At 38.1% G+C, this 141,511-nt stretch overlaps 2 protein-coding genes across 4 annotated transcripts; both read right to left on the bottom strand.

Annotated features, from left to right (window-relative positions):
• Window positions 1-28,946: 28,946 nt before the first annotated feature.
• Window positions 28,947-60,414, bottom strand: FBXO22 (F-box protein 22). 2 transcript variants are annotated; one of them, XM_030317613.1, is made up of 7 exons: window positions 60,192-60,414; window positions 59,693-59,831; window positions 54,734-54,824; window positions 53,844-53,939; window positions 47,010-47,174; window positions 32,709-32,874; window positions 28,947-30,095 (listed from the first exon to the last, which is right to left on the bottom strand). In XM_030317613.1, the coding sequence occupies exons 1-7, from the start codon at window positions 60,344-60,346 to the stop codon at window positions 29,678-29,680; spliced, it is 1,230 nt and encodes a 409-aa protein (XP_030173473.1). In that variant the 5' UTR covers window positions 60,347-60,414; the 3' UTR covers window positions 28,947-29,677. The 2 variants fall into 2 exon arrangements, with proteins under 2 accessions (XP_030173473.1, XP_030173474.1); XM_030317614.1 differs by having other exon boundaries at window positions 54,734-54,821; window positions 60,192-60,413.
• A 2,819-nt stretch (window positions 60,415-63,233) lies between these two features.
• On the bottom strand, window positions 63,234-126,713 carry UBE2Q2 (ubiquitin conjugating enzyme E2 Q2). 2 transcript variants are annotated; one of them, XM_030317615.1, is made up of 13 exons: window positions 126,252-126,712; window positions 114,301-114,402; window positions 109,719-109,823; window positions 102,341-102,397; window positions 98,658-98,798; window positions 95,668-95,752; window positions 94,198-94,258; window positions 93,346-93,436; window positions 85,996-86,054; window positions 71,682-71,730; window positions 71,137-71,232; window positions 66,665-66,731; window positions 63,234-64,848 (listed from the first exon to the last, which is right to left on the bottom strand). In XM_030317615.1, the coding sequence occupies exons 1-13, from the start codon at window positions 126,441-126,443 to the stop codon at window positions 64,817-64,819; spliced, it is 1,137 nt and encodes a 378-aa protein (XP_030173475.1). In that variant the 5' UTR covers window positions 126,444-126,712; the 3' UTR covers window positions 63,234-64,816. The 2 variants fall into 2 exon arrangements, with proteins under 2 accessions (XP_030173475.1, XP_030173476.1); XM_030317616.1 differs by lacking the exon at window positions 109,719-109,823 and having other exon boundaries at window positions 126,252-126,713.
• Window positions 126,714-141,511: the final 14,798 nt, after the last annotated feature.

Below are 141,511 nucleotides of genomic sequence, written 5' to 3'. Positions count from 1 at the left end.
TATGAATTTTACGATTGCTTGTTCTAGCTTCGAGAAGAATGCTGGTGCAATTTTGATTGGGATTGCATTGAATGTGTAGATAGCTTTGCATAGTATTGATATTTTAACAATATTTATTCTTCCAACCCGTGAGCACAGAATGTTTTTCCATTTCTTTATATCTTCTTCAATTTCCTTCATAAGCTTCCTATAGTTTTCAGTATACAGATCTTTTACATCTTTGGTCAGGTTTATGCCTAGGTATTTTATGATTCTTGGTGCAATTGTGAATGGGATCAGTTTCTTTATTTGTCTTTCTGTTGCTTCATTATTAGTGTATAAGAATGCAACTGATTTCTGTACATTGATTTTGTATCTTGCAACTTTGCTGAATTCATGTATCAGTTCTAGCAGACTTTTGGTGGAGTCTGTCGGGTTTTCCATGTATAATAGCATGTCATCTGCAAAAAGTGAAAGCTTGACTTCATCTTTGCCAACGCTGATGCCTTTGATTTCCTTTTGTTGTCTGATTGCTGATGCTAGCACTTCTAACACTATGTTAAACAGCAGCGGTGAGAGTGGACATCCCTGTCGTGTTCCTGATCTCAGGAGGAAAGCTCTCAGTTTTTCCCCATTGAGGATGATATTAGCTGTGGGCTTTTCATAAATGGCTTTTATGATGTTTAAGTATGTTCCTTCTATCCTGACTTTCTCAAGAGTTTTTATTAAAGAAAGTTTGCTGAATTTTGTCAAATGCTTTTTCTGCATCGATTGACAGGATCGTATGGTTCTTTTCTTTTATTAATGTGATGTATCACATTGATTGATTTGCAAATGTTGAACCAGCCCTGCATCCCAGGAATGAATCCCACTTGATCATGGTGAATAATTCTTTTTATATGCTGTTGAATTCGATTTGCTAGTATCTTATTGAGAATTTTTGCATCCATATTCATCAGGGATATTGGCCTCTAGTTCTCTTTTTCTACTGGGTCTCTGTCTGGTTTAGGAATCGAAGTAATACTGGCTTCATAGAATGAGTCTGGAAGTTTTCCTTCCCTTTCTATTTTTTGGAATAGCTTGAGAAGGATAGGTATTATCTCTGCTTTAAACGTCTGGTAGAACTCCCCTGGGAAGCCATCTGGTCCTGGACTGTTATTTGTTGGGAGATTTTTGATAACTGATTCAACTACACTCTACTACAAAGCTGTAATCATAAAGACAGCATGGTACTGGCACAAAAACAGACACATAGACCAATGGAATAGAATAGAAACCCCAGAACTAGACCCACAAACGTATGGCCAACTCATCTTTGACAAAGCAGGAAAGAATATCCTATGGAAAAAAGACAGTCTCTTTAACAAATGGTGCTGGGAGTACTGGACAACATGCAGAAGGTTGACACTACACTACTTCCTCACACCATTCACAAAAATAAACTCAAAATGGATAAAGGACCTGAATGTGAGACAGGAAACCATCAAAACCCTAGAGGAGAAAGCAGGAAAAGACCTCTCTGACCTCAGCCGCAGCAATTTCTTACCTGACACATCCCCAAAGGCAAGGGAATTAAAAGCAAAAATGAACTATTGGGATCTCATGAAGATAAAAAGCTTCTGCACAGCAAAGGAAACAATCAACAAAACTAAAAGGCAACCAACGGAATGGGAAAAGATATTTGCAAATGACATATCAGACGAAGGGCTAGTATCCAAAATCTATAAAGAGCTCACCAAACTCCACACCCAAAAAACAAATAACCCAGTGAAGAAATGGGCAGAAAACACGAATAGACACTTCTCTAAAGAAGACATCCAGATGGCCAACAGGCACATGAAAATATGCTCAACGTTGCTCCTCATCAGGGAAATACAAATCAAAACCACACTGAGATACCACCTCACACCAGTCAGAATGGCTAAAATGAACAAATCAGGAGACTATAGATGCTGGCGAGGATGTGGAGAGACGGGAATCCTCTTGCACTGTTGGTGGGAATGCAAATTGGTACAGCCACTCTGGAAAACAGTGTGGAGCTTCCTCAGAAAATTAAAAATAGACCTACCCTATGACCCAGCAGTAGCACTGCTAGGAATTTACCCAAGGCATACAGGAGTACTGATGCATAGGGGCACTTGTACCCCAATGTTTATAGCAGCACTCTCAACAGTAGCCAAATTGTGGAAAGAGCCTAAATGTCCATCGACTGATGAATGAAGAAATTGTGGTTTATATACACAATGGAGTACTACGTGGCAATGAGAAAGAATGAAACATGGCCCTTTGTAGCAACGTGGATGGAACTGGAGAGTGTTATGCTAAGTGAAATAAGCCATACAGAGAAAGACAGATACCATATGTTTTCACTCTTATGTGGATCCTGAGAAACTTAACAGAAACCCATGGGGGAGGGGAAGAAAAAAAAAAAGAGGTTAGAGTGGGAGAGAGCCAAAGCATAAGAGACTGTTAAAAACTGAGAACAAACTGAGGGTTGATGGGGGGTGGGAGGGAAGGGCTGGTGGGTGATGGATCTTGAAGAGGGCATCTTTTGGGATGAGCACTGGGTGTTGTACAGAAACCAATTTGACAATAAATTTCATATATTGAAAAAAAAAGCACACCTCTGTCCTTAAAAAAAAAAAAAAAAGAAAAAAAGAGAAAAGCACAACTGATAAAAAAAAAATTGGACTTCATCATTGGACCATAAACTGGACTTCATTTAGTGCTTAAAAAGACACCATTATAGGAGTGCCTGAGTGGCTCATTTAAGGGTCTGACTTTGGCTCAGGTCATGATCTCACAGTTCATGGGTTTGGGTCCCACGTTCCACCCTGTGCTTGACAGGTCAGAGCCTAGAGCCTGCTTTGGATTCTGTGTCTCCCTCTCTGCCCTCCCCCACTTGTGCTCTCTTTCTCTCTCAAAAATAAATAAACATTAAACAAAATTTTTAAAATATACCATCATAAATATAAAAAGACAAGCCCCTATCTTGGAGAAAATATTTGCAAATCATATATCTAATAAATGACCTGTAGTCAGAGGAATAAGGAATTCTGTCAACTCAATGAGAATTCTTTCAACCCCATTAAGATTTGGGCAAAATATGGGGTGCCTGTGTGGTTCAGGCTGAACGCCCGACTCTTGTTTTTGGCTCAGTTCATGATCACAGGGTTGTGCGATGGAGCCCCGTGTTGGCTCTGCACTGAGTGTGCAGACTTCTTAAGATTCTCTGTCTTCCCTCTTTGCCCAATCTCTCTCTCTCTTTCTCTCTCTCTCTGTCTCTCTCCCTCCCTCTCCTCATCTTTCCCTTTCTCCCCCTCAAAAAAGAAAAAAATTTGGGCAATATATTCGAATAAGCATTTTATCAAAGAAAATATACAAATAGCTAATAATCACACAAAAAGATACTTGACATCATTAGTCATAAGGGACATAGAAATTTTTTTTTTCAACGTTTATTTATTTTTGGGACAGAGAGAGACAGAGCACGAGCAGGGGAGGGGCAGAGAGAGAGGGAGACACAGAATCGGAAACAGGCTCCAGGCTCCGAGCCATCCGCCCAGAGCCTGACGCGGGGCTCGAACTCACGGACCGCGAGATCGTGACCTGGCTGAAGTCAGACGCTTAACCGACTACGCCACCCAGGCGCCCCGGGACATAGAAATTTTTTATGTATATTTTTGAGAGACAGACAGAGTGCAAGTGGGGGAGGGGCAGAGAGAAAGGGAGACACAGAATCTGAAGCAGACTCTAGGCTCTGAGCTGTCAGCACAGAGTCAGACACAAGGCTTGAACCCACAAAACGGGAGATCGTGACCTGAGCCGAAGTCCGACGCTTAACTGACTGAGCTGCCCAGGTGCCCTGGGAGATAGAAATTATTATTAACACTGCTATCATCAAAGTGTTAACAACTAGTGGTAAGGATGTGGGAAACTGGAATACATAGCTGATGAGAATTAAAAATGGTATAGACACTTTGAAAAACAATTTGGCAGTGTGCACAGATACATTTATTGTATCACCCAGCAATCCCTTCCCTAGATAACTACCCAAAATAAATGAAAACGTATATCCATACAAAGAAAAGACTTGAATATGATTTTCATAGTGGCATTTTTCATAATAACCAAAAAGTGAAAATAATCCAAATACTCATCAACCAGTTAGTAGATAAATAAAATATAGTATATTTATGAAGTGAAATACTGTTCAGCTATTAAAAGGAACAAACTACTGATACATGGTATAACATGGATAAATCTCCGTTTTACTGATACCGCATGCAAAAGACCATACATTGGTAAGCTTACATTTATAGTAAAATAGATGCTACAACATGGATGAACCTTGAAGTTACTATGCAAGTGGTTTCCCAGGGTTCCAGGTTGGAATGGGGTGTGATTGCAAATGCGCAATGAGATCTTTTGAGGGTGACGGTATTATTATCTGCAAGTGGATTGTGGTGATGGTTGCACAACTCTAAATTACTAAACTTTGTTGAATTGTATACTTTGAAAAGGTGAATTTATAAGATGTAAATTATACCTCAGTAAAGTTGTTTTAAAGAAAGCCAGTCAGCCTTTCAACAAACAGTGCTGGATGTCCACGTGCAAAGGGATGAATGAAGTTGGACTCTTACTTGGGAAAAGATCTAACATAAGAGCTAAAAAAGCTTAGAAGCAATCTGAGAAGCAATCATAGGGGAAAGACTTCATGAAAATGGATTTGACAATGATTTCTTAGATATGACATAAAAATCACAGGCAACAAAAGAAAAATTAGATAAATTGGACTTTATTAACATTACAAACTTTTATGCATCAAAATATGTTATCAACAAAGTAAAACTGCAAACCAGAAAATTGGAGAAAATGTTTATAAATCACATATCTGATAAGGGATTGGTATCAGAACACATAAGCTAGAATTCCTAAAACTCAACAACAAATCAACATAATTCAAAAATGGGCAAAGGACTTGAATAGACATTTCTCCAAAGATATACACATGGCCAAAAACCACATGAAAAGATTCTCAATATCATTAATCTTTGGAGGGGTGGCTGGGTGGCTCAGTCAGTTAAGTGTCTGACTTAGGCTAAAGTCATGATCTCACAGTTTCGAGCCTTGCATCGGACTCTGCGCTGACAGCTCAGAGTCTGGAGCCTGCTTTGGATTCTTTGTTTCCCCCCTCCCTCTCTCTCTGCCCCTTTCTACTTGTGCTCTCTCTCTCTCTCAAAAATAAATAAACATTTAAAAAATATATCACTAATGATTGGGGAAATGCTAATCAAAAACCAGGGGGTACCACTCCACACCCATTAGGATGGCTATTACAAACATAAAAACAAATAAACAACAAAAAAACCCACACAAAACAGAAAACAAGTGTTAGCAAGGATGTGGAGAAACTGGAACTTTGATGGGTTGTTGTTGAAATGTAAAATGGTGCGGCCACACTAGAAAACAGTATTTCTGCACCTCAAAAACCTGAACATAGAATTACCTTGTGATCCACCAATTCCACTTATGGATATATACACCAAACAATTGAAAGCAAGGACTTTATGGTAAGTGATTGAAAGATCCACAGCTAACTTCATTCTCAGTGAGGAAAACTGAGAGCTTTTCCCCCATGGTCAGGACAAGGCAAGGATGTCCACTCTTACCACTATTATTTACCATACTACTGGAAGTCTTAGCCTCAGCAATCAGACAAGAGAAATAAGTAAAGGCATCAGCAAGGAAGAAGAGTCAACTTTCACTATTTGCAGACAACATGATCCTTTATATAGGTAGGAAACCCAAAAGCTCCACCAAAAAATTTCTAGAATACATGAATTCAGCAAAGTCACAGAATATGAAGTCAATGTGCAGAAATCTGTGGCATTTCTGTATACAAGTAAGGAAGCAGCAGAAAAAGAAAGCAAGGAATTGATCCCATTTGCAGCTGCACCAAAAACCATGAGATACCAAGGAATAAACCTAACTAAAGAGTTAAAATTTCTGTATTCTGAAAACTATAGAAGACTTATGAAAGAAATTGAAGAGCACACAAGGAAATGGAAAGGCATTCCATGCTCTAGATATCTAGAATTGGAAGAATAAACATTGTTTAAATGTCTATACTACCCAAAGCAATCTACACATTTAATGCATTCCCCATCAAAAACCACTAGCATTTTTCACAGAGCTGGAACAAACAATCTTAAAACTTGTAGCAGACCACAAAGACCCTGAATAGCGAAAGCAATCCTGAAAAAGAAAAACACAACTGGAGGCATCATGATTCCTGACTTCAAGCTATATTACAAAGCTGTAGTCATCAAGACAGTATGGCACTGGCACAAAACAGACACAAAGATCAATAGAACAGAATAGAAAACCCAGAAATGGGCCCAGAACTATATGGTCAACTCATCTTCGACAAAGCAGGAAAAAATATCCAATGGAAAAAAGACAGTCTCTCCAATAAACGGTGTTGGGAAAACTGGATGGTGACATGCAGAATGAAACTGGACCACTTTCTTAACACCATACACAAAAAATAAATTCAAAATGGATGAAAAAGACCTAAATGTGAGACAGGAAACAGGAAAACATCAAAATCCTAGAGGAGAACATAGGCAGCAACCTCTGTGACCTTGGCCTGAGCAGCTTCTTATAGACATGTTGCCAGAGGCTAAGGAAACGAAAGCAAAAGTGACCTACTGGGACTTCCATCAAGAAACAAATCTGCACAGCAAAGGAAATCATCAACAAAACTAAAAGACAGTGTATGGAATGGGAGAAAATATTTTTAAGCAACATATCTGATAAAGGGTTAGTATCTAAAATTTATAAAGAACTTATCAATCTCAACACCCAAAAAACATATAACCCAGTTAAGAAATGGGCAGAAGATGCGAATAGACACTTTTACAAAGAAGACATCCAGATGGCTAACAGACACATGAAAAGATGTTCAACATCACTCATCATCAGGGAAATACAAAACAAAATCACTATGAGATACCACCTCAGTGTCAGAATGGCTACAATTAACAACACAAGAAGCAAAACGTGTTGGTGAGGATGTGGAGAAAGGGGAACCCTCTTGCACTGTTCATAGGAATGCAAACTGGTATAGCTACTCTGGGGAATAGTATGGAGGTTCCTCAAAAAGTTAAAAATAGAACTACCATATGATCCAGCAATCGCACTACTAGGTATTTACCCAAAGGATACAAAAATATAGATTCGAGGGCACCTGGGTGGCTCAGTTGGTTGAGCGTCTGACTCTTGATTTTGGCTCAGGTCAGGATCCTAGAGTCATAGGATTGAGCCTCATGATGGGTTCCAGACTGAACATGGAGCTTGCTTAAGATTCTTTCTCTTCTTCTCTGCCCCTCTACCCCACTCATGCACTCTCTCTCTAAAATAATAAAAAATACAGATTTTAAGAGGTATATGCATGCTGATGTGTATAGCAGCATTATCAACAGTAGCCAGACTATGGAGAGAGCCCAAACGATGCATGGATAAAGAAGACGTGGTATATATACAATGGAATATTACTCAGCCATAAAAAATGAAATCTTGCCATTTGCAATGAGATGAATAGAATTAGAGTGTATTATGCTAAGTGAAATAAGTCAGAGAAAGACACATACCATATGATTTCACTCATGTTTGGAATTTAAGAAACAAAACAGATGAACATATGAGGAGAAAAAAGAGGGAAACCATAAGAGACTTAAAGATAGAAAACAAACTGAGGGTTGATGGAGGGAAGTGGATGGGAGATGGGCTAGATGTGTGATGAGTATTATGAAGGGCACTTGTGTATTACTCATGAGTATTATGATGGGCACTGGGTGTTGTATGTAAGTGATGAATCACTGAATTTTATTCCTGAAACCAATATTGCACTATATGTTAACTATGAAGAATTTAAATAAAAATTTGAAAAGAAAAAGACATTATGGTAAATGAAATAAGGCAGACACAAAAGATAAGTACTGTATGATTCCATTTAGATATCTAGAATAATCTAATTTATAGAGACAGAAAATAGAATGGTAGTACCAAGGGCTGAGAATAGAATGGGAGTTACTACTTAATGAGTACAGATTCAGTAGGGGTTGATGACAATGTTCTAGAGATGGATGGTGGTAATGGTTGCACAACAGTGTGGAGGTACTAAATGCCACTGAGCTGCACACTTAAAAATAATTTATGGGTGCCTGGGTGGCTCAGTCATTTGAGCATGGGAATCTTGATTTTTGGCATAGGTCACGATCTCACAGTTGTGAGATCGAGCCGTGTCAGGCTCTGCACTGAGGGTGGAGCCTGCTTAAGATTCTCTCCCTATCCTGCTCCTCCCCTGTTCATGCTTTCTCTCTCTCTCTCTCAAAAAATAATTCAAATGGTAAATACTGTTACATAATATATCACATTAAAAAGGCAGACCGAAAGAAATGCCACTATTAAGTGATGCTATCAGATGTTGCATTGTGATATGCTCAAAATTATCACTTGAGTTATCAAGAGATTGAGATGTGTTCCTATATTTTATAATTGAGTAAAATGTATTTTAATGGTTTTGCACATTGTTGTTCTTTGTTATATTTGTAATGATAATGTCTGGGACCACATTCATCTGTAAAGTTTCACCAAGAAACTCCCCTTGACCTTATTCAAATCGTTTATCAACTACCCTGTGAATGTTTGTTTGTTAAGTAAATTCACAGCCTGAAATCCTACCGTGCATTTACATTGTAACTGTGTATCCCTCTATTGGAATAATGCTCTAGTTCTGAAAGTATAGCTCTTCAAATGCAAAGAAAGCAGTGTAATGAAATAATCATGAATATCAGATGCCTATACATGCCAGGCACTGTGGCTGACATTTCATGTTATCTCATATAAATCTTAACTCCTGTTGTGAGGCAGGTGGTGGTATTCTCATTCTATGAAAGAAAATAAGCAGTGAGGAAAGATAGGGACACTTATATTTGTGAGACCTGAATGGGGTGCTGTGCAACTCTTCTGTGTTCTGATGAGCATTGTAGGCAGGATACTGGCTTGTTTAGATGTTCTAGGCTAGCTTACCTCAACTCTTCACATCACAAACAGTAGGTTTATAAATGTAAATAAAACTATATGTATTGGTGGTATGCATATAAAGAAAAATTGAGATGGAGAAAACATCTTAGTTCTTACTTTCCATAGGTCATGGAGAACACTGAAGAAATATCACACTGAACAAAATCATTCCTTGTTTGTCACAAAGGCAGAAAATGAAACTCCATAAGGTAAAAGAGATCATAGGATTTATTCCTTCTTTCTTCCTTAAAATAAAAAAGACTGAAGTTGCCATACCATGAAACAGTCTTTCTGCAAGATATGTGTGTTTCCATAACATATTTTATTTTTTTTCTCCCATGTTACTTTTTATTTTTTTATTATTATTTTTTTAATATGTGAAATTTATTGTCAAATTGGTTTCCATACAACACCCAGTGCTCATCCCAAAAGGTGCCCTCCTCAATACCCATCACCCACCCTCTCCTCCCTCCCACCCCCCATCAACCCTCAGTTTGTTCTCAGTTTTTAACAGTCTCCTATGCTTTGGCTCTCTCCCACTCTAACCTCTTTTTTTTTTTTTCTTCCCCTCCCCCATGGGTTCCTGTTAAGTTTCTCAGGATCCACATAAGAGTGAAACCATATGGTATCTCTCTTTCTCTGTATGGCTTATTTCACTTAGCATCACACTCTCCAGTTCCATCCACGTTGCTACAAAAGGCCATATTTCATTCTTTCTCATTGCCACGTAGTATTCCATTGTGTATATAAACCACAATTTCTTTATCCATTCATCAGTTGATGGACATTCAGGCTCTTTCCATACTTTGGCTATTGTTGAGAGTGCTGCTATGAACATTGGGGTACAAGTGCCCCTATGCATCAGTACTCCTGTATCCCTTGGATAAATTCCTAGCAGTGCTATTGCTGGGTCATAGGGTAGGTCTATTTTTAATTTTCTGAGGAACCTCCACACTGCTTTCCAGAGCGGCTGCACCAATTTGCATTCCCACCAACAGTGCAAGAGGGTTCCCGTTTCTCCACATCCTCTCCAGCATCTATAGTCTCCTGATTTGTTCATTTTGGCCACTCTGACTGGCGTGAGGTGATACCTGAGTGTGGTTTTGATTTGTATTTCCCTGATAAGGAGCGACTCTGAACATCTTTTCATGTGCCTGTTGGCCATCTGGATGTCTTCTTTAGAGAAGTGTCTATTCATGTTTTCTGCCCATTTCTTCACTGGGTTATTTGTTTTTTGGGTGTGGAGTTTGGTGAGCTCTTTATAGATTTTGGATACTAGCCCTTTGTCTGATATGTCATTTGCAAATATCTTTTCCCATTCCGTTGGTTGCCTTTTAGTTTTGTTGGTTGTTTCCTTTGCTGTGCAGAAGCTTTTTATCTTCATAAGGTCCCAGTAATTCACTTTTGCTTTTAATTCCCTTGCCTTTGGGGATGTGTCGAGTAAGAGATTGCTACGGCTGAGGTCAGAGAGGTCTTTTCCTGCTTTCTCCTCTAAGGTTTTGATGGTTTCCTGTCTCACATTCAGGTCCTTTATCCATTTTGAGTTTATTTTTGTGAATGGTGTGAGAAAGTGGTCTAGTTTCATTCTTCTGCATGTTGCTGTCTATTCTCCCAGCACCATTTGTTAAAGAGACTGTCTTTTTTCCACTGGATATTCTTTCCTGCTTTGTCAAAGATGAGTTGGCCATACGTTTGTGGGTCTAGTTCTGGGGTTTCTATTCTATTCCATTGGTCTATGTGTCTGTTTTTGTGCCATCCATAACATATTTTATAGTTCATATGCAGCTGGTAAGTTGGGGAATGATACAAGTCCTGTGTGGAAGTTGTACTGGTTCAAACATCATTTTTATAGTAAGCTAATGTGTTAAAACAAAGAGAGACAAACTTTCTCATGACTGAAAAAATTAACTCTTAACAATATATGAAGACTCTAAGAAAAAAAGGTGAAAGTCCTTAAAGTGCAAGGAATGGCTAGGTTAGTGGCTTCAGAAACCACCTAATTTATGACCATGCTAAGCTGTCTGGGGGAGCCGCAAGTACAGATAAGCCATGAAGACTTTTCACCTGGTGATTACAAAAAGAGCATTTATTAAAAAGGCTACCTCTGGATCATATTTTTAATATTAATGAAATGGTTTCTATTAAAAGGAAATGATTTCTAGAACCTATACCTGAAACGAAGAAACACAAGCCCACAACTTAAAGCCTGCAAAAGATCAACTAATTCTCAGTATAAATAATCATAGATACTTAGGATTATTGTTTTCGTTACCACTTAAGTTACAAAGTTCCAAACCTCTTCATAAGGTTTAATTTTTAGGGCATGATTTCACAGAATGTGAGGTTTTCATCTTATTAGGGACAATATAAAGAATTCATTAGGCCAGGACAATTTCTTCAGACAGCCTTTTCCAATTGTAAAGTTATCCTGAAATATAAACAAAGTAATAGTGACTTTCAGGTAGTATGAAAATAAAGAATTGTAGGATAGTCTGGAGCTGTGGATATTCTGAATACCACAAATCTTGAACTAGTAAATAGTTGAGACAAAGGAGAAAACACTGGCCCAATGTACCATCCCTTCTGTGAACTATTTCTTCCTCAAGCCAATTTCTCCACATCCTTGCCAATTATAGTTTTGTTGTTGTTGTTGTTAATAGTTATCCTAATAAGTGTGAAATGGTATCTCATGGTGTTTTTTTAATGTTTATCTTATTTTTTAAAGTTATTTAAATTCGGTTAGTTCACATACAGTATAATATTAGTTTCAGGTGCAGAATTTAGTGATTCCTCACTTGCATGTAACAGTGCTCATCACAACAAGTGTACTCCTTAATGCCCATCTCATGGTTTTAATTTACATTTCCATTATAATTAGTGATGTTGAACATCTTTTCATGTGCTTATTGGCTATCTATATAACCTGTTTGAATACCTTTTAATTCAAGTCTTTTTTATAGCTTTGAACTGGGTTGTCTTTTGGTGTTGCATTTTAGTTTTTTATTATATTCTGTATATTAATTCCTCATTGGATAAATGATTTGCAGCTATCCTTTCCTATGGATTGCTTTTTCACTCTGTTAATAGTGTCCTCTTTACATAAAAGTTTTAAATTTTGATGAAATCCAACTTGTGCATCCTGTTGATAACTTGTGACATTGGCATCATATCCAAGGAATCATCACCAAATCCATTGCTTTTTGTCATTTTTCTTTTAAGAGATTTATAGTTACAGGTCTCACATTTAGGTCTTTGATCCATTTTTAAAATTCAAGTATAATTAACATACAGTGTTATATTAGTTTCAGGTGTATAGTATAATAATTCAAAAATTCCACATATTTTTCAGTGCTCATCAAGATAAGTGTATCTTTATCCCCTTTATCTGTTTCACCCATTTCCTCACCCTCCACCTTTCTGGCAACCATCAGTTAGTTCTCTGTATTTAAGAGTCTTATGTTTGTCTCATTTTTTAAATCACACATGTGAGCGAAATCATATGGTATTTGTCTTTCTCTTACTGATTTATTTCATTTAGCATTATACCTTCTTGGTCCACCAATGTTGTTGCAGATGGTAAGATTTCATTTGTTTTTATAGCTAAGTAATGGTATTATTCCATTATATATATATATATATATATATATATATATATATATATATATCACTTCTTTGTATTCATTCATCTATCCATGGACACTTGGGTTGCATCCCTATCTTGGCTATTAAAATAATGCTGCAGTAAACATAGAGGTACATATATCTTTTCAAATTAACATTTTTATTTCCTGGCATAAATACCTAGTAGTGGAATTATTGGGTTGTAGGGTAGTTCTATTTTTAATTTTTTGAGGGACTTGTACAATTGTTTTCCACAGTGGTTGCACCAATTTGCATTCTCACCAATAGCGCATGAGGGTTCCCTTTTTCTCCACATAATTGCCAAATTTGTTATTTCATGTATTTTTGATTTTAGCTATTAGTAGTTTAGCTAGTAGTAGTTTTGGTTTGCATTTCCCAGATAAGTGATATTCAGCATCTTTTCATTTGTCTCTTGGCCATCTGTATGTGTTCTTTGGAAAAATGTCTATTCAGTTCTTCTCCCCATTTTAAAATCAGATTTTCTTGGTGTTAAGTTGTAGAAGCTCTTTTTATATTTTGGATATTAATGCCTTATGATGTATATCATTTGTAAATATCATTTCCCATTCAGTAAGTTGCCTTTTCATTTTGTTGATGGTTTCCTTTGCTGTGCAAAAGATTTTTAGTTTGAAATAGTCCCAATAGTTTCCTTTTGGTTTTGTTTCCCTTGCCTGAGGATACACACACACACACACACACACACACATTTCTATACCTGATGTCTAAGACAGTACTGCCTATGATTTCTTTTTAAGATTTTTACAGTTTCAGGTCTTACATTTAGGTCCTCTGTTCACTTTGAGTTTATTTTTATGTATGGTGTAAGAAAGTGATCCAGTTTCTTTCTTTCTTTCTTTCTTTCTTTCTTTCTTTCTTTTTTTTTTTTTTTTTTGCGTGTTGCTGTCTAGTTTTCCCAGCACCATATGTTGAAGAGACTGTCTCTTCTCTATTCAATATTCTTGCCTCCTTTGTTGTAGATTAATTGACTTTATATGTGTGGGTTTATTTCTACACTATTCTGTTCCATTTATCTCTGTTCCATTGATTACTACAGCTTTGTAGTATATTTTGAAATCTGGAATTGTGATACCTCCAGATTTTTTGTTCTTTTTGAAGATTGCTTTGGCTATTCAGGTCTTTTGTGGTTACGTGTAAATTTAAGAATTTTCTAGTTCTTACTAGAGCTAGAATATTTTCACAAATACTGTTGGTATTTTGATAGGGGTTGCATTAAATCTGTAGACTGGGTAGTATGGACATTTTATCAATGTTTGTTCTTCCAATCCATGAGCACAGAATATCTTTCCATTTGTTTGTGTCCTTTTCAATTTGTTTCATCAGTGTTTTAGACTCTGCAAATTACTGGTCTTTCACCACGTTGGTGAAGTTTATTCCTAGGTGTTGTTATGATTTGTGGTGCAATTGTAAATGGGATTCTTTTCTTAATTTCTCTTTCTGATACTTCATTATTAATGTAAAGAAATAAAACAGATCACTGTATATTAACTTTTTCTTAGTTTTTATTGAATTTATTTGTCATTTCTAGTATCTTTTTAGTGGAGATTTAGGATTTTTCCATATATAGATCATGCCATCAGCAAACAGTGATAATTTTACTTCTTCCTTGCTGATTTGGATGCCTTTGATTTCTTTTTCTAGTCTAATTGCTGTGTCTAGGACATCCAGTAATATGTTGAATAAAAGTGGTGAGAATAGATGTCCTTGTATTTTCCTGATCTTAGAGAAAAAACTCTGAGTTTTTCAGCATTGAGTATGATGTTACCTGTGTGTTTTCCATAGATGTCCTTTATTATGTTAGGTATGTTCCTTCTAAACCTACTTTGTTGAGGGTTTTTATCATGAATAGATGGTATACTGTGTCAAATGCTTTTTCTGCATCTATTGAGATGATTGTATATTTCCTATCCTCATTGATGTGTTGTATCTTGTTGATTTGGGACTACTGAATCACCCTTGCATCCCAGGAATAAATTTAATTTGATCGCGGTTACCAATTTATTTAAAATGTATTATTGATTGTGTTTGGTAATGCTTTTTGAGGATTCTTACATCTACATTCGTCAGAGATAATGGTGTGGAGTTTTCTTTCTCTGTAGTATCATTATCTGGTTTTGGTATCAGGGTAACTATAGCCTCATAGAATGAATTTGGAAGTTTTCCTTCCTTTTCTATTTTTTGGAATAGTTTGAGAAGAATAGGTACTAACTCTTCTTTAAATGTTTGGTAGGATTCATCTATGAAGCCATCTGACCCTGAACTTTTGTTTGCTGAGAGTTTATTACTGATTAAATTTCCTTGCCGATAATTGGTCTGTTCAAAATTTCTATTTATTCCTGCTTCAGTTTGGGGAGATTATATGTTTCTAGGAATTTATCCATTTCTTCTAGGTTGTCCAATTTGTTAGCATACAGTTTTTCATAAAATTCTCTTACAATTGTATGTATTTCTGTGATGTCAGGTGTTATTTCTTCTATTGTCTTTTTAGTTTCTATTTTGTTTATTTCTGCTCTGATCTTCATTATGTTCTTCCTTCTACTGATTTGGGGTTTTGTTTGTTCTTTTTCTAGCTCCGTTAGGTGTAATGTTAGGTTGTTTGAGATTGTTCTTGCTTCTTAAAGTAGGCCTGTATTGATAAACTTCCCTCTTAGTTTAGACTGATGCATCCCAAAGAGTTTAGACTGTTGTGTTTGCATTTTATTTGTCTCCATTTATTTTTTAATTTTCTCTTTGATTTTTTGGTTTATGCAATCATTTTCAGTAGCATGTTATTTAGTCTGTATGTATTTGTGGCCTTTCCAGATTTTTTCTTCTGGTCGATTTCTAGTTTCACAATGTTGTGGTCAGAAAAGATGCATCGTATGACCTCAATATTTTTTGATTTCTTGAGATTTCTTTTGTGGTCCGTTATGTGGAGAATGTTCCATGTACACTTGAAAGGTATGTGCCTTCTGCTGCTTTAGGATGGAATGTTCTGAATATTTATGTTAAATCCATCTGGTCCAGTGTGTCATTCAAAGCCACTGTTTCCTTATTGATTTTCTGTTTGGCTGATCCATTAATGTAAGTGGGATGTTAAAGTCCCCTACTAATATTGTATTACTATTGATTAGTTCCTCTATGTTTGTTACTAGATGCTTTATGTATTTAGATGCTTTCCTGTTGGGTGCATAAATATTTATAATTTTTAGATCTGCTTGTTGGATTTTTCCATTTTATGATTAAATAATGTCCTTTTTTGTCTGTTACAGTCTTAAAGTCTATTTGTATTTTGTATTGCTACCCCAGCTTTCTTTACACATCCATTTGCATGATAAGTGCTTCTCTATCCCTTCATTTTAAACCTGCAGATGTCTTTTAGTCTGAAATGAGTCTTTTGTAGGCAGCATATAGTTGGGTCTTGTTTTTTTTTTTTTTTTTTATCCATTCCATCACCCCATGTCTTTTGATTGGAACATTTAATCTTTTTACATTCAAAATAATTATAGATAGATATTTATTTTTGCCATTTTGTTAACTTGATTTGTGGTTGCTTTCTTCTCTCACACTGTTCTTGCATGATTAGTTGTCTTTATTTAGCGATATACTTGGATTCCTTTCTCCTTATTTTTCACATATCTATTACTGTTTTTTGATTCATGGTTACCATTAGGTTTGTACATAACATTTTCTTTATATATTAGTCTATATTAAATTTCTGGTTGTTTAATTTTGAACCCAATCTTTACTCCTCCCCGCCACCCTGCCATGTTTTAGGTCTATGGTATCATACTTTATATCCTTTTATTTTGTGAGTTCCTTGACTGATTTTTACAGATCTACTTGCTTTTACTGTTTTTGTGTTTCCTACTTTTGATACTCTCACACTCTTTTCTTTCCATTCAAGTAGTCCCCTTTAATATTTCTTGTAGGGCTGGTTTAGTGGTCACAAACTCTTTTGTTTGTCTAGGAAACTCTCTATCTCTCTTTCAATTCTGAATGATAACCTTGCTGGATAGAGTTGCAGATTTTTTTTCCTTTCAGCACATTGAATATGTCATGCTACTCCCTTCTGGCCTGGAAAGTTTCTGTTGAAAAATCAGCTTAATAGCCTTATGGGGTTTCCCATTATTTATTTGCTTTCTTTTATCTTTGTTCCTTTAAAATTTTTCTCTTTTTCATTACTTTTTGCCATTTTAATTATTTGTGTCTTGTTGTGGACCTTCTTGGGTTGAAGTTGTTGAGGTATCTCTGGGCCTCTTGGATCTGGATTTCTGCTTCATTCCCTAGATTTGGGAAGTTTTCAGTTATTTCTTCAAATAAATTTTCTGCCCCCTTCTCTCTTCTCCTTCTGGGATCCCTATAATGTGAATGTTATTATGTTTGGTGGTGTCGTTGAGTTCCGTAAGTCTATTCTCACTCTGCATAATTTTTTCCCTCTCATATGCACAGCTTGATTACTTTCCATTCCTCTCCCCTGCAGGTACCTGATTTGTTGTTCTGCTTCCCATAGCCTACTATTTATTCCATCTGGTGTATATTTAATTTCATTTACTGTGTTTCTCATCGCTGATTAGTTCTTTTTAAAAAAATCTTTGTTAAGGGTCTCACTGATGTCCTCCACTCTTTTCTCAAGTCCAATAAGTATCTTTATGATGATTACTTTGAGTTCTTTTTCAGGTATATTGCTTCTCTGTTTTATTTCTCTTTTGTTGTGATTTTTGTCCTGTTCTTTCATTGGGACATATTCCTTTTTCTCCTAATTTTTTGTAACTCTCTGTGTTAGGAAAGTCAGCTAAAGTTCCTGATCTTTAAAGCAGTGGCCTTATGAAGAAGAGGTACTGTGGTGCCCTATAATGGAATGTTCATTGTTCCCCAAAACCAAGCATTTCAGGGGTGTCTGCTATGTGGGTTGTGTAAATCCTAATGAACTGAATTTGCATTCAGTTCAGTCAGCTGCAGTGGCCTACTTTGCCTGTTGTAGTCAGGGTTTGGTCCTTGTGCTGTTAAAGGATCAGTCTGGGGCCACTGTTGGTTTGTAATAGGGTGGTGCTCTGTACTGCAGAACCTGCTTGGAATTCTCCCTCACCCTCTCTCGGCCCCTCCCCCTGCTCATGCTGTCCCTCCCACTCTCTCTCTCTCTCAAAATATTTTTTTTTTAATTTTTTTTTCAACGTTTTTTATTTATTTTTGGGACAGAGAGAGACAGAGCATGAACGGGGGGAGGGGCAGAGAGAGAGGGAGACACAGAATCGGAAACAGGCTCCAGGCTCCGAGCCATCAGCCCAGAGCCTGACGCAGGGCTCGAACTCACGGACCGCGAGATCATGACCTGGCTGAAGTCGGACGCTTAACCGACTGCGCCACCCAGGCGCCCCTCTCTCAAAATATTTTTTAAAAAATATTTAAAAAAATAAAAAATCCTGTCAAATTTTTGTCAAATGCTTTTTCTGTATCAGTTGATGTTGTCATATGGGTTTTTCCCTCTTCATTCTGTCAATATAGTATATTAATTCATTTTCACTTGTTGAACTCTTCTTGAATTGCAGAAATAAATCCACTTGTTCAAAGTATATAGAACTTCTAATGTGATGTTTCAGTTGCTAATAATTTGTTTAGGATTTTTGCATTAATATTCATCAGGGATATTAAGCTATAGCTTTTCTTCCCCCTTCTTTTGTAGTCTGGCTTTAGTGCCAAGGTAATACTGGCTTTATAGAATGAGTTAGAAAGTTTCTCTTGAATTTTTTGGAATAGTTTGAGGACTGGTGTTATTTCTTGTTTAAATGGTTGGTAGAATTCTTCAGTGAAGCCATCAGTTGCAGAGCATTTCTTTGTTGGGACGGTTTTGATTACTAATTCAGTCTCCTAGTTATAGGTCCATATAGATTTTATTTGTTCATGATTCAGTCCTTGTATTTCTAGGAAATATATTCATTTCATCTGGGTTATCCAATTTATAGCTGCTCATAATTGTACTCTAATCCTTCTATTTCTGTAGAATAATTACTAATACCCCTACTTTTATATCTGCTTTTAGTAAGTTGAAACCTTTTTTTCATGTTCTAATTAAGATTTTTCCACTCTTAAAATCTTTTTGAAACACTATCTTGCCTATTTCAGTTTTAATCTTCCACTGGCTTTAGGTTTATTTTTTTCCTGGGTCTTTTTAGAATGTTTATTTCATATATTTATTTTTTTCTTTTTTTTTTTTCTTTTTTTTTCTACGTTTTTTATTTATTTTTGGGACAGAGAGAGACAGAGCATGAACGGGGGGAGGGGCAGAGAGAGAGGGAGACACAGAATCGGAAACAGGCTCCAGGCTCCGAGCCATCAGCCCAGAGCCTGACGCGGGGCTCGAACTCACGGACCGCGAGATCGTGACCTGGCTGAAGTCGGACGCTTAACCGACTGCGCCACCCAGGCGCCCCTATTTCATATATTTATATTTATATATTCAAGGTAAGCATTTACAGCTATGGATTTCCTTAGCAGTGCTTTTGTTGCATTACATACGTTTTGTTATGTTGTGTTTCGCTGAATATATTTTGAGGCTCTGTTATTAGATGCATGAATGTTTATAATTGTTTAATTTTGATGTATTTTAAACCTTTTATCAGTAGATAATGTCCTTCATTGTTTCTTGTAAGCTTTTTGGGTTTAAAGTCTTTTTTTGTCTAATGATAGTATGGCCACCACTACTCCCTTTGGGGACTATTTGCATGGAATATCTTTATCCATCCTTTTACTTTAGATCTGAAGTCAGTCTCTTGTAGACTGCAGTTAGGTCATGTTTTTATTTTTTTAAATTTTTTTTTTTTCAACGTTTATTTATTTTTGGGACAGAGAGAGACAGAGCATGAACGGGGGAGGGGCAGAGAGAGAGGGAGACACAGAATCAGAAACAGGCTCCAGGCTCTGAGCCATCAGCCCAGAGCCCGACGCGGGGCTCGAACTCACGGACCGCGAGATCGTGACCTGGCTGAAGTCGGACGCTTAACCGACTGCGCCACCCAGGCACCCCTAGGTCATGTTTTTAAATCCATTTCACTAGTCTCTGTTTTTTTAATTGGAGTTTAATCCATCTTTATTTATTTATTTATTTATTCATTTATTTTTAATGTTTATCCATTTTTGAGAGAGAGAGAGTCAGAGCATTAGTGGCAGAAGGGTAGAGAGAGAAGGAGACACAGAATCCGAAGCAGGCTCCAGGCTCCAAGCAATCAGCACAGAACCCATTGTGGGACTCGAACTCACAAACCATGTGATCATGACCTGAGCTGAAGTCGGACACTCAACTGACTGAGCCACCCAGAAAGTAATTATTGAGGGACTAATGTCATACTATTTATGTGCCTTATAGCTTTTTGCTCATTTTCGATGTGACTTTTGTGTTTTAGTTGAATTTTTTGTAGTAAAACATTTTCTCATTTCCTGTATTATTATTTCCTGTATTATATTATTATTCCTCATAGCTGTATTATTATATAGCTACTTCTTTGTGGTTACCTTAGGGATTCCATTTAACATCCTAAATTAATAACACTCTAATTTGAGTTTATGGCAGCTTAAGTGTAAAAAACTCTTTTCTTATATATAACCTTGTTTTCACCCCCTTTTGGTTATTAATGTCACAAAATTACATCTTTAAGTATTGTGCATCTGAAAACATAGACAAGTAACTATTTTAAGTCTCTTAAATTATGTACAAAATGAAAAGTAGAGCTACAAATCAAAATTATAATACTAGCTTTTATACTTGCCCATGTATACTTTAATTAGAAATCTTGGGGCGCCTGGGTGGCGCAGTCGGTTAAGCGTCCGACTTCAGCCAGGTCACGATCTCACGGTCCGGGAGTTCGAGCCCCGCGTCAGGCTCTGGGCTGATGGCTCGGAGCCTGGAGCCTGTTTCCGATTCTGTGTCTCCCTCTCTCTCTGCCCCTCCCCCGTTCATGCTCTGTCTCTCTCTGTCCCAAAAATAAATAAACGTTGAAAAAAAAATTAAAAAAAAAAAAAAAGAAATCTTATTTCTTCATATGACCTTGAGTTCCTGTCTACTGTCCCTTCTCATTCAACCTGAAGTTAGCACTTATTTCAGGGCAGGTGTAGTGGAATCTGTCTCCTTCTGTTTTTGTCTGGTAATATTTTAGTTTCTCCCTCATTTTTGAAGGAGTCTTGTCATATAGTTTTGGTAGACAGTTTTTTTTTTCTTTTAGTAATTTGAATATATCAAACCCCACTGTCTTTTGGTCCCCAAGGTTTCTGATGAAAACTGGACAACCTTATTGAGGATCCCTTTTCATTCCTGCTTTCAATATTCTGTCTTTTGCTTTGGATAGACTGATTCTAATGTGTCTTGGTGGGTCTCTTTTGACTTTCTCCTATTTGGAGTGCAATGAGCTTTGCAAACTGTTCAAATCTGTTATTGAAATTCACCCTCTAGTGAAAATCTTTATTGTAACTTCTGCTCCAGAATTTCTTTGATCCTCTTTTAATTTCTTTGTTCATGTTCTCATTTTATTCATTTTCTTGATTTCCTGTATTTCTTTGAATATATTTAAGTCTCTGTCTAGTAAGTTCAAAATGTACACACTTCCTCAGGGTCAGTTTCTGTTCCTCTAAATAGACCTGTTTTCTCTTTTTCTTTGTATGACTTGTTATTTTCTGCTTTTGAAAATTGGGCATTTCACTATTATAATATGGTAATTCTAGATATAGGATTTTCCTGTCACCAGGGTTTACCAGGTTTTTCTTTTTTCTTTTTGATTTGCTGCAAGCTGTTTTCCATTTATTTTGAGACTATTCCAAAGTATTTTTACAAAGACCTTGTTTTGTGAGATCATCTCTGTTCTGTTTACCTCATGTTCAGCTGTTTTGACAGTTTTTCTTGAATGCCAGTTCTCTGTCTCTGCAGATTAGATGGGTGCTAGAGCATTCCTGCAATATGTAGCTAGGCTTGCTCTGAGCCTAGGGATCTGACTGAGGTGAAAACTTAAGGTCTTAGATCTTTTCTGAGCATGTGTTTTGCTTGGATGTGCATATGGCATTCTAAATCCCATCCTCCCCTCATATAGAGCTATTTCTGAATGTCCAGTTTTCAAAAACTCTCACCCTATCTTCTTCCCTAGGCCTTATATGACCTATTCTGTCTCCACCAATAATTGATCGCCCCAGGTATCTGAGTCTGTAGTCACCTTGCGGCTTTTACAAGTAATGCCTGCCACTCTTCCTGCCTGATTTCCAAGTTAATGGCAAAATAGAGGTGAGCACTTAAGACATACACAATAATTTGCAAATAAAGTCTACTCTACCTCTTCTGGTTTGAAGGTAGGAACTGGAAACCAGGCCTCTGCCACTTTTTAAATAAGACTGCCACTGCACTGGGACAAAGGCAAGTAAAATATCTCAAAATTTTCCTATCATTTTGAAGATGATTTTTCTTCACTGGACATGGTCTTGTTTGCTGTAATCTTTTATTGTTTTCCAGAGCTCTGACAGTGCTGGTTCATATAGTTGCTGTTGGTTTTGTTGGGGAACAAGAGCTTAGATTGTCCTAGTCCACCATTTTGCTGGTGTCACTCAGGTCACTTATTTTTCACTCCTGTCTGTAATTGTAGTACCATGACAAGGCCTTCAACAGAGTATGTTTTAGATACATATATGGTGAATTTTGGTTAGACTTGTAAGTGCTGTGTAAATGTTAAGAAAATTATCCTCACTCTAATCATTGTGCTTATTTTTTATTATTAAAAATTTTTTTTAATGTTTATTTTTGAGAGAGTATGAGTGGGAGAGGGGCAGAGAGAGAGGGAAAAAGAATCCAAGGCAGACTCCAGGCACTGAGTTGACAGCACAGAACCCAATATGGGGCTCAAACCCATGAACCATGAGATCATGACCTGAGCCGAAGTCTGATGCTTAACCGACTGAGCCACCCAGGCACCTCTGATCATTGTGTTTAAAATTAAAGTTAAGGAATTTATCAATCTTGCCTTTTTTGCTGGTTGTGAGGACAGTTTACATAAACTTTTAATGAGACAAAAATGCTCCATACCCTCCTAATACCAAATATTAAATGAAGTTTTTTGGATTCTGCTAATGTTTTCTACTTTACAGTAGCATATATTCTTGTAACTTCTTTTACTGTGTAGGGTAGAAGTAAAATATATAAAACAAAAATAACATGTTTTGCAAATATTTCACTATTCTTTATATAAGGCCAATATTACAATAATTTTCTGTTAATACATTCTTTACATAATGTAGAATTTTGTTCACTTAACAAGGATGTTATTACTAATGCTTACTATGTTTTATTTTAGGATTTTCATTAAGCAAACTCATACTCAGTTTCTACAAATGAAAGTCAAGTCAGTCATCTAAACATCTCAATTTCCAATCAAGAGGATTTAGTCTTCTGTTTCCAATAAATCTGAATTTATGGTGGTGCTAATCTGGTTAGATTGTGTGGGCACAAAATGCCGAAAGTAGTTTTATTTTTTTGTCAAAAATTTCTGTAGAACGTATGGAAAATTCTCAGATTTGTAAAAAGGTTTCACATTCTTTGTATGTTCAATGTGTTAAATTAGCAACATTTCTGTGGCATTGTGATCTCTCCTCCTTCATTTGTGGTTTCATTGATTTGAGTCCTTTCCCTTTTCTTTTTGGTAAGTGGCTAGGGGGCTATCAATTTTGTTTATTCTTTCGAAGAACCAGCTCAGTTTTGTTCATGTTTTACTGGTTTTGTTTGGTTTGGTCTGATTTCTGTATCATTTTTTTCTGCTCTAGTCTTTATTATTTTCCTTCTTTTGCTGGCTTTAGGCTTTATTTGCTGCTCCTTTTCTAGCTCCTTTAGGCATAAGGTTAGGTTGTGTACTGGGGACCTTTCTTGCTTCTTGAGATAGACCTGAATTGCAAGGTACTTTCCTCTTAGGACTGCCTTTGCTGCATCTGGTGTTCAGATGGACTGTTGTATTTTCATTTGCTTCCATGTATTTTATTTCTTAATTTCCTGATTAACCCATTCATTCTATAGTAGAGTGTTCTTTAACCTCCATGTATTTGTGGTCTTTCCAAATTCTTTCTTGTGGTTGATTTCAAGTTTCATTGCATTGTGATCCAAAAATATGCATGGTATGATCTAGATAATTTTGTACCTATTGTCAGTGACCAGCATGTGATCTATTCTCGAGAATGTTCCATGTGCCTTTAAGAAGAATGTGTATTCTGCCTTAGGATGAAATGTTCTGAATATACCTGTTAAGTCCATCTGATGCAGTGTGTCATTCAAAGCCATTGTTTCCTTGATTTTCTACTTAGATGGTCTGTCCGTTGTTGTAAGTGGGGTGTTAAAGTCCTCTACTATTATTGTATCATTAGCAATGTTTCTTTATGTTTGTGATTAACTAATTTATATATTTGGGTATTCCCCAATTGATCTTGATGGATAGACCCCTTAATTATGAAATAAGGCCCTTCTTCATCTCTTGTTATGGTCTTTGGTTTAAACTCTACTTTGATGTAAGTATGGCTCCTCTGGCTTTCTTTTGACTTCCATTAGCATGATAGATGGTTCTCCATCCCCTTTCAATCTGGAGGTGACTTTGGGTCTAAAATGAGTCTCTTATAGCAGCATATAGATGGATCTTGGGTTTTTTTTAATTCCTTCTGATACCCTGTGTCTTTTGATTGGAGCATTTACTCCATTTACATTCAGAATGATTATTCAAAGATATGGATTTAGTGTAATTATGTTACCTGTAGAGTTGGTGTTTCTGGTGATGTGCTCTGGTCCTTTCTAGTCTTTATTGCTTTGGCCTCCCCCCCCCCCCCCCCCCCCACTCAAGTCTCCTTAAAATTTCTTGCAGGGCTGGGTTAGTGGTCATGATCTCTTTAGTTTTTGTCTGGGAAACTCTTTCTCTCTCCTAATTCTTGCTGGATAAAGAACTCTTGGCTGCACTTTCTTCCCATTTAGCACATTGAATATTTCCTGCCACTCCCTTCTGGACTGCCATGTTCAGTGGACATGTCTGTTGCTAACCTTTTGTGTCTATCCTTGTAGGTTAAGGACCTTTTGTCCCTAGCTTTCAGAACTCTTTGTATTTTTTTTTTTTGTAAGTTTCACTGTGATATGTTGTGGTGCTGACCTGTTTTTGTTGATTTTGAGGAGAGTTCTCTGTGCTTCTTGTACTTAAATGCCTGTTTCATTTCCCAGATTAGGTAAGTTCTCTGCTATAATGTGTTTGAATAAACCTTCTGCCCCCTTTTCCTGCTCTTCTTCTGGGACTCCTTAGATACCGATATTTCACTCTATGGAATCCTTGAGTTCCCTAAGTCTTTCTTCTTTATCACCTATTCTCTCATCTGCTTCTTAAATCCATGTTGTGACTGTATCCGGTCAGTTTTGCATTTCAGTTATAGCATTTTTTATTTTGTCCTAGTTTTTAGGTCTTTGATCTCTGCAGCAAGGATTTCTCTGGTGTCTTCTATGCTTTTTTCAAGCCCAGCTAGTAATCTTTTGAGCAAGTTCCTGGCTGTGATTTCTTCTTTACCTTTCTTTTGGGGATAATTCCTCCATCTTGTAATTTTGCCTATGTTTCTGTATTTTGTATGTTTTGAAAGCTTGTTATGCTTTCTGCACCTGAGAGTAAGGCTATATTAAAAAGGAGTCATACACAGTCCAGGGCCTGGTGCTTCAGGAAGGTTTCTGGTGTATGCTGTGTGCACTTTGCTGTTGTGTTTTGGCTGCTCTTTCCCACTTGTCAGTCCTCAGCAGAGCTCCTTGCTTATAGTGGGAAGTGTATGGACCTTTAACTAGGCGTACTTTGATTTAAGATAAGCATGGTAAAAAAAAAAAAAAAAGCTTCATCCCCAAAAAAGAGACAATGTAAAGGAATGAAAAAGCCAAAGAACTATAAACCTGATTCCAAAGAAAGGGGAAAAAAAAAGGAAAAAGAAAAAAAGAAGCCTGAATCAAACAAAAAAAAAAAAAAAAAAAGAAAAAAAAAAGGAAATGAAAAAACAAAAATCTGTAAGTCTGATTCCAAAGGAAAAAAAAAAGAAGAAAAGAAACAAAACAGTAAGCCTGACCCTATTTCCACCAGAACTGCAGGTGAGGCTTTGAAGCACTCTATTTTCAATTCACTTGGTACATGCAGAGTACTGCCTATGCTGGTCTTCTGGAAGAGAGGCCTGTTGTGCTCAGAGTCCATTCTGCCCTAGAAAGTATGCAGTTGACAGGCACAAGGCAAGGGGGTTTGGTGAAAGTGGGTTCTGCCTCCACTGGGGGCCGCTGTGTTGCTCTTTGAATCCCACCGGGTTGGTGTTGACGAAAATGTCACCACATTCTCTGGTCCTTTGACAGGGGATCTCACACCCCCCACTGTTTAGGAAACCCTCACATAATAGGGCAGTTGTTGCATCCTGCGCTACAGCTCTCCTGTCGTTCTTTGATATGCACCTGGGACTCAAAATCTTAAAGGACCTGGCACCATGCAGACTCACCCCTCTCCTTCCAAGGAGAAACTCCCTATCCTGTAGACAGTGTTGTTCTTTGTCCAAGAAAAATTCCCACATCTGTGCAATGCATGGAGTCTATGATGTAGCACTGCAAAAAGCTGCAATTAGGTTATCTGCCCTCAGCCCACACCTCTGCCCCCTATGAAAGGCGTTTTGCTGACACCTGCAGAGTCTTTTGTGCAATTAAGGAGATCCTTACATTCCGCTATGCATCCACCAGCTCCTTCTGCCTCCCTGAGAGCATGCACCACAGCTCCCCTCCAGAGAAAGTTGCATACTTTCTAAACCAGAGTTTGAGCTCCACAGTTTGCAAAAAACCTGTGCCACTCAATAACTCTAGCTCACCCACCCGTTCATGGTCAGGAGAGTTCTCTTATGCAAATCCAATGCGGCACTCTGTCATCTCCTTTCTCTCCCTTTTGCCTCTCCCTCCCTTCTGTGGCACCACCATTTTTCTCTCCCCCAATTCACTTCCATGCACCTTGCACCTGCCAGTCTCTGTCCAACTGTGAAAATACTTCTGCCAGCCTTCAGATCAATTTTCTGGGTGTTCCAAGTGATCTGACCTCAACACAGCTATATATGAGGGAAAAAGAAAGCCTAGCTTCCACCTACTTCTCCATCTTAACTCCTTCCCAAGAATACCTACATTTGCAGTATAAATCAATGGCAAAGCTTTTGTTATCTGGCCTCTTTTACAAGTTTGAGAAATTGCTGTGTTTGCTAATAACCCAGTTTTAGAGATAACCCAAGTTGAGAGAACTATAAGCAGTGAAGTGGCCCACTGAATGCCCTTCATTGGTATAGATCATGGTAGATTATTATGTCATTATGCAGCATGTCTGTTTCTTGATCTTAATCCCAAGAAATACCTTTCCTCCTTTTCTTTAGATCACTATGCTTCCTTAGATGGCTTATAAGGAGTTTAGTTTTACTGGGATGAAAAATAATCAAAATCTATTCCTTGAAGCAGTGTTTTGCAGGGCAAATTACGGCAAAACTGTGCTTTGAAAACATAAAAAGAAGTATTTTAAATGTCTTGATTAAACCATCCTATTAGTCTGCTCATCATCTGAGAGAAGGCAGTTCCGTGTATGAAGACACTAAGAGTGTAACTGTGTTTCTCATGTGCATGTGTTTTTTCAAGTGTGATCTTTTTTTCCACTTTCAGAAATGACTATATGAAAGATGCCATTTCTATGAATTTAGTATGTTTTTAGCTGAAAAAATAACTCTTTAATGCTTGCTTTTAACACTGGTCTTTCAAAATTGTAATTAATTCATTTTAACTTTGCTTAAATTCCTGTACCCTTCCATGGAACATCATGGCCTCTAGAGGCAGCATATATGGCTTCTATTTTCACCAGTACTACTTTTATTTCTATTGGGTCAACTTCTCCCCTTTCTGTTCTGCCCCAAGATTACAACCTTGTAGTCAAATGAATTTACCATTCATAACAAGCCCCAAAAGCTCAGCTATACAAAGGAATCCTAGTAACCTCACATACTGTATTGAAATGATCTTGCAGCAGACTCTCCTTTGGAAAGTAACAAAATATTCTGTAGGAGTATTAATTTGAAAAAAATAAAATAATCCATTCAATCATCATGCTTATTATGTTCATATTTTTAGTTTTTCAAATTCTTTTTCCTCTACTATTCAACCAACTCTTGTTAAAATCAAGGATAAAGAAAATTTACAAAGTGTTTTCCTTATGTGCTATGTAAGCACATCCAAAGATGTGCATTTTGAATATTGCCTATTTGATAATGGGTAACCAATGTCAAATAATAGGAAAGTTTAATAACTAAATAAAAGCTAAATATTAATATTCACAGATTAAAAGTTTGAAAATTTTTCTTTGGATTTTCTTCAGGAACTAAGATATGGGATAACCATAAAATGAACATTTAAGTATTTTTATCATATATATAAACAGCAAAAGAAAGACCTTTTAGCATAAAGACTGAGAAAAGTGACGACAAATAGAAAAGCATGAAGGTTAATATTTTTGATTTCACTTACCTTGCAAGTTTTATACTGTTCTGTCAGAACCACTAATGAATACAAAGTGCCCTACATTAGTTATATCATACCGTATTAGGGATAATATGCTAATATAAACATCTGTTGTAATGAAGCCCTGGGAAAAAAAACCACTGGCTGAGGCAGGATTGATGTTAATTTCAATCTTGTAAGACAGTCTGAAGATGGGCAATCCGGGTCACTTATGGTAGCACTTCAACAAAACTGTATAGCATTCCTGGGATCCTTCTGTGTGGTTCTCTTCCCCAATAGTGTTGCCTCTTCTGGAGAGTCCAGGATATCTTGCTACCAGATCCACTTCCAAGCAGCAAGCTTGAGAAAGGGCAAAAAACTGTCATATCATTTTGAATGAATGACCCCTGTCACTTCTCATATTTCACTGACCACAACAGTCAATGGCAAGAGAGAATGGGAAATGTCTTTGTTATGGCAGGCATGTGCCTAGCTGAAATCAAAGGTTCTATCACTATATGAAGAAAGGCCACTGGGGAAAATTGGTGTTCTCTGAACCTATCTCATTTAGACAGCATAATTAGAAATATAAACCTAAAATAGTCATTCTGGGAATACAGCAGGATTTACTAGCTGACTACCATTCCAGGCTTTCTTTTCTAAAGTATTAGTTTACTTCCATCATTCACTCACCAAAAGCAGTGACGTACAAAACACTGAATGAGTTTCCAAGGTACATTTTATTGGTATAAGACCAAAATAAGGTGATGTAATTGTCTGGTCTGCCAGTTCTATATAGAATTAGGTGAAAAGGATTCTTCTCTTAAAATTCCTTCATTGAGGGAAAAGGAAATGTTTTCCTTATAAAGTAATAAAATACTGATTAGTCTTGGCAATTTATTTGACTAAGCAACTTCAGGGTACTAGAACAAAAATAGTTCTTTAATTTTTGACAAATAAGTAAAAAGTAATAATTTTGTTACAGCTTCTAAAAAAATCGGTAAAACTGTAAAGCAGAGAAAGATTTCTCAAGCTATTCATGTATGTTTCTCCTTCATTAAGGGAGAAAAAAATGTCTTCATGATTTTGCTAAAAGATCTAATAGTTCAGAGGTAGTCATGGAATGTCTTAAAGCTCCATCCTATTGATGAATCCTCTTTCAATCTTCCTATGCAGAAGACTATTTACATCACATTACATAGCAGCTACATAATCCAGTACAGTATAGCCGTAATTGGTTTGGCGCAAAAGCTCTCAATTCTGTGTGCATTATGTTAGGTACAAAGTTGTCCATCTAATTAATTAAAAACTACCCCGGATATAGTCAAAGCTATAAAACTGATACATATAAAGTTACTATTTTTTTTTGAAATAGACATATCCCAATTTCCATTTTCTAGGAAAGGCAGAGCCCAAAAGTTTTATATTGTGAAAGCCACTTTACAGATGGCTTTATTTAGATGACCCAAGATGAATCAGTGCCATTATTGTTGTATAGCTGTGAAACAGATCGTCATCCTTCACCTCATTACATTTCTTCAATATGAAGTTCCCAGTGACTATGCGATCACATCCAATTTCTCCATTTCCAAAGAAGCCAAATAAAGGAACACTAGGAAAAAACTTTCTGAACGCATCAGCCTCAACATTCCCCTTGGCTCTGTAATACTGAAAACCCCTGCCAACACATGCAAACATGAAGCCAATGGTATTCTGTTCCGGGATGCTGGCAGCTTTGAGGCGCTGCATTGCAGCCTCAGCAGTCTTCTCGTCATTGACCTCCTCATTGAGAAGCACGGTGGCACTCTGGATTCGGTGTCCACTAAATGACAGTCCAACCACACCAGTGGCATCAATATCCAGAGGGTTTCTGGAAATTCAATTAGAAAAGTGTGGTGATACATCATGAAACATATAATGAGAATATAAATTTTAAAGTGTAAAGAAAATTCCTGGTCCACTGGCTAGCCTTTAACAGCCTACGGTTAGTCTAAGGCTCACCATCCCAGATAGGAGGAGTGTACTAGGGGTTAACAATGAAACTATCAATACATTTAAAAGAAGCAGATTCAGGGAATCTAATTCAGGGAAGCAGATCTGTGGAGAAGTATGCAACTATTTTTTTAGTCACAAGTTCAAGGGGGCAAATGCATCTCCACAAAGATTTCTGAAACCCATCCTGCATTTTTAGAAGGCTATAAAGTATCCTTAACCTTTCTCACTTTCTTAAAAGGAAACTTAAAATATTATTCATATATACAGTGATATCTATTAAATAAAGCTTTCTGGTATTATTTACATTTTTGGTATTTTTTCCCCCTTACCTTGGTGTCCCATTCTAAAAAAGATATATTAGATACTTGTTCAATCATGGACAGTAATTTTATTAAGAACCTGTAACTCCAGAAGTTTTAGCTTTAAGTTGTTTGGTCCATAAAGAAACATAATTACATTGCTATGTCTTATTTATTACTTTCAGCCTACAATTCAGCTTTTGTTTATATTTGTTAAACATGCTTTTGTTTATATTTGCCTTTTTTATGTAATATTTTATCCTTACTAAAACAAATATAAAGTGTCAAAGTTATAAAACATAATATAGTGAACACCTATACCTACAGGGAAAAAACAAATACCTTATATTTCTATCACGTTTATCAACATGTGAGTCGGTGAAATGGGCAAGATTCACTAGGTTAACAAGAAACTTAACTGAAAAAGCTTAAGAGGACTAAGATAATAAGATTAGCTTAGTAGCAAAACCAGTTACTGAGGGGCAGAATCCACCTTATGAAGTCCTCCACTGCTCCTTTAACTTTATTTCATTTCCTCTTTGGCATACAATTACAATGTGTATTGTCAATATCTTGCCCCAAAGAATTATTTACCTAGCTTTTTTTTGGTGAGGTGGTATATCTGGACACTATTAAAACAGAGTCTCGATTTATTCAATGGCTTCTCTTACCCACGGACACAGTATGAAGACCACATTACAATTAATGTGTCATGTAAAGGTTAATTGTTCTTGAGGACTATTACCATAACAGGTATAAAAAGAAGATGACAACGAACCATGCTAATAGACTTACGTCTCAGATGCTAAATGTCTGAACTGAGACTGGCATTTCAAAGGCAAATGAGGTATTAAATCATCACTGCCCTACTGTATACAATTTAAAGATAAAAGCAAAGACACAGAAAATCAGGCAAGAAGAGAAACAATCACAGATAATTACTGAGAATTAGGTGTATTTATGCATGAAATCCAATGTTTGACATCCTGCTTAGAATTCAGTGCCTCGACTTAGCTACGTTTGACCCCTGAGCAACACACATTATCTTATATGTGGATTTTTCTTGACAAGTACAAGACTGTAAATTTGTTTTCCTTATGACTTTCTTAACATTTTCTTTTCTCTAGCTTTCCATATTATAATACATACATACATGTGTTAATCGACTGTTCATGTTATCAGTTAAGACTTCCAGTGAACAGTAGGCTAAGTTTTGGGAGAGTCACAAATTATACATGGATTTTCAACAGGGGTTGGCGCCCCCCCATCCCCTGCATTGCTTAAAGGTCAACTATATTTGCTCTTCTTGACTCATCAGAGGAGCCTTTCAGAAAGGAGATTATAACTGGGATTATTTACATTGCTTGCTTTTAAAGATACTGATCTCTAACGGTCTGTTGACACATCGCCACTCTAGTATCCAAATACTAACCACAAATATAGTGAGAAATGAATACTAGTGCTTGCAGGAAGCATCAGGGGATAACACATTCTCATTTTCCTGCTTTTGGAAACTGATGATATTCATGTTCACTTAATTAGTTCAAACTCAGAAACTACTACATACTCTCATTCAAAATGCAAAGGGAGTAATGGTGCCCAAAATAACTGAGCAAATATTTCACCCTCAAAAGCAAAAGCCTTGGTAACAAAATCAAAGATAACACAAATTTGACACCTTTTGAAAAAGGCTTTCAAAAAGATCTAGTATAGCATTTCCCAAAATGTGTGCCCATACCAATAAGCATCCAAGATGCTCCACAGAATGGATTTGAGAACTGTCACAGTAATATTCCCTCTCTAGAAGATTTCCATAGCACTGAGTATGTCAGAGGCTCTAAGAAGTTTTACCATAAAGCTTCACTGTTTCGCCATGCATTTCCTTCAGAGGAGGAAACAGAACTACAGAGGAAGTTATTACTGATATTATATGGAGCACAGAGATGTTGTGGGAGATACCAGTAGACAGTTCTGAAAATTAATTTTAAGGAGAGTAGGAGTCCATTTAAGTTATTAAAAGACAACATATAAATTTCATTCTTCAGTTGTAAGAAGAATTATGTAGAGTATTGTATAATGGAATGAACTGTTAGCAGTTCTATAAACATGTGTTTTAAAAACCTGGGTAAGAAAAATCTGAGGACATTTCTGGGCATACATGGGAGGAATCAGAAGCACATGAGACATACTTGTCAGAGGTCAGTGATGCCAGGTTGTCTACCTGACCTCCAGCCAAGATGACATTCATATCACTGAAAGTGCTGACTACTCGCTGCAGATAATTACTGGCTCCCACCTTACAGCAATTATAACCAAACACCAGGACCACACGAAGCTCAGGGTTATCTAAAAGACCTGCAGAGAAAGGAAGAGCAACAATGAAAGACAGCCTCCAAACACGAACTTGAAACTTCATCACTATCTTATTTTCTACATTTTTGCAAAATGAAATGTTTCCGCTACTGACCTGCACTTCTAGTTATGTGCAATTTAGTATTTAAACTGTCCAGTTCCCCCCCCCTTTTTTTTTACAAACTTTAACACTGTTTAAAATCTTTGCTGTAATTTTCCCCATTAAAAAAAACTAAATGGCTACTTGAAAATAATACAATCAACACTCAACACAAATAAGGAAGCAGCTATGTAACTGAGCAGCATCCACGGTGGACCTTGGTGTAAGCCATCTCCACACAGGCCACCACCTAGAATGAAAGGGAATGTTGGTTTACACAGAAGAGAGTTAGCAATAGTAATAATAAAGATTCAGAGAAAATGGAGAGAAAAGGCACCAAACACCTGTCATGTATTTAATGGTGGTCTCCCCAAAAATGTATCCACATCAAATCTCTGGAACTGATGAATGTAAACCCATTTAGGAAAAGGGTCTTTGCAGATGTAATTAAGGACATGGGGAAGAGATCATCTCTTATTATCCAGTTAGGCTCTATATACTATAGTAAGTGTCTTTAAAAGACCTATATAAGAGACACAGACATAAGAAGAGGCACTGTGACCACAGAAGCAGAAACTGGTGTGATACAACCATGAGGTATAGCAGTGGCCACCAGAAGGTGAAAGGGACAATGAAGAGATTCACCCCTGTAGCCTTAGAGGGGAGTGGAGCCCGTTCGACACCTTGACTTCAGACTTTTAGCCTCTTGGGACTGTGACAGAATAAATTTCTGTTGCTTTGAGCCACCAAGTTTGTGGTAATTTGTTACAGCAGCCTCAGGAAACCAATACACCATGAAAATACATATGGGCCCTATCCACCTTTTCCAGGAAAGGAGGGTGGGAGAGAAGATGCTATAACTATAAGAAACTCTTTCCAAACCAAGAAAATGTTCAATTCTGCAGCCTAAGAACAAAAAACAGCTTCTGTTAGGGGGCAGTATAGCCCAACAGGAGATAGGTTGTACTCCTGCACTCCCCCACAAATTCCCTGGCTTTCACCTGAGCCTCTGGACACTGTAAAACTATCAATTTGAAATTTTCTGGCATTATCAAACAGGTAATAGGACAGGAAAAAAATAAATAAATACCTAACCCACATTCTCATCCCTGTTTCCACTGACTCAGCCACATGACTTCCATCTTGGCAGACCTAAGGTGAATATTACCAGAAATATGACTCACTTAAGGAAACAGGTGTGGGGGGAATGATTATTTACTAACACCAAATATTGACTTATCCAGGGAAATTTCCTCCAGTCTACTTCTATTTAAAAAAAATTTTTTTAATGTTTTTATTTAGTTTTGGGACAGAGAGAAAGCATGAGCTGGCTGGAGAGGGGCAGAGAGAAAGGGAGACAGGAACCGAAGGGGGCCTCTGTGTTGATAGCAGAGAACCTGATGCAGGCCTTGAACCCATGAACCGCGAGATCATGACCTGAGCCAAAGTCAGATGCTTAGCCAACTGAGTCACCCAGGCACCCTTCGTCTTGTCCACTTTTAATTCTCTCCACAATAAATCACTGATTTGGAGAGTGAAAAGGATATTAGTATATAAGTCCAGTACTTTCATGATACTACACACCCTAAGCCATTACTAAAGGGTCTTTTTTTCCCACAAAGAGCAGCACAGTTTGAGAGAATGTTTTTTTTTGTGTTCTAAAATGAATATCCAGAGTTGGAAGAGGGCTGTGGGATGAACTGTCTAGTTTTACTTTACAAATAAGGACTGCTAATCCCAGAGAAGTGACCAGCCCAGAAGAATAACATGGCAGGCTATAGATTAAAACCCACATCTCCTCTCAAGAGTTTTAGGTTTCAGAAACCTGAAGACTTCTAAATCTCTAACTTCCCTATTGTTTTCTAAGCTTTAGACCCTCTTTTACAATTGCCTACTAAACATTTTCATCTGAGCATTCTAAAGGCACCACCCTCACTTACTTAACAAACACATACCCAGTGCTTTCCACATCTTCCTCTGGTGATACTGCTCTGTAGCTGAACCCCCCACACACAAACCTAGAAACTACAATCACTTCCCCCTATCCCAACTTAGAGAACAAATCCAGCTTAGCCCAGTCTGGCTGTCTGATGGAGCAGATGGGTCTGTATTTGACCAACAGACCATCCAGAGCTTTAGATATGCAACAGAAGAGGGAAGGTACAACTCAAACTCCTTGCCACTCAAAACTGAAATGCCTACAGTACACGTGCCTGACAAGACCACCCAGCTCTTTTTGAAGTAAATCTTGGCACTGCCTTCGGTCTTGTTTCAGTTCACCTCTGTGGGGAAAGAGGACGGCCCTCTACTCAGGACAAGTATCTTAGGTCTTTCAACTTTAAGAAAGCACACCAGCCATTTCCCTAGGTGAGCCGCTTATTGGGCAGGTGACTATACTTATTATCCAGTCCAGCTATTAAAAGATGCAATCTCCAGTTCATTGTTACCTGAAATTCAGCTGTGAGATCTAAGTCACAGCAGAACGAGCGCCTAAAAAGAGCATGTGGGCCATTCATTCCTTTAGCAGATCTAAATATTAGATTAAGCAGAAAGCTCAGTAACCAGACCTCACTGCTTTGGACTCTACCATTGCTTTTATTGATGCCATTGGTGTTCGCAGAGTGACCTAAGAAACTGCTTCAATCCAGTAGAAGAATTTATTTCTGTTCTCAAAAAATTGGGAAGAGGTGGGCTGCTTCTGCTCTGGCTTAGCCAACCTGTGGACCACCTCTAGCAAATGCTGATGGTATGAATCTTGTGTATTACCCTCAGCCTGGGTTTCACTGTGTTCTTCCTACATGTCTCTCAATTCAGAACTCCTCCACTGATACTGTATCTTTGTAAGCTGCCTTAAATTAATTTCAAATAAGGCAAAATATAAACTTATCATAGCTAAGATAAACTAGAAGGCTAAAAGGAAATTTAAAAAATAAGATAAAATCTAGACACCAAGACCATGTCAGATTCAGGAAAATCAAAATAGGAAGAACTATTCCAAAGTTAGGCCAGGACTCCTTGGAAATGCTCTGGGTCTGCATGTCCAGATTTCTATTCTTTCTAGAGAAGCCATTCTCAAGACAACTATTTTATGATCTGTTTGAAAGTGATGGGATCTAAATGCACGTAGAAAACCTACTTCAAAGTACAAGTCTACGTAAAATGAGGCTAATATCATGAACAATTCATGGACCAAAGCTGAGATTTTTAGCACCACTTCCCCCGGCCCCAGGAGAGGATACCTATCTTTTTCACACTAGGGGAGGGAAGTATGAAGTCAGCCCAGTAAGGATGTGGGTTCTGGAGTCAGACCAGGGTCAGAACTCAGGCTCAACCACTTACAAATGTAGAACTCTGAGCAAGGCTAGACTTCGCCAAGTTCAGATCCTTCCTCTAAAACTGGGACAGGAGCAAGTCTCAAGGGCAGTTACAGTCATAATAAGATAATGTCATAAAGCAGCACTTATTCAAGGGCCTCGTACCCACCACAGGCTCAATAGAGCATAGTTAACAAAACACAATCTGGCTAATTTAGTGAGGGCCCCGACCATAAGTTAGATCTGTTTAGCCAAATACTGAAATGATGAAGCTAAGGCAACATTTCCCCTTGAATTAAATGCATCTAAAGTAAACATCAAACTTAGAGGGAGGGGAAAAGAAGCCTTGTATCCTATCCTCAAAACTGACTGGGGGTCACCTGTGTTGTTCTGGCTTTTGTGTAGTCATGTTTTTGAGATGTACCTTATCCACAAATATCTCTGGTGGTATACAGTAAGAAGCTGTCCCTGTCCACAGACATGGAGCCTGTGGCACAGGGGCTGGGGGTGGGAGGCACGGTAGGCTGGGGCTGTATTATGCACCACTGTGACCTGGGAGTCAGCCCCCACCGGCCTGTTAACAGTTTGTGTTTTCTAGCCCTCTTGCTCCCATAGCTGAATGACGTCTACCACAAGGGCAGTAAAACCTAACAGAACACTGGCACCACCTTCCTGTCACTTAGACTTTCTCAAGGGCTGTGAAACTTCTAAAACAGAGCAAGTTCCATCACGTAGGTTTTAGCAACATCTTTCTCTGCTTTGCACCTGATCACTGTTGGTGTCCCCCTCAAGATTCTCTATGAAATCTCTAGATAATTTAAAAATATAGTCACTCTTTTTTTTTTTTTTTTTGCAATCTGACTTAACAAATAGTTTAGTTTTCACCTCTCTCAGTTGCTGGCAGAGTTCAAGAGGAGTAGTCAATGGACCAAAAAGTGGTAAGCAGAAAGGACCTGAACAACCCACAAAGTAGATCATAACATCATCAATGTAATAGCAAACTCAGCACTTCCGCCAGGCACTGTTCTAAGCACTTCACAGAAATTCACTTATTTAAATGCCCACCAGAACCCATTATGTACTGTTTAGCTCCTAGAAAGTCTATGAGAATTCAACATCTTCAAAATTCACAAGAAAATATGCAAATTGTACCCACGATTACAGAACTTGACTCAGACCAGACATAAGTAATAATAAATACACACTTCCAGAGTGGCTGCCCAGAAGGAACTGGTGTTAGTAGGTTACAGAACTGACACTTCCCCTCCTCTCCTTCCAAGAGCAAATGCAGGAGGACCCTTCAGGACTTCCTCTTGTGACCTCAAATGTAAAAACTAGTGGAAAATCTTTTCTAATATCAGTGTCTAAAATAAAACTGTAACCCAGAAAATCACTGGGCCCCAGGAGAATGTCAGAATGATGGGTTTGTAAAAGAGAAAGAGAATCACAGGTGTGAGACAAGTGTCTGATAGACTACCCACCTCAAGGAGGACTGCCTCAGATTCCTCCATCTTCTTGAGCACATAAAAGACAATGGTCCAAATTTAAAAATACAGGAAATGTGGCCATAAAATAGTATGGAATGAATACAGATTATATCTCAATCTAAGCAGAGCTTCAATTTCCTGAATACCATTAACAGGATAAAAATGATGCCTTGGAATTAGTCAAAACTGCTAACAGCAAACGGCTCTGGAAAGGACACCAGTAAAGAATGCCTCACATAGCAGACTAAACATGGGCCTGCTTTTCCCTTTGGTTTGTGAGGCCTATACTTAGTACTGTAACGCAAACAAGGTCTTACAAATCTAGTAAACTATTTTATCATAAAATGGAAGGTTTATTCTGCTCAAGATTTTGGCTCTCTCTTGTAATATGACAAAACTAGGGTTCTAGCTTTAAGTAGTGCTATCATCAGGACCTCAGTCATGGCTCCCAAGGTGCTATGGGACAGAGGAGAGAGTATGCCCAGGAGGCACCATCCTCACTTACGGAAAAAAGAGGTAACACACAGAAGGTCTGGCAATATGACCTTCAGCAAAAGCACTGAATTAAAGGCCAAATGAGCCTGTCTAATGGAGTCGGATTTTTTCTTAATCCTGCTCCTCTTGCCCCAGTGTTCTCTATTTCTGTTCTCTGAAGCACCAGCACCCCACTCTGTTAAGCACAAAACTCAAAGTTATCAATGAGTCATTCAGTCTTCCTTCTCATTTCATATCCAATGATCTGCTAATTTTCTCCACTCAATTTCCTGAACTTCATGCTCTGGTATTATTTCTTGCTTAGACTCTTGCAGGGGGGTCCTAACTAGTCTCCCTGTTTCCAGTATCTCCCCACTATGGAGAATCACATTTGCTAATAGGAGAACATTTCTGGTTAACAGTTGTCATTTACTGACTACATTCTTTAGCCTGGCTTCACTGTGCCCCACCCTTTGTTCTTATGATCCCCTTCACAAAACCTTTGTTTGCAAAAATGAACTGTTTACTATTTCCCCTACATTTCTCATTACCTGACTCTGTGTTTAGGTTTCTGTTAATCATTTAGCCTACCCGGTTACCATTCTTATTTTTCATTATGTCTCCCATTCTTCAAAGCCTTAAATGGTATTTGCCCCATGAAGTCTCCTCACTCTCCTTCCCACTGGCAATCCTTAGAGCAATCTATCCAGATCTCTCTAATAGAGAGGCACACCTTACTTTCTCACTTGGGTTATAATTACATACGTATCTGTCACAACTTTCCCAGAATAGCACTGAGACAGAATCTGCATCCAATTAATTTTTCTAACCCAATGGGACCTTTCAAGCTGAATGACATTAACATATAATTTCTACATCATGAACCTAGTGAACTCAGTAGGCCATCCTCTTGTCAGCAACAAACTATATCTCTTCTTCCTTCCTTGTACTAAATTTGTTGCTGAATCTTTTCTGAAACCTGTACTAAGCTGTCCTGGACATTATCGCAGACAGCCTACCACACTATGTGCAAATGGCTCTCAAACCAACATCTCTGACTTCAACTCCTCCTTGAGTTTCAGACCCACGATTTTCTAACCACTGGTGTAAGAGAGATCTAGTTTGCTGAGCACCATTAACTCCTGCCAGCCTTCCAACAAGTCTCATTATAACATGAGAAAGTCTCTCTAGCTTAGCTATACACAAAGGCACAATCCGAAGTTTTCCTTAGAGAACGTTTGGCATCCTTGATTTCGGGTAGCTTTAACATTACAGATAACTCTGGTCTTCTGTTTATGTACTATGAAGTCTAAGAGCCTTTGTTCTCTACTACTACAAGTTTGGTCTCCTCACCGACAACATACTGTGTAACAAATTCTATCTGGCAAACTGCTGTGAGGATTAGAAATAGTATGTAGCACAGTACCCAGTTTATAATGCCTCAGTATTAGTTACCATTAATTGTCACCATCAGCCAAAACATGGGTATCTTCCTCTGGCATGATGCTTCTAAATGGGATGATAAGAATACCCAAGACCTGAGAACAGGGAGAAGATGGCGGCGTAGGAGGACGCTGGGCTCACCGTGTCCTGCTGATTGCTTACATTCCACCCACATCTGCCTAATTTACCCCGATAACCACCAGAAAACTAGCAGAATGGACTCTCTGGAGCCAAGCATAGACGAGAGGCCCACAGAAGAGGGTAGGAAGGGCGGAGAGGCAGTGCGCTACATGGACTGGCAGGAGGGAGCCGGGGTGGTGGAGGGGCAACCAGACCACCCGACAAGGCAGAGGCCCCAAGTCTGGCTTGCAAAAGCAGAGGGGCCCGATGGAGTGTGTTCTGACAGCCAGTGGGACTTAACATCTGGAATGTTATAAGTCAACAGCTCTGCTTGGAGAGTGGGAGGGATGGTTGTTGAGCCCCGGAGGACAGAGCTCAGCTCGGCAGGGAACAAAGGCGCTGGGAAGCGCTGTCTCCCTCACCCATCCCCCAGCCAAAATCCCAAAGGGAACCAGTTCCCATCACGGAACTTGCTTGCACCCCTTAAACACCCAACACTATGCTTCTGCGGATCCATCCCTCTGACGGGTCTGCCTCCCTCCCAGTGCCACAGGGCCCCTCCTGAAGCGGACCAACTGAAGGCAAAGCGAGCTGAGCCTGCCCCTCTTGCCCCTGTGCACCTTGTGGATCCACCCCAGCTAATATGCCAGATCCCATCGAAGCAGTACCACAAGAATGGCAGTGCGCAAGCAGCCCAGACAGAGGCCACACCACTCCACAGTGAGTCTTGCCCCTGGGAGAGGGGAAGATAAGGTACACACCAGTCTGACTGTGGCCCCAGTGGTGGGCTGAGGGCAGACATCAGGTCTGACTGCGGCCCCACCCACCAATGCAAGTTACTCCAGACAGCACAGAGGAAGAGCCCTGCAGTTCCCTGCCACTCCAGAGACTATCCAAAATGATGAAACGGTGGAATTCTCCTCAAAAGAAACTCAAGGAAGTAGCGACAGCTAACGAACTGATCAAAAACGATACAAGCAATATAGCAGAAAATGATCTTAAAATAATAGTCATAAAATTAATAGCTGGGCTTGGAAAAAGTATAGAGGACAGCAGAGAATCTATTACTACAGAGATCAAGGGACTAAGAAACAGTCAGGAGGAGCTAAAAAATGCTATAAATGAGCTGCAAAATAAAATGGGGGCGACAACAGCTCGGATTCGAGAGGCAGAGGAGAGAATAGGTGAATTAGAAGATAAAATTATGGAAAAAGAAGAAGCTGAGAAAAAGAAAGATAAAAAAAATCCAAGAGTATGAGGGGAGACTTAGAGAACTAAGTGACATAATTAAACGAAATAATGTACGCATAATTGGGATTCCAGAGGAGGAAGAGACAGGGAAAGGTGCTGAAGGTGTACTGGAAGAAATCATAGCTGAGAACTTCCCTGAACTGGGGAAGGAAAAAGGCAATGAAATCCAAGAGGCACAGAAAACTCCCTTCAGACGTAACTTGAATCAATCTTCTACACGACATATCATAGTGAAACTGGCAAAATACAAGGATAAAGAGAGAATTCTGAAAGCAGCTAGGGATAAACATGCTCTAACATATAAAGGGAGACCGATAAGACTCGTGACAGATCTGTCTACTGAAACTTGGCAGGCCAGAAAGGAATGGCAGGAAATCTTCAATGTGATGAACAGAAAAAAAAATGCAGCCGAGAATCCTTTACCCAGCAAGTCTGTCATTTAGAATAGAAGGAGAGATAAAGGTCTTCCCAAACAAACAAAAACTGAAGGAATTCGTCACCACTAAACCAGCCCTACAAGAGATCCTAAGGGGGATCCTGTGAGACAAAGTACCAGAGACATCACTGCAAGCATGAACCTACAGACATCACAATGACTCTAACCCATATCTTTCATAATAACACTGAATGTAAATGGACTAAATGCGCCAACCAAAAGACATAGGGTATCAGAATGGATAAAAAAAACAAGACCCATCTATTTTCTGTCTACAGAGACTCATTTAGACCTGAGGACACCTTCAAGATTGAAAGTGAGGGGAGGTAGAACTATCTATCATGCTACTCAAAGTCAAAAGAAAGCTGGAGTAGCCATACTTATATCAGAGAGAACTAGACTTCAATTAAAGGCTGTAACAAGAGAAGAAGAAGGGCATTATATAATAATTACAGGGTCCATCCATCAGGAAGAGCTAACAATTATAAATGTCTATGCGCCGATATGGGAGCCCCCAAATACATAAAACAATTAATCACAACATAAGCAACCGTATTGATAAGAATGTGGTAATTGCAGGGGGGACTTTAATACTCCACTTACAACATTGGATAGATCATGTAGACACAGGATCAATAAAGAAACAAGGGCCCTGAATGATACACTGGATCAGATGGACTTGATAGATATATTTAGAACTCTGCATCCCAAAGCAACAGAATATACTTTCTTCTCGAGTGCACATGGAACCTTCTCCAAGACAGATCACATACTGGGTCACAAAACAGCCCTTCATAAGTATACAAGAATTGAGATCATACCATGCATACTTTCAGACCACAATGCAATGAAGCTTGAAATCAATCACAAGAAAAAGTCTGGAAAACCTCCAAAAGCATGAAGGTTAAAGAATACCCGACTAAAGAATGAATGGGTCAACCAGGCAATTAGAGAAGAAATTTAAAAATATATGGAAACAAATGAAAATGAAAATACAACAATCCAAATGCTTTGGGATGCAGCAAAGGCAGTCCTGAGAGGAAAATACATTGCAATCAGGCCTATCTCAAGAAACAAGAAAAATCCCAAATACAAAATCTAACAGCACACCTAAAGGAAATAGAAGCAGAACAGCAAAGACACCCCAAGCCCAGCAGAAGAAGAGAAATATAAAGATCAGAGCAGAAATGAACAATATGGAATCTAAAAAACTGTAGAGCAGATCAATGAAACCAAGAGTTGGTTTTTTTGAAAAAATAAACAAAATTGATAAACCTCTAGCCAGGCTTCTCAAAAAGAAAAGGGAGAGGGACCCCAAATAGATACAATCATGAATGAAATGGAATTATTACAACCAATCCCTCAGAAATACAAGCAATTATCAAGGAATACTATGAAAAATTATATGCCAACAAACTGGATAACTTGGAAGAAATGGGCAAATTCCTAAACACCCACACATTCCGAAACTCAAACAGGAAGAAATAGAAAGTTTGAACACACCCATAACCAGTGAAGAAACTGAATCAGTTATCAAAAATCTCCCAACAAATAACAGTCCAGGTCCAGATGGCTTGCCAGGGGAATTCTACCAGACATTTAAAGCAGAGATAATACCTATCCTCCTCAAGCTATTCCAAAAATAGAAAGGGAAGGAAACTTCCAGACTCATTCTATGAAGCCAGCATTACTTTGATTCCTAACCAGGACAGAGACCCAGTAGAAAAAGAGAACTAGAGGCCAATATCCCTGATGAATATGGATGCAAAAATTATCAGTAAGACACTAGCAAATCGAATTCAACAGCATATAAAAAGAATTATTCACTGTGATCAAGTGGGATTCATTCCTGGGCTGCAGGGCTGGTTCAACATTCTCAAGTCAATCAATGTGATACATCACATTAATAAAAGAAAAGATAAGAACCATATGATCCTGTCAATCGATGCAGAAAAAGCATTTGACAAAATTCAGCATCCTTTCTTAATAAAATCTCTTGAGAAAGTCAGGATAGAAGGAACATACTTAAACATCATAAAAGCCATTTATGAAAAGCCCACAGCTAATATCATCCTCAATGGGGAAAAACTGAGAGCCTTTTCCCTGAGATCAGGAACACGACAGGGATGTCCACTCTCACCGCTGTTGTTTAACATAGTGTTGGAAGTGCTAGCATCAGCAATCAGACAACAAAAGGAAATCAAAGGCATCAGCGTTGGCAAAGATGAAGTCAAGCTTTCACTTTTTGCAGATGACATGCTATTATACATGGAAAACCCGATAGACTCCACCAAAAGTCTGCTAGAACTGATACATGAATTCAGCAAAGTTGCAAGATACAAAATCAATGTACAGAAATCAGTTGCATTCTTATACACTAATAATGAAGCAACAGAAAGACATATAAAGAAACTGATCCATTCACAATTGCACCAAGAATCATAAAATACCTAGGAATAAACCTGACCAAAGATGTAAAAGATCTGTATGCTGAAAACTATAGAAAGCTTATGAAGGAAATTGAAGAAGATATAAAGAAATGGAAAAACATTCTGTGCTCATGGTTGGAAGAATATTGTTAAAATATCAACCATATGCAAAGCTATCTACACGTTCAATGCAATCCCAACCCAAAATTGCACCAGCATTCTTCTCAAGCTAGAACAAGCAATCCTAAAATTTGTATAGAACCACAAAAGGCCCTGAATAGCCAAGGTAATTTGAAGAAGACCAAAGCAGGAGGCATCACAATCCCAGACTTTAGCCTCTACTACAAAGCTGTCATCATCAAGACAGCATGGTATTGGCACAAAATCAGACATAGACCAATGGAATAGAATAGAAACCCCAGAACTAGACCCACAAAAGTATGGCCAACTAATCTTTGACAAAGCAGGAAAGAATATCCTATGGAAAAAAGACAGTCTCTTTAACAAATGGTGCTGGGAGAATGGACAGCAACATGCAGAAGAATGAAACTAGACCACTTTCTCACACCATTCACAAAAACAAACTCAAAATGGATAAAGGACCTGAATGTGAGACAGGAAACCATCAAAACCCTAGAGGAGAAAGCAGGAAAAGACCTCTCTGACCTCAGCCGCAGCAATTTCTTACCTGACACATCCCCAAAGGCAAGGGAATTAAAAGCAAAAATGAACTATTGGGACCTCATGAAGATAAAAAGCTTCTGCACAGCAAAGGAAACAACCAACAAAACTAAAAGGCAACCAACAGAATGGGAAAAGATATTTGCAAATGGCATATCGGACAAGGGCTAGTATCCAAAATCTATAAAGAGCTCACCAAACTCCACACCCAAAAAACAAATAATCCAGTGAAGAAATGGGCAGAAAACACGAATAGACACTTCTCTAAAGAAGACATCCAGATGGCCAACAGGCACATGAAAAGATGCTCAACGGCGCTCCTCATCAGGGAAATACAAATCAAAACCACACTCAGATTATCACTTCATGCCAGTCAGAGTGGCTAAAATGAACAAAACAGGAGACTATAGATGCTGGAGAGGATGTGGAGAAACAGGAACCCTCTTGCACTGTTGGTGGGAATGCAAACTGGTGCAGCTGCTCTGGAAAACAGTGTGGAGATTCCTCAAAAAATTAAAAATAGACCTACCCTATGACCCAGCAGTAGCACTGCTAGTAATTTGCCCAACAGACACAGGAGTACTGACGCATAGGGGCACTTGTACCCCAATATTTGTAGCAGCACTCTCAACAGTAGCTAAATTATGGAAAGAGCCTAAATGTCCATCAACTGACGAATGGATAAAGAAATTGTGGTTTATATACACAATGGAATACTAAGTGGCAATAAGAAAGAATGAAATATGGCCTTTTGTAGCAACATGGATGGAACTGGAGAGTGTTATGCTAAATGAAATAAGTCATACAGGGAAGGACAGATTCCATATGTTTTCACTCTTATGTGGATGCTGAGAAACTTAACAGAAACCCATGGGGGAGGGGAAGAAAAAAAATATGGTTAGAGAGGGAGGGAGCCAAAACATAAGAGACTCCTAAAAACTGTGAACAAACTGAGGGTTTATGGGGGGTAGGTGGATGGGTGATGGGTATTGAGGAGGGCACCTGTTGGGATGAGCACTGGGTGTGGTATGGAAACCAATTTGACAATAAATTTCATAATAAAAAAGAAAAAAAAATAAATTGAAAAAGGACAGATTAATAGGAAAAAAAAAAAAGAATACCCAAGACCTTCACTGTCCTTTTCCTGAATGTTCCTCCCACCAGTCGATTCCTCCACACAACACAAGCCACAGTGCAGATGGATCACTGTGACCCACTGCAAAGCCTGCCTAAAGGTACAGGGGCCAACATTAGCCTACCATCTATAGAGCAAGGTATTTGGCTAAGTGTTTTATAGAAGTCATTGTATCTCGTGCTTACAACTCTGTAATTCAGTTATTTCCACTTTACAGATGGGAAACAGAGGCTTAGAAAAGTTAGGAAATTTGTCCTAAATTAGGAAAGCTGGAATGTAACAGAACTAGGGCAGCTATAGCCTGCATTCTTACTAGCTATAGTTTCCTGCCTTACCCTACAGGCTAGCTGTTGAAACTTCCCATGTTTACCTGTACCTGACAACTCTCTTCCCACATTATCAAGAGGCCAGCTGCTGCTAGCTGCTGGTCTCTGCAGTCAATGCCTCCTTCTTCTGTACTTCTCATCTCATCCCCACCAGTCACTTTAAGTCTTTTTGCATTGTAAAAGACAGTTGCACAAGCCAGTCTCAATGTGTAGACTCCTTTTTTTTCTCGTTAGTAAACCAATCACAAATTTTCCCTTTGTTGCTACAGTTTTTTATTCCTGCTGGAGTCAGTGCCATTTCAAATAATGGAAGCTTATCTCTATAGGATGGTTGATTGATGCATAACCAGGTAACCACTGAATATTTTCATGCCAACAGAGACTTTTTAAAATAAGTTAATGCCAATCAGTTCATCTGTAGATGCAAACAAAAAGTCTTAACACTGTTCTGCTTGAGTACCTACTCTGCTGCTTATTATATTAAATTAGGCTTTCTCATCAGATCCTAGAAATTAAGCCAACGCTTTATCTCTTCAAAATCACCTCTCATGATCTTGCCTACTCTAGCCAAACTTCCTCTTACATGTCCTAGTAAATCCTTGTTTGACAGACTCTGCCTTAACTTAGAGCTTTTCTAAAATTTATCAAGTTCACTATACTTATTCCCATCTTTCTAATTAGTTGACATAGAACTAATCTGTATTTAATAAAAAAAAAAAATTTCACAATAAATGCTAATTATTAGTGTAAAACAATGCTTAAAAAAAGCTTTCCAGAAAACTAAAATAGCAAAATGGTAAAGTATCAAAGAGAAAGAAGTGCTTCAAAATTCAGAATTAAATACAAATACATTTATTAGTAACACGTATACTTAATTCAGACTCTCTCAAAGGAACAAACACAATCAAATTGGGCAATTAATGGTAAATAACATTGACTTACCTACTTCAGTGAGTTGATGTCTTTCTAGTGTTAAATTCTTTGGGTCCTTAATAAAATGAAAGGGTTGTATTTTTATTCCTTCAATTTGAGGGAATAACAGAGCAAAACCAGACTCTCCAATTTCTATTTCCTGAGGTCGATTGTTACCTGATCCCATTGGAGTCACTAGGAAAAAAGTTAAAGAGTTTCATGAATAGCTTTTTTTTTTTAATGTTTAGTTTTTATTTTTCAGAGAGAGAGAGATAGCATGAGCTGGCGGGGGGGGGGGGGGGGCAGAGAGAGAGGGGGATAGAGGATCTGAAGCAAACTCTGTGCTGACAGCAGAGTCTAATGTGGGCTTGAACCACAAACCTTGAGATCATGACCTGAGCCAAAGTCAGATGCCTAACCCACTGAGCCACCCAGGCGCCCCTCATGAACAGATTTAATAAAAACTGAAATTTCACTTGGTATGTTATCTAGTGCCACCTAGATAACTATAGTTTGGGTCACTAAGATAATCAACAAGTTAACAGGTCACTATCTGAGAAAAAAATTCTCAGCTTTGAAATTTTTGGGTATGGTGTCATGATGTCTGCAATCTACTTTCAAATGGTTAGAAAGAAATGTTTTTATAAACAAGAGAAAAAAAGAACTGTATGCAAACTTCTTAATTTTTAAAGTTTATTTATTTTGAAAGAGAGAGAGAGAGAGAGCACGTGTGTGCATGGGGGAGAGGCAGAGTGAGAGAGAATCTCAAACAGGCCCCGGCACTATTAGTGTACAGCTCGACATGGGGCTCGAACTAACGAACCATGAGATCATGACCTGAGCTGAAATCAAGAGTCACATGCTTAACTGACTGATCCACCCAGATGCCCCGCAAAAATTTTTAAATCAGTGAATCTAGACCAAAGGAATATGAATGGTTACTATTCTATCATTCTGCAAATTCGAGTTGAAGTTTTTCTAAATAAGAAGTTGGAGGGTAGAAAATACATCTTTGCAGCAATTCCCCTTTTAAAAAATTATCTTAACAATATTTGACAATTATATAAAATATATATATGTATATATACATACATACACAGATATATAGTCACACACATACACACACACAAAATACTTTTATCACAGAATTTTTAATAGAAAATAAAGGGAAAAAATCTAAATGCCCTACACTGGTATTTAGATTAAAAGTTATATTTATTTTTTATTTTTTATTTTTTAACGTTTATTTATTTTTGGGACAGAGAGAGACAGAGCATGAACGGGGGGAGGGGCAGAGAGAGAGGGAGACACAGAATCGGAAACAGGCTCCAGGCTCCGAGCCATCAGCCCAGAGCCTGACGCGGGGCTCGAACTCACGCACCGCAAGATCGTGACCTGGCTGAAGTCGGACGCTTAACCGACTGCGCCACCCAGGCGCCCCTAAAAGTTATATTTAAACAATCAACCACAGCCATTAAGATGACAGACATATTTACTAACATGGAAATATGTATATGTTGTGAATTTTAAAGGTAGGTGTTATGGACAGAATTGTGTCCCCCCCAGATTTGTATGTTGAAGCCCTAACTGCCATTATGAATATATTTGGAGATAAGGCCTTAAAAGGGGTAATAAATGAGGTCCTAAGGATTGGACCCTAATTCAGTAAGACTGGTATCCTTATAAGAAGAGGAAAAGACGCATTCCTAGCGAGAGAGAAATGGCCATGTAAGGACTTAGCAAGTAGGCAAGGCAGTGGTCTGAAAGCCAGGGAGATGCCTCAGGAGAAAGCAAACCTGCCAACACTTAAATCTTGGACTTCCAGCCTCCAGAACTGTGAGAACATATATTTCTGTTGTTTAAACCACCAGTGTGTTATCTGGTTATGGCAGCCACAGGAGACTAAAACAAATACAGCAGGTTACAAGTCTATAGAATATTATATTCTTGATATATGTACACACACACATATTTATTTCTACATAAGATGCTATTTATTGAACATCTGGAAGGTTATGCATCATAACTTATAGAGTAGTTAACTCTATGATGCTTAAAGTTGCTTGATGTTTTTTTTTCGCTCATCTTTATCTTTCATTTTTCTTTAACAACAAATATTACTATATAAATAATAAAACTCTTTTTTAAAGTTTATTTATTTTGAGAGAGAGACAGTGTGAGTGGGGAAGGGGTACAGAGGGGCAGAGAGAGAGAATCCCAAGCAGGCTCCACACTGTCAGTGCAGAGCCCGATGTGGGGCTTGAACTCCTGAAACGATGAGATCATGACCTGAGCTGAAATCAAGAGTCAGATGCTTAGCCGACTGAGCCACCCAGGTGCCCCTGGAGTATCTTTTTAAAAAGTGTTAAGCTTTTTAGAGACCAAGCTACAGCAAAATGAAAAAAATATCCAAAAAGAAAATTTCAGAATCATATCAACCCCCACACAATATATTCTGAATTAAAAACAAAAATTTCAGGTTATAAGGACCCCTTCTTCCACAAAAATAGATCAAAACAAAAGCAATTTTTAAAAGTGCAGATCTCATGACAATATATACTAAATCTCAATATACTTTTTATAGAAATGGACAGGCTGATTCTAAAAATATGTAGAAATGCAAAGGACCTAGACAGCCAAAACAGTTTTTAAAAAGAACATTAAGGCCTCTAGTAATATGGCAATGGCTTAAGGACAGACAAATACATCAATGAAGCAGAATTAAATACAGAAATAGACCCACAAACATGCAGTCAACTGTTTTTAACAAAGGTGTCAAGGCAATTAGAGGAAAGAAAAATCTTCAAAAAATGGTGATGAAATAAACATGAAAAAAAAAATTAACCTTGAACCCCTACCTCACACCATACATGTAAGAGCTAAACTAAACAGCTTATAGAAAAAGACATAGAGAATATCTTTGTGACTTTGAGATAGGCAAAGATTTCTTGGAAAGGACATACATATTTACAACATCTATGCCTGATAAAGGTCTTGTATTAGAATATATAACAACTTCAAATCAAAATAAAAACAATTCAATAAAAAAAAAACAGTAAAACGGGGCGCCTGGGTGGCGCAGTCGGTTAAGCGTCCGACTTCAACCAGGTCACGATCTCGCGGTCCGTGAGTTCGAGCCCCGCGTCGGGCTCTGGGCTGATGATGGCTCAGAGCCTGGAGCTGTTTCCGATTCTGTGTCTCCCTCTCTCTCTGCCCCTCCCCCGTTCATGCTCTGTCTCTCTCTGTCCCAAAAATAAATAAACGTTGAAAAAAAAAAAATTAAAAAAAAATAAAAATAAAAAAAAAAAACAGTAAAAGACTTGGATACTTCATAAAAACAGGTATACAAATAGCCAATAAACAGATGAATAGATGCTCAACATAATTAAAATCATTGGAGTAATTCAAATTAAAACTAGCCTAAGATCCACTACGATGGCTAAAATGAAAGACTCATTTGAAGACACTAAGTTAGTGAGGATATGTAGCAATGAGCATCTAACACCCTCATTCAATTCATTGCTGGTGAGTATAAAATGGAACAACCCTTGAAAACAGTTTGGCAGTTTCTTGTTGAGTTAAACATAACCAAGCCCAAGACCGAGCAATTCTACCTCTTGGCCCAAGAAGAATAAGAATACTTATACAAAAATGTTCACAAGAGCCTCATTCACAATAGCCAGGAATGTGAAACAATCCAAATCTCCATCAAAAAGAGCATGGGGAGGGGCGCCTGGGTGGCGCAGTCGGTTAAGCGTCCGACTTCAGCCAGGTCACGATCTCGCGGTCCGTGAGTTCGAGCCCCGCGTCAGGCTCTGGGCTGATGGCTCGGAGCCTGGAGCGTGTTTCCGAGTCTGTGTCTCCCTCTGCCCCTCCCCCCCCCCGTTCATACTCTGTCTCTCTCTGTCCCAAAAATAAATAAACGTTGGAAAAAAAAAAAAAAGAGCATGGGGAAATAGTCTATTTATATAACAGAATAATAATAATGATAATAATAATAATAATTTTTAAATGAATTCCTAATATGCACAGTAACATAATGTGGAGAAACAGGAACCCTCTTGCACTGTTGGTGGGAATGCAAACTGGTGCAGCTGCTCTGGAAAACAGTGTGGAGCTTCCTCAAAAAATTAAAAATTGCTATGACCCAGCAATAGCACTGCTAGGAATTTACCCAAGGGATACAGGAGTGCTGATGCATAGGGGCACTTGTACCCCGATGTTTATAGCAGTACTTTCAACAATAGCCAAATTATGGAAAGAGGCTAAATGTCCATCAACTGACGAATGGATAAAGAAATTGTGGTTTATATACACAATGGAATACTACGTGGCAATGAGAAAGAATGAAATATGGCCTTTTGTAGCAACATGGATGGAACTGGAGAGTGGTATGCTAAATGAAATAAGTCATACAGAGAAAGACAGATACCATATGTTTTCACTCTTATGTGGATCCTGAGAAACTTAACAGAAGACCATGGGGAGGGGGAAAAAAAAAGTTAGAGAGGGAGGGAGCTAAACCCTAAGAGAGTCTTAAGAACTGAGAACAAACTGAGGGTTGATGGGGGGTGGGAGGGAGGGGAAAGTGGGTGATGGGCACTGAGGAGGGCACCTGTTGGGATGAGCACTGGGTGTTATATGGAAACCAATTTGACAATAAATTTCATATTAAAAAAAAATAAGTAAATCTCAAAAATATTATGGTGTTAAAAAATATTTATACTGCATGAAAAAAACCAAGACAAAAAAAGAGTATATACCATATGGTTCCATTTATATGACATTCAACAATAGGCAATCTAACCCATGGTCACAGAAATCAGAACCAGGGTTTCTTTGGCAGGCAGAGATGGACAGGAAAAGGGCATGACAGATCTTCCTCAGGTGACGGAAATATTCTATATCTTGACTGGTGTATAGGTTACACAAGGGTATACATTTGTCAAAACTCATTAATTTAGTACACTTACGATTGTGCAGGTCATGTAAGTAAAATTTATCTTAAAAGAAAGAAAATGACCTTTGCATATATATGAATGAACAAATTTCCTCAAACTTGAAATTTTTCTAACCTAAAGAATGAAGATGGGCTAGGAGTCAATGGCTGCTTTAGAAATAATCACTAAACTGTGGCCTAAGAAAAAGGAATCCAACCACTGTCTTGGCGGTAGTTTTGTTGGAACATGCATGGAACTGGCTCAAAGAAAGCATCTAGCTGCAGGGGTACCAAAAACACAAAGCATGTCCATGAAAACACGAGAATTGGAATGGCATCTACTCCTGACATCAAGATCATAAGGGAACTTGGGGGAATAGACAAGCAAAGTTAAAACTCCAGAGGAGGGCAAGCACAAAAAGAAGGCTAGACTTCCCACTCTCACAATGGGGTCCCCCCAACAAGTCCACCCTCCCTCTCCTGCCTCCGTCCCCCAACCAAAATTTTAAAAAGGAGAAATGTGACTGTACTTTGAAAATGCCATGGTGGATGAGGTGGGGGTGGGGGGGGGCATAAGAAAATGATGAAGCTACCATTCTGTATAAGCATTTGTTAATAACTAGTAACGGTAAACCTAGACCACTCATTTTAGGAAAATTCAAAAGTTAAAACCATGGTTTTTGCTATCATTTTTTTCATCCAATGAGGAACAAAATGTGTGGTGATTGGCAGATATAATAGTATGTATAGGGGTGAGGAGCCAATAATGGTAGAGATGAAATAGTCCCTATCAACCATGTATTTATCCTTATTCATTTGTAAACACTTGAAATCCTTTGTACTTCACTGTGTTAAGACTTTTAAATTCAGATCAAAAGTCTCTCAGTGAAGATTAAAAATGCCAATTATGGAGTACTACTGAGTGGAACAAAGAAAATAGTAATAGCTGACATTTACTCATTGATTCTTGTACATCTCTATTCTGACTACTTTTCATGTTAACTCATTTAATCCACAATCCTCTAAAGAAGTATTATCAATCATACCCATTTCATATATGGGGAAACTGAAGCCCTATAAAGTTAGGTAACTTGCCCAAGGTCATACAGAGACTAAATAGTACACCCAGGATTCCAATCCAGGTACCTGAACCACTGTACCATGACTGCCTCAACAGAATGTCTCTCCCCCATGAACTATCGAAAGGAATCAAGGGGCACCTGGGTGGCTCAGCTGGTTAAGCATCTGACTCTTGATTTCGGCTTAGGTCATGATCTCACGGTTCGGGAGATTGAGCCCTGCACTAGGCTCTGCACTAAGTGTGAAGCCTGCTTAAGATTTTCTCTCTCTCTCCCTCTGCCCCTCTCCTCTTGCATGCGCTCTTCTCTCTCTCACACACACACACAAAAATAAATAAAAATTAAAAAAAAAAAAAGAATCAAGAATAATAAAAAACAGCAAAAATTCACCAGCAGCAAACTTGGAAAAGGTTATAATTTCACGCTATAGCTATAAACTTCAAACAGTGATATCTAAGAGAAACGAAGCTTTCTGGTAGCTCCTAATCCCAGCCCTAACTTACCCGTGCCCACCAGAAATAATCCTGGTTGAACTGACAAAAGCATTTAATGCTTTCTGATTTGGAGAGAGGAAGTATGTGAGCTCTTTCCTCTTATGAAAGGCTCTTGGAAAGATATGCATCACATTTGTTTTTTATAGATAGCCCTGAGACTGGGAATACTAACCACAATAATCTAAAGAACACTAATAGAAGTCAAATATACCATGGTAAATATGAGTAACTTTTTGGCATTTTTGGATGGCCAAAAACATAAATGTGGTTTTAAGCTACAAAGAATTCAACAGTTTATAGGAGCCCACATTAACGCAAGGCAAGAAATTATCAAATGGGTATTTTCTCTCACCTACAATTCCTGGGGTCACAATCCCAAGGACTTGGCATTGTTTTGGGAATAGCTTCTCAAGGGCAAATGCTGCTTCCATAGTAGTTCTTTTCCTTGCTGTAATAATACATTAGCGAAATTATTACATTCATTTTAGATCAAATCTGATGGTGGTGGGCAGGGGGGAGCAAACAATGAATAAAGCTTAAATCATTTACACCAGAATGGTTTATAAAGAAGTCTAAGAACTTTGATGAATACATTTTCCAATTTGGGGCCCATTTTATAAGTTAAAATTCTAAATCTGACCTTTAACATCACCAATTTGCCTTTCTTGCTTTGTTCATATACTGCTTTTGCCCCAGTGATGTTAAATTTAACAGCAGCAGCTAAATTTTAACTTGCTATTGTACCTCTCTGTTTAGCTGATATTAGAGCATGACTGTTTCACTGCATAGACAGTACCTGGATTCAAATTAGACAGTGATAACACAGGTCTAGACCTGAACCTCAGTGTGCCCAGCCTGGGAAACCTAGTCTACTTCTGCTCTTAGCGAGCCAAGAAGCATGCATGGTAGCTATAGATAACTTTGGTCTCCCTAAATGGGTCCCCATCACACAACATAAGGCTTCAATAGCCAAAGATATACATTGTTTTAATAATAAAAAGTGCCTGGATGGCTGAAGTATTTCAATTTGAGAAAAACATCTTTCTAAAGAATCTGTTTTAGTTGTACTGCAAGGTTTAGAAATCAGTCTTTGAAGCAAAAAGGGTCTCTTAAGTTTCAAAGACAATATATTCATGAAGTCCTAGAGCCTGAGAAAGTCAGTAACTCTCAAGACTAGGACAATATTTAGCTCTAGAGGTACATAAGGAAACAAAAACTCAAACCTTTTCTTTTGATATTCACCTCTCTTGTGGCCACGACACTCTTCCAGACTAATGAAAGTTTCTGAATCAGCCATGTAAAGAACTGTCTGTGGTAAGATGTGAACATTCTGCTAAAAAAAAACAAAAAACAAAAATGGAACTGGATCACATGAATCTAGAAGTGCTCTCATGGTCCCTTAAAGTTTTGCTCTGGTCCAAACTGCCATGGATGTACCCTCCCTTCAGGTCAGTGTCTGACCTGAGTCCAACCACTTCCCACTCATTTTTTACTTCTGCTCCTTCCTTTTCAGCTCATTCATTTGAACATCTCTCATTTCTTCTTCAAGTCAAACTCATTCCAGCCTAACTCAAAATGTTCATTTTCATAATTTAAACTCTTTTTTGTTGATTTTTTATTTTAGAGAGAAAGAGATAGAGTGGGAGAGAGGGGCAGAGGGAAAGAGAGAGAATTCCAAGTGAGCCCAACGCTCAGCCTGGAGCACACCACAGGCCTAGCTCCCACAACCCTGACATCATGACCTGAGCCAAAATCAAGAGTTGGATGCCCAACTGACTGAGTCACCCAGGCAACCCCATAATTTAAACTTTTAAATAAAAACATTAAATGCCAGCAAAAGGGGCTACTTGCTTTCCTGAATAGGCATCACACTAATAGAAAGGTGTGAGCAACAAAGGAAAGTATACAAACTGTATTGCTCCTCTTTTCACTGCCTACCAAATGGAAGTATCCCAGGCCTTCATTTCTACCTTACCAACTAGTTCCCTCCAGGGAAACTTTTACTTACTACAATCCAGAAATACACACACTGCTGTGCACATTCTCCTGTGGCTCTCTTCATTTCCCACTTAATTTAGGACTATGTCCCCCAAGAGACACTTGAAGTGCCACCTCCCCTACAAAACCTTTTCTTTTTTTTTTTTTTTTTTTTTTTATTTTTTTTTTTTTTCCAACGTTTATTTATTTTGGGGACAGAGAGAGACAGAGCATGAACGGGGGGGGGGCAGAGAGAGAGGGAGACACAGAATCGGAAACAGGCTCCAGGCTCTGAGCCATCAGCCCAGAGCCTGACGCGGGGCTCGAACTCCCGGACCGCGAGATCGTGACCTGGCTGAAGTCGGACGCCTAACCGACTGCGCCACCCAGGCGCCCCCAAAACCTTTTCTTAGACTTCCTCAGTACCCTGGACCTCATATATGACATACCTTACGTCCCAGTCATTCTTACTTGTGCCTTATCTCCACTTAGAAGCTAGGCTTATTCAGATTTCTGGTTTCCACTAATGTCACATTACAGCCAAGTGGCAAAGTGGCTGAATCAAACAAAAGGATGAACATACGTTTTTTTCTAAACTGGTTATTTTCAAAGATTTTTACTACCAGAATGGAATGAAGTACTTCACATATAGCAACTTCAACACTGATTAAATGAGGAAGTGTTAATCTACTGTAATTTTGGGGAATGTTAAAATGTTTCAGAGTAGATTACATATAGAGAAATTCAAAAAAGGTAACTGAGACAGAATGATGGCCCTGTGGTGGCCCCAGGGTTGATAAGACCTAAGGGTATAGTTCTCTTGGTCCACACGGCATTTTCAAAGAATGCAATTTGGTTACCAACATTGAAAATTACACAAAATATTTACAGAAAATATGGATTTCCAGATTCTTTTGAAAAACTAGACATGCTAACAACACTTAGACCGTATTCTTCTTGACTAGGGCTAAACAAAGGCAAGCACTCCCTGGTTTGTCATGGCCTTATTGCTCCCTATGCTGTCACAGCAAACCAACTTAGTCACCTGCCTAACTTTGGAGTCATTTGAGTTTGTGATACCTGGTATAGGAAGTAAGGAAATAGGAAGTCTAGTCCTGAGTTTTTAGGATTCTCTCATTCCTGGTACCCAATGAAAAGCAATTGCTTGACTCTTCCTTTCTAATTCTCACTAGAAGCAGTGACAGTGACAGTCCTCAACATGAAAAGGTCTCAAAGCACAATGTGAGACAACTGCAACCTCACTCCCTTATACAAAGAAGTTCCAAATAGCAAGATATGTTATAAATTTTTTTGTAGACTTGAAAATATTTCTGATAAAAAAGTTAAACTAATTTTCTTTATGGCTATAAAAGTGTCATGTCCACTAGGTAACCTAGAGGCAAACACAAAGAAAACAGCATGATTTGGACAAGGTTTCCATTTTAGTTTAACCACAGTAGCATTTACTACAATGAATAAACTTCTTTAAGGGCATTACTATATGAATTTTTAAAATGCCATTGATAATAGAGAATAATAATTTCATTCATTGAAAAACTGCTATCCCTGGTACTGAAGATAATGTGTTATATGCATTACCTTTCCATTACTTAACCCTAGAACAAGTCTTTAAGGGTACGAGGAAAATTCTTACTGTCTTTCCATTTTAGAGATAGAACCTGAAGCTCAAAGAGATTAGGTAACTTTTTCCTTTTCCTTTTTTTTTTTAATGTTTATTTATTTTTGATAAAACATACACAAGGGCAGGGGAGGGGCAGAAAGAGAGGGAGACAGAGGATCTGAAGCAGGCTCTGCACTGACAGCAGAGAGCTGAGAGCCCGATGTGGGGCTCGAACCCACGAACCATGAGATCATGACCTGAGCTGAAGTTGGACACTTAACCTACTGAAGCATTCAGGTGCTCCAAATTAGGTAACTTTTTCAGAGACTGACAGCTGGTATGCACCAAAGTTAGGTTCAGACCTAAATACGTCTGGCTATTAACAGCCATTATATTGTATAAACTTTTAAAGCTATATGAAAATAATACCTGCTGTGGTAAAAATCTGAAGGAAAAAAAAATAGAAAAAAATTTAAAGCATTAAAAAAAAAAAAAATCACACAATTCTACCCTGACAGGAAACTTTTGCTAACATTTTGACTTATTTCTTTTCTATTCTTCCTTTTTTGTTTTTAAATAATTCAGATTATACTAAACATAATTCATAATCTGCCTTCTTCACTTATAACATGAACATTTTCCCTTGTCATTAATGCATCTTGCAGTTCATCATTTAGTGACTATTTGTAAACATTAGGTTGTTTTCAATTTCCCTTATAATAAATGATGCTGCAAAGAACATCTTTATGGAAGTATGCCAGCACTTTGAATTTCTCCAAATGACAACTTCTAGAAACAGACCAGGCAGGGTTTGAACCAATATGCAAAGAAGAAAGTTTCCTACGAGTCTGCTTTTGGATCTGAGTCCCAAAGCCCAAACAGAGTAAGGAGAAAATCCACATGAGAAAAAGGGAAACAGAAGATTGGTCATTTATGGGGCATTTGTCTAATATCCAAACACATTAACAATGATGAAAGCCAGGTTTTTCATTGTCCAAAAGGGAGGTACAAATATGACCTGAGAGAAAAGAAAACTGTAAAGAATTCTGTGTTGGACTGGAATTGGATTTACTTAAGCAAACTCATGAATTTCCATATATATAATAGTTATAATTGTACCCATACACACATTCCTTGGCTCTGTCCACTAGGCTCTAAAGAAGCAAAACCTTTGACAGCAATGCATTTCAACTACCATTCTCCACTAAAGGAACCAGAGCTCTTTAAAGAAATGGCTGATTCCAGGACTAAAGCAGACAAAACACAAGATGAGCTTAGAAAATGTTGTGTCAGAGAGAAAGGAGGTGCTCAAAGGTGACAGATTCATCTCTAAAAGACCCTGAAGCCAGCTGAAGGGGCTCCTGCTAGCCAAAATGGGGACAATTTGGACACTAAAATCAATTGTTTTAGAGATGATATCACATTGAATAAGAGACTTAAGAGTCCATACAGATATAAATAAATGAATAAATTGAAACAGGAATACTTACATAGTTTCAAAATATCTCCTCACAAAATACTTATTAATTGCAGTGGAAAAGACTAATTTTACAGTAGCGACATCTAGCACACACCATGTCAATCAAATTATCAAAGGTAGTAACACCAGTAATGAAACAAAAATGGAAATCAGATGCTACCTAATAGGATGAAACTAAAAGGGCACAGGATCACTTCTGTGATATTCCTGCCAAAGATACATAATCTGAATCTAAGAAACATGTTCTACAAGATAACTGGCCTATAATTTACATACCTGTCAAAGTTGTGAAAGTCAAGCAAAGCTTGAGAAACTGTTCCACATCAAAAATTAAAGAAATGACAACAGCATAAGATTCTAAAATGAATTATTTTGCCACGAGGAACATTGCTGAGACAAGTGGCAAAATCTGAAATTTTAGGAATGGATGGTAGAAATGTATCAATAATAATTTCCTGACTGATGGTTGTACTGTGGTGGTGTAGAATATTCCTGTTTGTATGTAATGCACGCTAACATATAAGGAAGTGAAAGAATATTAGATTGGCAATTTACTCTCAAATAGCTCGGTCCCACTCCCAAATAATATACCACAGCCTCACTGTCACCTGTCCTCAAGAAGTCTGCCCTTCTGATTTCATAGTTCAAGTCTTTACCTCCTCAGGTATTGCCCAACTTTTGAAACAGGGGCCCAGAGATACAATACAGAAGAACAGTCAGGACCAGAGGTTGAAATATTTGGGTTTAAGTATTGATTCTTGGCTTTTTAATGTGACACTAATCAAAGAGATCCAGCTGCCTTCCCTGACAAACAATGAAAATACCTGTTTTTTTTGAAGCAGGTAAAGGGAAGGTTCGGCATAGCGTTATTAGAATAGTAAAAATCTGAATACACAAAATGCCCAACATCTGAAAAGCAGTCAAATAAATCATGGCACATCCTTACAATATAGTTATTAAAATGGGTGTTTATAAATATTTTCATGTCACGAGAAAATGTTCCCTAAATTACCAAGAATAAGGCCACATACAAAATAAGGATTAAAAAGAAAAAGATTTCGTACTCGAAGACTGACCCACCAACCCTGAAACCGCCTGTGCAGGACGCTCCCGTCTTACTTGCCTCAAGCTCCTCGGCTGCAACGCGGACCAAGCAATGCTCCTCCAACTGGCCAGCATCCGCCGAGCCTGCGGAGATCCACGTCACGCTCCGATGCGTCCGCAACACCCGACGAACACACTCCCTCCATAAGCGGCACACGCTGGGGACGCAAACGCACAAAGGGTTGTGAAGGGTCGTTCATTTCCCTCTCACAGACAACCCCAATTAGAACAGCAGGAAATTCTTGCGGGATCAAAAGTCCGGGAAGGGGGTGTCAGGGCACAGATTCAGAGGGAGAACAGGGGGCAGAGACAACCATAAGGCACACCTCGTCCCCCTGGGAAGAGTGCCCAAGACAGGGACAGGGGTACGGCGGGGGTATCACGCAGATGGGGGCATCACCTCAGAGAAGAAGGGAGCCGGGGGCAGCCGTGGGTCCCGAAGGTGTCTGCCCACCCCGCCAGCCAGGGCAAGCCCGAGGCAAGTCCCGAAGTAAGCTTCCCGCCTCCTCTCTCCTCACCCGGCCACCCGCAGCAACGCCTTGGCGGGCAGGAAGGTGAGGACACGCTCCACCACCTCCGCTAGGTTACCCAACACAAAGGTGCTTTGTGGGTCCGCGGAGGAGCCTTGGCGATCGCCACCACCGCGATCACTACAGCCACCCACCATCTCCATTCCTCACCAACCCGCCCAGCAAGCAAGCACTACGGCGACTCGCGAGGCACTGGTTAGGCCGGGACAGGACTTCCCAGCTAGCGCGCATTGAGCAGGCGCGCGCGCGCCACTTCCGGCCGGTTAGGGGAGCCAGGCTGCTGAGACCCACCCACGTGACTCCAGGCCAACCCGCTTCCTGCTTGGATCCCCGAGGGCCCGCTGGCGGCAGGAGGCAGTGAACGGGCTTGCGTCCTATGATCTTGCGGAAACCTTGTAGGAGGCCTCTCACAGGCAAAAATAGGTCCTCCTCTTGTGCCTCTCGCTGCACTTGCAGCGCTATATTCTTTGTCGGTACAAAACTTTAACTCATGGTATCTTCTAGGAAGAAACTAGGTAATATTTGTCCCTCTTTATAGTACAAATGTCTGTTAACATGAGTCCAGTTTTTGAACGGGCAGTATCTGCTTTAAAAAAAAAAAACTGTGAAGATGACAGGTGTGTAGATGACCATCTTTTATTCAACGCCTAGGGAATGTGGTTAACTCACCGTAGCCCTCACCTTCTGTATGGAAGGGCATGAATAGCACCTACCACTGCTGTGAAAATCTTGACCAACTGCATTAGTTCCTCACTAGTAGCATCAGATTCACCAGGAATTATGAAGTTTTGACTTTAACAAGTTTTCCCCTTAAGTATCATTAACAGTGGTATATTAGTTGCAGGTCTGTGACATGATTCAACAATTCTATACATTACTCCATGCTGGCTGAATCCCCTTCACCTATTTCACCCATCCCCCCACCCACCTCCTCTGGCAACCACCAGTTTGTTTTCTGTATTAAAATTTCTTTTTCTTCTTTAAGTGTTTAGTTTTGAGAGAGAGCGCATGAGCTGGGAAGGGCAGCAAGAGAGGGAGACACAGAACCCAAAGCAGGTTCCAGGCTCTGAGCTGTCAGCACAGAGCCAGAGGCAGGTGGAACCCAAGAACCACGAGATCATGACGTGAGCCAAAGTTTGAACTTAACCAACTGAGCCACCCTAGGCGCCCCTAAAAGTCTTTTCAAAATTTCTTTGGCTTAAAATTACAGGAGTGAAATCATATGGTATTTGTCTTTGACTTATTTCCCTTAGCATTATGCCCTCTATGTCCATCCATGTTGTTGCAAATGGCAAGATCTCCTTTTTTCTGGTTATAATATACTATTGTGTATAAACACCATTTCTTTACCTGCTCATCTATTGTTGGACACTTGAATTGCTTCCCTATCTTGGCTATTTTGAATGCTGCCACAAACCTTTTCAAATCAGTGTTTTCATTTTCTTTGTGTCAACCCAGTAGTGGAATTATTGGATATGGTAATTCTGTTTTTCAGGAACCTCCATACTATTTTTCCAATGCTTCCTCCATACTATTTTTCCATTCCCACCAACAGTGCACAAGGTTTCCTTTTTCTCCACATTCTCACCAACACTTTGTCATTTCTTATGTTTTTTAATTTGAGTCATTCTGTCTCATTGTGGTTTTACTTTGTATTTCCCTGATGATTAACGATGCTGAGCATCTTTTCATGTGTCTGTTAGGTTTTGGCACATTCTTGGTCCTCACTTCAGGCCTACTGAATCAGATACTGGGGGCAGGGCCCAACATTCTGAGTTTTAACTTTTCTGTGATTTGTTTTCCTGTGATTCTGATGCTAGCTCAGGTTGAGAACCACAGATAGAAGGAATGTAAGCATAGCAGACACTGCTGTATCCCTACCCAACATCCATTACTCCTGCTGCTTCTTTACTAACAAAGCCAGATTCGATCACCAGCTCTAGAGGGTAAACTTAGTTGAACTAAACTAGTGGATCTCAAACATTCTCACCTCAGGACTCTTTCACATTATGACAACCCCAAAGAGCTTATTTATGTGGGTTATGACTATTAATATTTGCCAATTAAAAATTAAAACATTTTAATATTATTTCACTTAAAAATAATAAATCCATTACAGATGAACAAAACAGAATTTTTGTGAAAAAAATAACTATGCTCCCTCACCCAATAGTGAATAGTTGTGGCATCATATCACATTTTGCAGACCTCTAATTTCTGCATCTAAGCTGCATCTGCTTCTGAATTCCATCTACTGCAGCATCAAATCACATGGCCTCTGGAAAACTCCACTGTACACTTGTGAGAAAGCAGGTGAAAATGGCAAATAATGTTTGAGTGTTAGGAAAATAGTTTTGACCTTAAACCTCCTAAAAGGAGGGATCTCCAGGGTTCCCCAAATCATACACTGAGAACCACTGGACCGAACTAATAATGATTTCATTCTTTTCACCAGCCATTAGTTTAGAGGTGGACACAGGCCCCAGTTCTAACCAAGGAAAAGTGAAGGGCAATATGTTTGGGGGTTGGGGCTTCTAAAAGATAAGACCATTATCTACGTCTGGACGGAGTAACATGGCTACAATATCCAGATATAACGTTAAATCCAAAGATGAAACCAACAGGGAAAAATCTCAAAGGAGTGTAGCAGAGCCAAAATGTACCAGGCTTAGAGTACTTCTATCTCTGGACTTCTTGTATGTAAGATAACTTGATAATGCTGTGTAAGGAGGTCATGGGAATATTAAAAAAGGGGAACTAGGGACAGCCATGATGAAAGTAGCACTCGGACTTATATTAAGGAATGAGAGTGGGAGAGGGAAAAGGTTGAGGAAAGCTGAGTATACCAAGTCTGTACACACCATTTCCGGGTTCTCTAGCTTTCTCTTGTTAAATCAACCTGTCTCTGTTCCTCTCAACCCTCTCCTCACCCCATCCCACCATATATAAATCCTACTTCAAAAAATTCAATAGAGCTTACAAACACCTGAAGCCAAGAGTATCTCTGATGAGGGAAAAGTAACAAAGTTATATTTTAAATGGTTCTTTATTCATAAACTTGATGCAAGTTTACAAAATTTACTGTACATTGCCAAATAAATCTGCAATGAAAGATAAAACCCAAAAAAAACAAAGCATGCCAAATGTGCAGCTGTCAATCTGCTAGCCATCAGGATATTAAAGAATTCAATAATGTATTCAAGATTTAGCCTTAGGTTTAAGGAACTTTAATGCTTTAAAGAATTCTGCCTGGTCACTTATTATCTCAGCAACTGGCAATCAGATCTTTATACAAATGTAACCAAGTAAACAAGAATACCAGAAAATCTTTTTCTACTGTCCTTTTAACCAAAATAGAAAAAGAAATTAAACACACGCAATAATGCCGAAGTGCCAAGTCTCTCTGGTGTGGTTTACAAAGTTAAAAATTGAAACTTAGAGCAAATGCATAAGAAACACCTTCGAATTTTGTAACTTATTTGTGCAGAAAAGTGTGCTTCTGGATTTCATTTTAAAAGTGCTTAATAATTAGAATTTACTTTTAAATCAAACTTGGGTAGATAAGAAAGTCTATCACCAACCAAATAGGACTGATTCAGATAAGGCAAGAAAATGGAGAGTACACTGATTTGAGTCAGGTTTTATAAAACAATGAACATATATAGAGTTCCTACTAGTTTTTCAATGTAAAAGCCATCGTTATGAATATACCAAAAATTTTAAGAGTTTCCAAATCAGGTATCTTTTTGTACTTCACTGTGCAGCTTTTGCTCAAGGATTCTTTGTGCCAATCACTTTACAAGTTTATTAGTTTAAAAATGATTGCAACATCCCGTTAATAAAATGGAAACATAAAATGATTTAGTATTTTAAATAACTTCAAGCTCTATACTGCAGTTCTTCATAAGAAATACTGAACCAACAAGAAGCAGATTCAGCCCAACAAGACTCTGAGGCCCCAGTGGAAATTATTACTTACAAAGCCTTAATTTGCACAGCCTTGCTTTGCTTTTGCCTAAAAAGCACAACTCAGTTAAGAGCGTATCTTCAGGAAACAATTCATATCTTCATCTAGCCATAAAAAAGTTTAACAATTTAATGAGTAGGCTTCCTATCATTATTTTGGCAATATCAAAAATTGGTTTTAACTTGAAAAAGCTACTATGATTTAGAAGACCTTAAATTTTCTAAACCAACATTAAACATCAATTAAACTTTTATTGGCTCTAAATTGAACAGTATATTGCAAGTCCTCATAACACACGAGCTCAATGTGGGAAAGTTACCCTACAGGCGCAACTTCTGTAACCTGATGCTGACTTTCTGCTTAACAGATTTCACTTTTCAAGAAAAAGAGATCATGAGTGGCCAGTATGTATATTTATCACAAAAAATACAGTAAAGGCCCCACTGCTCAGTCCACAATACCTAAAATGAGCAAAACGAAAAGGCTGTAACTCATACTGGATGTCAGTTGACAGATTATCCACTAAAATATCTATTAGCTAACGTCTTCAGTACTGCTGTTATAGGGGCACTCAAAGCTTGTGTCTGCATGTTGGAAAGATTTTCTTTAAAGCAACATTGGTCCAAACATACGACAGTCAACATATTTAGCCATCTTCCTTTGGAGGGGTGTACCAGCCTGAAACACAATGGAAAAAAAGTTAAAATACCTTATTAAATCAACTAGGAGAAATGGCATTTCATTTAAGGTTAGCTACTTTGTCTATTCATATTTTTGTTTAAATATACTGTAAAAATTAAACTCACATGGGTTGGTAACACGGCATTTTGTTATGTGCACATATTTACTTCTATGAATAAACTGTACTTGAGTTTTCAACATAAGATCTTTATACTAGTGGAATTTCTAGCTAAAGACGATAATATGGAATATTAGACTACAAGATAGATTTTGTCTTCCATTTCAACCTCACTGAAAATAACTATACCCAAAACAAAATGCTGGCATCTTAGAATAAGAGGAACCTGGATTGTCATTAGTGCAATGATACCATTTAACCAGTGAAGAAGTCATTTCAGCAAGTGCAGGGACTATGCCTAAAATCAGAGTCAGCAGCAGAAACCGACCTAGAACCCATTTCCTGATTCTGAATCTACTGCTCTTTCATCAAAGCTAAGCTTATAAACACCCACACTTTGTAAAATACAGCACTTTCCAATAAACATTTTTGAATGCTGATTACAATGTTTGCTTCAACAAAAAATAAAAGAAAAAATGTGATTTTTTTTCCCTAGACTCAGCAAAAATCTAAGTTTTCTACAGAAAGGCTAATGAAAATAAGACTGGCATGAAATGGCCACTGGAACAGTATGAATATACCAAGATTGGTGGAGCATCCACATGGTTATGAAGTAGTATACAAGCACCTGTGGATCTACTAATTTAGTGTGTTGTGATCATTATGAAAACCCAGGGTTGCCTTCAAGTTTTATCATTTCCTTCTTCAAAAGCTTGAACTGTTTTAAATATTAGTCTTTTATAAGTAGTCACTGAAAAAGTGGAGTTTGTTTTGTGGTTAAAAAAAAAAAGTGAGCACAAAGTACCAATGTTAAGTCACAAGCTACCACATTTCTAGTAAAGAACACTTTACTGTAAATACTCTCCTTAAAGAAAACTACTTCCTATTAATTAATTTACTCTGCACAAAAAAGTATCCATTTCACTACCATGGCTATAATGAGTATCTTATTATCAGCACTTAGTTTCAAAGTGCCATGCGCATACACTATTCTTTTTTTCCTCACAAGTTTGGCAAGACAGATATGCCATTTTAGAGATGAAGAAACTAAGGCTGAAGCTATTATCTTCAGGACTTGCTCAGAGACACAGGGCTAGCGAGTAACACAAATGGCACTTGAAAAATTGGGTTTTCTAATTCCAAATCTACCTCACTGTTAGAGAAGAAGACTCAAAACGTGCATTATGAATACAAGCAAAATTTAAAGTAGAATAAAGTTTATGAAAGATATTTTAAGAGTTTTTTTAAATTTACAACTCAAATACTCTTAAGTGTATACTGAAATGAAAATGTTCCTTGAACAGATACATGTGTATGACTGTCAAAAAGCATTAAATAATCTGAAGATGTTTCAGAAACAGCTGGTTCAGGATCCCGATTGTATTTACTCAGTATCGGTAAGAACTCCACCTGTACAATTGCCTTTAACTCAATTCCTACCCTAATACCATACATTTCAAGTGAGAAGTGATTCATTCATTAATCTACTAAAAAATCTTGACTCTGACTTAGGCCAAGTACTTAGGATACAAAGATTTTTCAACAAAGCAGAGTGTGTGCATCCTCAAGTTAATTTTTTTCACTGGGGTAACAGTACTTTAAGAGATTAAAGCAAAAACAAACAGGGTAAGTTATCAATAGTACCTTATATAAAACTTCATAAATGGTAATAAATACTTATTGAATTAAACGTACCATTTTTCTCATGTATCTGTACAATCGAATTATAGGATTGTTGGGCTCTTGCTAGATTATACTGATTCTGAAAGAGAATTATACATTTTAAATAAAAACTCTGAGTAGATGAAAATCATTACAAATAATTTATGGATGCATCATCACTATGCTTAAAAGAACACCGGAAACTAAATTAGATTTCTGTTTCAAAAATAATTTTAACTTAATACCCTCATTTCTCAATTTCATTATTCTCTACCACTTTAGGATAACAAAACCAAAGTTGTACTACAATAAAAATCTATTTAAGCTTCACAGTTCATTTGTATAAATACTCTTACCACTGGACAAGTACAAAGCTTTATAGTTCTAGTGCCCTTCTCCACTGATGATTGAAGTTAAAGAATGCTACTCAGACATGAATAAAACTTAAACTCTCCTCCTCATAATAAAACAAAAAACAAAATTACAAAATATTACCTTCAGATAAGGTTAACTTTAAGCTTTGAGGACTATACATATCAATGACATCTTGAGTTAAAGATGTCCAAAAGTGGTACCAAGCCATTACTAAAGGAGTCTTCTTTTAAGGAGCCAAATTTAGGATTAATTTTTTCTCTAGTAGTGCAACTGAGTGACATCATAACCTACAATTAATATGTCATGAGCATTCTTCATAGTGGTACATACCTATTATGTTATAGAATAAATTCACAGTACAAAAATTAAAAATGTATAAAACATTCTAAGTGAAAATTCTCCTTCCTACCTGTCCTCCAACCATCCAGCTCCTCCTCTCATCCATCCTCCTTTCCCTACCCAAGTTAACTGTTTCTTATATCTCCTTAAGATTAAATAAGAAAAGTCACATATAGCTTATGTTACTAGCCACCATCCCTTGCTTATCACCCCCCAACAAATGGTAGGTAGCATGCTATAGACCCTGTTCTGCCTCTTCTCACTTAAGGTATCCTGCACCTTGTTCCCGATCACTGCACAAAAAGCTGAATCTTTCTGTTTTTTTAAACCGTGAAATATTCCATTGTATGGAAAGTCAAATATTTATTTATTCCCCAACTGGAGGACATTCAGGTGGAAAGTCAAATATTTATTTATTCCCCAACTGGAGGACATTTAGGTTGTTTTCAATATTTTGTTACAATGTTACAGTGACAACCTTGTACAAATATTTCCAAAGCACTGGTAAATAGTCTGAGTGGAATTGCTGGGTCAAAAGACATATGCCTTTGTAATTTTGTAAGACTGTGGAAATGGGCTTGCTGCTTGGCATGTATGAGAATGCCTCTACATAGCTTTTACAAACCTCTTATTTGTGACAATGTCATAGGTGGATGATGAACTCTCAGTGTAAGTGAGATTTGCATTTCTATCACTGAGCCAGGCTTAGTGTGTCTCCATATGTTTATAAGCCATTTATTTCTATTTCTGCAAATAGACATTTTGTATCTTTTTCTACAATGTAGCCTTTTTCAATTTCTAAGAGCTCTTTAAAAATAGTAAAAACCCTCCCATAATGCATCTGAAAAACAAACATAAAATGTTCTTTCCAAGTTAATAAAAAGTAATGTTTTTCCAATCTATATTTTCACCAAAGGACAAAAATACAAAAGAAACAGATTACATATAGCAAAACATGCACACACAGAAACTTGCAAATGATCAAAAAGCAGTCATTTCCTAACCCTACTGCCCATCTACAAGATAAGAAGAGAAAAATAAGAACATTAGCCTTCTGTTGTCAATAGCATGATCTTCAAATTCTAGTTTTTTTAATTTATTTTTATTACGTTTATTTATTTTTGATAGAGAAAGACAGAGCACAAGTGGGGGAGGGGTAGAGAGAGAAGGAGACAGAATCTGAAGCAGGCTCCAGGCTCTGAGCCATCAGCCCAGAGCCCGACGCGGGGCTCGAACTCACGGACCGCAAGATCGTGACCTGGCTGAAGTCGGACGCTTAACCGACTGAGCCACCCAGGCGCCCCTTTAGTAATATTTTCAAGAGATAAACTCATTCATTTATTTTGAACCAATAGCTGATAGTATCTTTAAAAATATTTTAAATAGGGGTGCCTGGGTGGCTCACTCGGTTAAGTGTTTGACTTTGGCTCAGGTCATGATTCTTGTGGTTCAAGAGTTTGAGCTCTGGGTCAGGTTCTGTGCGGACAGCACTCACACTCTGTCTCTCCTCCCCCATTCACACTCTGTCTCTATCAAAAACAAATAAAACACTAAAATTTTTTTTTTAATATTTAAAATATTTTTGAATAGTTATATGTCAAAAGAAAGAGCACAAATGATTTAAAGTCTCCCATCTCTAACCTGCCCCATCAATACTTCAATACCCCCATATCAGAAATAGTTGTTAGTACTTTCTTGATTATCCTGTAGAGTTTAAAAGCCTACAAGGTAGGGGCGCCTGGGTGGCTCAGTTGGTTAAGCGTCCAACTTTAGCTCAGGTCATGGTCTCACAGTTCGTGAGTTCGAGCCCCGCATCGGGCTCTGTGCTGACAGCCCAGAGCCTGAAGCCTGCTTTGGATTCTGTGTCTCCCTCTCTCTCTGCCCCTCCCCACTCCTGCTCTGTCAGTCTTAAAAATAAATAAAACATTAAAAAATATTTTAAAGTGTACAAGGTAAAACTCCTATTACATCATGTAAAGTTTCCAAATTCTTAACAGATATTAATAACAAGAAAAAAATGAAGAGTGAGGTTTTATAACCATTCATTCAAAAAATTCACCTTCTAAGACATACTTTACGAGGCAAATGTGCTTAGCTGCTTGACTTAGCATTATATATAAAATGATTATGTTATATACTTGCTAAGAAAACTATATATAATGGAAATACAAAGGTTGAAAGTGATAACATTGACACTGAGTAATTCCAAGAGAACTGTGGCACTGAACAGAGTATAGATATTACAGAATTTTAAAACTAGAAGAGACTTAAAATATTTTAGCCCAAGATACAGAAGCCCAGAAGAGGTAAGTTTACACAGTGAGTTATTAGTACAATGTTCTTTCTTTTTTTGTTTTTTAAATGTTTTATTTATTTTTGAGACAGAGTATGAGTGCGAGAGGGGCAGAGAGAGAGAGGGAGACACAGAATCTGAAGCAGGCTCCAGGCTCTGAGCTGTCAGTACAGAGCCTGACACCAGGCTCGAACTCGTAAACCACGAGATCATGACCTGAGCTGAAGTCAGACACATAACTGAGCCACCCAGGCACCCCTAAAATGTTCTTTCAATTACTCAAAACGATCTAAGCCTTTTATATTTTAACATGAAAGATATGCTAATTTTTTATAAAAACATGATGAAATTTAACATCAAGTTCTACATAAAAATAAATGCCAGGAAGAAATTTAAAAGACCAGAAGAAGTAAACCAAATGTTAATAGTATTTCTAGGTTACAGATGACTTCAGTTTTTTATATTTTTTCCTGTATTAAAAACCATGCACTGCGCATAAATTTTGTCAATACAAAAAATAAAATTCTAATAGCCTACTACATAATCATTCTATCGGCACATTTAATACACCTAAAATATACACACTGTTAAGAAATGCTAGTTAAATGTAGTTAAGTAATTCACTAGTGTTCAATAATTAACTTCTAGACTTTACACAAAATGATATTTTATTCCAGTGCAAAGAAATAGCTGTTAAAAGAACTCAAGTAAAATGAGTTATTGTATAGTACTATCCCAAATAGATGATTTTTCAAATGGCCTTCTCAATTTTTTGCTTCCTCTGTGAGTTAAGACTCTAGTGGACTCATGCTTTGATGTGCAATACATTTATAAATACATTATTTAGATTTCATACTATTTGGATAGGCATTTAACACAAGATTCACAGACCTTTAGGAACTCCAAATTTTTAAAAATGTTAGGTTAGGATAACTTCCATCACACAAATACTTTTGCAAAAAAAAACTAACTTCAGAGTATCATCCTTGGTCCATTTAACTGTTTCAAGAAACTACAATTAGACATGGAAAGATGTTTCGGATATAGTGAATAAAGAACACAACACAGTGGTTAAGAGTAGAGACTAACACCAGACTGTCTGCTTCCAATTTTTGTTCTGCCACCTGTCATCTTAGACAAGTTATCTAACCTCTGTGTGCTTCAGTCTCCTCATCTACAAAATGAGAATAATAATACCTACTCTTAGGTTAGTAAAAGGATTGAAAGAGTACATACAAGTAAAAAGTTTAGATCAAAGCCTAGCATATAAATGCTCACTGGAAATTCACTATTCTAACATGATCTCAAGTTTGGGAAACTTCAAAGTACATATAATTTTTTTACTAGTATTTTTTAACTTACATACCAACAATAGATTTACAATTATAGACATGTCTTTCTATAGTAAGAATAACAAAGACTAAAAGAACAACACGTCTCCTAAGGTAACAGAAAATATAGATTATAAATGATTATGTCATCGTCTTAACAAAAGTACCTTATTTGCTCCAAACTGTACTCTGGCTTTGCCTTTGACTAAGGTAGCATTGATTTGCATGATGACTGATTCTATTGAGTAGGCACTGCTCCAGCCCTACAGGAAGAAGAAAACACTTCTCTAAAACATAATGGTACTCTTGATTCCCACTTGGGAAAACTTAACAAAATGGCACATAAATAGCTCTACAACAGCAAGACAATGTTAAGAAGTCTGCATGCAAGAGAAAAAAGTTGGACCATTTCTAAAATCTCGTAGAACAAAAAAACCCCTATATTCTAAGTATCAAATATGAGCAAATGAGAACCTTATATACACATTGCTCTTAGAATGGCTATCCTTGCATAGATTAAACACCAAGTACAATGTCATTTTACTGATTTGCCTTAAATAGCTTTTTCATTATTAAAAGTAGGTGCTATTGAAAACAACTTTTTTTTAAGTGGGTGGTATTACATCAGAGTCTTTCCCCTCAGAATCTTATTTACATCATCAAAACACTCCATTGAGATTGAAAAATATGAGTATCATAAGAAATTAGTTACCTGTTTTGTGAGAAGTTCCATACATAGTGCTCCACCACCCAACACATACCTTAAAAAGAGAAATGGATTCTTAATCTGCTAGATCTCAGTTTCTTCTTAATTTTTAATATTTTATTTTTTTTATTTACGTTGAGAGAGAAAGAGAGAGAGAATGAGAGCGAATGAGCAGGGGAGGAGCAAAGAAAGAGGGGGAGAGACAGAATCCCAAGACAGAATCCCACACTGACACACTGTCAGTGTGGAGCTCAATGTGGGGCTTGAACTCAGGAATCATGAGATCATGATCTGAGCCAAAAAAATCAAGAGTCAGACACTTAACCGACTGAGCCACCCAGGTGCCCCCCTTGTAATTCTTAAAGTACTACCACTAAGGAAGTATGCATACAACCAAAGGTTAGAAGATAACATGCAAAAATGAGAACAGTGATTAGGTTTCTAGGACAAAGGGTAGTTAAAAAATTCGAATGCCATCGCTTTATTATAGTCTTATTTTTTTTTTTAAATAATGAATCTTAGAATGCTTAAAGATGCTAAGGATGTCTGTCAGAAACTAGGAACTTAGCCTAAATATTTCAGAGAATGGAAAATGCTATATTCATCTGAATATTTCTCTACCATCATGTTAGCCAATGGCACCAACTTTACCTTATCTATAATAATAAACACCCACATTTTGTGGTTTAAATTGTTTTTATCCATTCTTTTGTGAGGATCAAATGGTTCTGACCACAGAGCCCCTCTCTGGGACTCCTCAATTTCTCTTGCTAATCCTGAGAACTGTTCTCTGAACCAGACAACTTCTGGGAATTTCCTGGATCTCTCTTAGGAAATCATTATTTAGATCAACATTATTCAACCTTTTAACCCCTTCTCAAACAAAATAATTTCATTTCTACTTTGTTATTTTAAACTTCAAGATACATGAAATATCATGTCTAAAAATAAAATCAAGAGCATGATAATTATAGAAGAAGGACTGATAAATCTTGAAAACATGTAAGCTAAGACAACAGGTCTGATTAGATATAAGTGAACACTGAGTCCATTACAAACTTTTTTTGTCCCCAGGGACTTTCCCCCCTTGCCTGAGATTCCTTTTGCTCCCTACTCTTCCAAATGCCGTATTTCCCCCCAATAAAACTCGTCAAGACCATTCTAGCCTGCAGATTTTGTATTCTGGCTAACGAAACACATCCTTGTGTTGACCTAACCAAATTACAGAAAAGTAAGGAATCTAAAAACTTCTACTATAGACCATTATAATTGTTACAGTGAAATTATTCAATAATGGAAATTATTCAATAATTCCCACTTCCTGGAGAATTTAAGCAAGTGTCTCTACCTGGCTGCACCAGACCTTGGAAACTTCCAAAGTGAAAGTTTATAGGAGGAAAAGAAAAACACTTCAAAACACTAGATTTGGGTGGAGAGTCATGGGATTTTAAACTTCTCTGTATATTCCCCAATGTTCCTAAAACACAGAAATCTATCTCCAATCATTTGACTCTCCCAATGGGCTCAGAGTGTCTTATGTATAGTGGTTTTAAATAAGCACTTGCTAATTGAACAGAATTAGAAGATCCATGTTTTAATTTGGATTTTGCTTTCTCCACAAATTGCTCAGACTCTAGTAATCTGTTAATGAGTTAACACTATTCTTGATCCTTACACTTCAGAAATACAAAATGCAGACAGGAACTCCAGGACTTATCTTAGGAAAAGGAGTTATGTAGACCAGCCCGAGTTACCAATTATCCAACTGCCACATTTCTTTTTAGCACTCCACTCTTTATTCTGAGGATGGAGAGTCTTTCAGGTGGGAAGAAGGAAAGTTTTTGTACTCACAGGCCAAAGAAAGTACGTTTTCTACAATGCTATAACTACGCAAATGTCTAGTACCCATACAAAAAGTGAGATAAGTAAATTTTTCCATAATACACACTATCAGCAGCATTTACAGCTAAAAGGAGTGGCTGATAGAACTCTACTTCCATACTGAGTCATATTCATTTTATGATATATGTTCCAAACCCTTACTGTTCTTTGCCTCCAAACAAATAGTTCCTGCTGAATATTGAGACAATTCAAGAACACTGGAAAGAAAGAAAAAAATAATAATCTACTGGTCATTTAAAGATAATATGCCACATTCACAGGCAAAGTAATATTTTCAGCTTAAAAAACTTCAGTTGTGGGTGCCTTGCTGGCTCAGTTGGTGAAGTGTGTGACTCTTGATCTCAGGGTGTGAGCTGGGCACTGGATGTAGATATTACTTAAAAATAAAATATTTAAAAAACAAGAACAACCAACCAAACAAAAACCCTCAGTTGCCAAAGTTATAAAATAAACACTATCCTAAAGCTTAGCCTCTTCAGGCAATTTGTGATTTTTGTTTTACTAGGAGCTTCTTGCAAGAATGTTTGCTAGCTAACTTGCCCATCCACAAGCTACAATGATCACTTAAATTGCACTGATGAGGAGACAACAGAAACCATGTATCACTACTAAAGTGTTAATACAACATGATTCTTAAGTGAGCCTAAGAAAGAAATGAGAAATGTAAAATTTTTAGTTTTTAAAAAATGTTTATTTATTTATTTTTTGAGAGAGAGAAAGAGCACAAGCAGGGGAGGGGCAGAGAGAGAGGGAGACACAGAATCTGAAGTAGGCTCCAGGCTCTGAGCTTTTAGCGGAGAGCCTGGTGCAGGGCTTAAACTCAAGAACTTTGAGATCACAACCTGAGCCGAAGTCAGATGCTTAAGTGACTGAGCTACCCAGGCCCCAGAAATGTAAAATTTTTATATTAGAGTCAAATTCTTCACAATAATCACATTTTAAAAAAAGGAAGGCTTATTAGCCCACATAAAACAGTCATGACCTTGGGGCGCCTGGGTGGCTCAGTCGGTTAAGCGGCCGACTTCAGCTCAGGTCACGATCCCGCGGTCCGTGAGTTCGAGCCCCGCGTCGGGCTCTGGGCTGATGGCTCAGAGCCTGGAGCCTGCTTCCGATTCTGTGTCTCCCTCTCTCTCTGCCCCTCCCCCGTTCATGCTCTGTCTCTCTCTGTCTCAAAAATAAATAAAACGTTAAAAAAAAAAAATTTTATAAAACAGTCATGACCCTTCCCTTCCTTGAGGCAAGGAAATATTAATTATTGATTGTAAGAACAGAGGCTTTAGATAGGAATGAAGAAAATGCTGGCACTTAAAACCAGATTATTAACATGTTTCCTCAATACAAACAGAAACAACCCATGGTCATCTAGAAGTAGTGATATTCTCTTCATGGATGACTGGGGCACAAGCAATAATTCACATTATATCAACCAATAAAGAAAGCATTTTCAGTTGCCTACAAATAGCTCTCACAATGTATTAATGAGAGAAAAACAAATAATCTTTATGATTCTCTCTCAAGTTACTACACTCTGATCTGGATTAAGCAAGAAAGATAGTCAGATACTAGTGGCTCATTAAAATAACTCATAAAAATATCAAAACAGAATTATGTATTACCCTAAATTGTCTACACCTTGCTAACCTACTGTATTTCCCTATCTGATTCATTGAGTCCCAAATATTTACTGCACACATATATGCTACACACTGAGCCAGGCAGAGTATACGTTGAAGAAAAGTGACAGGACCCTGTCCTTCATGATGGGAAAGGGGACCCAGAGTTCTATGAGAAGGAATAACCAAGGGGCTTTTTAAAAGTATGGTAGTCAGGAGCAGCATTTCTAAGAGAAATGCACAAGCTGAGATTTGCAGGACTTAAAAGTGTGGGTGGGAGTAACATGCCAGGCAGATGAATGTATGTTTAAGAAAGGTTATGAGGAGGGGTGCCTGGGTGGCTCAGTTGGTTGAGCATCCACCTCTTAATTTCGGCTCAGGTCATGATCCCAAAATCGTGGGATCCAGCCCTGCACCTGCCTCCATAATGAGTGTGGAGCCTGCCTAGATTCTAAAATATTTAAAGAAATATTAAAAACAAGAAAGGTTATGAAGAAAAAAAAAGTGTGCTGGGTACTGGGGGCTGAAAGATATCCAGTGGGGTACCAGCTTAGACAGGGGAAGTGTGGTACAAGAGTATTAAAGAGATGGGGCACCTGGGCGGCTCAGTCGGTTAAGCATCCGACTTCGGCTCAGGTCATGATCTCGCGGTCCGTGAGCTCGAGCCCCGTGCTGACAGCTCAGAGCCTGGAGCCTGTTTCAGATTCTGTGTCTCCCTCTCTCTCTGACCCTCCCCCGTTCATGCTGTCTCTCCCTGTCTCAAAAATAAATAAGTAAACGTTAAAAAAAATTTTTTTAAATAAATAAATAAAAACATACTCCTTTAAAAAATAATAATAATAAAATAAAGAGAAAGACAAGGGCAAGATCACAGGTGGCTTATGGTAAGGGTTGGGGTGCCTGGGTGGCTCAGTCAAGTTAAGAGTCGACTTCAGCTCAAGTCATGATCTTGCCTTGAGGTTTTTGAGTTTGAGCCCCGCATTGGGCTCTGTGCTGACAGCTCGGAGCCTGGAGCCTGCTTTGGATTCTGTGTCTCCGTCTCTCTGTCTGCCCCTCCCCCACTCACACTTTGTCTCTGAAAAAAGAATAAACCTTAAAAAAATTAAAAAAGAAAAAAAAGCATATGGCAAGGGCATCAACCTGTAAGAGCAAATGGAAAGATACAGAAGAGTTTAAGCAGGGGAGCAACATAATCAAACACAAATTTATAAAATATCACTTTTAAGCTTACGTGAGGGAAGGAACAGAGGAGTCCAGTCAGAAATCCTCTGAAGTGATGGCAGTAGCAACAGAAATGGAGACAAGTAACTGGATCTGGGAACCCTCTGAGAAGGAGAATTATAAGACCGGATATGGGAAATGAAGGAAAGATGTTATAAAGAATAACTCCCAGTTCAATAACTGAGATATGAAAGGCTGGGAAAGGAGACTGGAAAGGAGAGGAGTTCAAGTTTTTGTGCTACAAAATTTGAGATGCCTATGTAAGAGATATTCCAGGGGCACCTGGGTGGCTCAGTCAGTTAAGCATCCGACTCTTGATTTCAGCTCAGGTCATGATCTCATGGTTCATGGATGATCTGACAGCATGGAGCCTGCTTGGGATATTCATTCATATTCTCTCTCTCTCTCTCTCTCTCTCTCTCCCTCTCTCTCTCCCCCCCCCCCCCCCCCCCCCCTCCTCTGCTTGTGCTCTCTCTCGCTCTCAAATAAATAAGTAAATTTTAAAAAGAGAGAAAGACATTCCAGTAGAGATGTCAAAAAACAGGTAGACACTGGGAGCAGTAAAGATATATAAAAATGCAGGATACAAAACCTGGGAGTCACTGACACAGGAGGTATTTTGAAAGCCATGGGAGCCTTTTTAATAAATAATACTAGAGTAATTGGACCATTAGGCAAAACTCTAGGACCTAAATCTCATACCTTATACAAAAACTAACTCAAAATGATTCACAAACTTATCTGTAAAATGTAAAACTATAGAACTTTGAGAAAACACAGAACAGGAGAAAATCTTCAAGATCCAGGACAAGGCAAAAGTTCTTAAAATTGATGCCAAAAGCATATAATCCCTAGAAGGAAAAACATCTATAAATTGAAACTCATCAAAACTAAAAACTTTTTGCAAGATATAAAATCAATATATCAATAACAGATTTTTTATCTGTTGCATTTCCATATGCTAGTAATGAAATAGCAGAAAGAGAAATTAAGAAAACGATCCTATTTACAATTGCATTAAAAGGAATACCTAGGAATAAATTTAATGAAGGAGGTGAAAGACCAGTACTCTAAAACCTCTAAGACACTGATGAAAGAAATAGAAGGTGACACAAATAAATGGTAAGATATACTGTGCTCATGAACTGGAAGAATACTGTTTTGGATAATAGAGGCATTTAAACAACCTACAGACTCAGTACAATCCCTACCAAAATACCAACAATGTTTTTCAGAAAACTAGAACAAAAATCTTAAGATTTGTATGGAACCACAAAAGGCTGAATAGCCAAAGCAATCTTGAGAAAAAAAACAACAAACCTGGAGGTATAACAAGTTCATATTTCTTTTTTTTTTTAATTTTTTTAACGTTTATTTATTTATTTTTTCAATATATGAAATTTATTGTCAAATTGGTTTCCATACAACACCCAGTGCTCATCCCAAAAGGTGCCCTCCTCAATGCCCATCACCCACCCACCCCTCCCTCCCACCCCCCATCAACCCTCAGTTTGTTCTCAGTTTTTAACAGTCTCCTATGCTTTGGCTCTCTCCCACTCTAACCTCTTTTTTTTTTTTTTCTTCCCCTCCCCCATGGGTTTCTGTTAAGTTTCTCAGGATCCACATAAGAGTGAAACCATATGGTATCTGTCTTTCTCTGTATGGCTTATTTCACTTAGCATCACACTCTCCAGTTCCATCCACGTTGCTACAAAAGGCCATATTTCATTCTTTCTCATTGCCACGTAGTATTCCATTGTGTATATAAACCATAATTTCTTTATCCATTCATCAGTTGATGGACATTTAGGCTCTTTCCATAATTTGGCTATTGTTGAGAGTGCTGCTATAAACATTGGGGTACAGGTGGCCCTATGCATCAGTACTCCTGTATCCCTTGGGTAAATTCCTAGCAGTGCTACTGCTGGGTCATAGGGTAGGTCTATTTTTAATTTTCTGAGGAACCTCCACACTGCTTTCCAGAGCGGCTGCACCAATTTGCATTCCCACCAACAGTGCAAGAGGGTTCCCGTTTCTCCTCATCCTCTCCAGCATCTATAGTCTCCTGATTGGTTCATTTTGGCCACTCTGACTGGCGTGAGGTGATATCTGAGTGTGGTTTTGATTTGTATTTCCCTGATAAGGAGCGACATTGAACATCTTTTCATGTGCCTGTTGGCCATCCGGATGTCTTCTTTAGAGAAGTGTCTATTCATGTTTTCTGCCCATTTCTTCACTGGGTTATTTGTTTTTCGGGTGTGGAGTTTGGTGAGTTCTTTATAGATTTTGGATACTAGCCCTTTGTCTGATATGTCATTTGCAAATATCTTACGTTTATTTGTTTTTGAGACAGAGAGAGACCGAGCATGAACAGGGGTGGGTCAGAGAGAGAGGGAGACACAGAATCTGAAACAGGCTCCAGGCTCTGAGCAGTCAGCACAGAGCCCGACGCGGGGCTCAAACTCACGGACAGTGAGATCGTGACCTGAGCCAAAGTCGGACGCTTAACCGACTGAGCCACCCAGGCACCCCACAAGTTCTTATTTCAAACTATATTACAAAGCTATAGTAATCAAAACAGTATGGTACTGGCACAAAAAGAGACACATAGATCAATGGAACAAAATAGAGCCCAGAAGTAAATACATATTTACATGGTCAATTAATCTAGGACAAAAAAAGACAAAAATATACAATAGGGAAAAAGACCATTTCTTCAATAGCGTTGGGAGAACTGGACAGCTACATGCAAAAGAATGAAACTGGACCATTCTCTTACATCACACAAAAATAAACTCAAAATGGATTAAAGACCTAACTGTTAAGATTTGAAACCATAAAACTCCTAGAAGAAAACATAGGGAGTAAACCCTTATAAATCAGTCTTAGCAATATTTTTCTGGATAGGTCTCTCCAGGCAAAGGAAACAAAAGCAAAAATAAACAATTAGGACTACATCAAACTAAAAAGTTTTTGCACATTAAAAGAAACCATCAAGGGGCGCCTGGGTGGCGCAGTCGGTTGAGCGTCCGACTTCAGCCAGGTCACGATCTCGCGGTCCGTGAGTTCGAGCCCCGCGTCGGGCTCTGGGCTGATGGCTCAGAGCCTGGAGCCTGTTTCCGATTCTGTGTCTCCCTCTCTCTCTGCCCCTCCCCCGTTCATGCTCTGTCTCTCTCTGTCCCACAAATAAATAAATGTTGAAAAAAAAATTTTTAAAAGAAACCATCAAAAAAACAAAACAAAAAACAAGGCAACCTACTCGATGGGAAAAGCTATTCACAAATGGTATATCCAATAAGGGGTTAATATCCAAAGTGTGTAAAGAACTCCAACTCAACACCAGAAAAATTATAATCCAATTTAAAAATGGAAAACCTGAATAGATATTTTTCCAAAGAATACCTACAGATGGCTAACCAACATATGAAGAGGCTCACTAATCATCAGGAAAATGCAAATCTAAACTACATGATAATATCCACTCACACCAGTCAGAATGACCAGTATCAAAAAGACAAGAAGCATAAGTGTTGCCCAGGATGTAGAGAAAGGGAACCCTCATGCGCTGTTGGTAGGAATGGAAATTGGTGTACCCACTGTGGAAGAGAGTATGGAGGTTCCTCAAAAGAAATGTACTAAAAAGAAAAGTACATACAATCTAGTAATTCCACTACTGGGTATTTACCCAAAGAAAATGAAAACATTAATTTGAAAAGGTAGGTTTACTGCAGTATTATTTACAATAGCTAAAATATGGACACAATCCAAGTGTCCATTGATAGATGAATGGATAAAGAAGTGATGTGTGCACACACACACACACGCACACACACACGCAGAGGAATATTACTCAGCCTTAAAAAGGAATGAGACCTTGCCATGTGTGACACATGGATAGATCTAGGGTATAATGCTAAGTGAATGAAAGAAGTCAGACAGGGAAAGACAAAGACCATATGATTTCACTTGTATGTGGAATCTAAAAAACAAAACAAATGAACAAATAGCAAAAAAAATACAGACAACAGACTTGTAGTTGCCAGGCCAGGGGGTAGGAGGAAGGTGGCATGGGGAGTGGGGGAGAATAGGTGAAGAGGATTAAGAGGTACAAACTTCCAGTTATAAAAGAAATAAATTATGGAGATAAAAAGGTCAGCACAAGAATATAGTTAATAATATTGTAATAACTTTGTATGGTGACAAATGGTAACTATACTTATCACAGTATGCATTTTATAATGCTTAAAATTGGCAAATCACTAGGTTGTACACCCAAAAGTAATGATAGTATATATTAACTATACTTCAATTTAAATAAATAAACTAAAAACCTTTGCTCCACAAGTAATTCTATTAAGAGGATAAAATGAAGGTACATACTGGAAGAAATTAAAAACCACATATCCAACAAAGGACTACTATGTAGTTCATATTAAATATTTTTTAATAAATATTCAACAATAAAATAAAAAACAATCCAATTAAAGAACCGGCAAGCAACATGGACAGATATTTCAGGGAAGAGAATATGAAATTGCCAAATAAGCACATAGAAAATATTAGATATTAGAAAATACACATTAAGGCAACAATTTTTTTAATGTTTATTTATTTTTGAGAGAGACAGAGACAGAGTGTGAGCAGGGGGTGGGGGGCAGAGAGAGGGAGACACAGAATCTGAAGCAGGTTCTAGGCTCTGAGCTGCCAGCACAGAGCCTGACGCAGGGCTTGAACTCACGAACCACGAGATCATGACGTGAGCCAAAGTCAGACATTCAACCGACTGAGCAACACAGGTGCCCCAAAGAAACACAAATTAAAACCACACTGAGGTATCACTATCTCTCAGAATGGCTAAAATAAAAACAAGTGGGAACACCAAACGCTGGCAAGGATGTGGAGAGACTAGATCACTCACACATTCCTGGTAAGGATATAAAGTGGTATAGTCACTATAGTAAAGTTTGTCAATTTCTTTAAAAATTCAATACGCTGCAATAACTATATGACCCAGCCATTCTACTCCTGGACATGTATCCCAGAGAAAGCAAAACACATTCATACAAAAACATGTATACAAGAACTCATATAAGCTTTATTTGCATCAGCCCAACACTAGAATCAAGCTAGAAGTCCTTCAAGTAGTAGCTGATTAAACAAAATGTGGTACATGGTACACCATGGAATACTTCCTAGCAATAAAAATGAACTAGTCAAACATGTAGATGAACCTCCAGGGAAATCAGGACAAATAAAAAAACTAATTGCTAGAAATTACAATCCCAAAGTGTATGATTCCATTTATGTAACTTTTTTTTCTGAAATGACAAAATATGAAAAATGCAGGATTAGTGGTTGCCAGAAGTTGGAAAAGTGGGTAATAAGAGGGAGATGGGTGTGGTTTAAAAATACAAGAAGGAGGATTCTTGTGTATTTGGAACTTCAGTATCTTCACTGTGGTGGTGGAGACACAAACATACACAGGTGATCAAGTTGTGTAGAACTTAATACGTACATACATACAAATGAGTTATAAGAGAAACTGGGAAAATCTGAGTAAGTTCTATGGATTGTATCACAGTCTTATTGTGATATTACACTACAGTTTTGTGAAAAATTACCCTGGCAAGGTGTACAGGAATCTTTATTACAGCTGCATGTGAGTATACAATTATCTCAAAATTTTCAAAAAGCCACAGGAATAGAAGGAAATGAGAAAAGAGAAAGGATCCATACCAAATTCTGAAGAACTCCAACATGCAGAAGTCAGGTGAACAAGGAGTTGCCAGCTAGAGACTGAGAGGAGGCAGTCAGAAGCCAAGAGAAAAAGTTTTCAGTGTTGTTGAGAAATCAGATAATCAAATATGATAAAGCCTGAAAAAGGACCCCTGGATTTACCAACATGGAAATCCCTGTTGGCAACAGAGTTTGGGAGGAATGTTAAGAGCCAATACCAGACTACAGGGGCTGAAGAGTGACAAGGAAGTGAAAAGTGTGATTATGTACACATTGCTGTGGGAGTGTAAGTGGTACAGCCGCTTTGGAAAACAGTCTGGCATTTCATTAAGAAGTTCAACAGTTACTAGAGGACCTAGTAATTCCACACATGTATGAAAGAAATGAGAATATACATGCAGACATTTATGTGAATGTTCATAGTAGCATTATTCATGATAGTCAAGGTGTCACAAATGTACGGGGCTCCTGGGTAGCTCAGTCAGTTGAGTGTCTGACTCTTGATTTCAGCTTGATTTCAGCTTGGTCATGGTCTCGCAGTTGGTGGGTTTGAGCTCCACATCAGGTTCTGCACTGGTGGTGCAGGGCCTGCTTGGGATTCTCTCTCCCTCCCCTGCCACCGCCCCCCCAATTTCTCTCTATCTCTGCGCCTCCCCCACTCTTGCTCTTAAATAAACTTTAAAGAGAAAAAAAAAAAAAGAAATGTCCATGGATAAATAAAATGTGGTATAGCCATATAATATTATTCGTCCATAAGACGGAGTTAAGTATTAAAATATGCTACAATATAGATGAACTTTAAAAACATTTTGCTAACTACAGAAGGCCGCATTTTGTAGGATTCCATTTACATGAAATGTGCAAAACAGGAAATCTTTCAAGACAGAAAGGAGATGAGTGGTTGCCAGTGGGTGGGGAGTTGGTGGGGGTGGGGGGATGAGGAATGGTTGCTAACAGGTACAGGGTTTCTTTTGGAGAATGATGAAAATGTTCTGAAATTAGAGGTAATAGTTATACAACTTCTATGAATTTACTAAAAACCACTGAATTGTACATTTTAAAAGGGTGAGTTTTATCATATGTGAACTGTATCACAATAAAGGTGTTACTTAACAAAATGGCTATCATAAGAAACAGGAACAGAGTAACAACTAGAAGATGACGGAGGATATAAAATATATGGAACTGCTCAATAATCTGATCAGACTCACAGTGCTTCAGCCTGATTGTGAGATTGCAAAATTCTGCATTTTATCAGTCCTTCACAATTTGTAGTTCTTCCCAAGTCAGCCAGTAAATCTTCCCCATCACTTAACAGTTGACTATGAAGACCAAAGTCACTGATTTTGTTTCAAATCAGCGTTCACCTTACATTCACCTTTCCATTCCCACTGTACCATTTTAGGTTGTCCTCACTTCACTCTAAGGGCCATCAGCTCTTAATTAGCCTTGCATTCTTCTAGGCTTTGGGAACACAATCTGTCTTCTTCCACTGTTACCATATTTCTTTCTAAAACATTCTCTTTCCTGTATTTTCCTGTTCCTGATCCAGCTACTGAGAGATAAATTCAGTATCCATGGGTAACAGTTTCCTTACCAGGCAAAAAAAAGAAGATGAAAACAAACACAACAAAAAATCCTCTCACCACTCCATAATCCTAAATTACAACAAGATATTCTGTCAGCACAATTTCATACAACTCTTCTGTATGAATTCTACCTACCTTGTTTTTGTAGCTCAAACTCATCTGGTATGCTATAAATATATCATGCCCTTTCTTAGATATGTGATTGTATTTACTTTTTACCTTATGTAGATAATTTTCCTTCAACCTCCACCAGTAGACCAAACTGAACTCACTCATATATCAATGCCCACCTGAGAACCCACTTACTTGACAGTCTTCCCAGATCACTACTACTGGAAGCAATTCCCTTTTCCTTTAACCTCAGAGAACTCAAGTCCACACTTCACATTTGCCAATCAATGAAGTACTTAATATTTTTAATCTCCTTTTATACTGCTGGCTTTTTTTTTTTTTTTTTTTTGAGTGAGAGAGCGTGAGCAGGGGAGGGGCAGAGAGAGAGAGAGAGAGAGAGAGAGAGAGAGAGAGAGAGAGAGAGAGAATATCAAAGCAGGCTCCAGGCTTTGAGCTGTCAGCACAGAGCCCGACATGGGGTTCGAACTCACAAACTGGGAGATGATGACTTAAGCCAAAGTCGGACACTTAATCAACTGAGCCACCCAGGCACCCCTATACTGTTGGCTTTTGTATAATGAAAAAACATTTTATTAGAAGATTTGTTTGGATAAGTAACAAGCTGACTTATTCAAATTTATTCATTTGTATAATGGTAAATAATACCATTGTAGCAAAAAGCAATGAAGAGAAACTATATCACAGATTTTTAAATTGAAAAGTATTATTTAACTTCACGTGTTTGTCTCCACAACTTGGTGGTAAACTACTTAAAATCATAAGTTCTTAAAACTCTTAGAATTTCCCACAACAAACTGTGAAAACTCTGCTGGTCAAGGTTATAGCAGATTTCAAAATGATCTGACAAGAGTATTTTTATACATTTATCTCGAATTTATAAAATTTTTCTAAATCTTTTCCTTAATCATTTGTAGCCATCCTTCCATATTTTTTAATCTAAATGAAACTATTACTATATCAACAGTAGCAACGATCAAAGTAAGGACTGGATATTTTTAGATCTTTTAAAAAAAAAATTTTTTTTTTTTTACATTTAATTTTGAGACACAGAGAGAGAGAGAGAGAGCGTGAGCGGGGGAGGGGCAGAGAGAGAGAGGGAGACACAGAATCAGAAACAGGCTCCAGGCTCCAAGCTATCAGCACAGAGCCCGACTCAGGACTCGAACCACGAACCGTGAGATCATGACCTGAGCCGAAGTCAGACACTTAACCGACTGAGCCACCCAGGCGCCCCTTTTTAGATCTTAATCAGCATAATATGCATTACCTCACAAGGTTGAATTAGTCAACTGAGCATTTCATAATTCCCAAATTAGTATATATATTTTTAAGTTTATTTACTTATTTTGAGAAAGAGAGTGTGCAGGGGAGAGGCAGAGAGAGAATCCCAAGCAGGCCCCACACTGTCAGTGTGGAGCTCAGTGCAGAGCTCAAACTCAGGAACCGTGAGATCATGACCTGAGCCAAAGTCAAGAGTCAGACACTCAACCAACCAAGCCACCCAGGCTCCCCTCAAATTAGTATTAATTGCTTCTAATTTAACGATCTATAGAACATTTCATAACCAGCCTAGGTACCAATTCTCATCTTTTCCCATTCTTTATATGACTTCTAATCACAAAAAAGGAATACAAGCTTCGATAAAAGTGAATGACAATTAGATTCTACCAAACTGAAACCACCACCTTTAGAAGGAATCAGATGGCCAGCTCTTTAGGCCCATGAGATTTTCTGTGATTATTCCTGGGAATATAGGCTTGTGGGAATCATTCTCTAATCTTAACTTTCTCTAAATCCTCAATCACAATTTATATTTGAAAAACACTTGTTTTTTTTATCGTGAAATGTATACAAATAGGGGACATTAAAAACTCTTACTTATAAACAACGTGATGGTTTATAACCAATGGTTCTCAAATGATGGTTTCCAGACTAGCAACAACGCTTCACTTGAGACCATCTTAGAAGTGCAGAAATGCGAATTATCAGCCTTTCCCCACCCCCAGACCTAGTGAATCAGAAAACTTGGGGTATATATACCCTAGCATTCTGGGCCTCCTACCATTTAACTATCTCTCCAAATAATTCTAATGCACACTGTCAAAGAAAATAATTACTTAAACTTACCCTCCTGAGAGAACAGGTAACACCACTCGAACAAATGGAGGATCAAATGGAAAATTATCCTAAAAAGCAAACAATCAAGTTTAATTAGTTTTAAGAATATCCTTAATACTCTATTTATTTTGAAGATTTTTATATAGTCTATAAAGAATGTGTATATTTATTATCTGATGAGGGTCATAAAAGTACCAAAAATAAAAAGAAATAAAAACTAAAGGAAATAAAAATGATCAGGCCCAAACAGGACAGTGTTTTGGTAAAGTTATGAAAATTATGAAGGGGTTCCACTTCCAAAAGAATTATATAAAAGGAAACGTTCCAATAATGATAGACTAGGTAACTTTACATCAATCCTCTGGCTGAGAACTAGAAGAGGTAGACAAAATGTAACCACTACAGAGCTAAGATCAAGAAGAAAAAGGGAACCTCAGAGTGGGGCCCTTCTCCCTGCCTTGAGTTTTCTTTCAATTACAGAAAAGGAAGATGAGAGATCAAAAGCTCAGCAGAACTTAAGACTCGCAGGGCTAGAGAGATAAAAATTGGGAGCTGGGGTCCAAGGAGAGGCCTGGACAAGACTCCCACACTTTAGGCTGGGACCTGAAGAACAAATGACACATTGCCCTAACTGACAAGGAATGAAGTCCAGTTTTGTGTCACCTCAATCCCTGACAGGATTCTGTGATCCTGGGTTGCCAGTGTCCAAGCCTGACAGGAGTAAATGTGAACCCTCTTTGAAGAAGAATATCATCCAAGGTTTCAAATTAGTAAATTTTTCATATATAATGTTTGTTACTAAAAATAGCCAGTTACACAAGACTTAAAAACAAACATGTCCAGAAAATGAGAGGCAAATGACACAAAAACCACAAGAGATCAAGATAACAGGGTAACAAACATAGATTTTAAAATAACCATGTTGAATACATGCAAGGAAAGAAAATACAATATTGAAAACCCTGGCAAAGTACTAAAATTATAAAATGAGCCATAGAGAAATTCGGAAACTTAGAAATACAATAACTGAAATCAATAACTTAAAAGATGAATTTAACCACAGTACAGACTTGGCGAAACCGAAATTCAGTGTACAGGAAAACAGGCCAGAAAACATCCAGAATGAAGCCAAGAGAGAGAATATGTAGAAAATGCAGAAAATAACAAGACACAGGGGAATGTATTGAAAGGCTTATCATATATGTGGAGTCCTAGAAGGAGACAAAAGAATGGGACAGAAGCAATATTTGGAGAGAATGTCTGAGAATTTTCCAATACTGACTGAAGACTTCACAAGATTGAAGCACTATGACTATTTCAAGAAAAACAATGGAAACCCCAATGAGGGAATGATATATCTTTGAGCTGCTGAAAGTAATTTCCAACCTAAAAATCTATACCTAATACAAATACTTTCCAAAAATTAATTCACACTAAAGTTATTTTCCTGTCAGCAGACACAAGGAAATGTTAAAGGATATTCTTCAGGCAGGAGAAGCATGATCCTAGATGGAAATGTGGAGACTAAAGACCATGAAAAGAACAAATATACACATAGATCTAAATGAATATTGAGGGGTGCCTGGGTGGCGCAGTCGGTTGAGCGTCCGACTTCAGCCAGGTCACGATCTCGTGGTCCGTGAGTTCGAGCCCCGCGTCGGGCTCTGGGCTGATGGCTCGGAGCCTGGAGCCTGTTTCCGATTCTGTGTGTCCCTCTCTCTCTGCCCCTCGCCCATTCATGCTCTGTCTCTCTCTGTCCCAAAAATAAATAAACGTTGAAAAAAAAAATTAAAAAAAATGAATATTGATTAATTATATAACAATAATGTGCAGTTTTTAGGGAAGTACAGAAAATGCATGACAGCACATGTTTGGCAGGGAATCCATGTTCTAAGTCTCTGCATTGATAGGGAAAAATAAAATATAAATGAACAAATTTATATTAGACAAGGATATACATTATAATTGTAAGGGAGTAAATAAAGGTAAGAGAACACGTATGCATGAAGCTGAAAGAGGAGAGAAACTGGAGTAATTTAAAAAAAAATCAAAAGAATGAGAAAAAGGAACATAGAATAACAAGGACAAATAGAAAGCACTTATGAGACAGAAGATTTAAACCCCAATATCACTAATAACATTATATGCAAATAGACTAATTGCTCTAATTAAATGACAAAGATTAGCAGACTTGACAAAAAACGTATGAAGAGAAGATGAGAGAAAAGAAACCTTAGCTAATTTTCAGGCTACCAAGTACAATTCTTTTTTTCAAATTATCAGTCCTGGAAACAGCTTTCCAGAAGAACAAGAGCTTTTTCTCTTAATGAACTTAAACAACAGTAGCTGAGGTGGCCAAGAGCATTAGAGGTCAATCTCTGGGTAGCCAGAAAGCCAAAAAGGCTGCCCCTCATTTTCCTACAGCAATAGGGTAAGGAAAAAGCATACTGCCTCCAATAAAGATATGACAGGATGTCTAAGAGAAATTATCTCCAATTTTATGATCTATTAAAAGGAAGGAACTAATTGTCTCTTAAACCAATTTGAGGGTAAAGAAGCTAAACAAACATTTGTCTTGTTCAGTTATTTCCAAGGAACACAAAAATACAGTTTTAACTGCAAGAATAAGCAGCATTAAGTCCAGTAACTTACTTTTAACTCCCTACTTCCACCCATCCTCAAATAAGATTCTAAGGAACATATGAACTATGAAAATTCAATCCTAATAGGAGAGGAAGACAAAAAGCACACTTCTGGTGGCTAAAACAGATAATCTTAGATTTCTACTTCAAGGGAGAATCTACCCACACAAGATATCAACCTAATAATAATTATAATCTACTTCCAAATAAGTAGCTCACCATTTATCTACAGTTTAATAGACATAATGAAAGGCATGGACACAAAGCTTGGTAAAGTACAATTTCATTTAATCTATTTTTTAGATCTTTAAATATGTGTTCCCAAATGATAAAGCTTTTTAAATTGATTATGTGGCAGTGAGAACTACTTTCATTTTAAGTAATTCTTCATTCAGAGTAACTCCTTCACATCAAAACCTAGGGACTATTCCATAAACTCTGTACCATGGAACTCAGTAATTAATATTTTACAGAAATAAGAGTTCCTTACAGGATTACAGCAGAGAGGTTGAGGAGGACTTACAATAGAAATTTGAGTTATCTTGGTATACTAACTCAGGAACTGAGAATCTCAAGGTTTACAAGGATCTCACAAAGTTTCCAATTCAGTATCTTGGCCTTCCAACATATTTTTTTTTTTAAGTTTTATTTATTTTTGAGAGAGAGAGAGAGAGAGAGAGAGAGAGAGAGAGAGAGAGCGAGCTAGCAGAGGAGAGGCAGAAAGAGAGGAAGACACAGAATCTAAAGTGGGTTCCAGGCTCTGAGCTGTCAGCACACAGCCTGATGTGGTGCCTGAAACCACAACCCGTGAGATCATGACCTGAGCCAAAGTCAGACGCTTAACCAATTAAGCCACCCAGGTGCCCTTTTCCAACATATTTTTAATGATAAGGAACATTCTATTTTTTTTTTTTTTAATTTATTTTGAGAGAGAGAGTACAAGTGGAGGGGGGTGGGGAGGGGCGGGGCAGGCAAAGAGAAAGGGAGAGAGAGAATCCCAAGCAGGCTCCATGCTACCAGCACAGGGCCCAACACAGGGCTCAATCTCATGAACTGCAAGATCATGACCTTTGATGAAACCAAGAGTCAGACACTCAACCAACAGAGCCACCCAGGTGCTCCAGGAGCATTCTCTTCTCGAAAGACTGTCACCAGATGAATAGTTATCACTTGAAAAATCACCTGTTTACAGTTTGACTTACTAGTTCTAATGTCATGTTAATCAAAACAAAAATCAAACTACCAAATTAATAAACCGTCAATCAAAAACAAAATCAAACTAAAGTTTCCACATACATAGCCCTTTAAATAGTTGAGGACAAACTCTCATGAGCCCCTATGTTCTTCTCTCCAAATCCACAATTTGCCCAGCTATCTTAGGACATAAAAATCTCTTTCAAATCCTTGCTGCTATTCTCTAAATGAATTCAAATTTGTCTAAATAAACCCTTCTTAAAGTAGTACCTCAGAATTCAGCTGAGTGATTTAGATATGGTTTTAAAAACCAGACCACCACTCCCTTAAAAGCACAGCACAAAAGATTTGCCACATTGCTGACAAATCTAATTGGTCCCCATTTTCTCTCCTGCCCCATCCCCAACCTTGTGTTGTTATATCTCAAGTTCCATTTTCTTATTACTCATGACTTTCAAGTTGTCACCATGGACATCTGAGGCATGGACATAAATACTGTTCATGCTCCTTCTTATAAATCCTTCTTTCTGGATAATACCTGCTATCCTTCCAAGTCTGTGAATCCTGATACTAATAACTTGGCAATTCAGTTTGCCAATGTCACTTAGTTCAGAGCAATCACATTCTTCCCAGGCCTCTTAAGAAATAATTCAGGCCTTGGGGCTCCTGGGTGGCTCAGTTGGTTAAAGCGTCCAACTTCAGCTCAGGTCATGATCTCATGGTTGGAGCCCCATGTAGGGCTCTATGCTGAAGCCTGGAGCCTGGAGACTGCTTCAGACTGTCTCCTTCTCTCTCTGATCCTCCCTTGCTCACACTCTGTCTCTCTGTCTCTTGAAAATAATTAAACATTGGAAAGAAAAGAAAAGAAAAGAAAAGAAAAGAAAAGAAAAGAAAAGAAAAGAAAAGAAAAGAAAAGATTTCAGGCCTCACAAGGCCCTTGTTTCTGGTATCAAGAGCCATGGTCCAGAAAGACAAATCCAGCGAATTTCAGCCATTTACCTCCCAGATTGTCCCCTCCCTTAAGTTGTACCTAGAGCAGGAAAATACCATGAAAACATTAAGTACAGCCACAAATCTTTCAGTTTAGTGGTCAAGATTTCATATTCCCTTAAAAACACCTCTCCAGGAGGAAGTGAGAAGGAAAGAACACACAGAGGACTTTCAAAAGATACTGCTTAAGAAGAAGAAGAAAAGACATAGACCTGAATTTTTTTTTAACATAATTGACATAACTTACATTAGTTTCAGGTATAAGGTTTTCTTTCTTTCTTTCTTTCTTTTTTTTTTTTTTAATGCTTTTATTTTTGGGGGAGAGAGCACATGCGCACAGGAGCCAGCGGGGGAGGGGCAGAGAGAAAGGGAGACAGAGGATCTGAAGTAGGCTCTGCATTGACAGCAGAGAGCAGGATGAGGGCAGGGCGGGCTCGAACTCATGAACCATGAGCCAAAGTCAACACTTAACCGACTGAGCCATCCTAGTGCCCCTATAAGATTCTATTTCTTAAGCTTGGTGTTGGACACCTGGGCATATGATTTAATACAACTGTTTATAGATTGTTCAGGTTAAAACATTTTGCATACAGAATTTTTAAAAAAGGGGGGTACCTGCATGGCTCGGTCGGTTAAGCATCTGACTTTGGCTCAGGTCATGATCTCTCTCTCTCTCTCTCTCTCTCTCTCTCAAAAATAAACATTTTTAAAAATTGAAAGAAAAAAAATGCTACTGTCCTGGTTTATTTTTTCACCTTATGAATCAGTAAAAATACAGTCATTAGCAACTTCAGTAAATATATACCAGATTCACTCTCTAGAAGACAACCCAATTGACAATCATAAAAGTTTCTATAATAACAAAATTGAGGGAAAATATAGAATTTGAGTTATTTGAAGAAAGTTCAATCATAAATGAAGATATATCCCCCAAAATATAACACACAAAAGCTACGTAAAAAGTTTTCAAAAAAATTACTTTTTGCAAGTATATTCTTTCACATCTTTGTTTCTTCCTTCAAAACCCCTCATTATCCCTCTACTCTCACCTATTCCTACCACCATCATCCTTCATTACCCCTTGCCCAGATTAAAATTAAAGTCCCAACTAGTCTCCCAGGTATCTACTCTCTCCAATCCAAACCCTATCTGATGACGAAGACATAATGACTGTTTAAAATAATAATAATAAAAAGCCTAACAGATCAATCATGCTCCTACCTAAAAACCTGTACTGACTGGTTCTTTACTGTCTAAAGGTTAAGATCCCAGACTCTTCATCATGGTCTCCAAAGCAGTACAGCCTTCATCACAGATTTCTCCCTAGGAAGACTGCAGGCTCTTGCAGGAATTATATTTTAGATGCTTCCATGTCCTCAAGCCTTCTATAGCCCCTCTATAGCCCTAATGCACTGAAGTCTACCTAACTGAAATGGAAAAAATATATGTCTGTAGATTTCTTTCCGAATTTAAAAGAACACAGCAAATAGAAGCTCTATATAATTCAAATATAGCTCCTTAGAAATATATTTCCTAGGGTTTTTTTGAGACGAAAGATTTAAAACTACTACACTTATTTATCCATATTAAATCATTACATTTTATCTAAATTCTACTGCTATTCTTTACCCTTTATTCTTACCATTTAAAGAAAAGGTATTAAATATAACACATAAATTCAGAAAGTATGGTAACATATAAAAGTATGCCGTTATATATTATAAAATAGGCATCCATGTAACCACAGCCCTGGTCAAAAAACAGACTAGAGCCAGTATCCAAGAAGTCCCCAGATGTCTCTTTCAGCTTACAACTCCATCCCTCTCACCTAGATTTACTCCCTATCCTCAACTGTATGGTAATCACATCTTTGCTTTTCTTGATAGTAATTACCTAAGTTTGAATCCATAAATCTGCATTTTTCAACCTTCTTTTAATTTCTGCTCCACCAAAAAGGCTTTTTAGAATTTTTTTTTTCTGAATCTATCCCCCACCACAGACATACTGTGTTAACAGTTTATATAATATGGCCCCTTAAAAGGCCACAGACCAGTGTATATCTAAGATTTTTTTCACTCCAAGGAACCAGTTTTCACCCCATTGGTGGGGATACTGTCTCCACTGAGAAGGCATGCCCTAAGCAATTTAGTTTTACCTATTTTTGAGCCCAATATAAATGAAATTGTACAAGACTTGTTTTGGGGTCTGGCTTCTTTTGCTGAACATTGTGTTTAAGGTTCACCCATCGTTTTGCACATAGCTCTATTCCTTTTTATATGAATACCAGTTTTCCATTCTACTGAAACAGACAATTGGGTTATTTTCTGTTTGGGGCTATTATAAGCAACACTGCTCTGAACAATTTGAGTACCTAAGTGCTCATCTCTTGCAGGGTATATACATGAGAATTCCTGAGCCACAAGGAACGAATACCTTCTATGTTACCAAATAATCCCTACGTGTTTTCCCAAAGCAATTATAAAAATATACATTTCCATTAGAAGTATATCGAGTCCCCTTAAAATTTTCTTACCTTAAAAGAGAAGTTAAGCAAAATATATTCTATGCCTTCTTTTTCTTTTAAGATCTGAAGATCACTGTGCAAAGGACTATCAGGGTCGACCCTAAGAATTACATAACAAAAAACCAATTAAAATAAAAAGTCCAAAGATGTTTTCTTACTAACCACAAAAATGAACCAGTTCAAGAGCTAAACAGAACCCCTAGGGTAAGTTTCAAACATAAACTTGCTCTATGGTCCCTGGAAAAATAAACTGTAATAGCTTTCAACTCCTTGAGATTAAATGTCCAAAAAGATCACAGTATTCTAAATCCATTCCCATAAGGGGATTCCAAGTTAGCAGTCATTCTAAAGGAAAGTCATATGTACATAAATTTCCATAAGAACTCAAAAAAAATTAATCTGCTTCTCTAAAATTGTATTATTATTAGCCAAGGGATTCAAGGGAAGAAAATTACCATGGACAAGACCGGAAAAACTGAAATCACTAACAAAATCTAAATTTGTCTACAACTGTTTCTACACATTAGGGCCTACTCAAATTCCTCATTTCAAATACAAACTGGATATCACAGTCAATCAGGTTATTAAATTCACTTTTGTTTCTATAGTTCCCAATTATCTACCTCCATGAAACACTTTATCCCATAGCTAGTCCTTCTTCTCCTTCCTCTTTCTCACTTTACTTATTTAAGCCTAAGAAACAGCTCATTTTAACAACCTGAGAACTAGTTCTACAGAAACACAGTCTAAAATTCTAGGTAAAAACCATATTTTAGAGGTTATCAAATTAAGGGGGAAAAAAGTCTCCATTGTGAAAGTCTATCATTACGAAGACTGGGTTAGCATATAAAAGTCACTTACTTCTGCAGTTTAACATGCCAGTCATATAAACTGTCATTTATGAGTTCCACTGAATAAATCCCTGTAAAGATATAGGCCATGTAAATTACTCTATTTGATCTTATACATACCACTTCGGTATAAATGAATACACTAAATAACCATCAAAATCTAGAAATTTTGCTACTAAAACATAGAACAACTAAGCTATATTGTAAATGTTTTGCCATTGAGCTGAGTATCTTATACTCTCAACAGAGAATTAAAGCCATCAATGAAGAGGATTCTTTAATGAGCTGAGAAACTGTTTACCATTAACTGTGAATAGGAGGGGGAAAACTATGCAAAAATCATGTGCACTTTAAAGATTCTTCTTCTATACACATGCAATTATTTCTATAAAAATGAAATCCCTCTATATAGTTTTATAAACTTTCTTCAACTTTCTGGGGCATCTTTCCAACTTAGTATGTAAGAAGTCTACTGTCAATCTTTAAATAACTATAGAAATTTGTTTCATGGATATACCATAATTTAACCAATTCCACCCTATGTCTGATTATTAATTTTTAATTTGCTACTATAAACAATGCTGTAGCAAACAAGTAATTATTTAACATTTAAAAATAAACCCATATTCAAATATTTAACTATACTTGATTAGGTTTCTACAGATAAACTTTTAGACATATCGTAAGAAAACAGGATGCCAAAACTTCTAATAACTCCGAAGCAAGTTCGGCTTACCTTGGATTCTAAAGCAGAAATTTTTTTTGCTTGCTTGTTGTTTTTATGTAAGCTCTAATTATTTAGATTTGATCACTCTAAGAATTTCTGAATGGATAACAAAGCTACTTTTTCAAACATATTATAAGGTTGGCTCTTTCCCTTATTTAATATTGTTAGAATCTCAATAACAACACAGGGGAATCTTATTTCAAGTGGAGAGGTTCCACAGTATTTAAGTCTTACTCTGTAAGAAAGAACACTCAAACTTTGAAATGAAGGGGGGAAAAAGGGCCAAAAACAAAACCAAACCAAAATCACCTATTCTTTTAAAGGTATACCATAACAACCTCTACAATAAAAGTTGATTATGTGGTTAAAAAAAAAAAAAAGGAACAAAAATTCATAAAAATCAACTTGGCAATAGTTCTTTGTTCATATAATATTTTGTTTACTTTCCAAAGCAGATATTACTTGTAATATTCCTAGAAGATAAAAATCATCTATGAATTAATCCTTGTTAGCAAGAAGACAAAAATTTTGAGGTATCCATAAAAACAATTTTCAAAAATCTGAACAAGTAAACTCCTCTTATTCTACCTTCCACATCTTTTGATAACTTGATTAAATCTGCATTTAAAATCCCTAAAATAAAGTTCATAACCATTTCTGTGCCTGTCCAGTTATATTATGAGAACTGAAGTTTACTATTTGAAACTTAAAAACAGCATAAGGACAACAGAGCAGACACCCAGGGGTCCTTACCTGCTTTATAACTCTGTGATCTGTATATGTCCCTGAGCTCTTTCATAAGTCTATCTGAAGCTTGCACAGACCCAGATACTGCACCCTGAAACAGAAAAACTGCTGTTTACCAGGATCTACAGAGTCCAATAACTGAAGATTTCAGGTATATAAGCCTGAAAGTTTACAATGAGATTTATAAAAATAGATCACAACTCAAAATTTTAAAAACTCAAAGAAGCTTCATTAAATTGATGATTATAAAGTTTCAACAGGAATATAAAATTGGGGGACATGTCTGGCTCATTTATGATTTAAAAAAAAAAAAAAAAAAAAAGTCTAACCAACCTGTCTAGATCACCATGGCTCCTGCAGTAGCCTAGAGGTTAGTATAAACCTATTTCAAATTCTATTGATTTTTTAAAATATTAATTTTTTTTAAGATTTTATTTTTTAGAGCACTTTTAGGATCACAGCAAACTTTAAAGAAAGGTCCAGAGATTTCCCATGTAACTGCCCCCACAATGCATAGTCTCCCTTATTATCAATTTCCCTCACCAGAAGGTATATATTTTTTTTAAGTTTATTTATTTTGAGAGAGAGAGAAAGAGGGAGAGAGAGAATATCAAGCAAACTCTGCGCTGCGAGTGCAGATGCTGACACAGGGCTCAGTCTCACAACCATGAGATCATGACCTGAGCCGAAATCAAAAGCCGGACACTCACCTGACTGAGCCACCCAGGCACCCCCAGAAGGTACATTTCTTAAATTGATGAATCCATTGACACATCAATATCATCAAAATCCATAATTTACCTGAAGGTTCACTTCTGGTGTTGTATACTATATAGGTTTGGAAAATGTATAACACCACATATCCATCACTACAGTATCACAGTATTTTCATTGCCCTTAAAAATCCTCTGCGCTTTGCCTATTTATCTCTCCACCCCACCTCTGGCAAGCACTGATCTTTTTTATGGTCTCCACAGTGTTGCCTTTTCCAAAATATCACACAGTTGGAAACATACAGTTATGCAGCCTTTTCATCAGATTGGCTTCTTTCACTTAGTAATATGGATTTAAAAATTCTCCATGTCTTTTCATGGTTTGACAACTCATTTCTTTTTTTTTTTTTAGCAGGGAATAATATTCCATATTGTCTGGATGTACCACTGTTTATCCATTAACCTACTGAAGGATATCCTAGTTGCTTCCAAGTTTTGGCAATTATGAATAAAGCTGCTATAAACATCCAGTATTTAGGTTTTTGTCAGGACAGAAGTCTTCAATTCATTTGGGTAAATACCAAAGACTGAAACTGCTGGAATGTATGGTAAAAATTATGTTTAGTGTTATAAGAATCTGCCAGACTGTCTTCAAAAGTGGCTGTACCATTTTACATTCCCATCAGCAATGAGTGAGAGTTCCTGTTGCTTCACAGCCTCCTCAGCATTTAGCATTGTCAGTGTTCCTGATTTTGGCCATTCTTTTTTTGATTCTGGCTATTTTAATAAGCATGTTGGGTCAGAAGCAAATTTTGAACATACTAGAAGGCCCTTACCATTTTAGACTATCAACTAACACAGTTTCATTAGTCTGATTATAAGCAAGAATGTTATACTGAAGGTCTACTTTACGTTATTAAGAAACTGAGAAATAACATGTTCACCTGCAACTAGTTTCAGTTCTTTTCCATGTTGGGATTTCTCTAAAAATGAAACTGCACCAATATGTTATCCGAAGACTAACTAGGAATGCAACTACTTCTCATAAGACAAACATTTAGAATACCTTAGTTTAAAAAAATACACTGATCATGTAAAATTTAAATGTTAATGGCTGTACTACACCTTGCGGAATGGGTAGCAATCAGGTTCACAAAGTTATTTCCTACATTACTTAACTGGTTTAAACCCTAGTTTCACACCCATAGAATAAGAAGACTATTTTAGAAGTGGCTATAAAAGGTTGAATGGGAAGGTTTATAAAGTTTAAAGTACTTAGCTTAGTGTCTCTCATGTGAAAACATTAAATAATCCATAGTTGTTTTGATTATAATATACAAACTAAAAGCAATCACAAGATACAGAAAGTACAGTAATCTTAAATGGCACAAGCTTTTTAAAAAAATAATGAAGAGTTGAACTAAATTTCTTTGCTCTCTAAAAAATAAATAAAAATAAATAAAAATAAAAATTTGCCAATTAAATTTAATAGTGTAAGACTGAAGGAGAGCGAGTAATTCATCTGCTTACAATACTTGGCATTTCCCCACATAATTCATTCCCTGTTTTTGAGAACCTGTGCCTAAGAAAAAGGTCCTTCTGAGATAGATGTCTTGGGTTTGATAAACAGCTCTAATACAAAGAAGTAAGAAGTAACTGTTGAGACAAATGGCTAGACTCTCCTATGTTTCCCTACTTTGGGTATTTTAATGTATCATTCTCATTTATTCTACTCAGTAATCATCCAAAAGGTATGTATTATCTATATTTTAGAGTGGAGGAAACTGAAGCCACACAGCTGTGTTTATTACCAAACTCAGCATTCATTCACTCCATACCCCATGCCACTTCACATAAAAGAGATGTTAAGTCAAAAGAAAAAAAAATACTTTTGGTTTGGTTAGAGCAGGATAGACCAGATGGAAGCTCTGTGGGAAAGAATCTAAATTGTACTCTATTTGTAGAAAACAGTAAATTTGAATATAGATCTCATGGTAGAAGGGGAAGCAGTATAAACAGGCTGGAAAGTGGGTATATATAGTGAACAGCAGGTTAATTCCAACACGTAAAAAGCAGATGAACATGGTAGAGAGCTATCAACAGATAAGAAACTTCAACAACAACAACCCACTAGGGCAACAAAACATGGCTGAATCCACAACACAGGCAAGGGTGGAGGAGGGTAGCTTAGACTGGTAGCTTAATGAATTGCCCTGTTTTGTATTATTACCTATAATTACTTAATCCCAAAAGTATAGATTTTAGATATTTGCAAACACTTACATTGAGATGGTCTTGCCTTTGGGTCTTCCTGATTTTCTCTAATATTGCCAAATTTTCTTTTTCAATTCCTTCATCCTCTGACTTTTTTCCACTAATAGGCTCTTCTTCCTTCATCTCATAGTGATCCAAGTCTTCTATATCCTACAAAGATAAGAAAAATATTAGCTTATTGAAGCTTATGCCAAAAGTTAAATTACTCTTGACTCAACAGAGAACAGACAAATGAATGGAAAAAGGAAAAAAACCTTCACATTCAATCCAGAAGTTTCCATCTTTTTATATCCTACATTTTTAGAGCTAGAATCTAAGCATATTTAATACTTTTATAAAGCCATAACTCTTACTAAATAAATCTCCTATTAAAAGAAACTTTTGCAACAGTTTAGCATTAGGTATCAAGAACCTTATTTATACTTTGTTCCAGTAATTGACTTCTAGAAATCTACTGTAAGGAACTAATTTAAAATGTGAACATTGACTTAGGCATAAAGATGCCTATTTAAACTTTATAGCTACAAACCACTCCACAAAACTGCATGTGCAAAAATACCAGAGCAGGTACCTCAATTTCATGAAATATAAGACCATTAAAATGTCAACATAGCATAATTGTTTCTTCTTTATCAATAATGAAACAAAAGGGCAGTGAGGATGGCAGTGCACCAATCCCTGGCTCTGTGGGGGCAGTGGCAAGGTGAATGAGCCAGGCTGGCCACTGTGGGTACCAGGTTCTGTGCTCAGGCTCCACCTGTTGCTTCTGGCTGCTGCTCTGGCCTTGCCCCAGACCTGGGGTGAGCTGGGGGACTGGACACCCCTGGGTGACCATACGGCTCATGCTAGTTAGAGATGTGCTGTCCAACAGGGCAGTCTCTTGTTTCTTGTGGCTGCTGAGCACTTGAAATGTGACCAGTCTGAATTGAGATGTGCCTTAAGTATATAGTCCACACCAGATTTGGAAGACTTAGTGAGAAAAACAAAGGGCTCATTATTTTATTTTATGTCAATTATGTTGAAATGATCATAATTTGAACACATTAGGTTAAAAAAACATACTAAATTGAAAAAATAACGCAATGCAAAAAGCACACAAAACTGAATATATATGGGGCGCCTGGCTGGCTCAGTCAGGCGACCCAACTGTTGATTTCAGCTCAAGTCACGATCCCACAGTTTGTGGGATCAAGCCCTGTGTCAGGCTTGTAGCACGGAGCCTTCTTGGGATTCTCTCTCTGCCCCTCCCTTGCTCGTGCTTTCTCTCTCAAATAAATAAACTTAAAAAAAATGAAAAACTGAATATAAATCTCAATTATACTAAAATAAACACAGAAAAAAAGAGATTAGGACATAACTGAAATAACAAGTTATTTCTAGAGATATTTAGTGCTTTTCCTTCTTTTCCAAGTTTTCTACAGTAAGCACCTACTGATTTTTGTAATTAGGAAAAAGTTAGATAAGAATTTGTGTTATATCCCTTGGTTAACATCTTTGATCACTACATCACTCTCCTCCCTCCTTTCCCATATCATCTATTCTTAAATCTATGCAGAACTTTTAAAATCATAACCTTTTTCTATTATCTTCTCTACTTCAACCATCAAAATCTCTAAAGGAGTAGTTGATACTATTTCCATTCTTTTTAAGTTTTTTTTTTTTTTGGGGGGGGGGATGAAGAAAGAGTGCATAAATGCTGGGGAGAGGCAGAAAGAGAGAATCCCAAGCAGATGCTGTCCACATTGTCAGCCCGAGGCCCGACTCGGGGCTTGGGCTTGGGGCTCAAAACCCACAAACCGTGAGATCATGACCTAAGCGGAAATCAAGAGTCTGACACTTAACCAACTATGACACCCAGGTGCCCTACTATCGCCATTTTTTAACCAAACTAACTCATTGTGATTTGTAGACCAGGCTAAAGATCACCTCCATCCAGACTCGGCGGTCTTTTTCTTAGACTCTCATCTCTTCAACCCCTATTATTATATTCCTTTCTTATTCAGACCCTGTCCATGACTCCATGTTTCATAGAGCTCCCTCCCCATGAAAGGTTTACACCTTTGTTCCATCCCACACTTATTTTCTTCAGAGTTCTCACAAATGTCCTTAGTCTGTATCTCCTCCTAAAACTTCAAACTCAGCCACATTCCTATCCATAAATCTTCTCCACTTGAGTATTAATGATGAATTCTGTTCTGTGTGGATTATCTTTATAGAACAATGTTCTCAGCACACCTTTTTCTGTGTAAGGCCTTTTTCTCAACAGTCACACCAAAGATAAACATATTTGTCTCCAATTCAAGACTTCTAAGCCATCTGCTTTGCTAGTCAACCCTGCTTTCCTTCCATGACTCCAACACATCAATCTTAATCTCCCAAAAAGACAGCTTCAATGCACCTAAACACACCACGCCCAAGGCTGCTTGGGACTTTTTACCATATTATTTTAGTTACCTAGATTATCTTCTATTCACCTATCTTAATCTGACATCTTTGAAGTCCAGGCTCCTGTCTTTCTAGATTTCTTTCCCTAAATGCTGCTGTCCCTTCTTTATATCATTTTGAAGGGAAAAATGAAAAGTACATAAACTTTTGAATGTCTACTTCATTGTACACTGAACCCATGGAAAAGGCTTAAAAACATGAAATGCTTTTAACATTTAACTCTATCCCTAAAAGTCACACAAATTACAAATTAGACGTTAAGGATTATTTTGCTCCCACACTGACAAAACAAACCCACAACTACTTCTTTAGTTTTAAGGCATTCTAAGAAGTGTATTTTACATTTAAGATTTTCCAAATCAAGAAAAGAAGGTAGTAACTTGAATTAACTCTAAGATCCAAAATGGAAAAGATATTTTAAAATCAAGACTGTGGAACTCAAATACCTTTTACGTGGTCAATGTAGAAACCTAGATCTCCACTCTGAAGTCTGCATTTAAACACAAAGCCTCAGAGCTGCATTTAAACACAAATTAAAATTGTATCCGTGAGTGGCAAACTGGTCTAAAGTCAAAGTCTTAGAATTTGCCCTACGAAATTCTTAGATGGTTTTTCAACAGGAGGTAGCTTTACTACTTCTAGTGAGTAGTCCCTGAAATGTTCTCAAACGCTCAAATTCAGAATTTTTTTTTTCTATAATATTTATTTTGGGGGAGAGTGCAAGCGGGAGAGGGGCAGATAGAGGGGGCAGAGGATCTGAATTGGGTTCTGCGCGGACAGGCTGAAAGCAGCGAGCCCAATGTGGGGATCGAATTCACAAGCTGTGGAGATCATGACCTGAGCCAAAGTCGGATGCTTAACTGACTGAGCCACGTAGACCCCCATAAATTCAGAATTTTTAAAACTTAATAGTTCCTCTTCCTAAAAATAACCAAGTACAGGTTAAGTATTGATTACTATTAAACATAAATATTATTTTAATGCTAAATGTTAATAAGAGCTTTTATTTGTTAGGAAATCAAATCCAAAGACATCAGATAAGTGATTTGCTTAAAACCATTAAAGTTTTATCATTAATTAAAGCTAAAAGCAGACTTTAGAAATTACATTCAATTTCAAATACCATGTGCTTTGCATTATTCCACATTAACAAAGGCTTATAAAGGAGATTAGAGAATTATTAAAAATGTTCAAAAATGAAGATTTATTATTTATAAAATGTGATTTTTTTTACATAAAACACCTACTTCAGCCATCTCTTCTTCTTCCTCTTCTTCTGAAGTTACTTCTTCTGTTGTCCCATTCTGAAAAGGAAAAAGAATTTGCTAGGGCTACACAGAATAAGCACACACTGAGTACATTAGAAGACTTTAGGGACAAGCTATCATTCATCTGTCACTAAAATTCCACTAAAAGAACTCATTAAAGTTGAACATTTACTTTTAAATCCAGGTTTGATGTGACAAATAATATTTATCAGTTTTTTTAAAAAGAAACAAATTTTGAACAATTCAACTTAATAGATGCTTTGGGAATAAACAAAGGCAATTAGTCAATTATAAAGCAAAACTTCAGAAAATTCTGAAACATTCTAAAGAAAACATTTTACTCATATGGCTATGTACATAAGGTTAAAGCTACTGACTTCTTCCACTTAAAATAAATATCCCAAACTTTGGTTTCCTTAAAACAGCTACCTTTTTAACTTTGAAAAGCCTGAATGTTTCCATAAATTCCACTTCCTTATATTTTAAAAGGTCAAATGTGTTAGTTATAAAGAAGTAGACCTTTCACAAAACTAAAAATTATAAAATGATCACCATTTTACTATAGAGCCACTTTTCTTTTTTACATGCCATTTATCACAGAATACTTCTCTACAAGACACAATTTGCCACTCATTCACAAGGAACCTGATGGGTTAGGAAGGACCTTCATAACTAGTTTTGGCAGAGCTCAAAAAGACAACTTTTCTAAACCAGAGCATAGTTGTCTACAATACAGTGGATAAAGTTAGAACGATTTTTCTTTCTTTCCAGAAATACTTGCTGTATTTGTTCCAACTACAGCTGGAACAAATTTATTGTTTAAGAGGCCTAACTTGATGGCCTCTTAAGTGTGGGTGTCAGAGCCAGAAAGAAAGGCACATTTTAAAAAATATAACTCAACACAGCAGCAAAATCACCTTTTCCTTTTACTCAGAGGAGTTGAGTTGAAAAGTCTGCCTGCCAGAACCTCCCCATTCCCACGCCATAGGCAGAGCATAGGTGTACAAGTCAGGGGGGGGAGGAGGCCATAGCAGAGAAGACTGACAATTGCGGAGGACAGTCACATCAACCATTGACAATGATCAATGGTATGCCTCATCTATGCAGATAGCCAAGTATTGCCAGATATTTGAAGAAAACCAGCAATCTGGGGGGGAAAAAAAAGCACCAAGTTGAACAAACAGAACAGGTGACCTGAAGCATTATTAATGAAGAAAATAAAACAAAAAAATCTAATTGGAATCTTTAGCAATACTTGAGAAGGTATTACATCCACAAAATATAAAAAAATTTCTGTGCAAAAGTCAATTCTAGGAAATCAAAAAGATTCTATCAGGAAAAGAAAAAAAAAAAAAAAGATGAACAAGATGACCAAGTTGTGACATTGCTTTAGAACAATGGAGAAAAAGGAAACAGGGAATGGGAGAGGAAGGGGTACAGAAAAAGAAGAGTTAAGGGAAATGGGAGATAGGAATACAGAGAATTAATATTCATCCACTGTTCATCCATAAGACTGAGGGAAAGAAATAAGAGACAAAGGCTGTCAAGCTAAAGAAAGACCTCAAATATGAAGTGGCTGTGAATGCCCCAAAGGAATATTGAAAAGTAAAATTCTGTACTTCACAGTTAAAAAAAAAAAGCAAAAAACACCTACCAATGTCCAAAAAGAAAAATTATAGAAAAAGAAGAATCAGGCATCAGGATTTTCACCTGCAGCAATAAATCCTGGAAGATAAAAGTGTAAAGAACCTAGAAGAGACTCAATTATGAACTTAGAATTATGTATGTAGTTCCATCAGGACAGGCACGATTCCTGTGTTTCTTTCACCTCTGTATTCTCAGCACCTATGTAGAGTACTTTACACAGAGTCAGATAGGTAGGTGTTGAATAAATAATAAAAACAGATACTGAGTATTCAAGGAACACTCTCCATATACATTCCCAGAAATCCTTTCTAGAAATAAAAACAGAGGACATGATTCAGGGATATATTTTTGGAGGTGGGAAGCAACCATGGAATACAAGAAACGGCAATAAGCAAAGACATAATAACACCAATGGTTAAGTTGAAGCAATTGTTGATAATTCAGCTGGGAAGCCATATTCTCTGACCAGAGAAAAACTAAAAATAGCCCAAAAGCCACCTAAGAATGTTAAAAAATTTTTTCTAAAGAACTCTTAAGAAGAAATTGACCCTCATGTCCCAGTAATCCAACTTCTAAGTATGTGCCCAGAAAAATGCTTGCACAGGTGTCCCACGAATATAGAGAAGAATGAACATGGTAGCACTATTCCTTTTATTTTTTTTCAATATATGAAGTTTATTGTCAAATTGGTTTCCATACAACACCCAGTGCTCATCCCAAAAGGTGCCCTTCTCAATACCCATCACCCACCCTCCCCTCCCTCCCACCCCCCATCAACCCTCAGTTTGTTCTCAGTTTTTAAGAGTCTCTTATGCTTTGGTTCTCTTCCCCTCTAACCTCTTTTTTTTTTTTTTTCCCTTCCCCTCCCCCATGGGTTTCTGTTAAGTTTCTCAGGATCCACATAAGAGTGAAACCATATGGTATCTTTCTCTGTATGGCTTATTTCACTTAGCATCACAACTCTCCAGTTCCATCCATGTTGCTACAAAGGGCCATATTTCATTCTTTCTCATTGCCACGTAGTACTCCATTGTGTATATAAACCACAATTTCTTTATCCATTCATCAGTTGATGGACATTTAGGCTCTTTCCATAATTTGGCTATTGTTGAGAGTGCTGCTATAAACATTGGGGTACAAGTGCCCCGAGGCATCAGTACTCCTGTATCCCTTGGGGTAGCACTATTCCTAATAGCAAGCTGGAATCAACTCCAATGGATAAAAATGTTATGGTGTATTCAAACAATGAAATACTGAAATGAAAAAGAACTCCAGCTACACATAATATGAATAAATTCAAAACACAATGTTAAGCAAAAGACAGACATGAAAGAACACATATGACTCTTAACATGAAGCTTAAAAACAGGCAACAGTAAACCACATTGTTCAGAAAGGTATATATAGATGATAAAACTAGAGAAAAGTTAAAGATTAGCATAGAAGGGAATGATTATCTGGAAGGAGCCTGCAAAAGGTTTCCAGTGCTAGCAATAGTCTGTTTCTTCACATGGGTGGGGACTGGGTGGTCATTCCCAGGTATTCACTGTAACTATTACACTAAACTTATGGACAAAAGATGGAATCAAACCACTCAGGAAATACAAACTATTTAGAAAATAAATATACTACATTTTAAAACTTATGCAATGAAATCAAACAGCGCTAAGAAAATGTATACTTTTGTTAAAAAAGCAATTTAAAACACAATTATCCAATAAACTAGAGAAGCAAAAGGAGAGCTAAGACTCACACAAAAATAAAGAAAATTAGATTTAAAAAAATAAAAGGACTGATTCTTTCAAAAGACCAATAAAACAGACAAGCTTCTGGAAAGTAATCAACGATAAAGAAAACAACTTTAGAAATGAAAAGAGCTTCATAACCATAGATTCAAAAGTATAAATGAAGTCATCATTTTTTTAGAATCTAAAATTACTAAAACTGACTAAAGGAATGGAAAATATGAAAACTAATACATGGAAAAACATGGATCAGGCTCAGGCTCAGATTTTCATTTCAACCAGGGTTTCTCAACCTTGGAAGTACTGATAATTGGTGCTAGATAATTCTTTGTCATGCGAGACTGACCTGACATTGTAGCACATTTAGGAACATCCTTCTTCCCACAAAATGCCAACAGCACCCCCACCCAACCAGTTGTGACAACCAAAATTATCTCTGGATGTTTCCAGAGGCCTCATGAGAGGCAAAATTGGACCCTGCTGAAAATTTTATTTAAACTGCCCTCGATCTTAGAAAAAAACACACAAAGCTTACCAAGTCATCTTACAAGACTACATAACCTTGATACTGAAATGAAACACAAGAGTCTAAAAAGAAACAAATAAAAAGAAGTACATTACAATCGCACTTAAAGTAGAAAAAGCCAAAAATAAAGTATTATCATATCCATTATGTCCCTCTGGCCGCCACCTATGCAGGTGCTGAGTATGAATACAAGGATGATTCACAACTAGTAAATTTCTTCACACAATTCACAAATTATATCTCTACATAGAATTATATGCACAATCATGAAAAACAAGGTAGATCTACATACACTGTGTCCATAATGTATTGTTAAGTGAGAAACCTAAGGTGCAGACATTCCAGAGAGAGAAAATTGAACGTAGAACATACATATTTCTCCCATCTTCTCTCTTTCCTAAGTCTCCACTAAAATTATAGTGAATAAACCCTATATAAATACACAATGATAACAAAAAAGGAAGTGGGGCTACCAGCAGTAAAGAATTCACTCATACTAGCATATGACAATACATGGAAGAATAGTAATTAATGGAACAAACAAGTAAAATAGGTTAGGGGATTATAGGAGGCTAATTTGTCCCAGAGCACGCTGGAGAGACTCAAGACTCTAAGACACCCAGTAACCTGGACAGCAGGAGTAATGAAGAAGCCAGAAAACAGATTAACCAAAAGCCTATACCCAGAACATATTGTCCAGTCCCCAAACACACTGCTCCCCCTTATGTCCTTAAGCAGAACCCAGGCAAACATATCTACCTTAAGCAGGAGATTAGAAGGTTTCATATCCAAACAAACCAAATAAACCAATTCCAGCCGCTATTTATTATTATACCAGGAAATACAGGGCTGGGGAAGTGGGGTTGGAAATCCCTTTAAATTCCTCCTAAAAAGCTATCAGTTGACAAGTCTTGGCCACAAAGAACTCTCAGTCATCTTTTTAGTACCTCTCTAAAGGAATATATGAATAAGAAAGGAAGGAAAAAAACCAGAAATATGAATGAGCAATATAGAATAAATAGATATTTGAGGAAAGTCTTCAAAAAGAAAAATTAAGACCAAGATGAACTAGAAAAAAAAACTTATTAAAGAGAAAATAGAGATGGTAGAGAGGGAGAGGTTAAGGGTAGCTTACCTTAAGGGTGGCTCCTTAAGGACACTTATGAATACAACTATAAATCAGAAATAAAATGCTATGAATAAAGAATAATCAGAGAACAAGAAAAAGCTCTTAGAATTTATGATATATCATTGGAGAGGACCTCCAATGAACCACATCCTTAGCATTCATCCCCTTATCTGGTCCCCTCCCAAAGCCAATCTGGGCTGGTCCCATGACTTGCTTTAACCAATAAATGTGGTAGAAATGACACTGGGCCAATTCCATATCTAAGCCTTAAAAAGGCTTGACAGCTTCTACTTTTGTGCTCTTGGAAGCCAAAAATTAAGAATTCTGACTACCTTCATGAATAAAGAGAAGTCAAAAGAAAGGGTCCATCCAAGAAGAGGATGAGATGCCATGAGAAAAGGTCTGGGTGAAGAAATACCAAGGTACCACACATATGAGTTAAAAGGCCATTCGGGACATTCCAGAGCAGTCATGTTTCCAAATGACTACCAGTCCCAGCCACTATCTGACTGTGCAAGTGAGGCCAGCAGAAAAAAAAAAAAAAACTGTCCAGCTAAGCCTAATCAACCCACACAATTGTAAGAAACAGAATAAACTAAGTTCGGGGTAACTGGTTAAGCAGCAATAAATCAAAACCAAAAAGTTATGCTGTCCAAATAATATATTCAAAAGTGAAGGAAAAAACTTCCAGAATTTTAAATTAAAAGATAGAGACAGAATATGGAGACAATATAAAAGATACAAGGACTCAAGTAAAGAGGTCTAAAATCCCATTAGTAGGCATTCCGAAAATGAACAAATAAAGAAAATGGAAAGGAGAAAGTTATCACAGAAAAAAATACAAGCACACTTAACCAAGGAGAAAGATTAAGGAGTCGACTTAGGAAAAAGATCCATCCATACTTAGTGTCCAGCAACAGGGCAGGGGGTGAGGGGGTGGGGGTGGGGGAGAGAGAGACCACAACTAAAAATACTCCATTGTAATATTTGAGAACATCAAGGAAAAGATGAACTCTTAAAAGTTTCCCAAGTTAAGCATAGAAGAGTAAGACTCAAAATGGCATCAGGCTTAAACAGCACCATTGGCTAAAAGATGACAGTGCAATCTTTGATATTCTGAGGGAAAATTATTTTCAACCTAGAACCACATACTCAACCAAACGATCAAATGTGACCATACAATGTAATAGTATGTAACGTTTATTGGGCATTTACTATGTGCCAGGCACTGCTCTAAATGATTTACATGTACTAACTCATTTAATCTTCCTAGTTTCTCCAAATATAGGTACTACTACTATTTCCCCCATTTCACAAACAAATTGATGCACACAGTGGTTGGGTAATTATCCCAAGGTCAGACAGCTAATAAGCAGCAGAACCAAGATTCAAACCTATAGTGGTCTGGCCATATATTTTTAGATGTTAGAACTCAGAAAGTGTACTACTCCTTCATGCTAGGATTCTACTTGAGGATGTACTCAGGCAAAATGAGAAAGGGTAAGCAGAAAGGTAACATGAGATCAGGTAACAATGGATCCACACTAGCAGAGGAGACAAAAATTTCAAATGACAGCTACACAGCCAGACCAGAGAACAACCTGCTATGACTGGTGCAGAAGAACCAAAGGCTCCAGAGAGACAGGACAGAACACCACTTTCTAAACTAAGAATTATTATTATAAGGAGGACACTGCAAAAACAAAAAGCTCTTGAAAGAATGTCATAATAGAAAACTCTATACCACAAAATCCTAATGATAAATAATAATTCATATGACTAAATATAACGGTGTTTTAGGAAGGGGAGATGGCCCGGAAGGTGGATGGTCTAAGAGCTAAATCCTTATCTACTTATAGTACAAAGTCAATAAATTAAGCCGTAAATAGGTAAATCTGGAAATCCAGAAAAATCAGAGGTGGTGGTGAACTAGTAGGCACTTCAATAACATTCGGGTTAGGCCTTAAGAAGCACAGATAGGCTTAAGGAGATGGCATTCCAGGTGAAGGTCAATGAATAGGCAAAGGCAAAAAACTGAAGAAGAAACAGTTATGGAAATCAGGAATGTTAACAAAGACAAAAAGGTAGCTGGTAGTCTGGGGGAGGCAGTTGTTTCCCTGGTCAGGTCATAGTAAATACCAGCAGCTCCAAAGACTAAAAAAATTATTTTTAGTACTTAAAATAAAACAAACAATTCAACAAGACTGACTTCTAAATAACTTGTATAATAAGAAGAAAAATTATCCTGGTTTTACTTTTGCTTGAGACAATTTATTTTAGCTCTTGAACACTAGAGAATTTTTACTTTACCTGACCCGTGGGTATTGGTTGATCTAGCATCTCAACATCCAGGAGCTTAGGAAGGTTATATAATCTGCAGAGTTCACATATCAACCACTTCAATTGCTGACGAAGCTACAAAACACATTTCAGTAAATAAGCATTATGTTAAAGAGCCCTTAGAAGACATGAATAATGCTATGACTATTGTAACCAATCCAGTAGGAAATGAAAAAGTTTGTTACTGTTCAGTTACAACTTATAGATAAAATAACAGTCTTTAAGAAATATTTTTAGGGGCTGCTTGTATAAGAAAGTTACTATGGCCTGGGGCGCCTGGGTGACTCAGTCGGCTGAGTGTCCGACTTTGGCTCGGGTCATGATCCCACTGTTCATGAGTTGGAGCCCCGTGCCAGGCTCTGGGTTGACAGCTAAGAGCCTGGAGCCTGCTTTGGATTCTATGTCTCCCTCTCTGTCTCCGCTCACACTCGGTCTCTCTCGCTCTCAAAAATAAACTTTAAAAAAAGAAAAAAAGAGAAAGAAAGTTATGGCTTGAGTACAATCCTTACAACTAATACCTAGCAGAATGACAACAGCAAAAGTGCCTGAGGGAGAGCTCTAGACATTGTCCAATTTTCAGTTGCTAACTTCTTTTCTTAGAAACTTACAACTTCAGACAAGAATACATTTACATTAATGAGGCTACAAAATATAGAGGCAGTGTTGTTACACATGGGTTATCAAATTATACATTCCAGTCATATTCATTTACAAGTAGAGACAAATGTTGTCTAGCAGACAGACCCTTGGAATCTAGAGGAACTTGGATACAGCATCTAATTCCCTGAGTTTTTGAGGGTCCCCATCTATAAAACAAGGAAATTGAGAACTTCTTATAATGGTAAAGATTAAATAAAACCTGGGAAAACATTTGGCACTTAGTAGGTTCTTAAGCATTTGTCTTAAAAAAAAAAAAAAAGGAAAAAACTCACTAGGAAAACTGCATGGAATAACTCAGTAAGTTCCCATTTTTACACCAGGGTGTTTCGTAAATATATTTAAGCAAAGAAGCAAGGTAAATTATGTTTATGAACATGTCTTTCATTGTTGGAAACAAACAGTTTTTAATGTATAAGTTTAGGAATTGTGGTCTAAGAACCATGTTCAATACTTAGTAAACTTTACCTGGAACTAGTAAGGTAACTTATTTCACCTGGTCAGGAATAGTTTCCTGGATGTCTCTGACCAAGAAAAGAGATGAAGAAGCAGGTTTATGAAGGACTAAGAAAACAGACGATTAAAATGGGTTAAACAAAGCAAAGAATAAGACTTTCCAAAATAGTCAAAGGAACAAGCAGAAATTAGGAAAGCTGAACAGTAAATTAGGATTAAAAAAAAAATCCTCAAGCTTAAAAGGCAGCAAAGCCCCTGTGGATTTACCCCTCCAACAAGCTCTGCTTTAAGAACATAATGAAGATAAGAAAGGGAGACCTGGACACAGACCCAGCCACTCCAAGTCCTGGCAAAGAAAAGTGCTGTGGGAGTGCTGTGGGAAGAGCAGCAGTGTAGTAGAGTCATACCAAGCAACAGGAAAAACAGGGTTGTATATCTTTCAGGAATTTCAGTTTCACCCTCCTCCCCCACCAATCCTCCCAAAAGCATTTGAAGGACGGAAGAAACTAAGATGGTTGGAAAAGATTTAAGAAATATTTAGAAGGTAGATGGACAGGTCTTAGAAACTTACTAGGTAGTTTGGGGAGGGGAGGTGTCAGGAAATGTAGGTATAAAAAAGAACTTTTAGTTCCCAGTTTCAGGCACAGGTGTGTAAAGCTTCATTATTTCATTTTGTACCACTCACAATCACAAAAGAGAGTTACTGAAGGGAAACTTGATGGGGGTGGTAGAGTACTTCCAGGCAGGTAAGTTTAAATTCAAATGTAATCATTTTTAACAGCCATGGCACATCCAAGTGAGATTCCCTGATCTATGTGATATATAAACAGTTATATGGGTTTGAAAACTTAGATAAATTTTAGCTAAAGATACAGATTTAGGAATCCCTGGAATATAGACTATGATTTAAATAACAGTAGTCAAAGAGATTTCTCAGAGAAAGCACAGAATGAGAAGAGGCAGACCAAGGGAGAAGAGCTCAGGGAAGACCAGGGGAAACAGGAGACAGTAAGTAATCTGATGCAATTCTTCGTAAGATTATCAGTTCCCAGAGGACAGGGATAGGACTTGACTTTTGTATCCACCACTTATCACAAAGCCTGGCATAGAAGCCAGTCAATTAAAAACAAAAAAGCTTCCATGTGTTCTATTAACAGTTTCCTGTATACACCCGGGGGCGGGGGGGGGGGGGGGGGGATGCATAAACCCACATAGATAGCACAGATACAGTTTTTTGTTTACAACATTGTATGCGAAAGGGGCCAGGTTATAAACAATATTCAGTGCCTTGCTTTTTCACTGGTAGATCCTATAAAGTTGCATGTGTTTCTATGGAAAGACTGGCTGCATTCTTTTTAATTACAATATAATATTATATCATAAAACCATTAACAGTAATTTTTATTTAATCAGCTTTTTACTGGCTGACTTTAAGTAATAAAGGTTTGTTAAATGGAGAAATGTTTTAACAAGGGAACAATCAACAGTTTCTAAATGGTGCAGAGAGATCAATGTTAGGGTTAAAGGAGTCCCTGGATTTGGCAACTAGAGATAAAAAATCTTGGTTCAACAATGAAGACAGAATCCAGATTACAATAAAAGAAGTAAAGCAAAGGTGAGGAAATACAGCTTATTCTGTCAAGAAACTAGGTTATAAAATAACTAGCAGAGACTATTAGCAGTAGAGGGTGATTTGGTTTTTGTCTTTTATGTAAATATATTAATTTTTTAGAATAAAATGAGGCCCAATTTTATGTTGTCATTTTGAGTATTTTTGGATGAAAAATTTTAGATACTGAAAAATAACCCAGTCATTTCTACTATTATAAAACTTACACCTTTAGATCTTTTCAGAGGTAACCTCCTAAAGGAGATAGCAGTAAGGATGCTATCTTTCCCTGTCCTGTCACTCCCCTGCTACAGATGTGAATACGTGTGTCTAGCTTTTTACTTTTACCTCTAACCTTCATGGCTCTCCAGATCGGCCTTTTTTTTTTTTTTTTTTTAAGTTTGTTTATTTTGAGAGACAGAGACAGAGAGAGAGGGGGGGGGGGGGGGGGGGGGGGGGGGCAGACATCGAGAATTCCAGACAGGCCCCGCAATGTCAGCACAGAGCCCGATGTGGGGCTCAAAGCCACAAACCAAGAGTTCATGACCTGAGCCAAAACCAAGAGTCTGAGGCTCTGAGCCACCCAGGGTGCCCCCAACCTACTTGTAAAATACCCTTCAACCTGATGTTTTTCTGTTAATTTTAAGCATAAATGTGTTTAAACCACCTATAACTCATTTTGATAAAAATCTGAGGTAAGATTCTAACTTTGCCCAATGGTCAGTTCTCCCAATAGTATTCATAGAATAATCTACCCTTTCCTTTTATTTTAACTCATTTTAACTTATTGTGAATTATCAATTTCATGACTCTGTTTCTAAACTTCTATTGTCTTTGTCCAGTCCAGTGCCAGTATACAATATTTTTATTTAATATCTTTTGGACAACTCTCATTACTTTTTTCAACTATTATTTTTTTATTATTTACTCTTTAAAACAAACTTTAGAGTCATTTTGCAAAGTTCCAAAAATAAGACTATTGGGATTTTTAGGGGAGTTAACTGCATTCAATTTATAAATTAACATGAAGCTATGGAGATAACTGACATTTATAATACGGAGTCTACCCATCTAGGAACACAGTAGTCAAGTCTTCCATGTTAATTTTAATAAAGGATATAAAACTGTATAGAATATGACCTCAACTACTTAGAGTCTATGTATTTTACTAGCAAGAGAAAAAATACTGCTAGAAAATAGCTATCATTGTCAACAGTGGTTATATCAGGCAAAAATATTGTAAAGGATTTTTATTTCCCTTCATTTACTAAGTTCTCTTACAATAGTTGCTTAGTTTTATAATAAAAAAGTTGTTAATTTTTTTTTTTTTTTTTTTGTAAAATGGAAAGTTACATTTTTACATTTCTTGGTACATTAAAAAAAAACCCAAAAAATCAAAAAACGTTTTTTCTGGCTTTTACTGCAGTTACAGACTCCTGACAGAGAAAGCAATTCCCTAACACTAGCATTCTAGCATTATTTCCCCTCACATCCACCTCAGTTCTTTTTCCCTTTTTCTACCTTTTACTTTGGGTAGTGATCCCTACCAAAAATGCTTGGTTGGTTTAATAATCACAATTCATTGAAAAGAGACCACTTAATTCATCTAAATTAAAGCTTAACTTATGGGGAATAAAAAAGATAAATCAGGTAGTAAATAGAATTTGAAGGCCAGAAAACAAACAGACAAACAAAACTGGTCTTCAGCTCCTTTAAGATTATCAAATAATCATTAATCAGACTTTTTTTTATTATATGATCTCTTAACACCTAAGTTCTATATATAATGTTTTTGAGGAAAAAAGAAAGTAGCTTGGCTTATTTTCTCACCGAATTGTTGTTCTTAGTGTCTTCTAGACGTTCCAGCACTGATGTCAGATTTGGGTCATCGGAGTCCACAAACCATATTGGTGAAGAAGACGGGTAAGATTCCTATTACAAAGACACCTATGTTAAACACATTTTCATACCGACTAACCTAGATATGCAAATACACTACACCACCCACCAAATAGCACAATGACCATGGATTTAAGTAAAATATATCAGGGGGAAGAAAAGCAACACATTAACATCTATGTCTGGAGAGAAGTTTCTTTTTATGGATATTTTTTAAAACAAAGTTTTATGGTATAATCTTGCCTGCTCTATGTCAGATAATCTATAAATTTAAAATCAAACAAAAAGGGGGCGCCTGGGTGGCGCAGTCAGTTAAGCGTCCGACTTCAGCCAGGTCACGATCTCGCAGTCCGGGAGTTCGAGCCCCGCGTCAGGCTCTGGGCTGATGGCTCAGAGCCTGGAGCCTGTTTCCGATTCTGTGTCTCCCTCTCTCTCTGCTCCTCCCCCGTTCATGCTCTGTCTCTCTCTGTCCCAAAAATAAATAAACGTTGAAAAAATAAATAAATAAAATAAATAAAAATAAAAAAAAATAAAATAAAAAAAATAAAATCAAACAAAAAGAGTTTACCCAGCAAGCAGTAGCCTTTAAAATAGAAAATAATACACTGCAAAAGTTATGTTTTATCAAAAGCTGAAAAAAAAAACCAAAATGGTACTCAAGCACCAGGAAGATGGACTTCCTTCCCTTACAAAGAATGGTCAATCATGGCCTGGATTCTCCAGCTTTAACATTTTTTTTAAGGGCTTTAAAATCTGGAATCATAAATAAATCCCTCAAAAAGCAAAAACAAAAAACAAAAAAAAAAATTAAAAACAAAAAACCTCACAACCTTGAAGTATAATCTATAAATTTAAACCATACTTACTTTTGCCTTTTAATATAAGAAAGCTACATTTAAAAAAATTTTTTTTAACATTTATTTATTTTTGAGAGACAGAGAGTGAGCAAGGGAAGGGCAGAGAGAGAGGGAGACACAAAACCTGAAGCAGGCTCCAGGCTCTGAGCTGTCAGTACAGAGCCCAATGCAGGGCCCAAACCCAAAACCGGGAAATCATGACCTGAGCTGAAGTTCAATGCTTAACCGACTGAGCCACCCAGGCACCCGGAAAGCTACATTTCTAAACTTTATCTAGATGAGATCTAACTCCATTTTTAAAGGTAAAGCAAAGGAGTACAAACTAGGCACATGTTTTTAAATCCATATAGACGTTAAAATGCTTTTTAAAAATCTCACTATACTCTCTGAGCAATTATAGAAGTTACTTTAAGTTTTTCTCCATTAGAAAATTGGCCCTAAAAAAAATTAAAAATTAAAACAAAAATCCCATTTAATTTTGCCTTTTTCCTAATAATTTTCATCCCTTCTCAGACTATAGAGAGGGATGTGGTTTCCAAAGGAACAGATCTCTTTAATTAGGTTAAGGTTATTTCCTAAATATAGCCAGTGTTAGAAGGCAGAACAAACAGCAATATAGTGACCATATGCTACATACAGCTTTCACTTGCCATTAGAAGATGGGCTTTTGAGATAGGCATTCTTCTTGTACAGCCACTGTCTGTGTGCTATAGCTCAGAGGTCAATGATGTTCTTTAACACTGTAGTGAGCAACCTCTAAAACAGTCCCAATAATCCTAACCTGGTAATTCCCTCCCCTAGACCTAATGACTCACTTTTAACAAACAGTACATCAAATAATGGGATGTCATCTCTAGGATTAGGTGACAAAAAGATGAGAACTTCTGTGTTGCTCACCCTCTCCTGCTCTTTTCATTTTTTCTGACTGAAGCCATCTCCCTATTGAGAGGCAAGAGACAGTGCAGCCTCTGACCAACTGCCAGCTAGAAACTGCAGCCCTCAGACCTGAGGCCTGTAAGATTAATCCTACCAAAAACGATATGAATGAGATTGGAGACAGATCCTCTCCCAGTCTCACTTTGAGAGCACTGCAGCACTAGTCAACCCCTTTACCGTCTTGTGAGAGATCGGAGCCAGGGAACCTGATAAACCATGCTCAGATTCCTGACCCACAGAAACTGAGATAATTTTTGCTGTTTTAGGCTGCTAATTTTGTTACAGAGCAATATATAACTAACTCGAGTTCCATAAAATTCCAACATTTTATTCCATTGCAAACTGGGTACTATCAAGAAATGCTAGTTATGTATTTTTAAAAGCACAATTACATATGTTGATTTTTAAAAGTTAATGAACAAAGCACATGCTTTCACCTACTAATAGATATTTACTTTGTTCATTTGTACTGTTTTCTATCGCAAATTAGGGAAAAGTCCTTAATACTAGATACTAGCAACAGAACAATTAGATTCTAGGCATGGAAAAACAATTTTGCAGAACAGGATTAAAGCAGCATTGCTTTAAGAACTATAATCTCAATTACATTATAGTTCAAGCCAAACGGAACAGAGTATTTTTAAAGCACTTTACCAAGTATTCTTTGAAGAACAAAAAATTGTACTGAAGGAGGATATCATTGTATCTATTTGGTAATGGTTTATTTTGTTTTCCCACTCCTCTAATTCTCATGGTGTCCCAAATCTCTACACAGACAAAAAGAAACTTGGTCTTCAAAATTAATCCTATTCTCAAAGAAAACTATTTATCGAGTATTGCATTTTCTTCTTCAAATTCTTCAGCCAAGTTTAGGAACATACCACTAGACCTTAGTTTTGTATTTGCAACCTTAAAAACAACAGTAACAACAACAAAACCTAGATTTAGAATTTCACTGTGTAGATTACTTCTACATAAGCAAAATAAAATATATGAACTGTTGCTCTGGACTAAAACCCCTTAAAACCATATTATGAGAACTGCAACAACAAAAATTATTGAGACCAGTTACCACCCATGACATGTTCTTCCATTCCTATACATGAGAAGGTAGGATATACAGTTGATCTAAGCAACTATGTCAACAATTTTCAAAGTGGGGCCCCTTGAACCCCTAGGTCCAAACTACTTCTACAAGAATATAAACTGCCTTTTTCAATGTATTGACATTTGCACTAAAGGTATGCATACAATGGTGTGTAAAACTGGTGGAACCTTAGCACAAATAAAGGCAGTGACACCAAACTATACTTATAGTCATGGTATTCTTCACCACTGTGCATTCAAGATATTTAAAGCACAAAGAAAAAGGTGTTTTAGTTAAGATTATCTGTGAAAAAGTTATTTTACTAAACCTCAAATCCTTACATAGGTCTTTTTAATATGCCAACTGATGAAATGGAATGCACACATGAAAACTACAGAATACTTGAGAAAAAGCATTTACGTGACCGAGCTGTGAAGTAAACTAACCACTTTAATGAAACACCAATTTTACTTGAAAGGATGACTGACAGACAATGGTTATTTCAACTTGGGTTTTTGACAGAGGTTTTCTCAAAAAAAAAAAAAAAAAAAGAAAAAAAGTGTTATTTCAAGGAAAACAAAGGACAGTATTTATTATTGCCAATAATAAAATTCAAGCTTTCAAGCAAAAATTAGAATTTTTGAAAACCTGTATCTACCACCATGAGCTGGAGAGCTTTATCTTAACATAATGCTTTCATGTTATATAATAAACATATCAACATTTAGAAGATTTCAGTGAACGTATTTTCCAAATAACCAATGGATGTTATAAATCATGCAAGGGGGCAGGGGATGGGCTAAATGGGTGATGGGCATTAAGGAGGGCACTTGTCTTGATGAGCACTGGGTATTACATGTAGGTGATGAAAATTCTACTCCTGAGGCTATTATACTATATGTTAACTAACTAGAATTTAAATAAAAATTTTGGGGGGAAAAAAAACATGCAAGAGTAAAAGATCCATCCATTCACAGTTCAAGAAAAACCTAATTTTGGTGAAGTATTCAAAAAGAATAACTATAATTGTTTAAATGGCTATTAAAATATTTCTACTTTTCCAACCAAGTGTCTGTGAGAGGCTGAATTTTCTTCATAATATTTCATTCAAAACAACATATCCCCACAGAGTGAATGTAGAAAGAAATGACAGGCCAGACATCAAAGACATTTATCAGAAATGTAAAATTATGCCACTATTCTCACTAAAATGTTTTGGTGTAGAAAATGTAGCCATTTTTCATAATAATATTTTTATTAACATGTAATGGGTTTATTTCAATGAATATTTTAAATATTTGTTTTAATTTCTAATGATAAATATTAACATATAACCTACAAAAACAAAGGCTCCTTGGGCCCTCAGTATACTTTTAAATAGTATAAAGGAATCTGGACTCCAAAAAGAAGAGCTAACTTCTCCACACCTCCTCCCACTTGGCCCAGAATGTCTTCCTTGGAAGAAACATCCCTTCACCATTCTATATTAACCGATGTGGTTCCACTGGAGCTAGTTTTCCTAACTCCTTCCCATCCTCCTACCTCTTTCCCTTGACTCAAAACTTGGTCACAGGGCTCTAATGAGCCCGTTCCACTCCCAGTGATTAGTGGTCAGGTGGGCTTAACCAGGCAAATCTAGGTCTTCTCTGGGACTAAAATTCTCTTTCTGGGAGATCTGGAGTCATAAGGACAATGCTGGCCAGCCTGGGGTAGCCAGCATTTATCTTACCAAAACAAAAAGGGTTTATGTAAACCCTTTTCTAAAAGGTCATAGATACTAGTATTTTCTGCCATGACGTGAGACTGCACACTTGCTAACATTTTTGCCAATCTGTTAAATAAAAGGTTCTACCTGGAAAGGGAAAAAAGTTCCTATACAATATAATTTGTTAGAGCTCCAGAAACCAGTTCATCAGTAAGAATGGAATGCCATCACTTCTAGGAAAGTCTCAAAGGATAATGTCCTCCATGCACAAGAATTTAGCTCTAGCTATTTATGTCCAAAACATTACTTAAAATAGAAAAAAAAAAAAAAAAACACAATAGAAATCACCTATACGTCCAATACCAGGAAACATGACAAACTCCTTGTTACAGTCCTACAATAGAACACCACATGATAATGGAGGACATTATAGAGGAATAACTTATGACAGATCTACAATTCTGTCAAGTAAAAAAACAGATTACAAAACAATCTGACATTTAAGGGAGAGGAAGTCTATATAAGCATAGGAGAAAAGACAAGATATATATCAAAAATTTGATAGTAGTGTCTTCTGAGTGGTAAAATTACAGGTGATTTTTTTTTTCCCATTTGTGCTTATCTGGTTTCTCAATTTCTTACAATAATAATGTCTTGTTTTCTACATTATAAAACATCCACCACCACCACCTCTGGAAACTAAGCGTGCACAAACTTTGCATCACGTTCAAGGTTTGTTCAGTGTAATATTTAAAAGACAATCTACTTCGGGGATGCCTGGGTAACTCAGCCGGTTAAGTGTCTGACTCCTGGTTTGGGCTTAGGTCATGATCCTATGGTTCCAGGGGTTTGAGCCTCAAGTCAGGCTCGGTGCTGACAGTACAGAGCCTCCTTGGGATTCTCTCCCTCTCTCTCCACCCCACACCCCTGCTCCTGCTTGTGTTTCTCTTTCTCTCAAAATAAACTTAAAAAAAAAAAAAAAAAGACAATCTACGTCAAACAGCATCCAAAATTACGACCAATAGATTTAAATCTAAGCATACGCTCAATCTCTCAAATATATGAAGCATTTTAATTTTTACAACTAAACATTGTATATCTTGAAAAGATAGTTTCTTTACTATTTCTCTTTAAAATAGCCCACAATGTGCCAATTTTAAGCACTTGGATGGTGCTCAAAAATCTCAATATAAGTTCAAGCAGTTTTCTTTACATTGTATGTTTCAGTGCTTATAACACAGCTCTTTTTCACGAGAATTATGAAAATTTTAGACTTAAATAAACAATTATCTAGGCATCTAATTACTCAGGACCTTTTTTCCTCCTGTTCTATTAGTTGTATCAGGCTTGCAGGATGAAGTTGTCTGTGACCACCACCATAAAGGTTATAAGGGAACACATTTTCAAACAAGTTCATCACCACTACCATTATCACCATAAAATGTTACATTATCTTAATCTGAGGCAACACAACTCAAGGTTAATCAAACCAGCCTCTTAGCCCGTCATTGCTTATGAAAATTATGTCTAATTCAGAAATAACTTGTCTACTTTCTACGTAAATCCACTAAGAGATCAAAGTTTGGCTCAACATTAAGCACCAGCCAGCAAAACTGCCTTCCAGGCTGCTCAGTTTCTGCTATCTTTCCAAATAATAGAACATAGAACATGGCCATCTCCAAGGACTTCATAACTTTTTGAAAACTGGTACACAAAACTTTTTGTTGAAGGTTCAGAGGTATAACAGTTGTAATTCTTCCAGAGTCCAGTTATGAGACACAGTACTTTCACATTCTGTTGTTCAGTAAATGTGGGGTGGAGAACAAAACTGACAGAATTACCTTATAGGACCCTAATAAAAGTCTAACTGCTCTGACATTAAAAAAATAAAAAGCTACCAAAAAAAAGAAATTACTCCCTGCTAATCATTTTATAAGTACACAACTAAGTAACATGATCGGAGCCCACAAAAGCAGAATGAAAAATCTAATACCTGGTGAAAGAAAAATACACACATACCCTGTGATCTGAAAAATACTTAAGTGTTCTGAGTAGCAAATTACAGCTAATCAAAACATCACTATAAGTAAACTGAGGCAGAGAAAGTAAAGGTGTTGAAGAAGAGTCAAACCACCCAATGTGCAGAAACCACTAGACAGTTTCCTTGGTCCGGAGTCTGCTTTGTCTTTCAGAATAATCTTTTAGAAGAGAACACAGAACACTGTTACAACAGCCTTGGAAAAGGGAACTCCGGTTCATCACTCTGGCTCTCCAGGAATGCTTTACTTTTGGCAGGGACTGTTTGTCAATTCAATTCCCCACCCCTCAACTAGCTGACATTTATCTAATACTATCCTTTTCCAGGTCTAAGGAAGTTTAACAAAAAATCAAGTTACTAAGGGTATACACCATTCATAAAATGGAAACCTAAGTCTCCTCTTCATGTATCTGTTCTTCCAAGGGCGGGCATAAAAATGGGGATAAAGGAGGATAGATAGATAGATAACAACTAGGAATTTGACTCTATACTATAAATTGGTCAGATGAATGGAAACAATGATTCCTCTGACCCGAAAGTACCACTAAGGTGTTCAGCATGATGGTTCTGCTATTTCCAAACGATTCTCCAGGAGTTCAATTTGGAAAAGTAATCTGTCCCAGGAGGGCAGACCAAAGAAAAAGTCTTGGACTCTTTAACCAAGTGAGTTGTTCATGATTTCCTTTGTATAGCCTTGATGGGGCTACTTTTTAATCAGTGTAAAGACTAGAAACATGAAAAATTAAGAAATTAACAGCACTGATTTATTTCCCATGTAAATCTGTTAGAAAGCACTTTTCAAAATAAAATGTTATTCAGCCATCAATTTCATAACTGTAGAGGGAGGACATTATTCTTGATAAAGAGCTTTCCTATATAAGCTTTCAAGCAGGACAAAAAAGTATTATCTACTTTATAGAAAAATACAGTACAGGAAGTGATTTGCTTAAGGTCCCAGCTACTAAGTATAGACTAAACCTTTTTCTCTCACCTAAACTCCAAGCTCTAACATTTGTTATTTTAGTGTCTGGCTGTGGGGGCAGGGAAGGGAAGGGAATTTTTCACAATGATGAACAGAAATGTAATTAGCGAAACAAAAAAACGTGCTACCACACATTTTACCACTGGCAAATAGTCACTACTCATGCAGAAAGAGTAATGGTTTATGCTACCCAAACAATAAAAGTATGAAGTTTTATTTGTTTACCAGCTAATTTACATCCTGGGGGGGATTTTTCACTCTGAAACAGTGATTCCCTACCAAGAGTTACCAGATGCCAAGAAGTCCATAAAAGGAGTAGTGGAGTTGCCAAGTCATGTTAGATATTTCAAAAGGACTAAAAGAAAGCCATGTATTAGCTCCCAATAAGGCCACACAGGTTATTAAGACAAGCTGCTTTGCTTTTAGGTGTGAGCATAACAACTGGATGTTAGTGCTAACTAGCTATTAGATGTTTGCATGACACTCCTTCATATCAGGAATTCACAGAAAACAGTAAGAAAGACTCATTGAGATTGAAAATAGCATTCTTTCCCTTCATATTTAAGATTAGGACAGATTTATATAACAGGAAAAGATTTAGTTCAATTCCTTTGGCTTATACAGTAAAACATCTGTTTTGTTTTTTACTTCTTAAACCTGTCTTTCATATGAAGTCAAATTACAGATTTCCTATCTAGTGACCTTTTAAATCTTAACAATTGTGGGTAGAGAAACAGAGAGAGAGAGAGAGCGCACGCGCAAAGAGGGCAGAAGGGAAGAGAATCCCAAGCAGGGTCCACACTCAAGCACAGAGCCCAACATGGGACTTGATCCTAGGACCACAAGCTGAGCTGAAATCAACAGCGGGATGCTCAACTGACTGAGCCACTCAGGTGCCCCTAAATATTTAAATGTTTCTTGATGTTGTATTTGCATTTTTGACAAACTCTTTGCAGTTAACTTACACAGTAGTTAAGATTTTTGTTCAAACAGAATATAGCTAAAATGGTGGCCTTATAGCCAATAGGACAGATATTTACTGAGCATTTACTGAGTGGAAGATAAAAAGCATAATTATAGACTATTCTTCCCTGCCATCATAAAAAAAAAAAAAAGACAATCATCTAAAACTATTATAAACAAAACATAAGAAAACAAGGGGCATCGGGGTGGCTCAGTTCGTTGGGCATCTGATCTTTGGCTCAGGTCATGATCTCACAATTCGTGGGTTCAAGCCCCACGTCAGGCTCTATGCTGACAAGCTCGGAGCCTGAAACCTGCTTCAGATTCTGTGTCTCCCTCTCTCTCAAAAATAAACATTTAAAAAACATGTAAAAAACAACAACAACAGAACCCAAACAGTAAACAGTAAGGTCTACTGAAGGGAGGAAGGGAAAATAAACACTAGCATAAACTGAATATAAACTCATAGAAGAGCCTTGAGGGATGGTCAGACATGGAAAGACAGATTGGAGTGGGGTAAGGGGCACATTCCATCTGGGAAAAACTTATGCAGAAACCTGAAAGAAAAAGGGGGCACAGTATCTTTAGAAAATTATTCAGAAACTGGCATGCATGAGTGTAAGGAAACAACTGGTGAGGTACTACTCACTCAAATGTTAAAGAAACTACATAAGTATGCTTCTTGGTGAGCAATGGAAAAGACAGTCTGGTATACAGCAGAGCTCAATAAATATTTGGGAATAAGAGAAAACAAGAAAAATTAAAGAATAGATCAAACGCATTACTTTTTTTTAAGAGCTATAACCTTGTAGAGAATAGCAATTCACAAACACAGTAGATACGTGTGGCATTTGAAATCCAATTCCATTTTTCTTTGCTCTTTCCCTCTAAAAAATGGCATGGACACTAGCAAGCCATTCAGATTTTATAAAAGCACTTACCTATGCTTAAAGGGTCTTTATCTTTTAGAGATACTCACTGAAATATTTACAGATGAAGTGACAAAGGGTCTTTATCTTTTAGAGATACTCACTGAAATATTTACAGCTGAAGTGACAGGTCAAGAACCTGCTTCAGAATAATGTGAGGTGGGGTACAGATGAAATAAGATTGGCCAAAAATTTATCACTGTTGCGGCTGAGTACATGGAGGTTCTCCACACTATTCAACTTCTGTGTATGTTTGATGTTTGTCCACAAAAAGTTAATACACATTCATACACACTGAGCTTCCATCATGATAATTATCTTTGGATAATATCTGTCATAATTTTGAGTAGTTTCTACTATGGTACCATTATACCAGTCCCTACCAAATCCTCCTTTCACTGGGTGTCTCTCATTCACTCCTTGCTCCACTTCCTAATCCGGGTCTTCACTCAATACTTTGTGTGCAGCTTACTCCTATCAGCCTATTGTGGGTGGGCAGTGCTGGCATTTGAAGAGGAATAATTCTTTGTTGTGGCAGACTGCCTGAACATTACAAGACATCTGGCATCCATGGACCCCTGGCACTAAATGCCAGCACAGCAGCACCACCATCCTACAAGCGATTGAGATAACCTAAACCATACATACACATTTCCTAATATCACACACTAATTAAACCTGTAGTGAACTACCCCTAGTGCTAGATGGGAAACACATTTTTCCAACTTACTACCTCAGTAATTTAGTAGCTCCCCACAGCCTACAAGTTCAGTACTCTATCATGCAAACCAGCCCTACCTTTTCCTGGTCATACCCCCAACTTCAACCAGAATAATCACCATGCAGGCCAGTCTCCGTCATGGTCACTACTACCTCCTATTTCCCATCCTTGGAAAATCTTCTCTTTTACCAGCCTCTATCCCCATAATTTGTCAACTCCTAAGCAAAGCACATTTTCTCAAGCTTTGGTGTTTTGGGATTGCATTTCTCTGCTTAAAATGCACTTCCACTCCAAGATTCAACTCACCTGTGGCAGCCCAACTCCACTGTCAGCCTCTCACCAAAGCCTTCTCTGAAGCACCACCCCACGACCAAACTCAAAATTAATTGCTCTTTGGCTTTCAGAATGACACCACAGAACCTGGTAACACTTTGTTATATGAAACTCTTCCCCTAAGATTTCGTTCTGAAAGCAGGGAATGCGTGGTCCAGTTTTGCAGAAACCAGTCAAAACCTAGAACAGAACACCTATATGTTCAATAGATGGCTTCTCTCAGTACAGCACTTGTTATTTTTCTTTCAAAAATACACCCTATTCCCCCAGATATTCTTTCTGAAAATTATTTTAAGGTCAATTATCATAACTTGAAGGCCTTTCCAAACTCTGGAGTACCGGGCATACTTTAGGCACCTGAGTAGCCAGGTGCCTAAAGGCACCAAAAGGACTTCACCAAAAGGAATCAAAGACACGAGACTTGAAGGAACATGAAACTACCACCTTGACTCCTGTTATAAGGACCATCCATATTCTGCAGTTTGTAACAATACCCTAAATCAATTTCACCACAGTTTAATCACATACGGTCACGAAAAACATTCAATATTTCAATTATCTTACCAAGTCCCGGGTTTCTAACGAGCTTCCAACTTGAAAGAGTAAGCTTTAAATCGTCTTTTTGGCTTTGGGCAACCTTTTGGCTGCAAATAACTCATTACTTACACACAGGAGGAGCTATGTAAGCAAACACGGATACCACCACCTGCCGAATCCAGGTACAAAGCACCTTTCAGAAACACGTACGCGCAGAGCCAGGCCAGCAGGAAGGGGATAATTCAAACAGTACCAGAGGCTGCATTCTAAACTTTTTTCCCCTCGAATGTATTAGTTTTCAGTAGCAGTTTTTCCTTAACACAAACTTAAAAATAATTGGGTGAATAAGCAGGACCAGGAAAACCTGACTGAAGAGTAAGGCGTTAAAACTGGAGGGCCCTTCCCCGCCGGGGTTCAAATAGCCATAGCCGACCGGCCTCGCGTGGCCCCGGGAGCAGGCCGGCGGTGGGGAGCCATGGCGACCCGGCGAGGGAAAGGGCCGCCGCAATCTCCCAACCCGAAGCGCGGAGACGGGAACCTACGGGGACCAGCCCCAAACCCAGACTCGCGGAAAAAGCTGAGAAATGCGCCGCCCGCCTCCTCCCACCCAAGCCTGGAGCCTGCAAGGCTGGGCCTGGGCTGGGCCCCTTGCCGGGGGAAAGGGGCGGATTCGCCCCGCCCGGGGACCCGGGAACCAAGGGGCCTCTACAGGACCGACTCCCCTTTGTCCGGGAACTCAGGGGACCCCTTTCCGCCTTCGCCTGGCTCCGAGGGGCTGAGCCCGGGCGCCTCACCGTGATGTTGCAATGGAGTGTGAGCGGCGGCGGCGGCGGCGAGTGTAGGCTGCCGGGCGGTGTCGCAGGCGGCAGCAGGAACTGGCAATGGAGCTCGTCCAGCTTCCAGCTGACGATGCGGAATCGCTCGTGGTTCTTATCGAAGATGGACGCCAGGAACTTCAGCTCTGCCTTGAGCCCTGACACGGACATCTTCCCCTCATCTCCGGCAGGAGGGGTGCGAAAAGGGAGCCGGGCCCGGGGCCGCCGTCACGGCCGCGACCGCCCCGCAGGGCCGGTCCGGGACCGCGCTCTTGCGGCTCCGCCTCTCCCCGCCGCCGAGGCCCGCGTGGGATGGCGGCTGAAAATGGCTAGGGACACCGGGGCCTCGGCCAGCAACTGTGTAGCGGGCGGCCGGAGCGGCTGCTCTCTTTGTAACTGACTCTGCCGGCAGGGGACCGCGGCCCCGCGGCTTAAAAGGGCAACAGCGACACCGCCCCCGCTACCGACTGGGAAAGGGCTGCCCCCACCCCGCCCCCATCCCCTCCCCGCCCCGGCGCGCCCCGCGCGCCCCTGTTCCGGCGCGTGCACACGGCCTGCGCGCGGGCCCGCCTGGCCGCCCCCTCCTCGCCGTGACCCAACCCTCTTCCTCCCCAGCCCATCTGCTTCGCTCCTCGTGCTCTAAGACGCGAGGCTTGGGGCCACCTGGCTCCCAGGTCCCTGATCACCTGGAGGAGCCGGAGACCCCTGCGCGCCCCCGCTCCCAAGCCTGGGGCGGGCCACGTGCGCGGCCTTTTGCGCCGGCCACGTTGGCGCTGCTGCGGACGCGCGCCAGCCCCTTGGGGGCGGCTCCTCCTCTAGGCTCTGAGCACACCACCCACTCACCTGACCCAGGCCAGGCCCTAATGGGAGGCGGCGGGCGGCGGGTAGCTCTTCGGACGCAAATCGGCCCAGTTACCTTCATCTTCGCTGCTCTAACCCCAGTCCTAGCCCCACTTCGCTACCCTGGGTTCCTGCCAGGGCCTTTTTTCTCTCTTCCTTTCCTGCCTTGAGTTTTTGTCCTGTTTCCCAAGTTTAGGGAAACCCTCCACCTCCCATAGAGGCAGGGCTGGCCTATTTTCAGTAAAGTCTTAGCTCAAATGTCATTTCTGAGAGGGCCTCCCTGACCGCCCAATCTAAAATAGCCACCCAGTCACTATGTCACATCATCCTATGTTATTTTTTTTCCTCTCAGCACCTATCACCATCTGATATTTTTCTTGTTTGTTCATTGCCTCTGCCCAAGGTGAATGTCTTACTCAGGGTGGTATCCCCAGGATGTAGAACAAAACCTTTCGTAGACACCCAGTGTTATGAATGAATGCTCCTATCTGGAATGCCCAGCACTTAATACAATCGGTGGCACATTCTAGATGGATGAAGGACTGTATGGCAGTCTAAAGGAATACAGTATAATTGGGCAGGCAATAGTATGTTTAGTAATACGTACTAGAAGCAGTATCCATCCCATAAGTGTGCAACCTATGTAGTTGTACAGGGCTGCTAGCTTAAAAGGAGCTTGTGCTTGGTTTAATGCTCTGCTGTAGCCCTTTTGAAGTCCTTAATAACTTTTCAACAAGGGGTTCTGCATTTTCCTTTTACACCTGTCTTGACTGGAGGTATCTAACTTTCTCTGCTGTCTGAATGTTTCCTGCTTTGTGATCTACAAGTGGTTCCTGGTCTACTGGTCCCTTAGATGACATAATACAGAACAACACAGGGAGATATTAGGTCCTCTGAATGAGGAATATTTTTAAAGTTTTTCTTTCATTTACTTCTGAAATATTGTATCATATTATAGTGCTTCTTAATTTTCAGGGAGTCACAGACCCTCCAGAGAATTTAATAAAAGTTATCCATTTTCCTGGGAAAAGATCTCTGCATATAAAGTGTTGTATCTTTGGGGATTCATGGTCCTGACACTAGAGATACCATTATGAATTGGGACCAAGAGGAGAAGGGGTTCCAGTCCTGAGGTGTGAGGCAGAAATAACTAGAATACTGTATTGGCACTAGTGCTGGGTTAAACACTGGAGTGGTTTGCTGCTTGCTTTTTCCTTCAGTGCCCAGTACTCTTGGGACCCTAATGGGCATGGTAGTCATGAACAAGGATTTCAGACAAAGGGGAATAACCTGTTCAGAACCTAATGACTCTGAGAAATAAAATGCTCTAAACAAGTTATTTAATCTATCTAAGCTTTATTTTGTTATCTCTAAATTGTTATGAGTAAGTAGCTTTATACATGAAAATGCTTTTACTAGTTATATTTCAGATATAAACCTATAAATATCAACTTCACAAGCATTTTTTGAACATCTGCTCTGTGCCAAGCCATAAAGGGCTAGACAGAATAGAATCTGAATTCAGGATGCTTAAAGTCTAGCTTTGGAAACAAAACACTGTTTCCAGATGCTTTAGGCTGCAGGTAACAGAAAACTGTGACTTACAATTGCTTGGACAATAAGGAAATGTATTACTTCACATAATGGGAAGTTCAGAGTCGAGGCAGGCTCCAGGATTGGTGATTAGATCTTCAATGATATGAATAGACCAGATTCTCTCCATCTTCTTTGTCAGGATGAGAGCAAGGAGGCTGTAGAGCAGTTCTTGTGGGTTGCACCTAGACATGACAATATCCAGAGTCAGAAAAGACTGTTTCTTCCATGTCTCCTTCTAAGACATGGGGACCTTTGCAAGATTCTGCCCAGCTGTCTTCCCTTGTGTGTCATTGGCAAGAAATGTGTCACATGCCCATCCCTAAACCAATCACAGGTAAATGGATAGGACCATTACCATTCAGTGGACTTCCAATCATCTGGGATGGAATGGATGTTGAGACAACCACAATGTTTACTAGACTCACAAATAAAGATAACATCAGACCACAACTGATAAGTTCAAACTACTGAACTAGCACCCAACAAGGAAGAAATTATTTCCAGAAATTACTTGATAAAATATGATCATGTTCAGAGAATATCCAAGAGCCCAGTTGATTATACAGTATAATCCAAGAAGATAAATTTGAGATGTTATCTGACACCTGATTTCAGGAGCCCTGAAATACCATGCTAGGGACTACACTTTCATTTGGTGAGAGTCATCACTGTTAAGATTAACCTGACATTAATGTGTACAAAATAGATTTCAGTGGGTTTAAAACTGTGAAGTAGCCATGAAGAAGAAGCAGGAAACCCAGAATCTAGATCTGACCTGCCATTAACTCAATAGAGTAAGTCACATTCAGCTCTGAGTTTCTTCAGCTCAAATAATAGTCTTTCAGATTGGTCCAAATCAATAGAGAGAAACAATGAAGTAGGAGATGTGACAGTGGGAGTAGAAAGGACTACACTGATTCTAGGGATAATTCTGAGATAGAAATGCTAGATGTTAGAGTTGATACAGAGAGAGAGAGAGAGAGAGAGAGAGAGAGAGAGAGAGAGGTGTCTTATTTAAAGTAACATTGACATTTCTAGAGCAGGTGGCTGGGAGGGAGTGATGTTATTGATACAGCCAGAAAAAAGATGAATTTGAGGTGATAATGGGACCTCAGAGAATTTGTATTATAGGCCTTGAGTTTATAAGGGAAGTCAGCTCAAGACACATTAATTGTAGATCAGCCACACAGAATGATAGTAGAAGCCTTGAGTGTGGGTATGATCGTTGAGTCACAGGGGAGGGAAGACAACTTAGGCCATTGAAGGGACCCTGAGTCATTGAAGAGGTCAATGTGTGTCAGATTATCTGTGGAAAGGACAAAAAAGACAAGGACCAAGAAAAATCCAAGGGCTTTAGGGATTAGGAGGTCTATGGTGTTTTAGAGAAACATTACAATAGAATGGACATGGGATAGAAGCAAAGACACTGTATGTAGACTATGACTTTGAAAGGTTTCAGAGTAATGAGAAAGATGAACGGTCATTTGCAGTAGCAAAGCAAAGGGAAACTTTGTTCTGTTTTTATTATAATATAGACAGAGGTAGATTTATTGTGAATCTTAACCTTCAGGGCCCCTCACACTTGCCCAAGTCCCTTCTAAACACAGCTGACCCTTGAACACCACAGGTTTGAATTCACAGTTCCACTTACATGTAGATTTTTTTTCTGATAAATACAGTCTAGTATTGTAAATGTATTTTCTCTCCCTTATGATTTTCTTAGCAACATTTTCTTTTTTCTGTCCTTATTGTAAGAATACAATATATAATACATATGAATACAAATTATGTGTTAATTGACTTTATGTTATTGGTAAGGCTTTTGGTCAATAGTAGGCTATTAGTAGTTATGTTTTGGGAAGTCAAAAGCTGCATGCAAACTTTTGACTGTACGGTGGATCAGGACCTCTAACTCCTAAATTGTTCAAGGGTCAGTTGTAAATATTGACTTTTGTTCCCAAGTTGGTATCTGTAATTTTGTGTTCTTTTTCTTGAAGAGGGCTCCCAAGATTGAATAAGCTTCAGGCCCTACAAAACCTGGATCTGCCCCTAAAAAGAGAGTCATTTATAGGCAATGAAAACTGAAGATACCAGAGGGGAGATAGGGCACAGAACTAGGTCCTAGAAGAGGAGGAAAAGGACAGGATAAGGAGTTACTCATGGAAAGGAATCCCTTCCAACTCCATGGAGGGTGAGGGTGAGGGTGGGGGAAAGAATGGGAGGAAGACAAAGAAATGTTGAGTTGGAATGGAGGGTTGTTGAGAAACCTCAAACTGAATGACCTTGATTTCAACAAGGCAAGGTGGAAGATGGGCAAGACAAAGACAGAAACCTGAGGACAAGGGAGTACTGACAAAAATTTGTTGAGAACTCTGACCCTGGAATTCTACCTGGACATGCATGATGGACCATGAGAATAAGATGGGGTCAGAGTGGAACTCCCCAGAAAGTTCAGTACAAAAGAAGGAGTGGGAGAAATCACAACTTGTATTAAAGAATTTTGAATTTCAAGGATGTGAATGGGGAATAATTCTCAGCAATGGCATGTTTCATGCTATTCTGACCCAACATATCCTCTAGGGCTGCTCTCAAATGACATTTCTTTGTTTCAAGCCTTCTCTAGTCCCCTAAATTAAATTTAATCTCACTTTTTCTCCAATCTCCTGGTACCTGGTCTATGCCAGCACTTACTATTTGGGTTTCACCTTGTGTATGACTAGCTGATTTCATCTTTGTCTGCTGGATTATAAACTTGTCTAATCATCTTTTCATATCTGCAACACATAGTACAATCCCTGGGACATAGAAAATTTCCAGTAAGTGATCACTGAGTAGACACAACCTACTAGAAGTGAAAGCCATGTAATGTCTTCAGTTAGAGACTGCAAGTAAGTGAGAGAAGTGATCTAGGTTCACTGAAATCTCAGAGAAGCTGTGAAGACCTCTCCCTGTCTGAAGTGTGCACACATCAGCATGTAGCCACATATGCCCAGACAACCACGGAGCTCCCCACAAGGCACAGGAAATGGGGCCCATCCCTGCTGAAATGAACAGTGACTCATTATTCTGCCGCAGCCAACTTAGAAATTGTCCTAAGCTAAAATTTTCACAGGTTTGGACCCTGGTTTATATTAAAATTACCTCTGATTTTGGGGCGCCTGGGTGGCGCAGTCGGTTAAGCGTCCGACTTCAGCCAGGTCACGATCTCGTGGTCTGGGAGTTCGAGCCCCGCGTCGGGCTCTGGGCTGATGGCTCAGAGCCTGGAGCCTGTTTCCAATTCTGTGTCTCCCTCTCTCTCTGCCCCTCCCCCGTTCATGCTCTGTCTCTCTCTGTCCCAAAAATAAAAATAAACGTTGAAAAAAAAAAAAAAAGAAAAAAATAAAATTACCTCTGATTTTAACTTAAATACCAACACCCATCATTTCCCTCTTGCCTGAATTGTAAGGGGCTTTCAGACGAAGGTGCAAAAACGTTGAAATTGTATGAATTTTAAATATATATATGTGTATGAATATTATTCTGGGGAAAAGGTCTAAAGTAGCACTGTCCAACAGACCTTTCCTCAATGATGGAAATGTTCTATACTTGTGCTATCCAACACAGTACCCACTAGCCATGTGTGGCCACTGAGCACTTGAAAAGTGGTTAATAACCGAGGAACTGGATTTTAATTTTATTTAATTGTAATTAATTTAAATTTAAATAGCCCTATGTGGTTAATGGCTACCATATTGGACAGCACAGTGCAAAATAACTATAATAATACCTATAGCTCAGTATAGCTCTTTTAAAGGCATGTCATTCTGGGGCACCTGGGTGGCTCAGCCACCTGATCATGGCTCAGGTCACAATCTCACAGTTTGTGGGTTTAAGCTCCATGTTGGGTTCTGTGCTGACAGCTCAGAGCCTAGAGCCTGCTTCAGATTCTGTGTCTTCCTCTCTCTCTGCCCCTCCCCTACTTGTGCTCTATCTTTGCCTGTCTCTCAAAAGTAAATAAGAAATGTGAAAAAATTAATTAATTAATTAATTAAAAGAAAAAACATGTCATCCTTACTCCTTGAGAACAGTGACCATTTGTTACTAAATATTATATCATCAGTGCCTATACAGACTTAGTGCCTAATGTTAATGTTTGTTGAATGAATAACTGAAAGACCAAATTTCATATTTTTTCTGAACTTAGTTTCTACATTTCTTTTTTTTTGAAGAATTTTAAAAAATGCTTATTTATTTTGAGAGAGAGAGACAGAGCGTGAGTAGGGGAGGGGCACAGAGAGAGAGAGGGAGACACAGAATCTGAAGCAGGCTCCAGGTTCTGAGCTGTCAGCACAGAGCCCGATGTGGGGCTTGAACCCACGAACTGCAAGATCATGACCTGAGCTGAGGTCGGGTGCTTAACCAACTGAGCCGCCCAGGTGCCCCAGATTTTACATTTCTAAAATAAAAATGATGTACACTTGGATTTATACTAGCTCAAAACAAATAAGTATCTGGTAAGCAAATATCCACTCATTTAACAAATATCTATTGAGCACCTACCATGCACCGAGTAACTAGGACACTATCATTATACCCCCAAATAACTGAATTTCGGAAAAGGAATTTGTCCAAGATCATGCAGCAATTAACTGACAAAATCAGAATTTGAAGTCAGCTCTGTCTAGCTGTTTCCACTACACTTTTCTTCTATTATAAATTATAAATATGAATGTAAATATTTTAGATAAATATAAAATAACAAATAACTTAGCATTGAGAGGGCAGGGTGGCAAACTACACTGGATTGAAATACAGATCTCCTGTTAGGAAGATGCTTCGTTCTACAGGTAGATTCTTGACTGCTGAGTGAGAGATGCCAGCTTCTTCAGGAAGATCACCTGGGTTATTGAGAAGGGGTAGAGACTCCTCCAAAGAGGATGATTAACACAGTGGGAGGCCCTCCTGACCCCACTGAAACTAACCAAGGGAGGCAGAAAAGAAATCAACCTGGGGTTTACCATGGTAAATATCTGGAAACTTTGAATATTTTCTCCCCTCTGTCATTAGCATATGAAAGCTTCAAATAGAAAGATTTCTGCCTCTTGTCTTCCACAGGCACATTCTTATAAAATGTTCTTTTGGAATATTTAAGGCTAATGGGTGAGAACACTTTTCTAGATGTAGGCATAATATACTTTTGACGCAGTAATTTCAAATCTAAGCATTTATCCTAAAGAACTAATTATGCATGTACATCAACATTTAGTTACCAAAAGTGAAGCAATGTCACTAAAAACATCAAACATCGATAAGGCAATTAGGGAAATCTAAATATTAAATATTTGATGATACTATGGTATTATTGTTTAATTTTTAGGTGACAATAGCATTATTATTACTGTCTTGTTTTTAAAATGAGAGTATCTTTTAGAACAATTTATTGGTGAAATAAAAAACAAAGATTTGAATAAAATATTTATTCCAGCTCTTTTTATAATAATAAAAGACAAGAAAGGACCAAGTGTCTTAGAACTGGATACGCCGTAGGTTTGGTATATCCACACAATTGAATAACGCGCAGCCATGCAGTCATTAAAATGAAGTTGTGTATGGATCTGGAAGAATACACCAAAGTGTTAACAATGGTCATTTCTTGGTGGTGGCTTTTCAAGCAATTTCAATTTTCTTTTTGTTTATTTATATTTTCTTAAATATTTTTATTGAACATATTATTTATGTAATAAAATAATTTTAAACTGATTTGTAGACATTTAAGGTAGAGAGAGGTCAGAGAAGGATTTTGCAAAGAAATATTAAAGGGCCAGTGAATATGTGGCTGCTGGGTTTTTTTCCTCTCCCTTCCTCCCTCCCTCCCTTCATCCCTTCATCCCTTCATCCCTTCCTCCCTCTCTTCCTTTCTTCCTTCCTCCCTTCCTCCCTCTCTCCCTTCCTCCATTCCTTACTTCCTCCCTTCCTCCCTTTTTTTTTTTTTTGCCACTGTTTTCAATCACAAAGACACCTGGCATAGAGGCAGCTCAGAAGCTGACACAAACCTGAGGCCCCAGGACAAACAACAAATTCAATTTGAGTTTTATCCTTCTTTGGATGAATTCCTCCTCTCTAGGCCAAGACGAGTGAAAGCTTTTTGTGCCTTGAGTTTAGGTGATGGGTCTTACAGAGGCCTTTCCTCCTCCAGCTTGCTTGTTGTCAGGTCTTCTATTAAGCCTTTCATCCTTTCCACAGAGCAACTGCTGGGAGAACCGAGACTTCCCCTGCCCACAATCCAGTGCTTCAAGCTGGTGCTATTTCCAGGAGGAACTTATGGAAACAGGGACATGATTCTGTGTTTGGGGTTTGCCGTAATCAATTACACTAGGACTTGAAATAGCCAAAATGCCTGGAATTGATAGTTGTCTTCTTGGTTACAATTAGGTGTCATCTTGCAAGAGGAAAAGTTAAATAGCAACAAACACAGCCTTTCAAGACTTGATGGGCCAAGGAGAAGAGGCCCCAGCTCACTCAGGTCAGGTATATTTTTAACATTTACAAACATGTTCCTCCTACTAAAGACCTTGGGCTCCAGATAGAGATGATGAAAAGGCAACCTGGGAGGAGATTCAGTGTTTGTGGTAGAAAATGAGAGGAGTGGTCAGATCTGAGAACCAGTTCTGGCTTCTCTGCTCACACTCACACATGGAACATGTGGCCAGTCACACCCCCTGAGTCTGGGTTTCTGTGTGTTTGACAAGATACACAGTTTTGTTATTCAAACACTTGGTTTTAGCTATGTGCAAGACAGTTTGCTAACTCTAAAGGGAATAAAGTGTCAAGGAACTTTTAGGCCTGAAGGTAGTGCAAATATGAACATGGCAAAAGCCCAGACAGTGTGAGAATAGGATGGTAAGTAGTGCTTTTTTGGTGGGGGAAGAGGAGGGAATGGGAGGGAGGGGTAAGGCAGGGAGACAGGGAGAAATATTTTGTCTTGATTGAGGAACTTGTTTCCTATTTATGATTTTTTATTACGATTATTTTTTTGTTTATTTTTGAGAGAGAGACAGAGTGCGATCAGGGGAGGGGCAGAGAGAGAAGGAGACACACAGTCTGAAGCAGGCTCCAGGCTCTGAGCTGTCAGCACAAAGCCCGACGTGGGGGTGGAACTCATGAACCACAAGATCATGACCTGAACTGAAGTCAGCTGCTCACCCCACCCAGGCGCCCCTGTTTCCTACTTTTAAAATATAACAGTTAAAAGGACGTTTGGGTGGCTCAACTGGTTAAGTGTCCAATTCTTGATTTGGGCCCAGGTCATGATTTCACAGTCCGTGGGTTCAAGTCCCACGTCGGACTCCACAATGACTGCACAGAGCCTGCTTAGGATTCTCTCTCTCCCCCTCTCTCTCTGCCCCTCCCCCACTTGCACTCTCACTCTCTCTCAAAAATAAATAAACATTAATTTAAAAAAATAAATGTAACAGTTATGTTACATAATGTCCCTCTGGATTTCCAGGAAGTCTAGAGCTAGTCTTAGTTTGGGTTCTCCCAGAAGTAAATTCTGGGGCAAAGATTCCAGTGCAAGCATGGGGTGCCTGGGTGGCTCAGTCAGTTAAGCGTCAAACTCTTGATTTCTGCTGAGGTCATGATCCCAGGGTCGTGGGATCGTGTCCCGTGTTGAGCTGCACGTCAAGACCCAAGTTGAGCCCTGAGTGGCTCTGCACTGAGCGTGGAGCCCGCTAAATATTCTCTTTATCTCTCTCTCCCTCTCCCCTACTTGCAATCTCTCTCTCTCTAAAATAATTTTTAAAAGGATAGAAATAAATTTTCTAGTTTAAACATTGTATTTTGGTGTCTCTTTGTTATATCAGCTTATCCTGTACACTCCCTTCTTCTTAGGACGTTTTATATTTCCTTTTTAGCCTTATTTTATCACTTCTATTGGAGTATGTCATTTAGTATGATTCCTTATGTCTTTTCTGGAAAGAGTTAAGTAATTAAAAAAAAAATAAAAAGCAACCAAACCCTGTTTTTGACATTTGCCATATTCATTGCTGCAATCATGCTTTAAATCATCTCTCTGTATTTGGGAAGGTTATGTCAAATGTAAATACAGTTAGATATTAGTTAAACAGATTTTATTCAGTAACAACTGACAATAGGGGGAAATTCTGAGCTCCCTTCCTATTTGTGCAGAGGTGACAGGGCATTTTAAAGGGAGAATGAAGGAGTAGAGAGAGGAAGAGAGCAAGGGACTCGTGAAAAACTACGAAGGGTTGTTTAGCATAAATGCAATTAGACCAGCTGTGTTAGGTGGCCATTATGGAAGTTAGGATTCTGTCCTTCCACACAGACTGGGAGACAGAAGCCTTATCCCTCCTGATGATGACATTTTACAGGAATGGCTTTCAGGTCCTTGAGAAAGACACTCCTGAATTGTAGGAGATACATATGCATCTTGAAGGGACAGAGGAAAAAGTCTTTTAAATAAATAAATTTTGTAGGAAAGGAGATCAGAGACCTTCAAGTGTTGGCTAGTATAGACAGTAAATTTCTTTGACAGCCCTGAGATTTTCCAGACAGGAACTCAAAAGGGGCATAACCATAGACTGCTAGAAGTCATGTGAAATTTTGGTCAGGTCTCTTAGTGCAAGGGTTTGAATGGAATGTCCGTGCTGAGTGTTTCTATAGTTCTCAGTTCTCATATTATGAATCCCACCTCTTCAATACAAGAGTCAGAACTCATATCTCTTGCAGCAAGGGTGCAGATATTTGATCACATTTCTACTACACTCTTGGATGGATAAATGAGCAACATGAGGAGGAGGCTCGCCTTAGGGAAAATGATATCAGATAAGCACAGTGAGGAATATATTATTTGGGGGCAGCAAGCCTGATATCTTTGAGGGTATGTGGCAAGACTGGGTCTGAGAGTATATAGATACTGCAAATGGAATCATTTGCTGCCCCTAGGACCAACTGCCACCACCAGGATGAAGGACTGCCACTGGGATGATGCTGACAGGAACAGAAAGGAAAAACAAGAAAAGAACAAATCTCTTTTCCTCTCTTCAGCCTTTTGGTCTGCTTCAAACAAACCCTACTGCCCTTAGGCAAAGAGAAATATAGTCTGTAGCACAACCCAAGCAGAGTATAGAAGGGTAGGTTCGAAACTGAGACAACAGACTGATAACCAGCACAGATCTTAAAAATAAAGTTATATGTTCTTAGATGTATATTTCTTGCAATGGAACAAACCCTTTTGTTCTTTCATTTGTCTCTTTTCTTTTTGGCCTATTCTTTCTTCCTCAATGATCTCTTCCATGACTTCAGTTATGATCTCTATGACCTTACCCCTAAATTTCTATTTCTAAGGCAGATTTTTCTGCGTGGTAGTTTTGTATGTCCAACTGACTTCTCTGTATCTTCTCCCCTTTGTCTCAGGCTCCTAAAATGTAGAATGTCCAAACTCTTGATCCTTCCCTGGAGTCCACTCCTCCTGTAGTATTCCCTAGTTCCATGGATGCACCATCATCTCCCCAGCTCATGCTGACACATGAGAGTTGTTCTTGATATTTCCCCTTTTCCTTATTTTCCACATTCATTTAGTACCAAATGCTTTGGCCCTACCTTCTCAGTATCTTTTGATGTCTTCTTTACTTTTCTCTACATCCACTATGCTTGCCCTGGTCCAAGCCACCATCTTCTCTCCCCTGAGCTGTTGTAATAGTCTTCTAAGTAGTTTCCTGGATCTACTTTTGATCCCAACCAGTGCAGTCTTAGTGATCTCTTACAAAAGATCATAAACTCTTCTATGTTTAAAACCCTTTCGTGGTTTCCCATTATCCTCAGATTAAAGTCTAGAATTCTGACCATGGCTCACAAGGCCCTGAAGGGTCAGACTCTGCCTACCTTCCCAAACCATTTTACTCCCCTCTCTCTATATACTAGGCAATGGGTCCACTTTCAGTTATTTCAAAGCTCCATCTCTGTACTGCCTTAGGACCTTTGTACTTTCTGCTTAGATTTCTCTTCCCATATCCTGGGCCCTTCACCTCACTATCTTCTACTCATTCTTCAAGTCTCAGCTTAAATATCACTTCTCAAGAAAGAGAAGCCAAGATCTAACCACTATCGCTGCCACCTACACTTAGGCCTGCACTTATAAGCTTCAATGGCACCCTCTAATTCTTCTTAGCATTCATTACCTTATAATAATGATTTATATATAATACATATTATAGAGTATATAATATATAATGATTATAAGAATTATATAATGATTAATATATTAATGTAAATGATTTTTTAATATGTCTTCTCATTACACTTAAGCTCCACGAGAACAACATCTGTCTTGTTCACTGCATATAGCCACATACCACTGTGCTGGGCGCAGTAGTATCGGTTGATGATGAAATGGATGAGCAAATGATAAGAATGCTACTTTAGGGGCGCCTGGGTGGCGCAGTTGGTTAAGCGTCCGACTTCAGCCAGGTCATGATCTCATGGTCCATGAGTTCGAGTCCCGCGTCAGGCTCTGGGCTGATGGCTCAGAGCCTGGAGCCTGTTTCCGATTCTGTGTCTCCCTCTCTCTCTGCGCCTCCCCTGTTCATGCTCTGTCTCTCTCTGTCCCAAAAATAAATAAACATTGAAAAAAAAATTAAAAAAAAAAAGAATGCTACTTTGAGAAGCAGCATAGCATAACAGAAATCACACTGGACTAACAGCCATAAAACCTGGGTTTTGAATCTGGTTTCATTATTTCCTGGGTAATCTTTAGCAATAATAAATTTAATTGAGCTTCAGGGTCTTAAACTTTAAAACAAAGAGATAATGTTCTCTGAGATTTCTTTAGTTTCTAAATACTGTGAGTCTTACTTTCTAGTGATGACCTTGGTAGCCACGTAAAAGAATGTCTTTTTGTTGACTCCAACTCTGTAAGGATAGAGAAATACCTTTTTTCCCAGTCTTACCCATCACTTTTCCTAGGACCTCCAAATTTCACCACTTTTGGTTTGATTACAGGGTAAATATCCCTATCATCACCACCAACCAGCAGCAGACTGCTGTTTGCGAGATTAAAAAATAAGAGGAGTGGGGCACCTGAGTGGCTCAGTTGGTTAAACGTCCGACTTTGGCTCAGGTCATGATCTTGCGGTTCGTGGGTGCGAGCCCTGCATCAGGCTCTGTGCTGACAGCTCAGAGCCTGGAGCTTGTTTCAGATTCTGTCTCCCTCTCTCTGCCCCTCCCCTGCTCACACTTTGTCTCTCAAAAATGAATAAACATTAAAAAAATAAACATTTAAAAAACAAGAGGAGAGGTTAAGATGTGTCAAGCAAGCTCCTAGCCAAGACAGGATACTGGTTCCCCTGAAATAACTTTCCTTCTCCCGCTTGAGAATTATGGAGTCAGTTTAATGCAAATCCTGAACTCTTCCCATACACCTGGCTCCCACCAACATGTCCATGGGGGAAAGTCTGTGCAAGTGGGAGCAAGGAATGGTGCTGAAGGAAGAAGTGAGTTCAAACTTTCAACTCATTTTCAAGGGGCTCTGGGATAGGTTTGGGCTCAGTTGCATGTGGGTATGTCAGACATTCTGGAAATTCATATCAAACAAAATCACTTCTCTGCAACAGGAAGGGCTGAATCACAAGACACTGATGAGTTGTCCAGTTTTTCTATCCTGCTCCTTGAGCCATTCCTTCCCTGCTTCCCAATCCACCCCAGAGATCAGTGCACCCTCTCTGTGAGTGGTACCCAGCTCTAGCCATAAAGAGATCATTCTTAATACCACCCCTACCCCAATCCCTGGAGTTAGTTTTAATCACAAAATATGCAGTTTGATGTAAAAGCTTCTCAGGGCAGCACAGTTATATCTAGAAGCATTTGACCTGAGAGATCCTGAGAGTATATAGACACTGCAAATGGAATTGTTTGCTGCCCCTGGGACCAACTGCCACCACCAAGATGAAGGACTGTTCCATTGATTATAATACTACCTATTTGAATTATGCCAGCAAGGGTTCTCCTCCCACATTGAGGAAGCTAAGGAGGAAATTTGTGAAAAGGATCACTCTGCCAACAAAAACATCATATTTCCACAAAATCTGAGCTGTAACAAGCTTCCTTAGAGAATCAGGCTTAATTGGTCACATTTCTAAGATGGAGTGATCTGCCAGCTTATTGGAGGGTAGGCCAGCTGCATTAAGATTTTGTTTTGATCCTAGAACACTGGCAGCAACATCTCTGACATAGGCCACAGCAAATTTTTTGTAAACCTGTCTCCTGAGGTAAGGGAAATAAAAGCAAAAGTGAACCATTGGAACCTCAAGATAAAAAGCTTCTGCACAGCAAAGGAAACAATCAACAAAACTAAAAGGCAACTGATAGAATTAATATCCAAAATCTATAAGGGACTTAAACTTAACACCCAAAGAACAAATAATTCAGTGAAGAAACGGGCAAAAGACATGAATAGACACTTTTCCAAAGAAGACATCCAGATGGCCAAACGACACATGAAAATATGCTCAACATCACTCATCATCAGGGAAATACAAATCAAAACCACAAGAAGATACCATCTCACACCTGTCATAATGGTTAAAACTAACAACCCAGGAAACAACAGATGTTGGCAAGGATGCAGAGAAAGAGGAACACTGGCACTGTTGGTGGGAATGCAAACTGGTGCAACCACTCTGGAAAATAGTATGGAGGTCTTCAAAAAATTAAAAACAGAACTACCTCACGACCCATCAATTGCACTACTAGGTATTTATCCAAAAGATACAAAAATGCTGATTCAAAGGGGCACATGCACCCCAATG

Source organism: Lynx canadensis, chromosome B3, assembly GCF_007474595.2.
Source record: "Lynx canadensis isolate LIC74 chromosome B3, mLynCan4.pri.v2, whole genome shotgun sequence".
NCBI lineage: Eukaryota > Metazoa > Chordata > Mammalia > Carnivora > Felidae > Lynx > Lynx canadensis.
The sequence above is the reverse complement of the archived record's forward strand: the minus strand, read 5'-3'. Positions and strand labels throughout refer to the sequence as shown.

Excerpts from the sequence above, each read along its gene's own strand:
- FBXO22 (XM_030317613.1), bottom strand. The coding sequence starts at position 60,346 with ATGGAGATGGTGGGTGGCTGTAGTGATCGCGGTGGTGGCGATCGCCAA. Across the intron at positions 47,175-53,843 it reads TGTGACCCCAGGAATTGTAG|TGACTCCAATGGGATCAGGT; the intron begins GTGAGAGAAAAT and ends CTTTTTTCCTAG. Across the intron at positions 32,875-47,009 it reads ACATCAACTCACTGAAGTAG|GTCTTTTAGATAACCCTGAG; the intron begins GTAAGTCAATGT and ends CTTTCTCTGCAG.
- UBE2Q2 (XM_030317615.1), bottom strand. The coding sequence starts at position 126,443 with ATGTCCGTGTCAGGGCTCAAGGCAGAGCTGAAGTTCCTGGCGTCCATC. Across the intron at positions 109,824-114,300 it reads ACACTAAGAACAACAATTCG|CTTCGTCAGCAATTGAAGTG; the intron begins GTGAGAAAATAA and ends TGTGTTTTGTAG. Across the intron at positions 86,055-93,345 it reads TGCTTAACTTCTCTTTTAAG|GATAATTTTCCATTTGATCC; the intron begins GTAAGAAAATTT and ends TTTGCTTTTTAG.